Source organism: Mustela erminea, chromosome 1 (assembly GCF_009829155.1).
Source record: "Mustela erminea isolate mMusErm1 chromosome 1, mMusErm1.Pri, whole genome shotgun sequence".
Lineage (NCBI taxonomy): Eukaryota > Metazoa > Chordata > Mammalia > Carnivora > Mustelidae > Mustela > Mustela erminea.
Window position 1 is genome coordinate 57,610,328 of NC_045614.1, and position 121,896 is coordinate 57,732,223.

Consider the following 121,896-nt stretch of genomic DNA (forward strand, 5'->3'; position numbering starts at 1 on the left):
TACTAAGTGAAATAAGTCAGACTGAGAAAAACAAATATCACATGATTTCAGTCATATTTTGAATCTAAAAAAAAAAACAAATAACAAATAAAAAGCAGAAACAGACCCGTAAATCAGAGAACACAATGATGACTGCCAGAGGGGAGGGGATGAGGCGATGGACAAAATAGGTGAAGGCGAGCAGGAGATACAGGCTTCCAGTTACGGAAGGACTAAATCACGGGAATAAAAGGCGCAGCATAGGGAATATAGTCAATGGTATTTAACAATGTTTTATGGTAACAGATTGTAGCTACACTTGTGGTGAGCAGAGAATAATACAGAAATTTGTACAAATTCGTATGTTGTAGCCTGAAGCTAGTGGAACATTGTGTCAACTACATTTATATAAATTTTTTTTCAAGTTTCCTTTTAAAATAAGAGTAAAATGTGAATTAATGTAAGAGTAAATATGGGGCGCCTGGGTGGCTCAGTCGTTAAGTGTCTGTCTTCGGTGTAGGTCCTGATCCCACGGTCTTGGGATTGAGTCCCACATCAGGCTCCCTGCTCAGTGGGAAGCCTGCTTCTCCTTCTCCCACTCCCCCTGCTTGTGTTCCCTCTCTCGCTGTGCCTCTCTCTGTCAGGTAAATAAATAAAATCTTTAAAAAGAAAAAAGAAATTTGTCCAAATCATTATGTTGTACACCTGAAGCTAGTGGAACACTGTGTCAATGACAGTTACAGAATTTTTTTTCAAGTTTCCTTTTAAAGTAAGAGTAAAACATGAATTAATATAAAAGTAAATATGGGGCGCCTGGGTGGCTCAGTCAGTTATGCATACTACCCTTGAGTTAGGCTCTTTTCCTTTACCTCTCCCCAACTCCAAAATAAATAAATAAATCTTTTTTTTTCACTTGAGAGAGAGAGAGCATGGGTGGCGGGGAGGGGCAAGGGGAGAAGCTGACTCTGACGTGGAACTTGATCCCAGGACCTCAGGATCCTGACCTAAGCCAGAGGCAGACACTTAACCAACTGAGACATTCAGGAGCCCCATAAATAAATATATCTTAAAAAAAAAAAAGGAATAAATATGAAGTAAATAAGAGCAGAGGAAGTACAACAGCATGTAAACAATCCCAAAGATAGCACAAGGGATGGGTATGTTTGCTAAAGACAGAGTGGAGGGTATGCAAAGGGAGCAAGTGTGGGAAAGCAGATGAAATTCAAAGGAATCCTTAACAGTGGAAGAGGAGGGGGCACCTGATTGGCTTAGTCAATTAAGCAGCTGCCTTTGGCTCGGGTCATGATCCCAGGGTCTTGTAGGGAGCCTGCCTCTACCCTGCCTGCCTCTTCTCTACCTTTGCTTGCTCTCTGTCTCTCACTTGGTCTCTCTGCGTCAAATAAATAAATAAAATCTTAAACAAACAAACAGTGAAGAGGAGCAGAGAAGTAGACAGGGTGCACTTCCAGAGCCTCTCACCTAATCCAATCTCAGTATCTGCCTTTGAACTCTGATTTTGAGGGTTAGCTGCTGGAGTAATTTGTGTGGTAATTATGGTGGAAAAAAAGATCCTCAAGAAATACACTATTGCTGTTAAAAATAAAACACAAGATCATTTTCTCCCTTGAATATGACAAGGATGCTGTTGAGTAATCATAATACCTTGGCCAGCTATCCTTGAGCATTAACAATGTTTTTAAATTGAGGGAGGAGAAAAAGAGGGCAGAAACAATTTCCTGTTTTCTATTCCCTCTGCAGTTTTCAGAGCTGATGAACCTGGAGCCCAGGAAGCACTAGAACCTTTGAATGTCTGACTGCTGTTCAACCATCTTTTCCTGTTGGTTTGCTATTCCCGGGAAACTGTGTACTGGCTGTTTGGTGGGTGTGAGGAGGGGAGTGAAGAAGGGCTAATGGAAGGGATGTTTGAGAGCTTTAGCACCTGAATGGTGTGTATGTCTGAAGAATTCAGTGTAGGTGTAGGTCTCCAGCTGCAGGCAGCATTCCAAGCTCACAGCAGCAACCTGATTGTGTGTGTGTGCGTGTATGTGTACGTGCGTGTGTGTGTGCGCACGCGTGCATGCGCACGGTGTACACACCTGCCCACAGCACCTTATGTGCCCTTGATTACTAGAAGATCAAAGGAAAAACACAGGAGGGTAAAACCTCCTCTGCCTATCAACAGCTCCAAGGATACTGACAGGGCTTAGACCCAACTGGAGGGTGACAATTTTCTTTGATTCTATCCTTCTTCCTTTTCACAATGCCCTTTTCCACTCCTTACCATTGTCTTGCCTGTACTATTGACTAGTGATCTCAGCTGAGTAAAAGAACCAACACAGAGCTTCCTATTGAGAAGTGAGGGGACATTAGCCAAGGGTCTTATTTTTTCCTGGATTTCTTCCATGGGTCCTTCTTGAAGAGCCCATTCAATCCTTTGTGGTAGATTTCATAGAGAGGCTAATAAAGGACAGGCTCTGGGCACCCGGTGGCTCCATCGCTTAAGCATCTGAATAACGGCTGTCCCCTTTGGGCAGGTGGGCTCTCATGATCCTGGGATGGAGCGGCTCATCAGGCTCCCTGTTCAGCGGGGAGTCTGCTTCTCCCTCACCCTCTGCCCCTCCCTCTCCTATGTGTGCTCTCTCAATTTCACTCTCTCTCAAATTAATTAATTAATTAACTAAATATTTTTTTAAAGGGTGCCTGGGTGGCTCAGTGGGTTAAGCCACTGCCTTCAGCTCGGGTCATGACCTCAGGGTCCTGGGATCAAGTCCCGCATCGGGCTCTCTGCTCAGCAGGAAGCCTGCTTCCCCCTCTCCCTCTGCCTGCCTCTCTGCCTACCTGTGATCTCTCTCTGTCAAATAAATAAATAAAATCTTAAAAAAAAAAAAAGAGGCTAGGCTCCTCAAGTTTCCTTACATCATAGGCACAGACGCTTAACTACTTTTTTATTCTACCCACTTTTAAGACTTTTATATGTTGCCATATAAAGTACATTGGGTTATCATGTGGGGACATAAACCTGAAACTGTATTTTAAGATCCACAATCGGGAAAATGAGGAGAACTCTGAAAAGTAAAATCAGAGAAAGTCTTTGAAAACAAATCTCCTGGGCACCTGGATGGCTCAGTTCATGATTCCAGGGTCCTGGGATCCAATCCCCCATTGGGCTCCCTGCTCAGCAGGGAATCCTGCTTTTCCCTCTCCCTCCTCCCCTCCTCTCACACCCCCACACCGGCTCGAATCCATGTGCGTGCTTTCTCTCTTTCTCTCTTTTTCTCTCTCTCAATAAATAAATAAAATCTTTAAAAAAGAAAAGAGATTGGTTAATCTCTTAAGGTCGTTATATGATTCTAAACTCTAGACTGGGGGTAGGAAAAGTCTGACTAATTTTTATAGGACCAGTACCTAACAGAGTATCTTGAACATCGGAGTTCAGTGAATTATTCAGTGAATGAAGATTTCATTTTCCCTCTCGGCATCAGGCCTGAGAGTGCTCAGATTGTTCATTATCCTCAGAGCCAGCATTTATTAAATCTCACTCGAAAGTCGCTAGGACAAGGCATTTTCCACAGACTTTTCCTGTTTTTTCAGTACTGGCCAACCTTGATTTGCTGATGACAACATCAGTTGGCTTGGGTTTTATGAGACCTTTGCAATGATGCAGTAAGAATCTGGAATCTCCAGAATTGTTGTTAACACAAATAGCTTTAAAATGGAACTACCATAGAAAGGTAAGATTGGATGCTTACCTAACAAGAGGGTTGAGAGAGTTTACAATGATGTCTGTACAAAGTACTTTTTACACTGTAAAGTGCTACCCATATTTAGCTACTATTATTACTAGAATATCAGAAAACTACCTGTTGGACCTTACAAAGAGTATTCCAGGACATTTTTACTCAACATGAGAAAACAGTGGTTCTCCAATATTTTTTGGTCAGTTAATTATTCTGGGAAAATACCTCAAGACTTGCTATCTCATTCACTCTTATCTAATGTAAGTGTTTTATTCCAACGAATGGGAAGAAAAAGACTACTTCTAATTTCCAGTTTTCAATAACCTTCTGTCTAGGAAAGAGAAAAAGGAATAAAAGAATTACAGAAAGGTGTTCCAAGAACAGGATCAACTACAATAAGACTCTTCAATGACTCCTCCAAGATCAACTATGATTAGATTCTTTTTTTTTTTTTTTTTTTTAAGTAGGCTCCATGCGCAGCATGGAGCCCAACACAGGGCTTGAACACGGGACCCTGTGATCAAGACCTGAGCTGAGATCAAGAGTTGGACGCTTAGCAGACTGAGCCACCCATGTGCCCTAGTTATTAGATTCTTGGTGAAGCAACAAAAAGCCAAGCTAAGGATTAGGGAAACCCAGAAAATGGCTCAGAAGAGGAACATATGTTCGATGGAACATAAGGCCTACCAATCTTTAATCATTGGTGTTCCCAAAGGGTCTGTCCTTACTGCTTAATTTCCTTGTTCCAACTACCATTTACCTAAGAGGAAAGGAGGTAAGGGGAAAGTTACCTAAGATAGCTTAGGGACAGAGTAGAACGAAATGATCAAAACAAACTTGAGCATGCAAGCCCACCTGCCCAAAGGGGATAGCCCTTATTCAGATCTTTCTGAATCTTTCACGGTTGTCTTTGGAGAATATGGGATTAGGATTGTCAGGTGTCTCATTTTTTGTTTGTTTGTTTGTCTGTTTGTTTTTGTTTTTTGGTTTCTTTCTCATATTTTCTTTTTTTTTTTTTTGAAGATTTTATTTATTTATTTGACAGACAGAGATCACAAGTAGGCAGAGAGGCAGGCAGAGAGAGAGGAATGGACGCAGGCTCCCTGCTCAGCAGAAAGACTTGATGCAGGGCTCGATCCCAGAACCCTGGGATCATGTCCTGAGCTGAAGGCAGAGGCTTTAACCCTCGGAGCCACCAGGTGTTCCTCTTTCTCATATTTTGAAAGAAGTTGAAATTCTTGGTTTTTATGACAAATCTCCCATTTTCAACTGTTGGAAATTTATTTTTAAAATTGCGGAATAGGGCGCCTGGGTGGCTCAGTGGCTTAAGCCGCTGCCTTCGGCTCAGGTCATGATCTCAGGGTCCTGGGATCGAGTCCCACATCGGGCTCTCTGCTCAGCAGGGGGCCTGCTTCCCTCTCTCTCTCTCTCTCTCTGCCTGCCTCTGTCTACTTGTGTTCTCTGTCTGCCAAATAAATAAATAAATAAATAAATAAATTAAATAAAATTGCGGAATATTTTTAAGGGAGTGAAACTACTCTATATGATACTATGATGGTGAATATATATCATTATAAATTTCTCCAAACCCTAAGACTATATAACACCAAGAGTGGAAACTATGGGCTTTGGGTGATTATGGTCTGTCAGTATAGGTTCATTGACTGTAATAGATATACCATTCTGGGGGGGGGATATTAATAGTGGGGGGCAAATTGTGTGTGTTCAGGCAGAGGGTATAGGGGAGCTCTGTACCTTCCATTCAATTTTTCCAGGAACCCAAAACTACTCTAAAAAATAGTGTCTATTAAAAAAATTACTGTAGCCTGGGTGGCTCAGTGGGTTGAGCCGCTGCCTTCGGCTCGGGTCGTGATCTCGGGGTCCTGGGATCGAGTCCCGCGTCGGGCTCTCTGCTCAGCGGGGAGCCTGCTTCCCTCTCTCTCTCTCTGCCTGCCTCTCCATCTACTTGTGGTTTCTCTCTGTCAAATAAATAAATAAAAATCTTTAAAAAAAAAAATTACTGTAGCCAAATGAAACCCATTTGTAGTCTGGATTTGGCCCATAGACTGCGGTTAGCAACCTGTGACTGACAGCCCATTTCCTGGCTTTACCTTACACTTCTTACTTGAGCTTGAGACCTATACATTTAATGAAAATTTGGATAAATTAACTGGGGCATTCCACAGACTACTCAAATACAATTTGTTTAAACTAGAGTACACCTTATTCAACGTACAAACAAACAGAATGAAACTTGCCTCCCATCCTGAAGTCCCTGTTGGTCATAGTCTATCTGTTTGTCCAGATTAGAAGCCCTGGTGTCATCTGTGGCCTTATCTCTACTTTACCTTTCATTTCCAATTCCTTTATTAAACCTTTGCTGAGCATTCCCTAAGTGCTAGGTACTATGCTAAGCACTGAGGATACAAATATAAAAGATGCAGTCCAGACTCTGGAGGGAAAGGTGGAAAGGGACAAGTATTTACAAAACAATATTTACTAACTGTTATAATACACATATATAAAATGACTCATTTTAACCTTTAAAAGGTTAAAATACCTTTTTTTTTAACTTGAAGGTCTAATTGGGTTAATTAAGTGATTCATGAACTAGGAAGCAAGTAGAGGGGAGCTCCCCCTCACGAACTTCTTTAATCTGCACAATCTTATGAAGTGGGTATCTTTTTTTTTTTCATAACAGCTTTACTGGGATATAATGGATATGCCATAAAAATCACCCTTTTATAGTGTATAATTCGGTGGGTTTTAGGACATTCACAGAGCCATGCAATCATCACCACTATCTAATTCCAGATTTTTTTTTTTTTAAGAGCAATTTTAGATTCACAGCAAAATTGAACGGAGAGTACAGAAAGTTCCCACATCCCTCCCCCGGGAACTCTGGCAAGACGGCTCATTTTACTGTCTCCAGTCTTGCCTTTTCCAGGATGTCATATAGTTGGAATCATACAGTATATAGCCTTTTCAGATTGGCTTCTTTCACTTAGTTACATACATTTAAGTTTTCTCCATGTCTTTTTGTGGCTTGATAGTTCACTCTTTTTGGTGCTAAATGACATCCCATTACCGGGATGGACCAGTTTACCTATTCATTAACCTACGGAAGGACATCCTGGTTGCTTCCAACTGTTGACAATTATGAAGAAAGCTGCCCATAAACATCTGTGTAAAGGTTTTTTGTGCACAAAATTTTTCAGCTCCTTTGGTACACATCAAGGAGTATGGGTGCTGGATGCTATGGTAAGAGTATATTTAGGTACACCGAGGTGGTGTAGTTGTTAAGTGTTCAACTCTTGGTTTTGGCTAAGGTCATGATCTCAGGCTCATGAGATCAGCCCCATGTCAGGCTCTGTAGTCTGCTTAGATTCTTGTCCTAACATCAATAAATCTTAAAAAAAAATCTTAAAAAAAAATGACTCTTCTTTTGTATTTATTGATGTTAGAGAGAGATAACAAGCAAGTGAGCATAGGGGCAGAGGGAGAGGGAGAGAAAAACTTTAGCAGACTCCTCGCTGATCTTTCAACCCTGAGATCATGACCTGAGCCAAAACCAAGAGTCAGACACTTAACTGACTGTGCCCCTCAGGGGCCCTGTATATGTTTAGTTTTGTAAGAAACTGCCGAACTTGCTCTGTCTACTTGTGATCTCTCTGTCAAATAAATAAATAAAATCTTAAAAAAAAAAAGAAACTGCCAAACTGTCCTTCAAAGTGACTGTACCATTTTTGCCTTCACACCAGCAATGAATGAGAGTTCCTGTTGCTCCACATCTTTGTCAGCATTTGGTGTTGTCAGTGTTTCAGACTCTGGTCATTCTGATAGGTGTGTAGTGGTGTCTCATTGTCATTTTAATTTGCATTTCCCTAATGACATATGATGTTGAGCATCTTTTCAGATGCCTTTTTTTTTTTAAGATTTTATTTATTTATTCGACAGAGAGAGATCACAAGTAGGCAGAGAGGCAGGCAGAGAAAGAGAGAGGAGAAAGCAGGCTCCCTGCTGAGCACAGAGCCCGATGCGGGACTCGATCCCAGGACCCTGAGATCATGACCTGAGCCGAAGGCAGCGGCTTAACCCACTGAGCCACCCAGGCGCCCCACCTTTTTTTTTTTTTAAGATTTTATTTATTTATTTATTTGACAGAGAGAGAGAGAGCTGGAGAACACAGAAGTGGGAGTGACAGATGGAGAAACAGGCTCCCCACTGAGCAGGGAGCCCAATGTGGGACTTGATCCCAGGACCCTGGGATCATGACCTGAGCTGAAGGCAGTCACTTAACCAATTGGCCCACCCAGGTGCGCCAATCTTTTCAGATGCTTAGTTGCCACCTTTGTTTCTTCTTTGGTGAGATGTCTGTTTAGGTGTTCTGCTCTTTTTTTTTTTTAAGATTTTATTTATTTATTTGACAGAGAGAGACACACAGCGAGAGACACACAGCGAGAGAGGGAACACAAGTAGGGGGAGTGGGAGAGGGAGAAGCAGGCTTTCCGCTGAGCAGGGAGCCTGATGCGGGGCTCGATCCCAGGACTCTGAGATCATGACCTGAGCTGAAGGCAGACACTTAACGACTGAGCCACCAAGGCGCCCCCATGTTTTCCTCATTTTTTAATTGGCCGTTCCTTTTCTTAATTTTGAATTTTAAGAGTTCTTTTTATATTCAAAAAATGTTTTTAAATATTTTATTTATTTATTTATTATTTAAGAGAGAGAGAGAGAGAGGCAAGGGAGAGGGAGAGAATCTCAAGCAGACTCCTCACTGAACACAAGGCCCAATGCAGGTCTTGATCTCATGATCCTGAGATCATGACCTGAGCTGAAAGCAAGAGTCAGATGCATAACTCACCAAGCCACCTAGACACCCCTGGATATTCAAAATATTTAAAAATTTCTCTTGAGACTTATTCTTTGACCCATGTGTTATTTAGAAGTGTGTTGTTCAATCTCCGCGTATCTGGGGGCTTTCAAGCTCTCTGTTGTTGCTTTCTAGTTCAATTCCATGTAGTCTGTGAGCAGGCTGGGACCACCCAGATATCTCTCAGTACATGGCAGAGTTAAGGCCCTGAGTACCAGCACCACTGAATCTCAGCCAAGTCTGACTATAATTTTAACCTGGAAGGATTAATTGTTTTTACTGTTTTTTAAAGATTTTTTATTTATTTGACAGCGAGAGAGGGAACACAACCAGGGGGAGTGGAAGAGGGAGAAGCAGGCTCCCTGCTGAGCAGGGAACCTGATGTAGGGCTCGATCCCAAGACCCTGGGATCATGATCTGAGCCAAAGGCAGATGCTTAATTACTGAGCCACCGAGGCGTTCCAGAATTAATCGTCTTTGAAATAAGTCCCCAAATCGCCACCTCTCTATGTTTTAAACCAATTTATGAAAATTAAAGAAAAAAAGGCTCAGTGTTTAGTAAAGGAAGACTAAACAGATTTCTGTTTAACAAGCCAAAGCCTAAATGTACAGAACTATGTGGATTTGAGGTAGATGCTCTAACTGAACTTTCTTTTTTACTTTAGTAAAATATACCTAACATAAAATTTACCATCTCAACCATTTTTTATTATACAGTTCAGTGGCGCTAAGTACATTCATGTTGTACAACCATCACCACCATCCATCCACAAAACTTTGGCATCCTCCTTCTTTCTTTCCTTTTTTCTTTTTAAGATTTTATTTATTTATTTGACAGAGGGAGAGAGAGAGAGGTAGCACAAACAGGCAGAGTGGCAGGCAGAGGGAGGCAGAGGGAAAGGGAGAAGCAAATTCCCCGCTTAGCAGAGAACCTGACATGGGGCTTGATCCGCCCCAACTTTTGCATCTTCCTAAAATGCAACTACATTCATGGCTACAGCTATGAAACAGCAACTTCCTATTTCCCCTCTCCAGCCCCTGAAAACCACCATTCTACTTTCTCTCTCTCTATCAGTTTGAAGCTTCTAGTAGTAGAACAGAGTATTCATCGCATAAGTGGAATCATACCATAGTTGTCCTCTTGTGACTGGCTTATTTCACTTAGTAAGATGTCCTCAAAGTTCATCCTTTTTGTAGTATGTGCCAGAATTTGTTCCCTTTTTAAATCTCTATCTGAATCTTTATTTCTTCATTTTGTTTCACATTAAAACTACAATGATCAAAAGCAGTCCTGATTTTGCAAACAAATGTATGGAACCAAAGCAACCTAAAGACATGGGGTCCAAGAGGGACACTGGCTTCCCAGCCCTCTCCAGAGGCTGCCTTTGCAATGATGATCATTAAGACAAGGAGCTCAAAGCTTTCTCTATTGACCGAGGCTCAGAAGTAGCAGAGCATTCTTTAGTTTTCTTTGCCAAAGAGAATCTAAATTGTGCTGAATCAGAGCAACTATAAACGTTGTTTGCTTTTAGATATTTTACTTTATCCCGCAGGCTCTGAGATAATCAGCCTGTGTTCTGGAGCTGTGTTTCTGAGAAATAGATACAAATGAGTCCGCAGAGTCCATGAAATATCTTAGGGCTTTCCAATTGAGGACAAGCCAATTAATATAAATCATGGGTTGTACTGCATTATACAAATCTTTACAAAAGTGTGCATTAATTGGCACAAGGAAAGTTTTAGTCTATAGAAAAATGGCAATGTATAAAATATTTAATAATACCTTATTCTCATACTTTAACATTCTACTATATACTTTTTCATACAATATTCTCTAAGTACAGTAATTTTTATCACCTCTTCCTATCATAAGCTTGTCAAACTGAACTCAAAGCAATAACTGCTAGTGCATCTAGAAAACAATCCAACCAGGAAACACTGCTTTCCTGCACCATATTACCATAAAGAATGTAGTTATATTCCATATTTATAAGTATATCCATAAATGTAGCATATTTGTATTACCATAAAGAATGTAAATATAGATTTATATACGTATGAAAAATTAATGGTATTTACTGTTTAAAAGAGTACCCCCTAAAATATCAATTGTGACAAATAAAAGCTGCTTTGAGGGATTCCTGGGTGGTTCAGTTGGTTAAGCATCTGCCTTTGGGTTGAGTTGTGATCCCAGGCTCCTGAGATCGAGTCCCACAGAAGGGCTCCTTGTTCAGTGGGGAGTCTGCTTCTCCCTCTGCCTGTCACTCCCCCTGCTTGGGCTCTTTCTCTCCCCCTGACAAATAAATAAATAAAATCTTGAAAAAAAGAAAAGCTGCCTTGATGGTTTTATCAGTAACCATCATAGGAGGAAAATTCAAGACAAGATAAATGTTATTACTTAAAAATACATAAAGCAGAGGTGCTTGGGTGGCTCAGTTGTTGAGCTCAGCTGGTTAAGCATCTGCCTTCAGCTTAGGTCGTGATCCAGGGGTCCTGGGATTGAGCCCCACATCGGGCTCCCTGCTCGGCGGGAAACCTGCTTCTCCCTCTCCCGCTTCCTCTGCTTATGTTCCCTTTCTCGCTGTGTCTCTCTCTCTGTCAAATAAATAAATAAATAAAATCTTTTTTAAAATACATAAAACATAATAATAACAATATTTCAAATGCATGTGGAATGTAAACTTGAGTCATTCTGTATGATTTCAGTTAAAACCAATTTTGAGGCATAAATCACTCCTGTGATTTGGATATAAAGGTTTAAATATAATTAGGATCTTACTTTTTAAAATCTCAACATCAAGCTTGGGCATATTAGAAGTGTTACGAAGACATACTATATGACTGGGTTCCTTTTTTCCAAGACAGACAATCTTCTGAAAAACTAACTCAGACATCACATCTCCCAACATCCTCCATGAGGCTATAAGCCCAGAAAATGTCAGTGGCTTGCTGCTGGTCACAGACCTAAGACACCAACCCTCTCCCAAATCCACCAGGCTCTAATAACAAAGTCTTATTTTCTTTTCTTTTTAAAGATTTTATTTGTTTATTTATTTGACACAGAGAGAGAGAGAGAGAGAGAGCACGACAGCACAAGCAGGGGGAGCAGAAGAGGGAGAGGGAGGAGCAGGCTTCCCGCTAACCAGGAAGCCCAATGTGGGGCTTGATCCCAGAACCCTGGGATCATGACCTGAGCCAAAGGCAGATGCTTAGCCAGCTAAGCCACCCAGACATCCCAAGAAAGTTTTCAAGGAGGTGAAAAAATATGTAACAAAGCAGAAATATGCTAGAATAAGGGAGAGCTAATAGCTTTGCTCAGAATCTTCATAGTGTGGGATCTATTAGGATTAAAGAGAAAGGTAATCACTATAGAACCACCAATAAATAAATAAATAAAAGCCTTAGGCACTGCAATAGCCCAGAAGCAGGCAGTTTACACAGAAGTGATTTCCTAATCCCCCAACAACACTGCAGCAAGCCAGGAGGAAGGTGGCTTGGGGAGGTTTCTCTTATTTCAGTGGTGCTCGAAATCTTCCTGTGGCCCTTTGTGCATTACCGGTAGGAATGTAAAATGATGCAGCCACAGTGGAAAAGAGTTTGGTTGTTCCTCAAAAGGTTAAACATAGAACTGCCATGTGACCCAGCAATTCCACTCCTAGGCACAGATCCAAAGGAACTGAAAACGGACTCAAACAGATACTTGTATGCCAATGTCCATCAAGCATTAGTCACAATAGCCACAAGGTAGAAACAAGCCAAGTGTCCTCAACAGATGAATGGATAAACCAAATGTGATATATACCTTCAATGTAATATTATTCTGCCATAAAAAAGGAGTGAACACAGAAAATAACAAGTGTTGGTGAGGATGTGGAGGAACTGGAATCCTTATGCTTCATTGGAGGAAATGTGAAATGGTTCAGTTGCTGTAGAAAACAGTTTGGGTTCCTCAAAAAATTAAATATAAAATTACTGTATGACCCAACAGTTCCTCTACTAGCTATATAACCCAAAGAACCGAAAGCAAGGAGTTGAACAGATACTTGTCCATCAATATTCACATCAGCATTATTCACAATAACTAAAAGGTAGAAATGATCCAAATGTCCAAAAATGGATTAATGGATAAGCAAAACGAATGGATAAATAATGCAGGAATGGATAAACAAATATTCAGGCTTAAAAAATAATGAAATTCTGGGGCACCTGGATGGCTCAGTCAGTACAGTCTGTAACTCTTGATCTCGGGGTTATGAGTTCAAGCCCCATGTTGGATGGAGAGATGACTTAAAATGTTTTTGAAACCTTTTTAAAAAGCCTAAAAGAATAGGGGCCCCTGGGTAGCTCAGTCGTTAGGCGTAACCTTTGGTTCAGGTCATGACCTTCGGGTCCTGGGATTGAGCCCCACATCGGGCTCCCTGCTCAGTCGGAGACCTGCCTTCCCCTCTCCCACTCCTCCTGCTTGTGTTCCCTCTCTCGCTGTGTCTCTCCCTGGCAAATAAATAAATAAATAAAAGCTTTTTTAAAAATCCTAAAAGAATAATAAAATTCTGACGTGTGCTACACCGTTGGTGAGCTTTGAAAATGTTACGCTGAGTGAAATAAGCCAGTCCCACAAGGACAAATATTCTATGATTCCATTTATTTGAGGTCTCTACAATAGTCAAATTCCTAGGGACAGAGACTAGAATGGTGGTTGCCAGGGGCTGGGGGAGAGGGAATGGTAGTTAGTGTTTAATGGAGACAGAGTTTCAGTCTGGGAAGATGAAAACATTCTTGACAGATGGCAGGATGGTTGTGCAACAGTGTGAATATACTAATGCCACTTAAAAATGGATAAACTGGCAAATTTCATGTTATGTATATTTTACCAAAGTAAAAGCAAATGAAAACATGACATATTTATGACCCCCCCAAAAGGGGGAGTGGGATTCTCATACATTCTGCAACATGGGCGAATCTTAAAAATGTTTCTAAATGAATAAACTGAATGCAAAAGCACAAGTACTGCATGATTCCACTTAAATGAAATAAGCGAAGTCACAAGGTGCCTGGGTGGCTCAGTGGGTTAAGCCTCTGCCTTCAGCTCAGGTCATGATCCCAGGGTCCTGGGATTGAGTCCTGCGTTTGGCTCTCTGCTCAGCAGGGAGCCTGCTTCCCTCTCTCTCTCCTTGTCTGCTGCTCTGCCTACTTGTGATCTCTCTCTCTCTCTCTCTGTCAAATAAATAAATAAATAATCCTTAAAAAAAAAAAATAAGCGAAGTCACAGAAGTAGGAAGTAAGCTAGAGGTTACCAAGGGCTGGGAGCAGTGGGGAATGGGGAGTTGTTGCTTAATGAGTACAGAGCTTCTCTTTGGAGTGATGAAAAAGTTTTGGAACTAGGTAGTGGGAATGGCTGCACAATACCATAATTAATGCCACCGAATTGGACACTGGAAAGTAGTGGAAATGGTCAATTTTATAGGTATTTCCCCACCGAAACAGATGAAGAAACAAAAAACCAAAAAAATCCTTCAGCTCCACTGCTTTGGAGAACTAAAAATCTACAACTCTATGGCTGGGAGGCAGGACCCGCCATTCTGCCTTTCCAGACTTCTTTTCCACCAGTTCTTCTACCTCTCCTAGGCTGCTCTTGGCTGATGCCCAAATCCTACTGGCCCAGCTCCCAATTCCCAGTTTCCCTCGTGTGAGTAACCAGCCACTCCTGTACCACCACCCTACCCTGACCCCTCCTAGCCTCAACTCTGAGTCATCTGGGCTCACGCAGGGCTGTCTGCTCAGCAATTGTGTGGACCAAGAGAGAAAGAGGTTCGAGCAGGGGCAGGGGCTAGCCAAGGTCACGCTTCAGGAACCATGTGCTTAGGTAGAAAAGCCACCGGATGTGCAGTCAGAAGACAGATGTTCCGGGTCCACCTCTGCCACCACCTAAAGGAGAGACCATGGACAAGCCCCTTTCTGGATTGGCTTTCTCTTCTGTAAAATGAGAGGGCTACATTGCTATCTTCAAGAATGCTTCTAATTCCAGGGCCTGGGGACCAAACGTGGGTACACAGTACAGCAAGATAGAAATAATCTTTCCTACAGGTGTCAATTGATGATTTTATCCTCATCAGGGCACCTCAACAATCTCTAAAGGTTTCCTGAGAAACAAGTGGGAAAAAAAAACACACTGGAGAGTTTTGGGGCTGACTTATCCGATAATTTTAGTGTTCATTACAGTATTAGGATTTTCACAAAAGAAATTATCCAAAGGAGATATTTAGTTATTCTCTCTATGCTTAGCCCACAAACGTCAGCCTGAGATGTTGAACAGAAGAACCTGGATATTAGTAATGAACAGCTTAATGTAGAAGTCACAGGAGGCAGTGGAACGGGGTGTGGCAGTCACTCTGCAGCAGTGACAAGGAACTGGGGAGGACTCCCTGCCACCACACAGATGTGTGTCAGAATCACATACTGTAGGACTCCCCTTTATCAAATGTTTGGAAGTGGCTGAAACTAATAGATGGTGAACCTCCTTATTCCACCACATGCCAGCTTGAGTTAACATTTAAGCATTTAAAATAAAATATGGAACAATTAGGGGAAAATATTTAAGACATTTTAACTCACCATTTTCACCAGTTTATCTTAATGGAATGTTTGACAATGCACACAAACACTTAGTTGTCAGGATGTTCGCTGAAGGACTGTTGCTGTGGACTGGATGTCTGTGTCCTCCCCCAACCAAATTCATATGCTGAAAACCTAATCCCCAATGTGATGGTGTTTGGAGGTGAGGTCTTTAGGAGGTATTTGCTCTTATAGGACAGAGTCCTCATGAACAGGATCAGCAACCTTTTAAGAAGAGGCTAGAGAGCTAGCTTGCTCCTTTTCTACCATGTAAGGACACAATGAGAAGATGGCCAGAAGCGGGCTCTCACCAACACTAGGTCTGCCAGCACCTTGATTTCCACCTTCCCAGCCTCCAGAACTGTGAGAAATAAATACTTGTTGTGTAAGCCCCAAAGACTATAATTTGTTATAGCAGCCAAAGGGACTAAGGTAATTGTTTATAATACTGAAGAAGAAGAAACAACCTAATGTCTAAAGATTACTAATTGGCTTTGTACATATTATATAGATAGATATGATAGTGTATTTATAAACAAAAATATACTGGTATGCAAATGCCACCATTATTGGTCTATCAATATATATGCCATATATATGTCATATGTATATATAATTAAAGAACATGTAAATATGTTTATATTTTACAAATTCTATAAATTTATATTTACTTAACATGTCAGTGTATCAATACAATGGAATGCTATATAGCCATTTAAAATTTTGGAGGAGTGTATTTAACCATTTAACCACTTAAATATAGTAACTAATATACACTAGACCTTAATTTGATTAAGTGCTCCACATGTATTATTTCATTTAATCTTTATACTATAACTCCCTATGATAGAATACTCGCATTTTTAAAATTTTTATAACTGAGAGCACTGAAGCATGGCGGTTAAGTAACTTGTTCAGGCCACCTAGTTAATAAACGGCAAGCTCAAAACACATTCATTAATTTGTTTAAGTGAAAAATAAGGTATGTAACTGTATGTATACCATTATCTCATTTTTATTGCTGTAGTTTTTATTTTAACTTTTTCAAAATATGTGTCTGTACAGATAGGTAAAATACAGCAACACAACAGACATACATAACACATAATCACAACACATACACAACACACACATAATCTCAACAAAATGTTATCAGTGATGGGATTATGAGAAATTATGACTTTCTTCCTTTTTATTTATATGTATTGAGTGGGTGTGCATCTGAGCTTTAACTCAAAGTCCTAGTTCTGCACATGTATGTTATCAACCACCAACATATGGGGACTGCCCTCCTAGGGAGAGTCAACACCTCATCACAGTATCAACATATTGGGGTTATCAATTTGCATATTCATGCGACCTACAGCCGGGACAGATGTGCGCCAGTCATTCCTAGAAACAACATGCTAAGATTTTCTCATTCTTATGTGGCCCATCAGATCAGATGATCATGTGGCCCATCAGATCAGATGATGGGAGGCAATGGGCAATGATTTCCCTGAGGAAATGAATCTCAGAAAGCCACTCCCTACTCCAGAGTTCAAGAGCCTGAGCTTGCACAGCTAGCTGTCATTAGTGCCAGTACAGCAGGTGTGGCATACTGTTCTCCCAGTTTCCAACCCTTGAAGGTGGGGGTAGTCTCCAGTTGAAGGCTCTGGCTTTCTCTCCTATGGGGAAGCCTTTGTCCTGGATCCTAGCCACAGTGAGCAAGTGCCTAGCAGCTGTAAGGAGGGGGCCTACCTAAAAGGATAGTCACCTAGAAGTTAAGGTACTATATATGGCCTCTGCTCCTACCCACAGAAATTTGCCTCTGTGTGCTGCTGCTTAAGAGGAAGCTGGGATAAATCAATGCTTTTATGTTGGACAATCTTTTGTTATGTTTAAGACTTGTATAATAAATTGGTGCCTGGCTGGCTGGCCTCGTCTGTAGAGCATGTGACTCTTGATCTCGGGGATGTGAGTTCAAGTCCCATGTTGGGTGTAAAGCTTACTTTTTAAAAAGCGGGGGAAGGAGAGCCTGGGTGGCTCAGTCGTTAAGCATCTGCCTTTGGTTCAGGTCATGATCCTGGGGTCCTGGGATCAAGCCCCACATTGGCCTCCCCAGTCGGCAGGAAGCCTGCTTCTCCCTTTCCCACTCCTCCTGCTTGTGTTCGGGTTCTTGCTGTCTCTCTCTCTCTGTCAGCTAAATCAATGAAATATTTTAAAAAAGAAAAAAAAATTCAGGTACCTTCTCTTAAAAAATGGGGCGGGAGGTAAAGGAAGAAGTATTTGTTTGATCCCAGGGTCATGAGATTGAGCCCTGAGTCAGGCTCCACACTCAAAGTGGAATCTGCTTCAGATTCTCTCATTTTCCCTCTGCCTCTCCCCATGTTCATGCTTTCTCTCTCTCTCTAAACCAACCTAACAAATAAATAAATAACATCTTGTTTTTAAAAAAGGCATTTTATAATAAATAAAAGGAATTTGAAAAGGCTGCCTAAGCTTCCACTTCATTCTCTCAAAGCCAGCGGACTCAGTTAATTAAGTAGCTTTGACAAGGTTTATTTTCTAAAGTTTCTTTAATGAATGGGTAAATATTTTTGCCATGAGTATTCCTTAATTAAAAAATATTTAAAACAAAATTTTTAAAAATTACGGGTGCCTGGGTGGCTCAGTGGGTTAAGCACCTGCCTTCGGCTCAGGTCATGATCCTGGGATCCTGGGATTGAGCACCGCATTGGGTTCTCTGCTCAGCAGGAAGCCTTCTTCTCCCTCTCCCTCTGCCTCTCTCCCCTGCTTGTGCACTTTCTCTCTCTCTCTAAAAATAAATAAGTATTTTGAAAAAAAATTTTTAATTAAAAAATATTGGAAGCATTTAGGGGGCTGACCATGTGCCAGGCCTCCAGGAGGAAGAATGAGACAAGATTTCTACCTCACAAGTTTACAGAATGCACATAGAAGCACCCATTTTCCTCTACTCTTCTACCCCCCATCACCAACAAGGAAGACCCTAGATTCTCTGTGTCTGTGCCTTTGGAGTATGGGCCCCCTGCCCTCCTGGCAGTCTCATCCCCGAAGCCACTTTTACAAAGTCTTTTTTTTTTTTTAAAGATTTTATTTATTTATTTGAAAGAGAGACAGTGAGAGAGAACATGAGCGATGAGAAGGTCAGAGGGAGAAGCAGACTCCCCATGATGCTGGGAGCCCGATGTGGGACTCGATCCCGAGACTCCAGGATCATGACCTGAGCTGAAGGCAGTCGTCCAACCAACTGAGCCACCCAGGCGCCCCCACTTTTACAAAGTCTTATGGTTGTTCCAAGGCTACGGGAGTGCTAATCTGTAACAGTCTTATAACCATAACAATTTACATTTATTGAGTGCTCATTGCGTGCCAATTAACTCTTACTCTTCCCTATGATGCAAGGAGATACGTACTCTCACCTTAAAGGTGAAAATAATGGATGCATAGAGAGGTAACCTACAGGCAGTCACTCATCGGGGTTTGAGCTCAGACATGCCAGCCCCAGAGCCCGAATACACTCTTAATCACGTACTGCGCTTTGCCACGTCCACCCGCAATGCCCACACACCACCTGGCTGGCTTGTCACATTCTGAAGGTGGAAATCAACCTAAGTTTTTCTGAATAGCAGCAGACATTACAGTGGTCAAGACATACTGCTTCAAAATCCAATTTTTCCCCGGAATCCAGACCATTCCTTTTCTTTCATCCCTAGGCTGCCTCTGCTGGGCCCTCACTGTCAGCAGCTTGCACATGATTTCAGCCCCTCCATCATCTCCACACTAACCACGGGATGGAGTCCAGTTTCTCGCGTGGCAAGCAAGGTTCTTGGTGACCCAGCCTCAGCCAACCTTACCAGCTCCGTCCTGCCCTCACATAGATTCCACCACACTAGACCCCTCACCATGCTCAGCCTGTAAAGGCACATGCTGCCCTTCTGACAGATCCAAAGTGGGCAGAGGAGCTAGGTTTAGCTATGGTAAGTAAATGGCAGTAAATGGTAAGACCATCCCAAGAAAGAGAAGGCATTCATTGGGCTGAGAACAGCAGAAAGGGAGTCCCAGTGTAAAAAGATGTAAAAGAGCTTTTGTAAACTGTGATGTGCTCTGTGCTGTACAAATGTTACTTTATTCACAGTTACAGTGTGAAGACCAGGCTTTGGAGTCAGAGTCGGGGTTGTGATCCAATCCTGGCTCTACCCACTCCGCTCTGAGCTTGTTTACGAAACAGTGAAAAGGAGATGGGGGTGGGGAGAGATAGGACATTTAAATAGGATATGGGAAGACCTAGAGCATCAAGTGTCCATTTCTTTTCCACTGCAAACCAGACAGCAGTGAGCTCTAGCACTTTGGGGATTGATGTGTCATCCCTTGAACCTGTAAGTCTACTACCAACCCTGTTGTGTTTTTTCTTTTTTTTTAAGATTTTATTTATTTATTTGACAGAGAGAGATCACAAGCAGGCAGAGAGGCAGGCAGAAAGAGAGAGGGAAGCAGGCTTCCTGCTAGGCAGGGAGCCCGACGCAGGGCTCGATCCCAGGACCCTGAGACCATGACCTGAGCTGAAGGCAGAGGTTTAACCCACTGAGCCACCCAAGCACCCCTACCAACCCTGTTTTACATTCAACTATGAAATCATTAATGATCTTGTGTTGGTATGATATTTTTAAAATTACACAGTATATTCAAACCTACAGTGTTACTCCTGGGAAATTATTGAAACTAATTAATTGAATAAGTAGTAAAGGGCATATTCACAACATGCTTCAATAAAAAATGAAATATCAAAAGAACTTAAAAGTATCCAAAAGAAGAATAATTTTAATTAATTTATGGATCATTTGGGGGCACCTGGGTGACATGGTTAGGCATCAGATTCATGGTTTTGATTTGGGTCATGATCCTAGAATTGTGGGATCGAGCCCTGCCTCAGGATCCCTGCTTAGCCATGTGCTTGAGATTCTCTCTCGCCCCCTCCCTCTGCCCCTCCTGTTCATGCTCTATCTCTAAGATAGATAAATAACTCTTTTTTAAAAATTTATGGATGATCTCCAGATGGGGTATTATGTAGCCATCAACAATTGTGAGGGCTGTAACAAATGAGAAATACTTCTATCTTAAGGGAAAAAAGAGAAAGTGTATATGCATTACACTTATTGGGGAATCCAGAATCTATAAAAGCAAAGATATTCATATTTCACCAATTAAAACATTGTAAGTTTTATGACAAAAAATACTATTGAAAAGTCAGAGGACAAAGAATAGAGCAGGAAAAAACTAATATGTACAACAAAGGTTAAGATCCTTAGTAAAGGAATTTCTACAAATTAAAATCCAGTAGAAAAATGGATAATTGATACATACAAAGAATTTATAAGAGGAAATCTAAGAAACACAACCTGCAAATTCAGGCAACAATGAGGTATTAATATTCATTTTTGAGGTTGGCAAAAACCAAAAAGAATGAGAACATCCAGTCCTTGTAAAGGTTCAGGGAAGAAGACATTCCTGCTCACTGCTGGTAGGATTGTGAACTACCATAACCTTCTTGGAAGATAATGTAGTATCCGCAAAATTACACTCGGCAGCAAAGAAAAGGAGAAACTCCTGATATGAACAAGATGGGCGGATCTTGAAGGCATTGTGCCAAGTAAAAAAAGACATATAATAATAAAAGAAGAAAGAAGTGCCAATAAAAAGACAAAAAAAAAAAAAAAGCCAGACATAAGTGTCTACGCAATGATGATTCTGTTTACATGGAATCCTAGGAAACTGACACCTGTATGGACAGTGGGAGCAAGGCTCTTTGGAGAAGGAGCAGGAGGAGCTCTTCAGGGGTGATGAAATGTTCACATCTGGACTGTGTTGGTGGTTACGTTGGTTAAGACATTTGTCAAAATTCATTGAATGAGACACTTAAAATTTGAGCGTTTTACTATATGCACATTATATCTCAATAAAGTTGGTTTCAAAACTAAAAATAAGGGGCATCTGGGTGGCTCAGTCAGTTAAATGTCTGCCTTTGGCTCCATCATGATCCCGGGGTCCTGGGATCCAGCTCCATATAGGTATCCCTGCTCTGCAGACGCCTGCTTCTCCATCTTCCTCTGCTGCTCTCCCGCTTGTGCTCTCTCTCACACAAAAATAAATAAAATCTTAAACTAAAAATACAAATATATGTGTGTATGTGTATGCATATATGTGTAAATATATATGTATGTATGTTTGTGTATATGTATGTGTATATTTGCTCTTATAAATCCCATTTTGGAGAATCAGGCCCATAGAAATAAAAGTGCCAGTAAGTGGATATTTTATTGAAGCACTGTTTTTAGAGGCAAAACCTAGAAATGATAGGGATGTTCATCATTAGGAAAATAGCTGAATAAATGAAAGTAGATCCTTCCTGTAGAATATTATGAACCTATTTATTTATTTACTTATTTATTTAGAGAGGGAGGGGGAGGGGCAGGAGAGGGAGAGAATCTTAAGCAGGCTCCATGCCCAGGGCAAAGCCTGATGTTGGGCTCAGTCTCACAACCCCGAGATCACAACCTGAGCCAAAATCTACAGTTGGACACTTAACCAAGCGAACCACCCAGGTGCCCCTATTATGAACCCATTTAAAAGAACAAGCTAAATTGGTGAGACACCTGGGCTGGCTCACTCAGTGGAGTATGCAACTCTTGATCCCAGCATTGTGGGTTTGAGCCCCACATTGGGTGTAGAGATTACTTAAAAATATAATCGTTAAAATAATAAGTTAAATTGGTATCCATTGACCTGGAGAAATATGCATGTTATATATTTTTTAAAAAGTGATTTGTCAAGAAATGTGAATAATATGCTATTCTGTTAAAAACAAAAAGTATGGGCGCCTGGGTGGCTCAGTGGATTAAGCCGCTGCCTTCGGCTCAGGTCATGATTTCAGTGTCCTGGGATTGAGCCCCGCATCGGGCCCTCTGCTCAGCAGGGAGCCTGTTTCCCCCTCTGTCTCTGCCTGCCTCTCTGCCTACTTGTGATCTCTCTCTCTGTGTCAAATAAAATAAATAAATAAAATCTTTTAAAAAAAGTGTATATATATATATATTGTTTATGTCTGGAATATAGAAAAATATGCTTTGAGCACTCCAGGCTGTCAATATTTTTTACTTCGGGGGATGGAATTAGAGTAGGGAAGATATAATGCTTTTTTCACAAAATTCTTTATTATTTCCCTTGTAACAAATAAGCATGCATTGCTTTTGTAGTGTTTTCAAGTCTTAAAGAAGACTTAAGAATGACAAAGACTATAATAGTAAATATTTTGTAATATAACAGAATTAAAATATTAAGTTGAATTCATGTTTGGATTACAACTGTAAAAATGAAATATGCATGTGGATAAGGGCTAGTAAGGAGAACTCAAACAGGTTTTTTTTTTTTTTTTAAAGATTTTATTTATTTATTTGTCAGGGATAGAGGGAGAGAGAGCGAGCGAGCACAGGCAGACAGAGAGGCAGGCAGAGGCAGAGGGAGAAGCAGGCTCCCTGCCGAGCAAGGAGCCCGATGTGGGACTCGATCCCAGGACACTGGGATCATGACCTGAGCCGAAGGCAGCTGCTTAACCAACTGAGCCACCCAGGCGTCCCTCAAACAGGTTTTTAGAGGGTTTTTTTTTGGTTGTTTTTTTTTTTTGGTTTTTAGAGTTTTTTAAGAGTGTGGGAGTATGTATTCTTTTTTTTAAACCTGTGAATGCTTGTGGGCATTAACTGGAATAGTTCTATTATGTAAAATATGCAAAATATGGATGCAGTGAGCAAAGTATAGATAGAAATGCAAAAATTAAAATTGTTTAGTGAAGATGGTAGACCTATAAATACTTTTTTTTTTTCAATTTCCCCAAACCTTATGTAATATTACACCATCTTAGGATAAAAAGTAACTCCTCCCCTCTAAAATCTAGGTTCTCTTTTTTTGGAATTAATGACATTAGAACACAAATTTGTATCATGCTACAAATGCAGCTTTGTCATAATATACCCTTAAATGGATGAGGGCTAGACAGGAAGAATGCTGAGATTGTAGAGGACTTTCTAATTTTTATTCTCTTTATTGTAATATTGCAAAAATACAAGTGAGAGTAGAAGGAAAAGATATTTAACTTGTGCTTTTCCAGTTCCCAGAAGCTCAATCTTCTTTTTCAAGTCATACAAAGTCTTTCCTACATACAAGCAGATTGGGTCATCCCTGAAACATTAACTCGAGCTGCTGACCTTTGGAAAGCAAATCAGAGACTACATCCAGAAAGAATTGTAATCAGGCTTGGCCACAGTGAGAGGTATTTAGGACAGACGCTCACACTCAGTTACAACCCAATCCTGGGGGGGGGCCGGTGGGGTCACTGGAACATATGACAGCCACTGTGTAAGGAACATAACTGGCAAGGACCTGAAACAGGCTGGTTTTCGGGAGAGAAGCAAAGGACTTCCTTGGCAGTCTCTGCCAAGTGAGGGGACTGTGATTGGCCAGTAACTGTTTTTCCTATATCAGAACACGGGGTGCAGCTGAACATAATCCAAGCAGGTCACTTTTCCCTGCAACTTAAAAAACAAAGTCAATCCTACATTTGATACGGTTCAAATCAGCCGGAGCAGAGGGCTTCTTAGGGGTTGAAAGACTCAGGCCACCTCTAATTTGTTTTTCCAATATGAGGAAATATCAAATTGTATTTAAAAATTGTGGTATACTTTAAATGCTTTAAATGATTAACACTTTGAACACACAAGCATTCCATTTATAATAGTACTATTCTAAAAATGACTACAGTATTTTATATGCATGTACAGAGATACATGTATTTCCTTTTGGAAGATAGGTACTTTTGAAAGTCAGGAAACAGGAAAAGTTTGTTTTTAAATAGTATACTATTTATTTTTCAAAAGAATATGTTCAATATATGTTTATTTAACTGCTAGCAATTTTTTCAGGCAAAAAACATTCAGGGTCACCTAGGTGGCTCAGTGGGTTAAAGCCTCTGCCTGGGATTGAGCCCCACATCAGGCTCTCTGCTCAGCAGGGAACCTGCTTTCTTTCCTCTCTCTCTGCCTGCCTCTCTGCCTACATGTGATCTCTGTCTGTCAAATAAATAAAATCTTTTTTAAAAAATCTAAATTTATTTATTTATTTTTAAAGATTTTATTTATTTATCAGAGAGAGAGAGAGGGAGAGAGAGCGAGCACAGGCAGACAGAATGGCAGGCAGAGGCAGAGGGAGAAGCAGGCTCCCCGCCGAGCAAGGAGCCCGATGTGGGACTCGATCCCAGGACGCTGGGATCATGACCCGAGCCGAAGGCAGCTGCTTAACCAACTGAGCCACCCAGGCGTCCCTTTAAAAAATCTAAATTTAAAGCAAGAGATCTGACTGTTCATTTGAAAAAGTACATATATTGCAAAAGTTTTACATATAAGGGAATAATATCATATATATCTATCTAACTACTCAGTAGTATACTCCAGGTGTTCTGGTTTGATAAAGACAAATTCAAGGTAATATGATAAGCGTCTTTTAATCCTTCCAGGCCTTCTCTGACTCATGCACACCCTTATATGGAGATGAAGCTCTTGGAGAATGCGCAACCTGGCCACCAGCCCATGGCAGGCCCTGCTATGAGACAGCAAGAGCTGCAGGGAGTGGACAAACCTATGGCACAAAATCAAAGGACTCATGTTGGTATTGCAGTTCTGCCATTTCTTGTGTTGACTCTGAGTCTATGTCCTCCACAGGAAGATGGAGAGAGAAATCAAACCTTCTTTACAGGTTTGTGGGGAAGAATAACTTAGGTAATACATAGGATGGTGCCTAGCACAGGGCTTGGCTCCACGGTTGCTCAAATATTTGCTTCCTGGGACTATCTCTCCTTGCTGAACATGAGAATTACCTTGGATGATGTATGTGAAAACAAATGTTGGTTATAATTAGAAATGGGTAACAGGGGCCCTGAATCTATGTCAAGGCAGAATGTCTGTTTGCACTGTAGATGGTAGTGGTGGAGGTCTTTGACTGTGCTGCCTCCCAACTTCCAGAACAGGGATGTTAGGCTTCAAATGCTGTGATATATTTTAACTTCCTTCTGAGCCCCTCCCTTTTGGGCAGTTGCCAGATCTAGCTAGCTTCTCAGAAGGCTTCTGGAAAGGTACAAGGCCAGACTTAAAGGCAAGGAAATATGGGTCACAGCTCCTGACATTGAATAAACACTTCAAGGCTGCATCCAAAGGTCCAGCAAGGCACCTGCCTGCTTCCTCTGACTTCACCTCCTATTCTCTCCAAGCTCTTCTTAACTTCAGTCACTCTGGCCCTCTTTCTGTCCCTAAAACATGTCAGATTGAGTTTTCATCAAGGTGTATTCCTGCCTTTGTCCTTGTTCTCTCTTCCTAGAACAGTCTTTCCCAGACCATCACATGGCCAGCTCCCTCTCATCATTTCAGTCTCTGTGAAGCTACCCCCCACCCCCGAGGAAGGCCTCTCTTGACCTCTTTAGCTAACGTAGCCATCCCTTAACTCCTACTTACTTTTTACCCTGTTATACTATTTAACATCCTTCCTAGAACTTACCATCATCTAAGATTGCCTTATTTGCATCTGTATTTATTACTCGATATCCCAAAGAGGCAGGAGCACATCTGTCTTGCCTATACTGAACCCCCAGAACTTCCACACTGAGGAAAATATTTGTTAAGTGAATGAATGAGCAAAAGCCTCTATAATAGCTTCACAGCAGAATGAATAGCTTACTCCTGGGTGACCCATGGCAGTGTATTTATTCCTGTATGCGGTGCCTATTTCAGTTGTGCTAGACTGGCACATTGGTAGTCTCCAATGAAACACAGCAACCAGTATTCATGCTCTTTTTAGTCCCTCACATATGAACTCCAGGCTTGACCATGCGACTTGCTTTTGCCAGTAGGACATTAGCAAGTGTGATGCAAGAAGAGGCTTGATAAGTACTTGAATGCTGCTTTGTCCTCTTGGGACCCTGTCTCTTGAGGTCCTCAGTTACCTTGTAAAGAGTTACCCTGATGAAGAGACCACAAAGAGAGATGCGTGAGCCCAGACAGCCCCCATTCTTTCAGCCATTCCAGAAGAAGTACTGGAAAGCTAAGTGAATAAGTTCCCTTGGACGTTCCAGTCCCAGCAGATATCAGGTAGAACCATCTAGCTGAGCCCAGCCCAGGTTGCAGAATCATGAGAAATAATAAATCGTTATTTTTTATAAGTTTGGCACAGCTTTTTACACAGCAACAGGTAGCTGAAACACCAGCTTATCTTCCATTATAAATGGTTGTGTATGAATCTATTCCTAGACTGTGAGCCCAAGGCAAGTGATGCAACATAATTATCTCTGCTTACCCCACTTTGCCTGGCATCCTGTACAAGCTAAGTCAGTCTAAGAGTTTTCATTCAAAGATGTGTTGAGCTCCTCTACACGCTAGTCTCTGCATCACCTGTGTGCAGATAGTTGTGTGTTTGTGTGCATGTATGTATGTTAGATGGAGAAGGAGCCAAAAGAAGTAGTGAAGATTCACTCCCCAAACACTTCACAAGGCTGTTCCTTGAGGGCAAAGATCATACCCAACTCCCAGCACAGCAGGAGGTTGAACATCAGTGGTTAAAACAAAGGTCTGTGGGAGGGGCACCTGGGTGGCTCAGTGGGTTAAGCCTCTGCCTTCAGCTCAGGTCATGATCTCAGGGTCCTCCAATAGAGCCTCACATGGGGCTCTCTGCTCATCAGGGAGCCTGCTTCCCCCCCTCTCTCTGCCTGCCTGTCTGCCTACTTGTGATCTCTCTCTCTTTGTCAAATAAATAAATAAAATCTTTAAAAAAATAGGATTTAAAAAGAAAGAAAGGTCTATGGGAGCCCAGAGAGGGTATGGCTAACTGCCACCAGAGACCTGGGGGAAGAATTTACCTACCTCGGGAGCAGCTTTTGAGCTCAGTGTCAGTGTTCCAGCCACTGTCAGAAAGCAGGGAAGTTGGCAAGATATTTGCAGTCATTTGCTCATGTGATCCTGAAGGCCACCAGGTGTGACAGGGTCATTTTACAGCTCATGAAGGACTGCCATAGCTGGGCTACAATGAGTGAGCTCCCTGCAGACCTTCAAGCCACTCTGTCCTGTCCCTGACTCTGGAGGTTTGGGGGCCACATTCCCCATTCCTGTGCTGTGGGCAGGGCAGGCACACAGCCATCCTATCTCCTGGCCTCCTTTTCTACAGGGCCAGCTTCTCTTTGAGGGGGGGATGGAAATGGGATGGATCTGCCTCATCTTGAAGCTCACTCATGTTTTTAAAAACAAAGTCAAAACCAAGACTACTCTACATGGCATCCAAATCTAAGTTTAAGTATTTCTTTTTCCTCTTTTTTAAAAACAAATTTATTCATTTATTTTAGAAACAGAGAGAGAGAGCATGCACATGGTGGGGGAAGGGGAGAGAGAGACAGTCTTAAGCAGAGTCTATGCTAAGCTCAGAGCCAAACTTGAGGCTCGAACTCACAATGCTGAGACCATGACTTGAGCCAAAACCAACAGTTGGATGCTTAACCATCAGCATCACCCATGTGCTCCTCTTTCTCCTCTTTTTTTTCCCCTCTTGGATGGAATTAAGTAAATTTAAAGTGATGACACAGTTTATCTGAAGGAGATTAGAAGTGATGATTGATTATTTGAGAGTAAAAAAATAATGAACTTCACAGTTACAAATAAATACATAAAAAAATTTTAAATGGGAGGGACTAAGGGACTCTTTTACCCCTAAAATTTTTTTTGAATATTTTATTTATTTGACAGAGAGAGAGAGCGCAGAAGCATGGAGAGCAGGAGGCAGAGAAAGAAGGAGAAGCAGATTCCCCACTGAGCAGGGGGCCCAATGGGGTGGTTCCATCTCTGGACCCTGGGATCATCAGATCATGACCCAAACTGAAGGCAGATGGTTAATTGACTGAACCACCCAGGCGCCCTTACCCCTGAAATTTTTATTTTTATTTATTTGTTTATTTGACAGAGAGACAGCAAGAGGGGGAATACAGGGGCGGGGGTGGAAGAGGGAGAAGCAGGGCTCTCGAGAAGGAGGAAGCCCACTGTGGGGCTCAATCTCAGCACCCTGGGATCATGACCTGAGCTGAAGGCAGACGCTTAACAGCTGAGCCACCCAGGAGCCCCACCCCTAAAATTTTTATTCAAAGAAGTCTAGGGACACCTGGGTGACTCTGTTGGTTAAGCACCTGCCTTCGGCTCAGATTATGATCCCAGGGTCCTGGGACTAAGCCCCACCTTGGGCTCCTGATCAGCAGGAAGACTGCTTATCCCTCTGCTCCTCCTCCTGCTTGTGTTCTGTCTCTCTCAAATAAATAAACAAAATCTAAAAAAACAAATAAATAAAATAAAAGAAGCCAAATATACAGAAGAGTTAAAAGATTCAACAGGCATCCCCAGGTGGCTCAAGTCAGTTAAGTGGCTGCCTTCAGCTTGAGTCATGATCTCAGGGTCCTGGGATAGAGCCCTAAGTCTAGCTCTCTGTTCAGCAGGGAGTCTGCTTCTTACTCTCTTTCTGTACTCTTCCTCTCTCTCTCTAATAAATAAACAAAATCTTAAAAAATAAACAAATAAATAAAGTAAAATCTCCAACAATTAGTAAGTGGCCATAGTCCCTCTGTGTGTGTGTGTGTGTGTGTGTGTGTGTGTATTTTCCTCAAAGTTTTGGAGGAAAGTCCAACTCTTCTACATAACTACCATAGCATTGTTGTACCTAAGAAAATTAACTATAATTAGAATCTTTGAACACAGGGCTTAGAGGAAGAGGGTAAGCCCTTTATCTCCATCTCTTTATCTGGGAGTGTAGGAAAGTCAGCCAGGTTGCTGGGCCAAACGTAGTGGGTGTGAACAAAAGGGCCTTCTGATATTCAGAGACCTGGACAAATGTGCAAAGTTGGCATCATTGTGAGGTGTGCTTAAAACTATATGGGGTAGGAGTGCCTGAGTGGCTCAGTAGGTTAAGCATCTGACTCTTGATTTTGGCTCCGATCTTGATCTCATGGATCATGAGATCAGCCCCTTACTGGGCTCCACACTCATTGGGGAGTCTGCTGAGATTCTTTCTCCCTCTCCCTCTATCCCTACCTTCACTTGCTCATTCTCTCTCTCTCTCTAAAATAAGTAAGTAAGTAAGTAAGTAAGTAAATAAATAAATAAATAAATAGACCTTTTTAAAAAACCGTGTTGTGGGAGCTCCTCGGTCTCCGGATTCTGAGCATGTATAATTAACTGTGTATTAGCAAGCCCCAGGAGAACTTCATTGATGGGCAGCTTGAAAATGACAATGAAACACAGAAGTGTGTAAGTCCTTGAGAGAAGAAATAAACTGTAGTCACAAGTCCTCTTTGCATGCATTAGAGAAAAAAAGAAAGAAAGGATTCAGGGCAAACAGTTTCTGCTGTGAATGAACCCAGGTCTCCCCGGGAGAGATCTAAGTGGGGCAATCTGAGGGAGGAAGGAAATGAGGCTTCAGGCAGAAGGAAATTCCTTACTGTGTTAAATTAATAAAGAATGTGCTGAACTAATACCTCACTTTTCCCACCTTTGCCAGCTCTGGTTACAGGGGATACTTCCTGCCCTGGAAGGCTTTTGGAGAAACTTAGTGTGCATCTATGTCAGATGAAGCCTACATTCCTTCCTCCTTTCCCCCACCCCCAAACACTCCTTCTCCACCCCCTACAGACTATTTTTCTTCATCTGAGTCCCTAATGTCCTCATCCATATAATGGAGCAGGGACATCTGCTGGCAGGGCAGTTTTCAGGCAGGCTACGTGGGGCTACATGTCGGCAAACTTGTCTGGCAGTGTCAGGCGCAAGAGAACAGGCCCCAAGTAAGTGGTGTCTGAATCATTTCCTGGAGAGCTCCCACCCTCGTGGAAACTACACTTCCCAAGCTCCCTTATCAGCTGGCTCCTAACTAGGTTCAGCCAATAGGAGATGCTAGTGGGAGACTGACAGGAAGGAGGGAGGGAGAAACCAGAGTCCATCTCCCAGTCCCCCTCTGCTTGGGGGTGGGATGGGAGCTGATTCTTCATCTGTACAGCCCCTCCCTCTGGGGCCCCAGTGGTCCCCAGGTATCCCCACCCATCAGTTCCCACAGATGACCCAGCCTCTGGGCTCTGCAAACACTACCTCTAGTCCTAGGGGTAGGAGAGGCTTCCTGCTGCTGCTGCTGCTGCTGCTAATTTCTGGGTTCCCTCAGTGCTTACTGCTTAGCTTCTCAACTCTTCCGTCACATGTGTAACCAACTCCTTCTGTTAAATCCTGTGTTTTCTTTCTTTATTTTTTAAGATTTTATTTATTTGACAGAGAGAGACACAGAGAGGGAACACAAGCAGGAGAGGGAGAAGCAGGCTCCCCACAGAGCAGGGAGCCTGATGCGGGGCTTGATCCCAGGACCCTGAGATCAGGATCTAAGTCAAAGGCATACACCCAAACGACTGAGCCACCCAGGCGCCCCAATCTTGTCCATTTTAAATAACTACAGTGGTTTCGATTTTCCTGACTGGAGTCTGGCTAATGCACATGGTAATTTTTTAAACTAACTCTGCAGTAAAGGATTGATTAACTCAGCAAGCTTGGGGTGCTTAAACCCTGCACAAGCCACAGAAAGGACTGGCCCTTGGTTGGCTCTGGGAGATAACATTTAAACCCTTGGAATATCCTGCCTGATAAAGAGTATCTTTCTAGGGGTGCTTGGGTGGCTCAGAGGGTTAAAGCCTCTGCCTTCGGCTCAGGTCATGATCCCAGGGTCCTGGGATCGAGCCCTACATCAGGCTCTCTGCTCAGTGGGGAGCCTGCTTCCCTTCCTCTCTCTTTGCCTGCCTCTCTGCCTACTTGTGATCTCTGTCTGTCAAATAAATAAATAAAATCTTAAAAAAAAAAAAAGAGTATCTTTCTACACTGGGGGCTTTGGGTCATGCCAGATAGCTTATGCTAACAATGTGACTTAGGGTGAATGCCTGTTTTCAGTTGCCTGGGGCCTTGGCCACACTGTTTCAGTCTGACTTTACTGGGGCTGGGCAGTGGTTGTGGACACTGAATACCTGTGGTCAGTCACGCCGGAGCCCCATGCCTACGCAACCGACCCTCAGTAAAAACCCTGGACACCGAGGCTCAGATGGCTGACAACATTTGTGCATATTGTCACACGTCATTGCTGGGAGAAGTCAGCTCTGTCTGTAAGGTTCCCCTGGGTGGGGACAACTGGAACCACACAGCTGGTCCCTCCCGGACTCCACTTGATGCACCTTTTCATTTGCTGATTTTTAAGCTTTATTCTTTTGCTATAACTGTAACTACAAGTAGAACAGCTTTTCTGAGTTGCATAAGTCTTTCTAGCAAATCAAAAACTTAAGGGTGGTCCTGGGGACCCCCAACGCCCCATTTACAAAGAAAACTTTTTCCCCCACAAACAAAATGTCTAGGGTCCCCAAAATTTAAGTAATGTGCCCGAACTGAACGCAGGTTCTACCTGACTCCTATTACTGTGCCAGACTGCCTCTCATGAGGGAGAAAGGTGCATGCAGAAAGACCACTTGATTGAAAATTTGAAGTAAAGATGCTGTTAAGGCGTCTTTTGGCTCCAACGGTTCATATAACCGTAAGTTAATAAACACCTATTGAACTCTCTCTTTTTTAAAGATTTTATTTATTTATTTGACAGAGAGAGATACAGTGAGAGTGGGAACACAAGCAGGGGAGTGGGAGAGGGAGAATCAGGCTTCCTATGGACCAGGGAGCCCAACGCAGGACTTGATCTCAGGGCCCTGGCATCATGACACTTAACCAACTGAGCCACCCAAGCGTCCCCACCTATTGAACTCTTAGATGAAGCAATTATTTGCTTGCCAGGGAGAAACTAGAGAAGGTCTGTGGGGGCAAGGTGGCTGGAGCCGCAGTGAAAGAGGGCTGGTCAAGAATGAAATAGGGTGGAAGCTACTGCAGAAGTCCAGAAGACAGGCAGACAGCCAGGACTCGGGGGTGGCAGTAGAGAGGGAGGGATAGGGTGGATTCAAGTGACCATGGAGGAAATGGCCTATTGGGCCTCTTGGCTGGGAGCCTTGTTTTCCACCCTTCCCCCACATTGATGGTGTCCTAGGTGACTCCCTTTCAAAAAATTATATTGGCTAATTAAAGCCAGACACAGGCATCCTCTTTGATTGCTCCCTTTCCCTTACCTCACTCACCCACAGCAGATCTTGTTGATTCTGTTTCCAAAACATTTCCTATGTGGGTCCCTTTCTCTCTCTCCACATCTTTCACCCCAGTCCAGCCCAGCACTGCCTCTCGCCTTTGCACTGGCTACTCCCTCCGCCCATGCATGCATGGCTGGTCCCTTCTCATCCCTCCAGTTTCATCCAAAATATGGGCTTCTCAAAGAAGTCTCCCCTGTGCACACCAGTGAGAGGAGGCCCATGCTCCTTTTCTCTTCCCCAGAATCCTCTCTATTTGTGAGGTTTCTTACTTTATCTAACAAGTAGCATTTGTTGAGCCTACTTACTATGTGCCAGATAAATTCTATTTTACATTAATTTTCAAGCTAAGGAAACAAGTTTTAAGCCACTGTGTCCGCTAAAGTATGGGCATCAAGAGAGCAGAGATCTTACCTGCCCTATTTGTTGCTGATCCCCAAAGCCAAGCATACAGCCTGGTCTATAAGGAGGAACTCTACACATACGTGCTGAAGAGACAGTAAAGAATGTAGTATGGATTGGATGTGGAGAACAAGGGGAAAGATGTCAGGATGGTTCCAAGTTTCTGGGTTATCCAACTGGGTGGTGCCATTGACCAGGCGAGGAGCCATGCAGAGACAGTCAATGGGTAGACTGGAGACAGGGGGGTTGGTTGGTTTAGGGAACGTGGCATTGAGAAGTCAGCTATGATGTTCCCCTGGGTCTGGAGCCCAGTTTTGGATGGTGGACATGGATTTAGGAGTGGCCAGCTCGTAGGAAGTAAATGGAGTCTGGAGGGAACTGAGATCACCCAAGGAAGTATGTTGAGTGAGATGAGAAGGCCTAGTGCAGAGCCTTGAGCAATGTCAACATCTAATGTTGTGAGAAGAAAGAATCCAGCAAAACAGCAGCTAAGAAGTTAAGTGGAAAATCAGGGTAGTGTGACACGCCCCCCCCCCCAACAGAAGCCAAGGAAAAAGAGAAGTGGGTGCAATGTGGTATCCACACGCATTATAGGGTTGGAGCATGCTTTTTTTTTTTTCTTTTTGGTCTGTCTTCACAACCTGCACAATATTTTAAAAGACCTCGGGTTAGTTGCTACAATTTAAAAATAAGAGTATTTCTTTTGAAATCTCTATTCCAGGGATGCCTGGGTGGGGCAGTTGATTGGGTGTCCAACTCTTGTTTTCAGCTCAGGTTGTGATCTCCGGGCGGTGAGATGGAGCCCCAGACTCAGTGCAGAGTCTGGTTGAGATTCTTTCTCCCTCTTCTCCCTCTTGCTCTGCCCCTCCCACTCATGCTCCCTCTCTCTTTATTTATTTGAGAGAGAGAGAGAGAGAGAGAGAGCATGCACAGGGAAAGGTGAAGAGTAGCGGGAGAGGGAGAAGCAGGCTCCCCGCTGAGCAGGAAGCCCAACACAGGGCTGGATCCCAGGACCCTGAGATCACAACCTGAGCTGAAGGCAGATGTTTAACCAACTGAGCCCCCCAGGCACCCAAAATAAAAAATCTCTTAAGAAAAGAAAAGAAATCTCTATTCTAGTTTCCCTGGAATCATAATATAGGCCGTTCTGGGCCTGAACAGACGCAGTGAGTCACGGATGCCCCCATTAGCTGAGGTGTGTGGTCTCCTCACTATCTCAGTCTCCACCTATCCCTGCTCCGTCCCTAGGCCTGGGGGCACGTCATTTACCATCTGTCTTAGTCAGCATGGGCTGCTATAACAAAATACCTAGGACTGGGTGGCTTCCACAACAGACATTTACTTCTCACAGTTCTGGAGGATAAGAAGTCTAAGAGTAGGATGCTGGCAGACTCAGTTCCTAGTGGAAGCCTGTTTGCTGGCTTGTATATAGCCACCTTCTTGCTGGGTGCTCACACGGCCTTTCCTTGGTTCTTATGCATAGAGAGAGAGTTCTTTCTTCCCATCCCATCATGAGCATCCCAGCCTCACCACCTAATCTAAACCTCCTAGTATCATCACATTTAGAGTTAAGGCTCCAACATACGAATCTTGGCTGGTGGGGGACCACAAACACTCAGCCTATGACACCATCTCAATTGCATTACTGCTTTTCTTCTAATCAGAGTCAAAAGAAAGGAGGGGATTTCTTGAATGTATGTTTCTATTGAGAGTAGGAAAACAAAATGTAGACTGAGACAGGGATTTTTTTGAAAATGGGAGGAGCATATTTCTCAATGAAATGCCTTCTTTGCCTATGAGATTTCTAAGATAGTCCCCAAGGATTCTTGCCTGCTGGTGCTCATGACCTTGTGCCATCCCCTCCCTTTGAATGCGGGCTGGATCATTACTTGATTCTACTCAGTAGACTACAACAAAGGATGTCACTTTTGTAATTATAGTCTTTCATATCTGGGTTAGATTTTTTTAAAAGATTTTATTCATTTATTTGACAGAGAGAGAAAGCAAGCAGGCACCAGCAGGAGGAGTGGCAGGGGGAGAGAGAAGCAGGCTCTCTGAGCTGAGCAGGGACCCTGAAGTGAGGCTCCACCTCAGAACCCTAGAATCATGACCTGAGCCAAAGGCAGACACTTAACCAACTGAGCCACCTAGGGGCCCCTCTGGCTTAGATTTTTAAACCAGGTTTATTTTTAAAAGATCTTTATTTATTTATTTGACAGACAGAGAGAAAGGAGTTTCTCTTTCTCTCTCTGTCTGTCAAATAAATAAATAAAAATCTTTTTAAAAAATCTAACCCATATATGAAAGACTGTAATTACAAAAGTGTGCAGCAGAGGGAGAAAGAGAAGCAGGCTCCCTGTTCAGTGGGGAGCTCCATGTGGGGCTTGATCCCAGGACCCTGGGATCATGACCTGAGCCACCCAGGAACCCTCAGTTTTGTAATTAGATTATTAAAATGATGGCTTCTACCTAACTAGCAGACTCTTTATATTGCCCTCTTGGTTTGCACACTTCAAAGAAGTAAGCTGCCACTCTAGAGAGGTTCACATATAAAGGAACTGGTAGTGGTCTAAGCCAACGGTACACAGGGAATTGAATCCTGTCTATAATCATGCCGAAAGAGGATCTTTCCCCAGTCGAGTCTTCAGATGAGACCCTAGCCTATGTGCAAGCTTATGAGAGACCTGAAGTAGAGGACCCATCTAGCTATGCCCAAATTCCTACCCACAGGAACTGTGAGATAATAAGAGTATTTTTTGAATTTTAATTGTGATAAAAGGACACAACCTAAACTTTACTATCATAACCATTTTTAAGCATAGAGTTCAATTGTGTTAGCTATATTCACATTGTTGTGCAACAGATCTCTAGAACTTCTTTGTTTTGTAAACTAAAACTCCATATCCATCAAACAACAACTTCCCCTTTCTCCTTCCATCCTAGACCCTGGTAACCACCACTCTACCTTCTGTCTTTATGAATTTGACTACTATGAGTTATAGAAGGCGAATCATACAGCATTTGTCTTTTTTAAAGATTTTATTTATTTATTTAAGAGAGCGAGAACACTAGAGAGAGAGCGAATAAGCACTAGTGGGGGCAGAGGGAGAGGGAGAAGCGGGCTGAGCAGAGAGCCCAGTACGGGGCTCAATCCCAGGATCCTGGGATCATGACCTGAGCCAAAGGCAGACCGTTAACCCACCAAGACACCCAGGTGCCTCCAGCATCTGTCTTTTTGTGACTGGCTTTGTTCATGTAGCATAATGTCCTCAAGGTTCATCTGTGTTGCATCGTACATCAGCATTTCCTTCCTCTTTAAGCCTGAATCATATTCCATTCTATGCATAGACCACTTTTTGTCTATCCATTCATCCATCAGTGGATACTTGGGTTGCTTCCACCTTTGGGTGACTATGAATAATGCTATTACAAACACTGTGTATAAATATCTCTTCAAGATCCTATTTTCTCTTCTTTCAGATATACACCCAGAAGTGGGATTACTGGATCATACAATAATTCTGTATAATTTTTTCCAGAAGCACCATACTGTTTTCTAAAGCAGCTGCATCATTTTATATTCCCACTGGCAGTGCATAAGGGTTTCAATTCCTCCACATCCTTGTCAACACTTGTTTTTCTGTTTTGGAGTTCTCTGGACTTTTTGATAGTAGCTGCCCCAAAGTGCATGAAGTGAAATCTCACTTCATGTGTGTCATTCTAAGCAGGTAAGTTTGGGGTGATTCTTACATAGCAAGAGGTAAGTAATATACCACTTCGTTTTGTGAGTTCTGAGAAGGGAGTAGTTATTAGTTTCAAATGTGGCTTAAAGGTTGAGCAAGAGGAGAACTGAAACAAAAGCTTCTGCAGTCATCACAGAACAAAGGTGGAGACCTCGACAGAGCAGACTCTGTGGGTGGAGGTGGGGAGAGGGGGCTGGGCAGTGGCAAGGGAAGAATAGGGCAACTTTTTAAAGAGTGGTCTATGTAATCTTTTAAAAACATTTTATTTGTTTATTTATTTGAGAGAGAGAGAGAGAGAGTGAGTGAGTGAGCAGGGTGAGGAGGACAGGGAGAGGGACAAAGACTCTGTGCTGAGCATGGAGCCAGATAGCCGGATGCCTAGACACAGGGCTCGATTCCACCACCCTGAGTTTATGACCTGAGCCGAAATCAAGAGTTGGCCACTTAACCGAGAGAGCTACCCAGGGGCTCCAGGAGTCGTCTGTATAATTTGTATGGATTATCAGTGATTTTCCTGAGGGTGAGATAATTCCAAGGGGGTGGTAGTCAGAAGGAGAGGTTTATTCTCTTTTCCTTTTTTTTTTTAAGATTTTATTTATTTATTTGACACAGAGAGAGATCACAAGTAGGCAGAGAGGCAGGCAGAGAGAGAGAGGGGAAGGAGGCTCCCCGCTGAGTAGAGAGCCTGACGCAGGGCTCAATCCCGGGACCCTGAGACCATGACCCGAGCCAAAGGCAGAGGCCCATTCCACTGAGCCACCCAGGTACCCCTATTTTCCTTTTTAAAATAGGAAAGAATTAATTATGTTTAAATACCTATGGCACTGATGGCACTGATGGCACCTATGGCAGGTGGGACTGGAGCCCAACCCAAACAGCTCCTGAGCTTGTTCATTTACCAAAATGTTTTGCTCAATTGCCCAAGTCTGAAGCAAAATAAGAAAACAAGACAATATAATCTAGCAATGTTCTATTTTTTTTTTCTCCATGATGGCTATTTGGAGTGATTTTTGGGTAGTAAATAGCAAGTATTTAATTATTTCAAGGATTCTCCTCTTCTCTCTTCCTCTCTCTTTCTCTCTCCCCACTTCCTCCCTCCTCTTGATGCCTCTGTTTGGCTGGGGTGCAATTACATGCTAAATGTGGCTCTTGAGCATTCCAGCTCCATGCCCTTCCTTCCCCAACACAGCAACTCTTGTTCAAGTCCCTTCCAAGCAAAGCATAATGTATAATAGGTCCCCCATGACATTTTTTGCAAGAGAAAAATGAAATCAACCTTATGGCTGAACTCCCTGGAGGTTCCTGAGTCAAAGGTCCTTCACAAATTGTATCAATACCCTCCGGGGCAATGCCAGAACCAAGTCCTTGCACATGAAATGTGTTCCTGCTTTATTCACACAAGTGTGATTTGTGTACACTCTACCACATCATGCATGTGTATTTTAGCTGTTTATATAACTTGTCCTCGGGGACTTCTGACTACAGAATCCCCAAACCCCAGCATAAGCCAACGTTTACTGGACTCAGGCATTATGGGTTGTCTAAAACAGTCACTGAGGGGTGGGTGCAGGCCTCAAAGCTTATCATAGATACTCCCTTTGGATATACTGGAAGGTCATTATTCTTCAGTCTGATGAATGGAGATTTTCTAACCCTTTCTATTCGTTGTCATCAGCTCCTGATGAATCACTAATAAGTATTCAGCTACTCCACCCCTCCTGCAGATGCTGCTTCTCCTCCCACTTTGCAGTGACAGGAAATCATCTCTCAGTAACCTTGAAGCATTGCTGCAGGCCAACTTGACTTTCAGTTGGCTCACAGTCACACGGTCAGAGAAGATCAACATGGGTGTTAACTTGTTGCCTGGGAACTGAGGGTCCCCAAGAAGCTGAGTAGTGCCCTCAGATTCCCAATCCAGGGCTTTGTCATCACACACACACAAATCGTACATTTGCACAGGGACACTGATTTGATTTTAGATGTTACATCATTTTCTTTTCAGTAAATCATCAGTGATCAATGTGAAATCATTTATTACAGAAAAAGAATAAATGTGAAAAAAAATTAACGGGGAATTGCTTGGATCAAGGCTGGAATCTAGGCTCTATCATGCATTCATTCAGTTGTTATTATTTCACACCTACTATGTGCCAATTGCCAGGGACAGGACACTCAAGGAGCTGCCTTAGCAGCTAAAGGTGGAGAGATGACGATAAATAAGTGTGATGGCTAATATTATGTGTCAACCTGACTGGGTCATGGGGTGCCCAGATGTCTGGTCGAACATTTTTCTGGGTCTCTCTGTGAGAGTGTGTTTGGATGAGATTAACATTTAAATCAGTAGACCAAGTAAAGCAGATGGCCCTCCTCAATGTGGGTGGGCCTCATACAATCCGTTGAAGGCCTGAATAAAACAAAATTGCTGACTAAGGGAGAACTACACTTGCCTGTTTGCCTTCAAACTGAGATATCAGCTTTTTTTCTGCCTTTGGACTTGAATCGCTCTCCTCGTTCTCAGACACTTTGGACCTGGACTATAACCAAATCATCAACTCTCATGAGTCTTCAGATTGTCGATTCACCCTGAAGATCATGAGACTTGCCTACTTCCATAACTGCATGAATGAATTCCTTAGAGTAAATCAATCTCTCTCTCTCTCTCTCTCTCCACACACACACACACACACACACACACACACACCCCCACACACACACCCTGTTGTTTCTGTTTCTCTGGAAGATCCTGACAAATACAGCAAGCAAATCAATGACCAATCTGACAGTGATAAACTTCCATGATGGACATAAAACAAGATCATGGAAAAGACAGGGGTCTTTTGTTATGTTAGCTGTGGACATTAGGACCAACTCACCGAGGAGGTGGAGCCAGAGTGGGAAAGCAACAGCCATGTAAAAGATGTGGGGAGATGGCAGGGCAAAGGCCCTGTGGTGGGCAGGATGGTAGAGAACTGGAGGGACAGAAAGAAAACCAGTATGGCTAGAGGGGAGCATGGTGGGAGAGGGAGGCAGGATGCAGAGGAGTAGTTTGGATTTTATTCTAAGTGCAAGGGGAATCCTTTGGAAGGTTTTAAGGAGTTTAACACTCTGGCTGCTTACATTCCTAGCTTGCTGTATCATTTTGGACAAATGAATGTGCCTCTCTGAATTTTAGATTCCTGACATTGTTATGAAGATTAAATGAGATCATGTAAGAGTGAGTTAGTACCATGCCTAGCCCAAAGAAGTAGCTATAGAAACGTCAGTTTCGTTTTCTGGTTGTTCACTAGGGGCAATGACTGGTAAATGCTGAAACTAAACTAAATGCTGAAACCAAATGTTGAAACTAAATTAAACTAAAACAAACTAGAGAAATGGAACTGACATGAACTTTCTGGAAGGCAGTATCAGCACATCGTTTGACAAGGGGCTACCTCCCTTGTGGCCTAGGGAAACAAAGAGAAACAGAGACAAAATGTATACTAAAGATGTTTGTCACGATGTCATTTACATATCGAAAAACTGGAAACAACTAAATGTCTGGGGTAAGTGCTGGTTTAAAGGCACTTTGGTGGGCACCTGGGTCTCTCAGTCAGTTAAGCGTCTGCCTTTGGCTCAGGTCATGGTCCCAGGGTCCTGGGGTCGAGTCCTGCATTGGGCTTCCAGCTCAGCAGGAGACCTGCCTGCTTCTCCCTCTGCCTGCTGCTCCCCCTGTTCGTGCACGCTCTCTCACTCTCCAACAAATAAATAAAACCTTAAAAAGAAAAAGGAAGAGTTAATTTTCTACTTTTCATTTTATTTTGCTTGAAGTAAATGTCCTAAGTGTCCTAAGTTTTTCTCCCCCCAAATATATGTTTTTTCCCTTGTAATTGGAAAGAAAAAAGCAACTTATTAAACTACCTGGAAAATGCCTCTTGCTAAATTCAGGAATAAATAGAACTACGTTAGGACGCTTGGAAGAAATGGTGGAAGGAAAGCATATCTAGGAGGCTGACTGATTCCCCAGGTCATCTAATAATTATGTGTTCAGCACAAACCTGCCTAGAGACGACTTCTACTTGAGATTTCCTTTCAGTTGATGGCTTGGGGTTCAGGAGAAGAAGTAGCGGTCTTTGGCAACCTGGGAACCTAGTTTTTAAAGCCAGCTCTGTCATTTGTAACTGTGAATCCCCTGGCAATGTACATAACTTCTCTGAGATCCTGTTTTTGTGACCATAGGGGCAGTGATGTTTACTCCAACCTTTTTTTGGGTAGGTTAAGGATAAAATACATGAAATGTCTGTCTTCTGATGAGTCCTTGATAAATGCCAGCTCTTATGTTGTGATACTCCTGCCCCAATATTGATCATACCTTATTATAGTGTAGCCCTTTACAGTTTGCAAATGTGTGTGGGGAGTTGTGTTCATTGTCTGATCCTGAAAAAAAAAAGCCCATTTTTTATTAACATAATACCTTACCTGTATAGAGTATTTGCTATGTTTTTAAGAATTGCGTAGTAGTGGGTGCTCAGTAAGTGCTGACTGACTAAATGAATGAACGAATGAATGTTTTCAAAGGAGAAAAAATAGTGGACTGTTTCTTTGACTGGGAAATTCATTCTATGAGGCTAGATGCTCCCTAAAGCAAAGGTAGCCCTGAATCTCCCTGTTATGTTGAGGGGAGCTTCAGGGCAGGCCAGGGCTCAGAGAAGACTGCCCAGAGTCATTCTGGTGGACGCCAGGGCCCTTTTCCTGCTCCGACTTGTGAAAAACTAGAGGTAAAAAGAGTGAGTTGGTGCCACCTGGAGGGTGAGAGTAGGCACCTCAGGAGAAAGCAAGAAAAATTAGAACAAAGCACTTCTTTTAGTTCAGGCGCACAGGTGGGGTGGTGGCGGTAAGAATGTACCCTAAAAATAATCTCTGCTTTTTGAGGCACCTGGGTGGCTCAGTCGATTAAAGCCCCTGCCTTCCGCTCAGGTCATGATCCCAGGACCCTGAGATCGAGCCTCTCGCATCAGGCTCTCTCCTCAGCAGGGAGCCTGCTTCCTCCTCTCCCTCTCTCTCTCTCTCTCTGCCTGCCTCTCTGCCTACTTGTGATCTCTGTCTGTCAAATAAATAAATAAAGTCTTAAAAAAAATAATCTCCAGGGGCACCTGGGTGGCTCAGTCGTTAAGCATCTGCCTTTGGCTTAGGTCATGATCCCAGGGTCCTAGGATCGAGCCCCACATCGGGCTCCCTGCTTAGCAGGAAGCTTGCTTCTCCCTCTTACTCTGCTTGTGTTCCCTCTCTCACTGTGTCTCTCTCTGTCAAATAAATAAACAAACAAAAAATCTTTTTAAAAAAATCTCTGCTTTTTCAAAATTAAATAATTATTTAGATAATTATAGAGTCATGAGCAGTTGTAAGAAATAATACAAAGAAATGCCATGTATACTTTACCAAGTTTCCCCCAGTGGTAGCATCTTGTAAAACTATAGTACACAGGGCACCTGGGTGATACAATTGGTTTCGGCTCAGGTTGTGGTCTTGGAGTTATGGGATCAAGCCCCCAGGTTGGGCTCAGTGCGGAGTCTGTGTGAGATTCTCTCTTCCTCAGCCCCTCCCACCCACTTTCTCTCTCTCTCAAATAAATAAATCTTAAAAAAAACCCAAAACTATAGTCTATAGATCAGTTGAATAGAATCTAGAGTCCAGAAATAAACCCACACATTACTATCAATTGATTTTTGACAAAAGTAACAATACAATTCAATAACAATACAATTCAATGGATAATAGAATAGTCTTTTTGACAAATGGTGCTGGGACAACTGGATATCCAGATGCAAAAAGATGAAGTTGGACCCCTACCTCACACCATATACAAAAACTAAAATAGGCCAAAGACCTAAAATGTAAGAGGTAAAACTATAAAACTCTTCGGAAAAAAAAACAGGATAAATCCTCATGACCTTGGGTTAAGGAATAATTTCTTAATATGGACACCAAAAGAACAAGCAGTAAAAGAAAAAGTAGACCACATCAAAATTTTTTTTAAAAAGCGTTTCTTCTTCAAAGGACACTGTAAAAAAAAGTGAAAAGACAACCCAAAGAATGGAAGAAAATATTTGCAGGTCATATGTCTAATAAGGATCTAGTACCCAGAATATATAAAGAAATCTTACAATTCTACGATTAAAAAAAACCCCAATTTTAAAATGAGCAAATTCACTGAAGAATAGACAATTCTTCAAAGAAAATATACAAATGGCCTGGAAGCACCTGAAGTGTCATTAACCATCAAGGAAGTACAAATCAAAACCACAAAGAGATGCCATTTCACACCCACTAGAATGGCTACAATCAAAAAGATAATAATAAGCATTAGTGAGATATGGAGAAATTGGTGATGAATTGAAATTACTAGTAGGAATATGAAGTGGTGCCGATGCTTTGGAAAACAGGCAATTTCTCAAAAAGTTAAAATAGTTATCATATAACCCAGTATTTCTACTCCTAGGCATATACCCAAGAAAAATGAAATCATATATCACATGAAAACATGTACACAGGGTGCCTGGGTGGCTCAGTGGGTTAAGCCGCTGCCTTCGGCTCAGCTCATGATCTCAGGGTCCTGGGATCGAGTCCCGCATCGGGCTCTCTGCTCAGCAGGGAGCCTGCTTCCCTTCCCCTCTCTCTGCCTGCCTCTCTGTCTACTTGTGATCTCTCTCTGTCAAATAATTAAATAAATTCTTTTAAAAAAAAAAAAGAAAGAAAACATGTACACAAATGTTCATAGAAGCATTATTCATGAGAGCAAAAAAGTAGAAACAACCCAAATGTCCATAAACTAATGCATGATAAACAAAATGTGGCATATTCCATAAAATGGAATATTATTCAGCAATAAAAGGGAATGAAGTACTGATTCATGCTATGACATGGCTGAACTCTGAAAACATCATGCTAAGTGAAAGAAGCCAGACACACAAAAGGCCACATATCGTATTATTCCATTTATACAAATTATCCAGAAGAGGCAAATCCACTGAAATGGAATTAGATTAGTGGTTGGGAAAGGGAGGGGAGTGAGGAATGCTAATGGATACCACATTCTTTTGGGAGCAATGAAATGTTCTGGAATTAGTGGTGATGGGTACACATCTCCTTGAATATACTAAAAACCACTAAATTGTATATTTAAAAGAGTGGATTTTATGAAGTCTTATACCTCAATTTCTTAAACTAGTAAAATTAATAAGAAGTAGTATCAAAACCAGTATACGAATATTGGTACAATCTACCAATGTCATTCAGATTTTCCTAGTTTCTCTTGTACTTTCAGTATTCTGTGTTTCTATGAAGGACTTAGCAGTTATCCTGAAGAATGTATATTAACATTTAAAAATAATAAAAACCCTACAACTATATATAATATAAGCCCATAGTTACAGCTAGAGTCACCACTCATAATTCTCATTCTCAAAAAGGTATTGTAAAAATTATACACTTTGGCCTCCATATAGAGTTTTACAGAATTTATATTAAGACATAAAAGGATATTTTAGTTCATCGGTATATAGCCCAATTCATCTGTATTTCACCTCTTAACATAACAATCCAAATTTCTGAGGTTCTTTTCTGCTTTTTAACCACGAGGCATATTTATTTCACCTTAATTGTGAACACTTTTACACCCTGCTTTTCTTGTTTAATGTCTCATTTATTCTAAGAAGTTTGCATTTTGCCTCCCAAGTCACCAGAAATACCCCTTTATAAAAGGTGAGGAAATTTTCATCTGATATATCTACCATAATTCCCTTAACCATCCCATTATTGCTAGACATTTAGGGTGTTTCCAATTATCTTACTGCAAACTGCTGCAGTGGGCAAGTTTATTCTCTTTTGGATGATTTCCACCGGATACGGGGTGGGGTTACTGGTAAAAGATTTTGAATATCTTTCTGGGTCTTGACAATTTCACCTTGGTGCAAGATCCCCTTCCCCTGCTTATCCCTAGCCCCCAGCCTCAGCCTCCGCAAAACTAACCCTAGAGCCTGGTCCCTCCCCTTAATTCCACTCTTCCAGCTACACTGTTATTCCCTTTTCATTTATTGGCCTCTGCCCCGCCCCCTGCCGCTCCTCTCCACCACTGGGTCACCCGGGCTCCTTCTCGCCTGGCATCGGGCAGCCTCCTCCCCAGGTAAGCTGGGGCTCGACACGCATTGCAGCACTCGGCTATCCTGACTCGGGTTTGCCCAAGCCAAATGCAGTTTGGCAGGCTGGCATGCACCACCCTTACCTTAGCCTCAGAGTGTCCCGCGCAGGTGTCCAGGAAGACAAACTGTTGGGTGACGTTTCTCTTTCCCCTTTCAGTCCATTCCCGCCTTCAGCGCTAGGGTGGCGCATCTAGGAGCTCGTTAAGTATCTAAAGTATTTTAAAAGCACATTGAAGTTTTTATGCTGGTTTTTTACTTTAGATTCCTGAAAGCTAATAAAGTACAAACCGATTTGCACCAGGATTAGATGTGACTGGGGGGTGGATGAGCAGATATGAATTATTAAGAAAAAGTTAATTCATTTCACGCATGTAAGTTCATTCATTCAACAAGAATTGACTGAGCACCTACTACATGCCAACACGATCCACGGCAGTGAATAAAAGACAATAAAATCAATAAAGTAAAAATACAGTGTGTTAGATGGTGATTCGAGCTTGGGAGAAAAATCAGGCAAGGTAAGGAGACTGAAAGTGAGGTCCCTCGAGAAGATGACAATAATAATAGGTTAACAATTGAGGGTCTACTGCTGGTCAGTGTGCTAGGGGCCTCACCTTCGAAAGCCCGTTTAAACTAACGCCACGATGCAGTGAGGGAGGAACCACTGTTTTCATTGCACAGAAAAAGAGGACGTAAGGTGCAGAGCTGGGGGTCCACGTCAGCCCCGAGTCTTAGGCCTCCACCCTTCCCGGCGAAACCCGGGACCGGCGACCTGTCCCTCCCCTGCAGGGAGAGGGTTAAGGCGTGGAGCAGCGCCGGGTTGTGCGCTTGCGCAGAGCGGAGATTGGGCTTGCGCAGAGCGCAGGGCGACGTGGCTGGCCGGAAGTTGGCTGTGCGGAACCGCAGCCGGATTGCCGCCGTTCCCTGCACGGGTCTACCCGAGGGCTGTTGCGTTGCGCCCCGCCGGCACTACCATGCTGAAGAAATTCGACAAGAAAGACGAGGAATCGGGTGAGGGGGCGTAGGCTTAGGGGAGGCTGGACCCTAGCGCAGGCTCTCTGTTCCTCCGCCGGGAGCGCTCGTTTGGGGCCGCTGCCTAGACCTAAAGCCGAGACCCAGTGAGGGACAGGGGTTGTGCCAAGGTCCGCAGCTGGTCAGTGGCAGGCCTCGGAGAGCCCGAGCATGCTCCACTTCCCTCTCTTGTGAGCTCGGACCGCGATTCGCGGGGTGACCTTGGGCGGGTCATGCTCCTCTGGGGGCCCCAGTTTCCTCAGCTGTCAAGGGGAGGGGTCCGGCCAGATGCACCGTTGTGACTTTGTCCGTGATACCTCTTGGGATTCGCCGAGGCTGCGCTGCTGCTGGCCAGATTGCGGCGTAATCCGTGGAGCCAGTGTTTTGCGGCTGAGAACCCTCTTCCATTCATTTATTCAGTAAACGTCTATTGCGCGTTTACGGGATGCGAGGCACTGTACTGCATTCTGAGACTGCAGTAGAACAAATGAGACACTCGGTGCCTGAGCTGGGACTATTACGTCACAGGCGTAGTGGAGAAGATACGCACCAGCCAGATAATGACACATGTAATTAATTACAAATGTGACATTTACTATGAAGATATCCTAGTCACTACGAGATGGTGGTCCTCACACATTGTAGGGCCTCAGTTAATTATAAGTTGTGTAAATGAATGCAAGACAAGTCGCTGTGAGAGGCACAGAAGGACTATTACCAGGGCTGCTGGGTGACTAAGAGGTTTGGGGTAAAAGGGGCTCCCTGCAGGAGAGTGGTAAGATCTATATGCAAGGTGTAGAGCTTTGATTGCCATTCTGTAGTAATTTGAACTTTACTAGGTAGACAATAGTATGGGAGGTTTGCAATTTAGCCTTACAACCTGTACTCAGTCTTCTGTGTTCTGTAGGTGGAGGCTCCAACCCGTTCCAGCATCTTGAGAAGAGTGCAGTACTCCAGGAGGCAAGTGTCATTTGCCCTCTTTCATCCTAAGTGTTCATGTCCTACTCAAAATAGTAACACATTCAAAGTGGTGGTTTAAAGAACAGTAAGGGAAGGTCGCTGGGGTGGCTCAGTCGATTAAGCGGCTTCCTTTGGCTCAGGTCATGATCCCAGGGTTGTGGGATGGAGCCCCACATCAGGCTCCCCGCTTGGTGGAGAGCCTGCTTCTCCCTCACCCTCTGCCTGCTGCTCCCCTACTTGTGCTTTCTTTCTAGCTCTCTGTTAAATAAATAAATACAATCTTTAAAACTAAATAAATAATAAAATAAAGAACAGTTAGGGAGAAAACCTGTTCCCGGAAAGACAGGAAAGCTTCATTCCTGGACAGACTTGATGACGTTTGCATTTTTTGTTGTTGTTCTTTGCTTCTAGTTAACAAGTATTTGCTACTGAGTATCTGTTAGTAAGTCAGCACATCCCAAACTAATATTTAGGGAATATTTGAGGAGTTGTTAGTAGATGAATTAAAGAAAAAGCAAAACAAAACTGTTCACTTATGAAAATAAGCTTTTTCAGGCAAATGTATTTATTTACCCTGAAACTTCTCAGATCTTGAATGTGCTTGAGGGCAGTCAGTGGAAGGCAAATTAACTGGGCTAGAAGGTAATGTTTTTGGTTGCTGTTGCTTCTTAGGCCCGAGTATTTAATGAAACTCCCATCAACCCTCGAAAATGTGCCCACATCCTCACCAAGATCCTTTACCTCATAAACCAGGTAAGAGGATGGAGCTTGGGGGTGGGAGAAATGGTGCTGGGGGTTATTGGGAGGGGTGCTAAATCAGGTAGCTTAGGGTTTTTGACAGCTCCTGTGTGGTTATCATCAAGCCCTGGGTCTCCTCAGTGTCCAACTCTGGTGCATTGCCCTTGATGGAGCCTCTGCAGGGTCTGGGGATCTGGCCTGGCCTGATCTGGCAGAAAGAGCCTTCTGGCCTCCCTCTCCCAAGCTGACACTTCTTTTTTGCTTAAAATAGGGGGAGCACCTAGGGACCACCGAAGCAACCGAGGCCTTCTTTGCCATGACCAAGCTCTTTCAGTCCAATGATGTAAGTGCCCTCAGTCAGTATTGTCTACCTCTGTGTGGATTGGAGTTTTCCTAACCTTGGTCCTCATGCTGAGCCAGGCGTCACAGGGCTTTTCCTATTTCTTAACCAGCCCACACTCCGTCGGATGTGCTATTTGACCATCAAGGAGATGTCTTGCATTGCTGAGGATGTTATTATCGTCACCAGCAGGTGAGTCTTGGGTCTATGGATGGCTCCTCTGATGGATGCCATTGCCACAGAGGCCGTTTTTTCTCATGTGTGTCAGGCAAAGAGTCTTTTGTTTGACATCATGCCAGGTACCCTTTCCTCTTTTGTCTTCCTCATCTTTCAGTTACTGCTGCCCATCCCATGGCAGCCTCTAGAGTATACAGGTTCCCTTTTAATTCTCTGGCCTTACCTTGGCACACATCCTTCCTTGCCTTGATTTTCTCTCAGTCAGCTGAGCCAGCCTGGAACTTTCACAAAGACTTTAGTGAATACCAAGAGAGAACACAAGAAAAGTAGACATAGAGAGTGCAGGGGGTATACGGACAGGCTCACTTACCAAGTACTGGTTTCTGCTTCACAATGAATTATTCAGGGGACAGATGCAACTAAAATATAATCCCTGTCCTTAAGAGCTAGGGCTCAATTCTCTCATTCTTGCCACACTTTGAGGGTTGGGGGAGATGTCGTAGATTCGTTTAGAAAATATTTACTGAATGTCCACCAGTCCCTATGTGTAGCTCTGGGAATATGGCAGCAAATGAGACCGACATGAGCTCTGCAGCCCCAGAATTGACAGAGAAATAGCCAGGCAGACAGGCGTTAAGATATAATAGTTTATCATGGGAACTGTGATAGACTGTGAGAACAGACCCGAAGGATATCCACCTTGAATCTGGATCAGGAAAGGCCTTCTAGACCTGTCTGAGTAAAGTCCTGAAGGATAAGGAAGAACAAGCTGGATGGGGCTAGCTTTGGCAGCACGTATACTAAGATTGGAATACAAAGAAGATTAGCATGGCCCCTTCTCAAGGAAGGCGGGCACATTTGTGAAGCATTCCATAGTTTTCCAAAAGAAAGAAAGTCACTGCTGAGAATGAATCTCTTCCAAAAATTCTTATTAAAAAGGGAAGGGAGGGAGGGAGGGAGATAAGGGCGCCTGGGTGGTTCAGTCGGTTAGACACCTGCCTTCAGCTCAGGTCATGAATCCAGTGTCCTGGGAACAAGCCCTGCATTGATCTCCCTGCTACTCAGGGAGCTGGTTCTTCCTTTCCCTCTGCCCCTCCCCGCCCATGCTGTCTCTCACGCTTGAGGTCTCTCTCCCAAGTAAACAAAATCTTGAAGGAAAAAAAAAAAAGAAATCTAGATAGATCGATAGATAGATAGATAACAGGATAGAGGTGGAAGGGGTCAGGAGTGCTCCAGGCTGAGGGAATAGCATACACAAGGCCTGGAGAGGAGAGAGTATGGCCTTTTTGGGGACTTCTCTGTCAAGGAGTTTATACTTGATGGTAATGGGCAATAGGAAGATTTGGGAATGTTATAATCCAAGCCAGAGAGTGACCTGGTCAGTTTTGTTTTGTTTTGTTTTGTTTTGTTTTTAAGGATTTTATTTATTTATTTGACAGACAGAGATCACAAGTAGGCAGAGAGACAGGCAGAGAGAGAGAGGAGAAAGCAGGCTCCCCGCAGAGCAGAGATCCTGACGTGGGCTCCATCCCAGAACTCTGGGGTCATGACCAGGGCCAAAGGCAGAGGCTTTAACCCACTGAGCGACACAGACGCCCCTGTTTTTTTAAGAGACTTTATTTATTTAAGAGAGAGAGCATGAGAGGGGAAAGGTCAGAGGGAGAAGCAGATTCCCCACTGAGCAGGGAGCCCGATGTGGGACTCGATCCTGGGACTCCAGGGTCATGACTTGAGCCAAAGGCAGTTGCTTAACCAACTGAGCTACCCAGGTGCTCCATCAGTTTTGAGTTTTATAAAAATCTCTCTTGTTGCCGTGTGGCTTTTGACCAGGAAGGTCTAAGAATACAGTGAGAGTGCTAGTTAGGAGACTCGTATAGTAGTTCAGGCAAACGTGGTGACCAGAGCTGGGGACGAATGGGTGGGGCATGTGCTTAGGAAGGGCCAGCCAATCTTCTGTGTGTAGACGATGCCTTCCCCTCCCACAGCCTGACAAAGGACATGACTGGGAAAGAAGACAACTACCGGGGCCCAGCTGTGCGTGCCCTCTGCCAGATTACTGATGTGAGTCCCCTGTCCCCACCAAGCAGCCATTCTCCTTCCCTGCTTCTTGGCAAGGCTCAGTCATGATCTTCCTTCTCATGCATTAGGTTGTCCTGCATCTCACTGAGCCAGGCTATGTGGGGGTGCGGGCGGGGCACAAGAACACCAGAAACAGGTGTGCCTCCTCCTTGCCCTCACTCTTCCCACCCATCACCTGCGCTTCTGATGGTCAGCGAGGATTGATTGGGTCCCCTCCCCCCCTCACTCGTTGTCCCCACAGAGCACCATGCTGCAGGCTATTGAGCGCTACATGAAACAGGCCATTGTGGACAAGGTGCCCAGTGTCTCCAGCTCTGCCCTGGTGTCTTCTCTGGTGTGTAGCTGGGGACCCTGCCGGGGCTGGGCGGCAGATTGGGAAACAAAGGAAATACCAGAGTTTCTTTTCAGTAGGAAAAAAAGTGTTTCTGTATCCCCAGATCTGAGAGTCCCACCAACTCTCTTAGTGAGGCATACTAGGGACCTCTTGGGACCTATCCCTTTGGATGACCGAGCGTTGGAATTTGGGTCTTGTGGGAGATCTGCCACTGGGGCAGAGAGTGAGGGTAGGAGCTCTCCTTGTGCACCGTCTCACAGAACCAGCACAATGAGGAGGCTCTGGGCTGTGTCTGAGGGAGGATCCAGAGCTGGACTGAACTGTGAACTGGGGCCAGGAGGTATGACAGCAGAGGGTCCTGCCTGCCTGCTTCTTAAATGTGCTTTGTTCCCATAGCACCTGCTGAAGTGCAGCTTTGATGTGGTCAAGCGCTGGGTGAATGAGGCCCAGGAGGCTGCATCCAGCGACAACATCATGGTCCAGGTGAGGTGTGAGCAGAGCAATGATATTTACAGTTCTTAGGCAGATGGTGTGGCACTAGCTGGTCAGAATGGACGCTCACCATGGAGATCCTGGTGGTCCCTAGCAGGAACGGGCTTTAATCTTTTGTCATTGGACTGGGGGGAGATTTGGGAATTTGGAGAGAGAATCCAGGGCACCACTTGGGAAAATGGAAGTTAGAGGCTGCTTACCCGCTGGGACTGAAATATTCAAGTATTTGATAACCAGCTGAGTGGTGTTTTGGGGTATGGGAGGAAGCAGATTCAGCTCAGGCAGGCAGACAGCCTTTGCCAAGCTGGCTTTGTTAGTGATGCATGTAAATACCTTGGTGGTGCTTTCAACTACTTAACTCTTTTTCAGTGACTTTGGGCCAGGAATTCCTTTTACCTCTGTGAGTCTCAGCTTCCTTGTCTGTAAAATGGGAATGAAAGTTACTGCCTCACAAAGCTGTGAGGATAATATGAGACAGCATCTAGAACTCTGACCTGTGGGGTTAGGCATTTGCCTTCTGCTTGGGTCACGATCCCAGGGCCTGGGATCAAGCCTCGCATCAGGCTCTCTGCTCAGGAAGGAGTCAGCTTCTCCCTCTGCCCTTGCCCCTGTTGTGCTCCCTCTCCTTCTCTCTCTCTCAAATAAGTAAAATCTTAAAAAACAAACCCCCATCTGCTGAATGCATACCTGTAGGTGCTCCCCATGTATTTATCTCTTCTTTCTCCTCATCCCTTGTGCTGCCTCTCCTCTTCAGAGCCAGCTGTGCCCCTCAAAATACTTACCAGGGTCAGAGAAGATTCTCTCATACAAGACACCCACGGTTGCATGACTTAGCCTTTGAACACCACCCTTGTAAAGAAACAAAGAGCAGGGGGATAGGAAATAACTCTATACACCTTACATCCCCAGAAGGGGAAATCCCTTGACTTTGGGCACTGCAGACCTAGCTTTGCTGGTCCGGCCATGAGTCCTGGGGCAAGTCAGTGGGACTACAGATACCTACCTTCAGGGGTGTCGTAAGGTTTAATGCCACAAGGCCTCATGGGAGGTATGCCACATGCCACCCTTACCGCATGTGTCCATGCTTGGGGCCTGGCTCCCTTTTTCTCTTATTGAAAAATACTGCACCCCATTCTTTCATCTCTGGCATCTGTTGTCTCCTCCATATCTGTACTCCTGGTGCCCATCGGGACCCTTGCCAAAATCAGAGGCAGGAGCTAGACTGCAGGTATATCCACGTGGTTTGTTGAGCATTGTGCCAGAGGCTATCTCTACAAAGAACCTGGGGAAATTGTCACAGCCACACTGAGGTAGCTACTGTGATGCACACCTTAGAAATGAGAAGGCTGAAGCCCAGAGAAATGAAGTGGCCTGCCCAGGGCCACACAGCCAGTAGACCTGAGCTTCACACACCTGTGCTCTGCTGTGATCCCCTGTGTCTAGTACCATGCTCTGGGGCTCCTGTACCATGTGCGTAAGAACGACCGCCTGGCTGTCAATAAGATGATCAGCAAGTTCACCCGGCATGGCCTCAAGTCTCCCTTTGCCTACTGCATGATGATCCGGGTGGCCAGCAAGCAGCTGGAGGAGGAGGACGGCAGGTAATGGCTCTTGTCTCCCCTGGCTAGGTGATGCCTTGTTCAGTGCTGGGCCATCCCCAACTTCTTGTCACCCCTATTCTTTTGTAGCCGGGACAGCCCACTGTTTGATTTCATTGAGAGCTGTCTGCGCAACAAGCATGAGATGGTGGTATATGAAGCTGCCTCAGCCATCGTCAATTTGCCAGGCTGCAGCGCCAAAGAGCTGGCCCCGGCCGTGTCAGGTTATAGCCCTCCCTTCGCCCCACGTGTTAGCACCTGCTGGGAATGAGGCCTTGGGCTGAGGGTTGGGGAAAACAAAACACCCACTAATAGGCCCTGGTATAGTAAAGATCCTTTTTAAGAAAAGGATCCGGAATCTAGTAAGTATATGTTCAGTGCCAGGCACCATACCAGGCTCTCTCACATGCATTATGTCTGGGGATAGGGTACTTTTAGTTCCATCTCACTATTCATTAAAGAGCCTGGGGCTCTGTTACTCTGGCTAGCCATAGCAAGGGGGTCTGGTGGAAGAACCTAAGATTGAGAAAACCAGTACATGCTCTCCAGGGGCCAAGCTGTCGCAGACAAAGGAGAAGGCAATTCAGAGGGGTCACTCAGCCTAGAAGCCGGAGCCCAATAGTCTGGTTTGGAGTCCTGGCTTTCTGACAGCCAAGGCACAGGGAGGGTTGTACTGCCTGACATACAACCACATAGGATAGGAACCAGAGCAGTTGGTGAAGCCAGGATTGAGGTAGTTCTGGTTTCTTTACATGCCCAGGAGAGAGGAGTGCAGTTCCACTTTGCAGGGGTAAAGGGCCCAGATTTCAGGTGTGGGCAATCCTGAATTTCAGTCCTGGTTCCTGCCATTTCCTGGCAGCTAGTCTCAAGTGTGTTTAGTAGCTTTGCACCTGTGTGCCTCAGTCTCTGTATCAGTTAAACGGGGGATGATAGTAAGAGCTGCTTTGTGGGGTGGTGAGAGATCAGCGAGACAAGGCACGGCAACTCCTTAGCATAATGCCTGGCACAGAGGGGCTAAGGAAGTAGCAGCCATCATCACTCACGACACCCACCGGCTCTCATGGGCACATTAAAGCTTCTGTGCTCTCTCCCGTGGTTGTGGTGAGGGTGCCAGCAGGGAAGTGAGCCCAGGGTTTGTGTCTGAACAGTCTCCTAGCCCTTGTGTACCTCTGTACCCTACGTCGGGAGGCCTGGGCTTTCCCAGCTGCTGGGCAGTGAGGGCAGCCTGGCACGTGGCATCTGTCTCCCCACAGTGCTCCAGCTTTTCTGCAGCTCACCTAAAGCCGCTCTCCGCTACGCTGCTGTCCGCACCCTCAATAAGGTAAGGGTTTAGAGGTTGGCAGAATGGGGGTTCTGGCTTTTGAGAGGGTCAGGGAGGTGGCCTGATCCAGCTGGAGACGTTTCATGGCAAAAGGTGTGTGCTGGTCACAGTTGCTTTCTACCTGATGGTGAGAGGGGCTCACCCGAAGGACCTCTGGCCAGGCCAGAGCCATCCAGAGTAATAACAGAAGTCCCTTCTTGTCTCTGTCCTCCCAAACAGGTGGCCATGAAGCACCCGTCCGCGGTGACAGCCTGCAATCTGGACCTGGAGAACCTGGTGACAGACTCAAACCGCAGCATCGCCACGCTGGCTATCACCACGCTCCTCAAGACTGGCAGCGAGAGCAGCATCGACCGCCTCATGAAGCAGATCTCATCCTTCATGTCAGAGATCTCAGATGAGTTTAAGGTACCTGGGCGTGCCTGGAACACCCGCTGCCCCCAGGGTGAGGAAGATACTGTGAGCCTGCTCCCCACGGCCAGGATTGACCCAGGGGCTGGTGAGGCTGACGCGGCGGAGGGGGTGGCATGTTGCCCTACACAGGGCTCTGCCTTAGGAGACGCGCACAGCCTGCCTCGGGGACTTTGTCCGTATTGTTCCTTTGGGAGGCTGGTTGGCAGGGCACAGAGTGAGGGCCGAGGTAGCAAATGTCAGCGATTTCTCGTTTTCTGGTATGGGCTGATGGCGGTGCTGTTGATCAGTTTGGGGAAGGAGGGAGGAGGGAAGGTGCTATTGATCAGTTTGGGGAAGGAGGGAGAGTCAGGTCCTCGGTGAGAGGAGCAAGAAGGTCATGGTGGTGATGGCACACATGCTGAACTTGAGGTGCCAGCGGGTGAAGTTCCCTGATGAACATTTGGAAACACTGGCCTTGAGCTCAGACAACAGAGGCTGGGGAGTGAGCGGCATAGAAGAGGTGGGTAAATCCACGGGAGGGGGAAGGACTGCTCAAGCGACTGTGGGCAAAGAGGAGAAGGCCATGGCCAGAGTACCCAGCAAGGAGCCAGAACAGCCGATGGGTGAGATCATGGGGGTGGAGGTAGGAAGAGAAGCAGGACAGGTGGGATGGAGAGAGGGGCCTGCGCACTTAGCGTGAGTTCTGAGGCAAGCAGCGTGTAGGGGACCCGGAGTTTGGATTTGGGGCTGTTGGGACTGGTGTGCATGCCACCCTAGTTAGATGGGCTCAGGGATCACATGCTCCCTGAGGGTAGAGATGGAGTTCCCCTCTCCTTGCCCTCTAGGTCCAGGGCCTGGCTGGGCCTAAAGAAGGAGTCTGTTGGCACTTAGTGAACTAAGTAACTTGACCTTAGGGGGCTTAGCAACCACGAGGGCTGCTGCTCACACATGTCTGTTTGAATCAGGTGGTGGTGGTCCAGGCCATCAGTGCCCTGTGTCAGAAGTATCCTCGCAAACATGCTGTGCTCATGAACTTCCTGTTCACCATGCTACGGGAAGAGGTAAGAACAGGCATTTGGGGCGTACCGGCTCTCCTCATGCAGGAAGTGACCTGGCGCTAGCTTCATGCTCAATTTGGAGCCAAGGTCCTCTTCTTGGGGGGGGTACCAGATCAACCCGTTAACCAGGTGGATTTCCTGATGCCTGCGGCCCTTTCAGCTCCTCTCGGACCACAGTGTAAACATTCACCCGTTCCTAGTAATTACAGTAATAACCAGTGACGCATCAGTGGCTTTAAAGAGCAACAGATACCCTGTGGCGATGCTTGTGCCAGACTCAGGGAAACCTGCGTTCTTCACTGGTGTCTAGTACAGAAATTGTCTGGGCAATTCCAGGAGCTCCAGGGTTGGTTTCTTCAGAAACTGATGCTCGTAATGTGACGCTGCATTCTGTTTTTGCTTCTCATGTGAATTAGTGACTCATGTACACTGCCTTCCTTGGGCGTCTCAACAAAACCAGCTTATTCAAAGGACCAGAAGCAAAGGGTTTTAGGCTAGATTTGGTTCCCACGTATCTGGTGCCCCTTTGGCCCAGCCCAGAGGGACCCTTGGACTGAGGCAGGTGAGGAGTCCTTGCCTGGGGTATCTTGGGGCTCCTGAGATATTAGAGAGGAGGAGGGCGCTAATACTTAGGGAGGGAACCCTCAGCTAATGGGTCCAGCACTTTGGAGACATTACAGAGTGTATACAATCTTGTGATCCTCATAACAGGCCTTGTCAACAGACATCATTTTCCCCCTTTAAAAATCAGGGATCTGAGGCTCAGGTGAAGTGACCTGCCTTGGGTCACCTGGCCAGACTCCATGGTTTTCTCCCAGACCTCCTTTCCTCCAAGAAAAATTCATGGTTGCAAATATCAGTTAAGTGTAAGACCTTCACTCTTTAGAGTTCCAACAGTCAGACCCTGAGACCTTGTCTTCTAGAAACGGGCCTGTTGCTCATGCTCAGGGGCATGTCAGAGCAGCTGCCAACAAAGCCTCGTTGAGGTTGCTCTGAGCTTCTTACTGCCCCCGTGCTGCTTGGCTGGCTTGTAAAACCGATACTAAAAATAGCATTTGAAGGTTTATGGTGTGCCTACTCACTGAAGTTCAGTGTTGTACAAATAGCATCTGACTTAACCCTTCACAATAACCTGGCAAGTAAGTACACTGATGATGGTCCTTACTACGGAGATGTTTGAGGTTCGACAAGGAATGTAACTCACAGCCGTAACACAAACTCATCTGCAAATGGGCCAGATTAGATCCACAGCCAAGTTGTACTGTGATTGTACAAAGTTTTAAACAATGCAAGTTAGGGGCGCCTGGGTGACTCAGTAGGTCAAGCCTCTGCCTTTGGCTCAGGTCCTGGGATCGAGCCCTACATCAGGCTCTCTGCTCAGCGGAGAGCCTGCTTCCTCCTCTCTCTCTGCCTGCCTCTCTGCCTACTTGTGACCTCTCTCTCTCTCTCTCTCTGTCAAATAAATAAATAAAAATCTTTAAAAAAATATTTCAAGTTAGCAGTCATTATTAAAAAAAAAAAAAAGATTTTATTTATTTGAGAGAGAGAGAAAGCACGAGGAGGAGGAGGGTCAGATGGAGAAGCAGACTCCCTGCTCAGCAGGGAGCCTGATGTGGAACTCGACCCTGGGACTCCAGGATTATGACCTGAGCCGAAGACAGTCGCTTAACCAACTGAGCCACCCAGGTGCCCAGTTAGTGGCTGTTATTTGCAAATCAGGAAAAGAGCCACCAATGCCAGCATAACAGATTTTATAGTTTCTCCTACAAAATTTGGAAGATCTGGCAATGCTGGGTTGAGTGATGATTTCCCTCTTTAGGTGTGACAAGCACTGTGCAGTGCCTCACCCCTCCGAACCACTCCCCTTCCATTGCCAGATTACATGCCTGGCACCTGTGGGCACCTCAGTCGCCACCTCTTTCATTAGAGTCTGTAAGTTGCAGAGCACAGATTTGGTTCTGGGGTCTTCTGGCTCTCTGCTGACCCATTCTGTTTGGTTTTTTTTTGGTTTTTGTTTCTTGTTTTTCAGTTGTGGTAAAATACACATGACATAAAATTTATCATCCTAGACCTTTTAAGTGTCTAGTTCAATATAGTTAAATATATTCACATTGTCGTAGAGCTAATACCCAGAACTTTTCATCTTGTAAAACTGAAATTCTGTGCCTATTAAACAATTACTTTCTATTTCCCTCTGCCTGTTGTCTGTCTCCAGAAACCACCTTTCTTTTTGTCTCTCTAAGTTTGATACTCTAGATATTTCATGGAAGTGGAATCATGCAGTATTTGTTTTTTTGTGACTGGCTTACTTCACTTGGTATAAATGTTGCTGAGTTTCATCCATGTTATAGGACTTAAGAGAATTTCCTTCCCTTTATGGCTGAATAGTCCATGTTATGGATAGACCCCATTTTGTTCATCCATTCACCCGTTGATGGACACTGGTTGCTTCTACCTTTTGCCGATTATGAATAATGAGGTTATGAATGTGGGTGTAAAACTCTTTTCAAGACCCTGCTTTCTATTTGAGTATATACCCAGAAGCAGAAGTGCCAGATCATATGGTAATTCTGTTTTCTAAAATTTTCTGAGGAATCCCTGTACTATTTTCCATAGCATTTGTACCACCCAGTCTGCCTTTTACTTCAAAGTTGGGAAGAAAAGTGAAATCCAAAATGTGTCTATTAAACTATCTACTATTAGATCTGGAAGGACCCCAGTGAGCATTCAGTCCACACCTTATGTTTTACACAAAAAGTAAGATAGAGGCCCCGAGAGCCAGGTCCCTTGCCTCCAGGGTCTGTGTTTGGACTGCTGTCCCCGGTCCCAGTTAGGTGCTGGGCCTTACAGCTCATTTCTGGAAAGAGCAGCCTCCTTGCTCAGCTTAGCCCTTCTTGCTGCAGGGTGGATTTGAGTACAAGCGGGCCATCGTGGACTGCATCATCAGCATCATTGAGGAGAACACGGAGAGCAAGGAGACCGGGCTGTCACACCTGTGCGAATTCATTGAGGACTGCGAGTTCACTGTGCTGGCCACCCGCATCCTGCATCTTCTAGGCCAGGAGGGGCCCAAGACCAACAACCCCTCCAAGTACATCCGCTTCATTTATAATCGCGTGGTCTTGGAGCATGAGGAGGTCCGGGCAGGTGGGTCTGAGCTAGGGATGAACGGGGGCTCTTAGCTGCTGCTTGAGCAGGTAGCCTGCCAAAGGGAGCTGAGCCCCAGCCCACGGGCAGTCTGTGTTCTTGCCTCACAAGCTCAGTGAGTTCTAACATTGTGGGAAGGACCATAGATGCTTGGGTGTCACTCAGTTGAGTGACTCTTTAGCTCTCTGATTTTTGTTACTGACTTAAGGTTTTTAACTTTCTTTTCTTTCTTGCTTGTTTTTTGGGTTTTGTTTTGTTTTGGTTAGCTTTTTTTTTTTTAAGTAGCTTTATTGAGAGAGATATCATTCACATATTGGAAAATTCACTCTTTTTTTTTTTTTTTTTTTCTTTAAGAGAGGGAGCATGGGATGCCTGGGTGGTTTAGTTGGTTAAGTGTCTGCCTTTGGCTCTGGTCGTGATTCCAGAGTCCTGGGTTCGAGTCCCACATCAGTCTCCTTGCTCAGCAGGGTGCCTCCTTCTTCCTTTGTCTGCCCCTCCTCCTGCTTGTGCTCTCTTGCTCTCTCTGACAAATAAATAAAATCTTATTGAAAAATTTTAAAAGGTTGGGGGAGCAGAGGGAGAAAGAGAGACTTAAGCAGGCTCCATACCCAGTGCAGAGCCTGATGCAGGGCTCCATCTCACAACCCTGAGATCATGATCTGAGTCAAAATTAAGAGATGGATGCTTAACCAACTAAACCACCCAGGCACCCCAAAATTTACACTCTTGAGTGTGAATTGAGTGTACAATGTGTAACCATCATATTCTTAATTTTATTTTAAATTTTCTTTCCTTTTTTTCTCATGCCCCCACTGGGCAGATTTTTCTTTCTTTCTTTTTTTTTTTAAAGATTTTATTTATTTATTTAACAGAGAGAGATCACAAGTAGACAGAGAGGCAGGCAGAGAGAGAGAGGGAAGCAGGCTCCCCGCTGAGCAGAGAGCCCGATGCAGGACTCGATCCCAGGACCCTGAGATCATGACCTGAGCCGAAGGCAGCGGCTTAACCCACTGAGCCACCCAGGCACCCTGGGCAGATTTTTCTTATTTCAGCAATTAATATTCATAAATAATAGTTCTTTTTTTCATTTATATTAATCCAGAGGCTCATAACTATGAGTTGAGGCCATTTGGATATACAAGCTGAGTAGCCTGTATGTGGCTAGCTTCTGTGGTCTCATCATAGTCAATGCTGAAATTTCTTCTGGAACCTAAAGAAGGGGCTGCCTTCTCCCTGAAGCGGATGAGGTAGTTGAGGCCCAATGAAGGTCCACACAGAGCCACTCATTGCATTCTTGGCAGGTTTGGGCCTATACACTAGAGACTGCTTGGCTCTGGGGCTCTTCTGCTCAAAAACCCATTCTAAGCACTGAAAGTGTCCAAGCTATGAGCTGTCAGATACATTGGGTAAATTGTATTTGCTTCATAAATACAGGTGCTGTGAGTGCTCTGGCCAAGTTTGGAGCCCAGAATGAAGAGATGTTACCCAGTATCTTGGTGTTGCTGAAGAGGTGAGTCTGAGCCAGAGTTCCCTGAGGGATGACCGTGTTCCCCAGGGGAGAGAAGTTATACAACTTTGGATTGTAGGGGAAAAAAATAGAAAGCACAGAAAAGCGTGAAAAAACAGTATTGTAAAAATTCTGGGACCGCTGTTGAGTCTTTCTTTCTTTCTTTCTTTCTTTCTTTCTTTCTTTCTTTCTTTCTTTCTTTTTTTTTTTTTAAGATTTTATTTAATTTTATTTATTTATTTGACCTGAGAGAGAGATCAACAAGTAGGCAGAGAGGCAAGCAGAGAGAGGTGGGGAAGCAGGCTCACTGCTGAGCAGAGAGCCCGATGTGGGGCTCAATCCCAGGACCCTGAGATCATGACCTGAGCTGAAGACAGAGGCTTTACCCACTGAGCCACTCAGGCACCCCTCTTTTTTTTTTTTTTTAAGTTATTTTCTTTCTTTAAAATAGCTTTACTGACATATTTTATAAGCCATAAAGTTCACCAATTTAAGATGTATAACATGATGGTGTTTGTATATTCCCAGAGCTGTGTAACCATCACCATAATCTAAGTTTAAGACTTCTTTTTTTTTAAGGCAACCCTCTCGGGTCCCCTCCCTCTTTAGGAGCTTTGTATTCTCAGTCAATAAACTTAACTTTCACTCAGTAAACTTTGCTGCCCACCAAAAAAAAAAAAAAAATATATATATATATATATATATATATATATATATATTTTTAAAGATCTATTTATTTGACAGAGAGAGAGAGAGCTGAGGGATGAGAGCACAAGTGGGGAGGAGAGGGAGAAGCAGGCCCCCCTGCCCAGCAGGGAGCTCCAGGCAGGGTTTGATCCCAGGACCCCAAGATCATGACCTGAGCCAAAGGCAGCCACTTAACCACTGAGCCAGCCAGGCGCCCCAGTTTAAAACATTGTTATCTTCCCTAATAGAAACCCTATGTCCGTGGTGCTTACAGAGCAGAGTAAATGTCTGTTGGGCTAGGGCAGTTTTCTCACTGTGGGTATGTGTTCCAACACTAAGACTCCTTGGTTCCTGTGGGTTTTTTTTGCAATGTATGAGGTCTGATGTTTTCAGCTGTGCGTCCTTGGCTCTTTTGCTGGTTAGCTGGTGAGGGTGGAGATAGAAAGAGAAACTCTATATCCATTACTAGTCACTTTGCCCTCACTCCTTCCCCAGCATTTCCCCACCTAGCCCTAGACAACCACTAATCTACTTTCTATCTTTACAGATTTGCCCTTTCTGGTTATTTCATAGGAATGCATTCATAATCTATGGCTTTTCGTGTGTTCGGCTTTTTCATGATGTTCCTTTCAGGGTTCATCCATGCTGTAACATGTCCCAGTACTTCATTCCTTTTTATGGCCAAAGAATTCATTGTACGGGTAGACCACATTTTAGTTATTCACCAATTGACAGACATTGGAATGTTTCCACTTTTTGGCTCTTGCAAATAATGCTGTTGTGAACATTCATGCCAAAGTTTTTGTGTGACCTGTGTCATCTCTTCTCATGAAGATATGCCCAGGAAGAGAATTGTTGGGTCATATTAAATTCTTTTTTTTGACATGTCACTGGATATAGAAGATTGCCTCCCTCAGTAGGTGGACTTTAGGGAGAGGACCCAGAGAATATGAATATGGCCACCCCTTACGTAGTTAGTTAGAATGTCATGGGCTTTTCTGTGCGTTTGATGCCCGGATCTCACATCTGGGGACTGAGCTTTAAGAAATTTGGTTTCTCTGACTAATTTGAGGAAGGCTGAGGAAGCCCTGCAGCATCCCTTCCGCCACCCTTGGGGGCCCCAGTCAGGAGTTCTGTGTGTTCTGGCTGCAGGTGTGTGATGGATGATGACAATGAAGTAAGGGACCGAGCCACCTTCTATCTCAATGTCCTGGAGCAGAAGCAGAAGGCCCTCAATGCAGGCTATATCCTAAATGGTGAGTCTCACTAGCTGTCTTTGACTTGGCCCCGTCCCAGGGCTGTGGCCCTTCTCGCCACTCTGGAGCAGGCGCACACTCCCTGAGGAACCAAGTTTGAGGCAAGACACTTGTGGCTAGACTCTCATGGCAACTTCATGGCATCACCATAACCCCAGAAGATCTAGAATCTTGTGGTTCACACCAGTGTGGGTGGAAACGGCTCGGTGAATTGAAACACTAGTCATTAATAAAAAACCTCTCTTTGCAGAATACTCTGTTCTCCGTAAGTCTCTCTTTTACATACACTTATCCCCATACCAGCTGTGAGAAGGAGCATATAGATGAAAAAGTGGAGGCCCAGAGGGTTAAGTGGTTTTCTCAGTAGTCTAGGATCACACGACGTAGATCCCAGGGCCTCAGTCTTTTGTGGGGGCTGGGTGCTCGTTCTCTCTTGTGTTCAGACAGTCTCTCTCTCGTACTGGCTTCTAGGTCTGACTGTTTCCATCCCTGGTCTGGAGAGAGCCCTGCAGCAGTACACTCTAGAACCATCAGAAAAACCTTTTGACCTCAAGTCTGTGCCCCTGGCGACCACACCAATGGCAGAGCAGAGAACAGGTACGTAATACCTGTGCTTTTGGAGGCCTTCAGGTCCAGGCCTCTGTTGGAGGGTCTGCATGGGCCATGAAGCCAACTAAACCTTGGCAGGATAGGGGGGATTGTACCAAGAGGATGGGATAATCCTTTCTCCGTCTGGCTCCAGGAAACGGAGACACAGGCACATGAACACTCACTCTCTTTCTCACATGTTGTGTACTCTCACACATTCACGCTCTCAGCAGGGTTAGAAGTTATAATCCCTAAGCAACAGCTCTGTGGTCAACACCGCACTGTCCCATTACTGGAGTTGTTGGTCACCACGTGTGTTTGCTTCTGCAGAAAGTACCCCCATCACAGCCACCAAGCAGCCCGAGAAAGTGGCAGCCACCCGGCAAGAGATCTTCCAGGGTGAGTAGCAGTGTTTGGTGGGGCTCTCGAGACCTGGGCTTGTTCTCCTCAGCTTTAGGGTAGTTGCTCTCCTCAGGGGTATTAGAAGAGACTCAATCAACAACAGTTCTTACTTTTTTTTTTTTAAAGATTTTATTTATTCATTTGAGAGAGAGTGAGCATGAGCAGCGGGGAGGAGCAGAAGGAGAGAGAGAAGCAGACTCCCTGCTGAGCAGGGATTCCGATGTGGGGCTTGATCCCAGGACGCTGAGCTGAAGGCGGACGCTTAACTGACTGAGCCACCCAGGCGCCCCTCAGCAGCAGTTCTTACTCGAGTGCTGGGCCCTGAGAGTACTTTAGACAGCACATTTGACCCTCAGGTGGAAGTTAGCGGGTCCATTTGGTATTAGAGGAACTGGAAGTTCAGAGAGAGAAAGTGAAATAGCTGAGGTTGCACAGCAAGAAAGTAGAGGGGTTGGAATTAAGATTGACATCAGCCCGACTCAGAGCTGCCACTCAGCCTTGGTTCTGAGGGCTCAGGCCCCTAGAGCCAGCTTCAGGCTACTGAGTGTCAGATTCAGTATAGCTGGGATCCAGAGACCCTAGTGCTTTTTCTTGGTTTCCAGAGGCATTCAGTCCAGATTGTCTGGGAATGTTTTGTTTAGGTATTTATCTATCCCTGTGGTCTTGTATCTTTTTAAGGGCAGAGGCTGTGTGTCTAACTACCAGACCATATAATCTACTAAATTCTACATATAATCTACTAAATTCCCACCTTCTAGGACTAATACATGCCCCTCTTCCTTCTTGAAGTGTCTCCTATGCTCATCACTTCTACTCCAGCTCTTCTGTTTTCTCTTAACTAGTTCTGTCTGATTCTTCACAGGTTCTGTCCTTTATATGCTCTATCATAGCTTTTGGCACGGTGCCTTTCTTCCTCACGGAAAGTTCCCAATTGTTGAATTAAATTAAATCCTCCCCCCATTCCATTCCATTCAAGAATCTTGTCTTCTCTCATCTTTCAGATTCAGCAAAACTAGGATCCAGAGCTAACTGGGATCACTCTTAACACAAAATTTTTCCTTCTGTATTACTTTTCCCCTTACTGTTACCACAGATCGCCACAAACTTAGTGCATTAGCACAACATGTATATATTATCTTACAGTTATGAGGGCTGAAGTCCAGAATGGGTTCCACTGTGTTGGCAGTGCTGAGCTCCCTCTGGAGGCTCTGGAAAAGAATGGTGTCTTTGCTTTTTCTAGTTTCTAGAAAAAGAAACTAGCCTCCTCCATTCCTCTCCTGGTGACCCCTTCCTCCACCTTCACAGCCAGTGTGGCCTCTTCAAATCTGACTCTGAGCCTTCTGCCTTCTTCTCTTGTCATTACATTGGGTCCACCAGATAATCCAGGATAATCTCCCCATCTCAAGATCCAACTTAATCTTCTCTCCAAAGTCGCTTTTACCATGTGATAGAATGTACGTGCAGGTTCTGGGAGTTAGCTTATGCACATCTTGGGGCCACCATTCTGCCACATCTTCGAAGGAAGGCTCCTAAGTCTCTTAGAGGGTATCAATTTCACTTTTTTTTTTTTTTTTTTTAAAGTCTCGGGTTTTTTGGTTTTTTTTTTTTTTTTTTTTTTTTTTTAAGATTATTTATTTATTTATTTATTTGACAGACCGAGATCACAAGTAGGCAGAGAGGCAGGCAGAGAGAGAGGAGGAAGCAGGCTCCCTGCTGAGCAGAGAGCCCGATGCGGGGCTCGATCCCACACCCTGGGATCATGACCTGAGCCGAAGGCAGAGGCTCTAACCCACTGAGCCACCCAGGCGCCCTCAATTTCACCTTTAAACAATATTTCAAAGCCTAGCATTTATTGATCACCTGTTCAGTTCTAGGAACTTTGATTGCTTCATTTATCTTCACAACAATCCTGTGAACGAGATTATTATACCTATTTTATTGGTGAAGAGTTGGAAACTCAGAGGTATTAACTGATATCTTCTAGCAGAATCCCCCAGGATAGTTTAGTATCAGATCTTGAAACTTGGTGTCCAGTGAAATAAAATTCCCATAGAGAAACATTCTGGTGCCTGATGATCATGATGGCCCAAAAGTGCCTGCTGAAATCAAAGCTGGCTGTTACTGGGCTTCTTAGTGCCTGGTGTTCATCAGATGCAGTCCTTCGGGTAGCAGAAGACTGAAGTAGTCACAAAGAAAAAGCAAAGTAATAATAATAATGCTTAGTTTCTGTCTCTACCCTTGAAACATAAATTGAGTACCTACTAAGTTCAGGGCAAAATATCAGATCCCTGGCCTCAGGGTACAATTCCTATCCGTACAGAGTTCAATTTAACTGGGAAGACAAGTTAAAAATCTTAGAGCAGTGGGGGCACCTGGGTGGCTCAGTGGGTTAAGGCCTCTGCCTTCAGTCAGGTCATGACCCCAGGGTCCTGGGATCGAGCCTCACATCGGGCTCTCCGCTCAGCAGGGAGCCTGCTCGCCCCGACCCTCTGCCTGCCTCTCTGCCTACTTGTGATCTCTGTCTGTCAAATAAATAAATAAAATCTTTAAAAAAAAAATCTCAGAGCAGTGGTCTTCAAATATCAGTGCCTTCAGAATCATCTGAGAAAATATCTTAGAAATGCAGATTCCTGAGTCCCAAATCCAGAGATTCAGATAGAGCTTATTTAGGACAGGCCAGGAATTTGAGTGTTTTGGACTAGCCCCCACCCCAGCTAATTCTGACAAGGGTGATCCATGATTGTAGTTTGAGAAATGCTGCCCCTGTTGTAGAATGGAGAAGAGGGCAATAGGCATAGCCATCATAGGCAGACATCGTGTGCAGACTGCTGCCAGAGGCCTCCTTCACCTGGATGGGCCAGGGTGGGGGCCTGTGGGCCAGAGGACCCAGCCCAGTGCTGGAACCTGGCTTTGGGGTATAAGGATAGGCCTTACTAGATGCCCACAGACCACTTGAAGTAAGGTTTTCTGCAAGTCTGAATCTGAAACTTCTCCTTACTGGTCATTTATCTTAACTAACAAGTGTATAGTTTGTTCTTTTGCCTGATTCTGTGGCTAGGACATCATTTGTCTCATCTTGAGAGTTTTCCTTTTAAGAATCTTTGCTGAGCATCTAAAGTTGTAGGAGTCTCCAAGAGGATTAGGCCTAGGCCATTGGGGTCTCCCAGTTAGTTTCCTGGGGCTGAGGTCTTTTGTGAGACATAGGGGAAGAGAGTATTCATGGCGGGTGGTACAACTTGAGGAAAGTTAGCAAAAGGAGAAACTGCATTGGTGTATTTGGGAAATAGCGAGTACCCTGTCATTGTATATGCATAGCTGTCCATCTCAGTAGGGTGAAAGACCTGGAAAATTGGCCATGAGCCTTTATTAGAAACCATCACAGGTTGGTCTGGGAATTGAAAGGCTGAGTGAACTTGTGGTCTGTGACTTACAGAGCAGTTGGCGGCAGTGCCAGAGTTCCACGGGCTGGGGCCCCTCTTCAAGTCGTCTCCTGAGCCTGTGGCCCTCACTGAATCAGAGACTGAGTATGTCATCCGCTGCACCAAACACACCTTCACTGACCACATGGTGTTCCAGGTGAGCAGGGAGGGCTGAGGCCTTGCTGGGACATTAGGCTAGATAGTGGTCCCAAGTATGACGGGTCCTATAAGGTCCCACACGGAGTTGGTCAGGAGCTTAACATGATGTTAGGTCCTGTCACCAGCTTTTATGTGTCTTGTAGCCTTGACGCAGGACCTCTCGGTCCTGTGTGTCAGCATGGGGACAGGGAGACGGTGCAAGGGTACTGGGATAGGAATTGGGGTGAGCCCTCTGGGCTCTTCCTCTCCAGCAACGCTTGGACCTAGAGCTGCGTCTAAGCAACCCCTCTCCTCCCTGCTTCAGTTTGACTGCACAAACACACTCAACGACCAGACTTTGGAGAACGTCACAGTGCAGATGGAGCCCACTGAAGCCTATGAGGTGCTCTGTTACGTGCCTGCCCGAAGCTTACCCTACAACCAGCCTGGGACCTGCTACACATTGGTCGCACTGCCCAAGGAGGACCCTACAGCTGGTGAGCACCTCTCCAGAAACCACCCTGGCCTTGTGGGAGCCCTTGGGATCCAGATGGGGTGGGCTGGTTGTACACCAGACATTTGTCTTCTATGAGAGCTTCAACTCCTTGATTTCACTCTTTGAAGAAGAAGAAAGGCCAAGTCCTGGGAACTTGTCATGTATCATCCCATTTCACCTTCATAGAAGACCTAGGGGGATGAGTACTGCTCTCCCTATCCCTAGATGAAAAGACTGAGATTCAGGGTAGATGAGTCACCTAAGTTCATGTGGCTGGTAAGAGGCAAGCCCCAGATCTCTCTGGTCCTCAACTAGCAGTGCTTTCATTTCACCATGAGAGTACAAAGGCACAAAGCCTGAAACACCCCAACTCCACTCCTTCCGAGGGACCTACCAGCGTCTTTTTCCAGGCCTCGGACAGTTGACATTTGTGGCACAGGCTTAGCCATCCTGTGGCACCTCTCCTTTTCCTCTTTCTTCCCCCTGAGGGGGCTCCTGAGACCCATGACTTGACTCTTTTTCCCTTCCATGCGGTGGTATCTTCTGTCCAGATTTGTGGGGTTGGATGGCTACTTGTGAGGTTGCTACTACTGATAATATAACAGAGGCCTGGGAAACTGGCCATGGCCACCTGCCCTACGGAGGAGCTGTCCGCTGCAGTGACTAGGGACGTCCTCACCACCCAGCCTCTCTTCCCTGCAGTGGCCTGCACATTCAGCTGCATGATGAAGTTCACTGTCAAGGACTGTGACCCCACCACTGGGGAGACCGATGATGAAGGCTATGAAGATGAATATGTGGTAAGAAGCTGGTGTCAAGAGATTCATTTTTGTGTCCGAGGCTGTAAAGCAACCCCCTCCAGGAGCTAACAACTAGACTTGAAGCTTTTTCTTGCTATTTTTGGATTTTTGAAAGAAAGTTTTTTTAAAAACTTAAAAAGAGTACATGCTTTAAAAAAAGAAAACTTGGAAAATACATACTTGGGTATGAGCAAACAGAAAAACATTACTCATAGTCCTTGGGAGTTATGTGGAGGAGTGGGGAGGAGTTGTATAACTGAGGTCATTCTGGACATTATGTATCTTGCTGTTTCCACTTAAAACTGTAATGTGTTTTCCCATGTGTTTACAAATACTTCATACATAAAGTTTTTCATGACTTGAAAAATACTCTGATATATAGAGATAACACACTTGACCTTTATTCCCTCTATGTTGGGCATTTGGGCTTCCAAATTTCACTGTAAAAGCTGCATTAAGTATCCCTTTGGGTCCAAATTTTTATCTGCATTTCAGATTATTTCCTTAGATTCCTGGAAGTAAAAAAATTGGGTCAAAGGATAAGCACGATTTTAAGACTGACTCGTGTTGTCAAATTGCTTTCTAGAGAAGATGGATTGGTTTGCATCTGTTGAGTTGTCCTTTCATGCACTCAGATGACTTCTAATTCCAGTTTTCTGAGCTTGGATGGAGCTGAGTGCAGGATCCCTCTGGGGTTTGACCGTGGGGCAGTGGCTCAGTGCCATCTGAGGGCAGACTGTTATACTCAGACTGGGGATGCAGATTGTTCAAACTCCTCATAAGTAGAGGAAAAGTTACTGTGGAACACAACTGATATTCCCCATTGTCACACTGGAGCCGTTGTTGAGGGGACCTCCATGAGCCAGCAGTGACCTTAAGATCAGGAATTGCCCTAGGAGCAAGTGAGATTTTTGGGACAGCTGGCCCTGAGGCATTGCTTCTGCTGTGGGTGCTGAGTACTACTTAGGCACACCTTAAACGTTCCCAAGAGTAGGGGCTCAGTGAAGGTCAGGTGGGTGAGTAAATGGGGAATGTTAATATGCTGTCAGTCCAAGGTGGGGTGTAATACTGTATGTCATGTTCAGGGAGGACACAGCTGTGATGGAGGTGGGGTCTAGAATATGTCAGGCTCAGAGAACACAGCTGAGGCAGAAGGTGGGATCTACTGAGTCAGGAGTGATAGAGCCATAGGAGGCAGACCTTCTGGATCCTTGAGACACTGACTCTAGGAAGGCTTCAGAAGGGATGTGATCCCTAAGCTGACATCCTCAGGTGAGTACTTGGGTCAGGGCATTTCTATTGAAAGGACACCACTTAGCTGTGAGCACTTGAAGGACAGATATCTAGTTTATCGTGTGTCCCCAGAGCCGAGCACCGTGCTCAGTGCCTAGTCAGCACCTGCCGGATACGTGGCAGAAAGGGATGAGCAGTGAGTTCAAAGCAGAGGTGTGCAGAGCAGGAACTCATTCCCCTGGGTGTGTGTGCCTGACTTCACCTCCATCTCCCCAGCTGGAAGATCTGGAAGTCACTGTCGCTGATCACATCCAGAAGGTCATGAAGCTGAACTTTGAAGCAGCGTGGGATGAGGTAGGGGATGAGTTCGAGAAGGAGGAAACATTCACCTTGTCTACCATCAAGACACTTGAAGGTAAAAATCGTTGGCTACTGTTGAAATGTATCCTCCCCTTTCACTCCTGCTGGCCTTTGCCCCCCAGAGATCCTGGGCCCTGTCAAGAGCACATCTGAAGGATGCCATTTTATGAAAAGCCCTTTAGAGGAGTACTTGGCTGGCTCAGTGGAAGAGCGTGCAACTCTTGATCTCAGGGTCAAGAGTTTGAGCCCCATGTTGGGTGTAGAGATTACAAAATAAATAAATAAGCTAAAAAGTCCCCTTAGAGCTGCCTTAGGGGATGGGGGCATGGTACAAAGGGGAAACGAGATGTGGTTTAATGATGCTACGATTTCTTCCTACAGAGGCTGTGGGCAATATCGTGAAATTCCTGGGAATGCACCCTTGTGAGAGGTCAGACAAAGTGCCAGATAACAAGAAAAACACCCATACGTTGCTCCTGGCTGGTAAGCAGTATTTCTAGGTGGGAAGGGCCTGTGTAGCTCACAGCCTGGATGCCACAGCATCCTGGGTTGAGGGCTCCCACTGGGAACACAGGGATTCAAAGTCACATCACTGAAAATTCACAAGAGTAAAAAAAAAAAAAAACAGCAGTGACTTATCCTCCGACCCTTGCTGCCTGTCATCTAGTTCCGTTCTGACAGGCGATCGGCACTGCTATTATAGACAATATATCGGTATATCCTTCCAGTAATCTTATGGATATGAATGCTAACATGTACACATTTCCCTATTTTAACTCAAATGTTTATGTGCAAATGGTGTATACAGTATTCTGCACTTTGTGCTTCACTTGCCAGATCTTTCCTATGCCTGGCTGGCTCAGTCGGTAGAGCGTGCGACTTTGATCTCAGGGTCATGAGTTTGAGCCCCACGTTGGGGGTGGAAATTACATTAAAAATAAATGGAAGAATACATAGAGTTTCCTCTTCAATTGTGGTAAAATCTACATAATAAAAAACGTATCCTTTTGAGCTCAGGTACACAGCTCAGTGACAGTAAGTATGTCTATGTTACTGTGCAGTTATCAACACTGTCCTTCTCCAGGATTTTTTTTTTATCATCCCAAAGTGAATCCTCCTTTTTTGTAGCTTCCTTGTATTCCATTCTATGGGTGTACCATATTTTATAGAATCAGCCTGTATTGATGAATGTTTAGGTTGTCCCAGGCTTTTGCTCTTACAAAAATGCTACAGTGAATAATCATATACATACACATATATACACATACTTTATTTTGATGTATGCCCTGAGGATATCATAGGATAAATTAACCAAGGCATTACCAAGTCAAAGTGCATTTCTCATTTTGATAAATTGCTTTGCTCATTTTGATAAAAATTTCCAGTTGCCTTCCATAGGAACTGTATTCCTTTCCTTTCACATTGTGGACAACATAGTATATTTTCAGTGTAATACAGTAATCAGTAATATACACAGTATATTATCAAATCCTTATCAAATGATCTTTGCCAGTCTGGGTGGAGTTTTTCTTTTACATTTCTTGTGTATTGAATGAAGTTAAGCATCTTCCCATATATGTGTGTCATTTATATTTCTTTTTCGGCAAATTATTTCTATAACCTTTCTCTAATTTTCTACCGGGTTGGTTGGTCTTTTCTAATAATAGGATTGGGACTTTAAGAAGTCAACATGGAAATTTTCAAATTTACACAAAAATCAAATAGTACAATGAACCTTCATGAGCTTATCCTCCAGCTTCAACAACTAACAGCATCTATACCACCCCACCACTCACTCTAGTCCCCACCCCAGGTTATTTTAAAGAAAATTCCAGATCCAGCATTTTGTATGTAAATGTCTCGATATGTTTCTCTAAGAGATAATAGCAGCAATACAGTTGTCACACCTAAAATTGAACAAAAGGAAATGGGAGATTTTTTTTTTCCTGAGTGTTTATAAACAGGGTTGGGAGGCAGCTCTTCTTCAGTGCCCTGCTCACAGCTGACAGACCCCAAGCGGATGTTTCTGGCCATGCTGAAACAGTCCCCTGGGTCTCGCAGACACCTGCGATGCGGTTTTGTCATGGAGGGGCTGTCCCTACATCTGCGCTCTTAGATTTAGCCAAAGGCATGAGAGCCTCAATGATTTCAGATAGAAGCTTTGTGTGTTCATTAATTCATTTGCACCTGGCAAAGCTTAAAAAAATACAAAAATGGTTAGTATATTATCTCCTCTACTCTGTAGTTGAGGATACTGTGGCTCAGAGAGGTAAAGTGACTTGTACAAGATCTCACTTAGGGATTTCAGCCCAGCTCCCCTGTTTCCAGGTCTATTCCCATTTCACTACACCACAGCTGCCCTGATCAGTTGCTGCAAATGCCACCCTCAGCCTACACTCTGCAGCTTACTTCTTCCTTACACACCTCTATTTCTGTCTTCCCTCTAGGAGTGTTCCGGGGAGGTCATGACATCTTGGTGCGCTCCCGTCTGCTGCTTTTGGACACAGTAACAATGCAGGTGACGGCCAGAAGTTCAGAGGAGCTGCCAGTAGACATCATCTTGGCGTCTGTGGGCTAAGAGGCCAGGCTGCATGAGCCCTACTCCTACCCTTTTCTCCCCAACACTACGCAGAAGTCATGCCTTTATCCTGAATCCAGTGGAAACTCCTTCCCAAGGCTCTGTATCAAAAACAATTAGAAATCACTGGGGAAATTTTTTTTTTTTTTTTTTAATTTAACCCCTGCCCCAGGACTGCCAGGGGGTAACGTTTTTTTCTTTTTTTAAATAGGGGATGATTTTAGCTTGTCCTAGAACCTGCTGCCGGGCCTGTCAGGGTAGGGACATTACAAATGAATAAAATGCTCGCACTTCCTCCTGAGTTTATCCCCAGAAAACCATCATATCCATATAAATAAATCAGCATGTATTTATTGAATGGTTGCTACTTCTGCAGACTCCTGCTTCAGGGCGCCAATTTCTTCTTCCCCCTTCTGAGCCGCCAAGAACACCTGCTCTGTCTGCTTCACATCCATAGCCTTTTGGTTTCTGTACTTGAGGTCAGACCACTTCCACTGCTCTCCAAGCCCCAGGAATAGGAGTGGCGCAGGTTTGCTGAGGGGATGACAGCAGGCACTAAGGTCATGCCCCTGTTCTTGGCGTCCTCACTGTCTCCCTCCTCTAGGCGATGAATGGAGCCCTCAGAGGGTTTGGGTGGATTATTTGGGTGTTCCTTAGCATGTGCACTGGGGTTTGCCTGCTCTCAATTCAGTCCAATTTAGTGAATGCACAGAGGGGAAGAACAGCCCTTAGAGAGCACTCTGATGGCTGAAGATGCAGAAATCTTTACTTTATGTCCCAAGGGAGCAGGCTCAGAGGCCACCTCAGCTGCTGTTAAATTCAAGCCAGGTGGCTTTGCTAATTTCATGGAAGAAATAAACCTGCAAAGCCTGTTTTTAAAGAATCTAGGCCTCACCCTTAGAAATTCAGATTTGAGGGTGCCTGGGTGGCTCAGTGGGTTAAAGCATCTGCCTTCGGCTCAGGTCATGATCCCAGAGTCATGGGATCGAGCCCCGCATTGGGCGCTCTGCTTGGCAGGGAGCCTGTTTCCTTTCCTCTCTCTGTGTGTGCTTCTCTGCCTACTTGTGATCTCTATCAAATAAATAAATAAAATCTTAAAAAAAAAAGAGAAATTCAGATTTGAGGGTGGAGCAGTAGGTGAAAACCCTGGAAAGTCGCATTTTGGTGCCCACTTAAGTATGACAGTGACTTGTGTGATTCATGGAAGATTTCCTGATTGTTTCTCAATTTTTGCCCCAAAGCTCTTGAGGCGGTTGCCCTCGCTGCGAAGTAAAGAGAATGTTTCCTTCTATCCCTACAACGACCTGATACCCTAAGTTCTGGCTCCTGCGGAATCGACACGGGCACCCCACGCGCCCTGGGACTCTGCCAGCCCAGCGGGGATAAGCCGGCCCCAGCCGGTTCCTGCGGCTGGCCGTGGGAGCCGGGCTTAACCTCGCAGGAGGACCGGCGAGGTTGGAGGAGAGCTGGGAGTCCCCACAGCCAGTCGTAGCCTTCTCTTGGGGTCCTTTCAGAAGATTCAAATTCCCGGGCGCGCCGGACGCCCCCGGAACCTCCCAACGCGTGGGGGCGGGGCCGACGGCGCTGGGGGCGGGGCCTGACGGCGAAGCGCGCGCCGACACGGTCTGAGAGCCTGCGGGAGGAGAGCGTCGCGGGCGACCGAACCGAGGTGGACGTGAAGTGAGGCGGGACGGGCGGCCAGGCCGAGGTGGACTGGGGCGAGCCTAGGAGACGTGAGGCGAGGTGAGGTGAGGCTGGGCGGGCAGCCGGGCCGAGGTGGACGCGAGGTGAACGTGAGGTGAGGCGGGGCTGGCGGCTGGGCGGAGGCGGACGTGTGGTGAGGTGAGGCTTGGCGGGCGGCCGGGCAGAGCTGGACGTGAGGAGGGGCGGTGGCGCGGAGGCCCTGGCCTTGAGGAGCAGACCGAGTTCCCGCCGGGAGAGCCGACGTCCTGGCGGCGCGGGCTGCAGTCCTGGAGTTGGAGGGCGGGAGCCCCGCCTCTGGGCTGTAGTCGGGGCCGAAGGCGAGAAGAGCAGGGGAGGTGAGCAGGAGGAGCGGGGCCGGGACGCTGAGGCCGGAAAGGGTCCGGCAGTGACCGGAGACCGCCCCCGTGCCTCGGTCCGCCTCGGGCCTCAGCTGAAGAATGGCCCCTCGCGGGGGCCGCCTCCCTCAAGCGCGTCGGGTCTCGGCCAGGCTGGCATGGCCAGCCGCGGCGACTGTGCGGTCTGGAGATGGTGAGCTAGCGCTACCGCCCCGCCGTGCTGTTGTCTTTAGGCCGTGCCGGGTCGCGCGCGAGCATGTGCGGGCGCACCTCCTGTCACCTGCCTAAAGATGTGCTGGCCAGAGCGTGCGCCTATCGGGACCGGCAGGGCCGGCAGCGGCTCCCCGAGTGGAAGGACCCCGACAAGTACTGCCCCTCGTACAACAAGAGCCCGCAGTCCAGCAGCCCAGTGCTGCTGTCGCGGCTGCACTTTGAGAAGGTAAGCGCTGGTGTCTGTGCGGGGCCGCCTTCTGGACTCACGGGGGATGCTCATCCGCTTGGGTTGGGTTTGACGCGCGCTCAGCCTCTGCGCACGGGTTCTGACCCCACAGTTGAGAACCACTTCCGACCTCACTGCAAAGAGAAGTTTGATCAGCATTTTCTCATTTTAGAAGATGAGGTCCTGTTCTTTGGGCTCGTCGGAATGCGCGCCAAATTTTTTTGAACCCCCTATTTAAATACGCTATTTAGGATCGCATCTTTCAAACCTCACTGATAATCAGGGTCATTAGAGTATCTTAAAAAAAAAAGATTTCCATGCCCCTTACCCGGCCAGGTGAACCAGAATCTCTAGGCCTAGGGCAGGATTAAGACTACCTCAATCTGAAACCCCTCTTGGTGTTCCATGAACATGGAAGTTCCCATTTTTTTATGCTTCTGTTGATGTGTGTCTTTTACTAAAGCTAGGAACTGATGAGGTTGGTTTGGTTGTCTGAAGTTAAATTGCACTCACTGTTTCTACAGTATTTCTTCTGTAGTGTTGGAGTGACCAGTAATTCATGATCATGTTTTGGTTCTTTATCTCCTGAACGTGTGTTTGGGCATGTGTGCATGCACGTGGGCACCAGTGCTAGCATGCAGTAAATAAAATGCTTAATTCCAGAAATGAATGGTTTCTCCATGTCTTAAGCATTTTATTTTTTTATCTTGAGATTTTATTTATTTATTTATTTTAGAGAGCCAGCACAAGTGGGAGGGGCAGAGGCAGAGGGAGAGAGAGAATCCCAAGCAGACTCCATGTTGAGCAGGGAGCCAGAAAGGGGCTTGATTCCAGGACCCTGAGATCAGGACCCAGCTGAAACAAAGAGTGAGACGCTCAGCAGACTGTGCCCTGGAGGGGCTCCTCCGTATCTTAAAGCACTTTATTTTTTTTTTTTTTAAGATTTTATTTATTAATTTGACAGAGAGAAATCACAAGTAGACGGAGAGGCAGCCAGAGAGAGAGAGGGAAGCAGGCTCCCTGCTATGCAGAGAGCCCGATGCGGGACTCGATCCCAGGACCCTGAGATCATGACCTGAGCCGAAGGCAGCGGCTTAACCCACTGAGCCACCCAGGCGCCCTTAAAGCACTTTAAATGTCCGTGAAAAGTTATTAAAAATCATGATTATTTCCATCCTGGATTTTTATTCTATTTGATCCATAATACTTAAATCACTTTTTATAAAGTCGGCTGTACCCCTGCTACTTGTCAGAATTCTTGTGATAATATTATAGTCACGGTTCATTTCTATATTTGAAGTAAGCATACCAAACGTTGATCTTTCCGGTTGAATGAACCCCTATACATGAAATAGTTTATTCTTGAGCTATTTTTACTGGGTGCATCCTTCCCTTTTGAAACTAATAAACTTGTGGCACCTAGGTGGCTCAAGGGGTTAAGCCTCTGCCTTAAGCTCAGGTAATGGTCTCAGGGTCCTGGGATGGAGCCATTGGGCTCTCTGCTCAGCGGGGAGCCTGCTTCCCCCTCTCTCTGCCTGCCTCTCTGCCTACTTGTGATGTCTCTCTCTCTCTGTCAAATAGATACAGTCTTTTAAAAAAAAGAAAGAAACTAGTAAACTTTTTTTTTTTACTGAGAGGAAAATAAAAATAAATATCATTGGGAAACCTTAACTGGGAAAGGAAAGAATAAAACATGTTTCCTGAAACAAATCAGGAAGGCCTTATTTGAAGTGAAAAGAGAGACGGATTAAATGTATGTGCCTTTTTTAGCCTTGGTTCTCTCAATACCACGTCTTTAGACTTATAGAATGAATGTTAGCTGGAAGAAAAATTTAACAGATGTAAAGACAGAAGTTTAGAAATATTATAACTTGTCTTGGGGTTACCCAGTAAGTGAAGGGACAGAGCTGGGACTGTGGTCCAAAGCACCCAAGAAGTGGGTGCTTCCTAGAACTAGGAATGGAGAAGGTGGAGCCCCTAGCAAACATAGCCCCACCCCTCTTTCCATCAGTGGTATGAATTTACTAGTGTAGTGTTTTGACTCCACACATCTAACAAATTTTGTTAAGATTGCTGAGGTTTCCAGGGCGCCAGGGTGGCTCAGTGGGTTTAAGACTCTGCCTTCGGCTTGGGTCAGGATCCCAAGGTCCTGGGATTGAGCCCCTAATGGGCTCTCTGCTCAACGAGGAGCCTGCTTCCTCCTCCTCTCTCTCTCTCTCTCTCTCTCTCTGCCTGCCTCTGTGCCTACTTGTGATTTCTGTCTGTCAAATAAATAAATAAAAATCTTTTTTAAAAAATTTCTGGGGTTTCCCAATTTTAATAAATATATGAGGTTCCATGTGTCTCATACCTGTAAATTATAAAACAAAATTAGAATCATTATAGCTGTTCCTTAATCCGTACCATCAATGGCCGGCCTGTGTGGCACATTTGCATTTGAAACCTCTGATTTGCAAATTACTTCCTCTTTCATTTATCTACCCCAGCTCTACCAGCTGTTCTGGTCACAAGTCCAAAAGGGAAGAAAGAAAAGATGACTAATACTGAGCAATATTTTCAGTATTTTGGCCTCTCAGCCACTTTCTATTTATTGTTCCCAGAGGGGGCAGCCTCATGTTTTGGTTTGGCTTAGAATTGTCCAGTGAACATACTAACATTAAAGGTGATGATCAGGGGGATTTGGAAGGTAGGATTTCTCAACCTTGCCACTATTTACATTTTGGGTGGGATGTTGTCCTGTACATTGCAGAATATTTAGCAGCATTACTGGCCTCTATCCACCAGATGCCAGTAGCATACCCCATTTTCTCTCTGCTAGATCTTGGTGGTGGGGAAAGTTTGTCAAAGTTGCACATTGAGAATATCAAATTTAGGGTGTGATTGTCTTGCAAATTCCTGATCAAAGATCATTTAGATGACCATTGTATAATGTTATCATTTATGCTTTGGATAGGGGGCTCTTCTGCTTGATTCTTGAACAGAGGATTCACAAAAGCTGTTTCTTTCCTTTTTTCTTTTTTTTTTTTTTATGATTTATTTCAGAGACAGAGCACACACACCTATGCACTAGTATGGGGAGGGGCAGAAGGAGAGAATCTCAAGCGAACTCCCCGCTGATCACAGAACCCAAAGCATTTGATCTCACAACCCAGAATTTTCAACCTGAGCCAAAATCAAGAGTTAGACTCTTAACTGCCTGAGCCATCCAGTTGCCCCAAAAGCCCTGAACCTTCTTCATCTTCCTCCTATCTCAGATGAGATTAACACTTGGATTTACATTTTCTACCCTGCTATAAAAAAAAATAGTTGGGTCCCCAGAAAAATTAAATGAGACATAGCTATCATGACATAAGAGACTAGTCATTTTAGGCCCCCAGCTATTTTCTGCGATCTGTGTACTATTGGCTTTACTTACCTGAGCACACGTTTTGTTGTTTTTTTAAAGATTTTATTTATTGGGGCACCTGGGTAGTTTAGTTGTTTGGGCATCTGCCTTCAGCTGGGGTCAGGATCTGGGTGTCCTGGGATCCAGCCCCAAGTCAGGCTCCCTGCTCTGGAAAGTCTGCTTCTCCCTCGCCCTCTACCCCTCCCCCCACTCCTGCTCCTACCTGGCCTGTGCCTTCTCCTTATCTCTTTCAAATAGATAACATAGAATCTTTAAAATAGAATAGAATTCTATTTAAATAGAATAGAATCTTTAAAAAATAAAAATAGGGGCGCATAGGAGGCTCAGTGGGTTAAAAGCCTCTGCCTTCGGCTCAGGTAATGATCTCCGGGTCCTGGGATCAAGCCCCGCATCGGGCTCTCTGCTCAACAGGGAGCCTGCTTCCCTTTCTCTCTCTCTCTCTCTCTGCCTGCCTTTCTGCCTATTTGTGATCTCTGTCAAATAAATAAATAAAATCTTTTTTAGAAAAAATAAATTAAAATAAAATAAATAAAAAATAAAGACTATCTATTTGAGGGAGGGAGTGCAGAGAGAGGGGCTCCTGGCTGAGTGCAGTCTGACCTCATGACCCTGAGACCATGAACCCAGCCAAGATTCGGACTCTTAACCACCAAGGCAACCCGCCAAAGCTCACTTCTTGCAAAACTTCCCAGGAGGTGTCAGAATTACCACCAAAACAAACAAACAAAACTCCATAGCTAAAGATTTAAAGGAACAAAGGGAATGTTTAAAACAGTGTCTACCAGGTCAGGAAATAGCCTCTAGCTTTATCAGAGACGATCATTGGTAAAACTCCCCAGTGCTGTTTCAGAAATAAACAAGGTCCTGCATTCCTTACCTGAGATAATGACCCCAAGCCCCATCCTGCGGACAGACTCTTTACCTTATCCTACAGTTACCTCTGCTTCCTAATGTTAAAGTCTCCGCCCTAGTTGGACCACAGGCTTCATTAACATAACATAAGAAGTGTTAGAGGCAAATCTGTGTAACCTTAAGGTCACTTTTACACGCCCTTATGTCTCCCTTTACGTGAGATGATAAAGCTTCCCTTTCTAAATATTCATCCTAATTCTAAATAAAAGAAAGAAACTCACCACCACCCCCATCTCCACTTACCCCCTTCTTATTTGCTGCAAATAAAGTTTCCTTTGTGTGACAACAACTGATATAGTCTTTATCTGTAACTCACCAGAGAGCAAGTTCCTGTTAAGCTCAGTTTTGTGGCCACCTGGGTGGCTCAGTCGTTAAGCCTCAGCCTCCTGCTCAGGTCGTGGTCCTGGGGTCCTGGGATCAAGCCCCATATTTGGCTCCCTGCTCAGAAAGAAGTCTGGTTCTCCCTCTCCCACTCCCCCTGCTTGTGTTCCCTCTCTCTCTGTGTCTCTATCAAATAAAATCTTTAGAAAAAAAGAAAAAGTTCAGTTACGCTACCATTTCTTTCTTCTAGGGTAGTCTTTTCCTTACACTGCATACTCATTAATTGCTTTTGTTTTTCCTGTCTCTTGGCATATAGTATACCCAGGCTTCCTCTGTCTTTAAGGGGGAAGAATACACACATATATACATACACATACACATACATACACAGTTGATCCTCATTATTCATAGATTTCAAGTTTGCAGATTTGCCTGCTTCCTAAAATTATTTATATTCCCCCAAAATAATACTCATGTTGTTTTTGAAGCCATTCATGGACGCATGGAGTAGAGGAAATTTTGAGTGACCCAATGTACACATTCCCAGCAAAGCTCTACCTTCTTGTTTTAGCTCTTATGTTGTAAACAAGTACCCTTCATGGAGTTGATTTAGTGCTATTTTTTTTGCATTCCTGTGTATTTTGTTGGTGATTTCACTGTTTAAAATTGTCCCCAAGTGTGGCGCTAGGTGGTTCAGTAATTAAGCATTTGCCTTTAGCTCAGGTTATGATCCCAAGGTCCTGGGATCAAGCCCCATGTCGGGCTCCCTGCTGCACGGGAAGCTCTCCCTCTCCCACTCTGCCTGCTTGTGTTCCCTCTTTCACTGTATCTCTCTCTGTCAAAACTACATACATGCTATATACATATGTACATATCTTTAAAATAGTAAGAAATAAAATTGCCCCCAACCATAACTTTATGCTAAAGTGCTGGCTTGTATTCTTAAGTGCAAGAAGGTTGTAATATGACTTATAGGGGAAAACGTATTAGATAAACATCATTCAGGCATGAGTTACAGTGCTGTTGGTCATGAATTCAAACAGAGATACAGAACAAGGTTGTATACTGCTCAGTTGATAAAAATGTCTCCATAGCAGGTGGAACCTAACCCTGTATTTCCCTTAGAGCAGCAGTTCAAAAAAAAAGGGCAGCAGTTCAGTATTCCAGTATTCACAGATTCAGTGTTTGCAGTGACTTTTGTAGAACCTAACTGCCTGAATGAGAATGGAGTGTGTGGTGTGAGAGAGAGAGAGAGAGAGAAAGGGGATTATCTGATATAGGCAAGTTTGGGAAGAAACAGGTACAGGATTTTACAAGGAACACAGTGGGGGTAGCCAATTAGCTTTATACAAAGGGAAGCCCTTTGGAGACAGAACTGCCGCTGATGATTCTTTTCTTGGAATTGCATCCTCTTGACTTTTCTCTTTCTACTCATTCTTTCTCATTCTGCTTTTCATTTCTCTAGGTACTTTTATCTAGATTCTGTTTTCCTTCATTACTGTGTTTTCTTTTTGAACCCCCCCCCCCCCAGGTTAAATCCTGTGCTTGATTTACTTTTTTTTTTTTTTTTTTTTTTTTAAGATTTATTTTTTGGGGGGATGCCTAGGTGGCTCAGTCAGTTAAGCATCTGGCTTTGGTTCAGGTCGTGACCCCAGGGTCCTGGGATCCAATCCTGCATCAATCAGGCTCCTTCCTTATCAGGGAGCCTGCCTCCTGCCTGCCTATCCCCCTGCTTATGCTCTCTCTCCCTTTTTGACAAATAAATTAATTAAATCGTGGGGTTTTTTTAAAGTTTATTTATTTATTTGAGAGAGAGAATCTCAAGCAGACTCCCTGCTGAGCACAGAGCCTTATGCAGGGCTCGGTCTCAAGACCCTGAGATCATGAACTGAGCCAAAATCAAGAATTGGGACACTTAACCGATCTACTCAGGAGCCCCAATTTACTTTCTAAGAAACTTTATCCTCACGGCTTTAACAATTACCTTCACATAGAAAATTTTACTATTTGTTTTTAATTCTAACCTTAGAAAGATGATAAACTATAATTTGTGTGCTTATTTCATGTCATGATTAAATGATCCTGCAAGGTAGGTATTGGTTCACTCTATTTTTATAGATCTAGAAAGTTGAGGGTCCAGGAAGTTGAGATTAGTCCAACCTCATAAGTAGCAGAGACAGGACTTTTGAATCAGGGTCTTCTTGCAAAGACTTTATTCTTTTCTCTATACCAGGGGCTGGCAAACTGGTCCTCAGATCAAATCTAGCCCCCTGCCAGTTTTTGTAAAGTTTTGTTAGAATACAGCCATGCTCCTTCATTCTTTGTCTGCTTTCATAATAACTAAAGGCAGTAGAGTTGAGTAGCTTGAGTCATTGCAACAAAGACTATATGAATTCACAAAGCCAAAAATACTTACTCTCTGCCTTTCACAGAAAAAGTTTGTGGACCCATTCTTTGTACCATGCTGCCTCTCTCTTAAGCTTTAATTCCATATCTCTCAGTGCTTGTTGGACATAATAAATAGCTTGGATTTTATTCTAGTGACTTTAAACAGCCTTTTTGTTCCATTCACCAATGAGGGATGAGGACAGGGTGTTACAGGTATGGTTTGTCTCTTCCCTGAAGTCTGAGCTTCACCTGAGAAGACCTGATATTTGGGGCTAGGATCATCTAGAGCAGGAATCAGAAAACTAGGGCCCTCTGACCATTTTGTAAATGTTACAGAACGCAAAAACATCCATTCATTTATCTGTTATCTATGGCTGCTTTGTCTCTGTAACAGTAGTTATATTATAATTGTAATAGAGACTATATGACCTGCAAAATCTACAATACTTAATATCTGGCCATTTCAGAAAAATTTGCTGGGGCACCTGGGTGGCTCAGTCAGTTAAGCGTCTCTCTTGGGCTCAGGTCATGATCTCAGGGTCCTGGGATCGAGCCCCATGTCTGGCTGCCTGCTTAGTGGGCAGTCTGCTTCTCCCTCTGCCTCTGCTACTCCCCCTGCTCATAGTCTCTCTGTCTCTCCCTCTCAAATGAACAAATAAAATCTTTAAAAGAAAGGAAGGGAGACAGGAAGGAAGGAAGGAGAATTTGCCAACCTCTGATCTAGAGATATTTTCACTCACTTATCTGGCAATTGGCTTTGGTTCTCAACTTCGGCTGTTGACCAGAACACTTACATGTGGCCTCTCCATGTAGCCTGGGCTTCTTCACAGCGTGACAGTCTTAGGGTGGCTGGATTTCTTACTTGGCAGCTCAGTGCTTCAGAAGCAGTGTCTCTGCAAGCAAGAAGAAGCTGACACACATTTTATGACCTTGTCTTAGAAATCATATAGAGTCACTTGCGCCACATTTTGTTGGTTACAAGTGAATCACAGGCCCATCCAGATTTAAGGGAAGGAAACATACACTTCACCTCTCAATGAGAAGAGTATCAAAGATTTTGCAACCATTTCTTTAAACTCCTACAGCTACAAACTAGAAAACAAAACAAAGAACTGCAATAGACTTCCCCACTATTATCTGAAATTCAACACATGATCTTTTTCCCAGATCAAGTCCTTCTTCAGAATTTTCTCTTATGCTCATTCTTCTAGGCTTAAAAATTTAATCTGTCCTATTCTCTTTTTCCATTTACCAGCACAGTTTTATTTTTAGTCTGTTTTTTGGTGTCTTTTATTCTTACTACTACCATCATGAGACCCACCATATCCTTACCCCCAAACCACTATGGTAGCACCTAGAATGCACTGTCTGCTCATGGTGTCTTCCAACCCGTAGTGTACTACAACATATGTAATTGTGTATGTGCCTGCGTGCGTGTGCGTGTGTGTGCATGCACAGGTAGGCATTTTAATCTGTAGTTTTCATCAAGTTCTCAAGAAGCCAGTTACCCATCAAAAATTTTTACACAACCATGTGTCAGAGTCCCCCAAGGGTATCCCCACATTTGGAGGTCATTAGGAAGGACTCAACATATAAGGCATATTATGGCTAAGGTTTGTTACAGTGCAAGGATACATAATAGAATCAGTAAGGGAAAAAGACACCAGGGCATCTGGGTGGCTCAGTGGGTTAAAGGATCCTGGGATTGAGCCACGCATTGGGCTCTCTGCTCAGTGGGGAGCCTGCTTCCCACCTCTCTCTCTGCCTGTCTCTCTGCTTGCTTGTGATATCTGCCAGTCAAATAGATGAATAAAATCTTTAAAAAAAAAAAAAAGGAAAAAGACACCAGTAGGAATCTGGAAAAAATCCATGCATAAGCTTCCTTATCTTCCCTCCTTCCTGTGAGGAGGGATACACTAGGCATGTTCCTTCTCCAGCAGTGAAAAATGTAGTAATGTGTAGTGTTTCTGTCTTGGGTAACCCACTAGAAACTGAAAGTTCAAGGTTTTTTGTTTTGTTTTGCTTTGCTTTGTTCCATTTTGCTTTTAAAGATTTTATTTTAGGGGTACCTGGGTGTCTCCATCTGTTAAGTGGCCAACTCATGGTTTTGGCTCAGATCATGATCTCAGTCCTGGAGTTTAGCCCTGAGTTGGGCTCCATGCTCAGCAGAGTCTGTTTGAGGACTCTCTCTTTCCCTCTGCCTCTCCCCACCAGTCACACATGCACTTTCCTCTCTCTTTCTAAAATAAATAAATCCTTAAAAATACATATATTTTTTTAAAGATTTTATTTATTTGAGAGAGGGGAGCACAAGCAGAGGGAGAAGCAGGCTCCCAGCTGAGCAGGGAGCCTGATGCAGGGCTCCATCCTAAGATCCTGGGATCATGACCTGAGCCGAAGGCAGACACTTAACCCACTGAGCCACTGAGGTGCCCGTTTTATTTTTTTAAATAGGCTCCACACCCGATGTGGGAATCAAACTCATGACCCTGTGATCAAGAGTCACAAGTTCTACTGATTAAGCCAGCCCCCCCAAAAGCCTGAGGTTTTTATTGGGTACTCCACCTAGCAAGCACCAAAATTCCACACTCCCAGAAGGAAAGCAGATAATCACCTAAACCTCATTTTTGCACAGACTAGGTAGGCAGAGTAAACCAAACCATCCTTGTCAGTGGGGAAAAGGGGAAAACTTTAAAAAATCCAAGTTCCCAGATGCTGAGGGCCAACCTTGTAAGCAAGCTCTTCTAAAAATAGCATCCTCAGGCTTGCTGTTACTTCTCTGCATAAAACGACTTCCTACACATTCTTGACATTGCCTCTTTGTTCGTTTAATTTCTTTCTTTCCTTCTTTTTTTTTTTTTTTAAGTGTATTTGCTTTTAATAATCTCTATACCCAGTGAGGGGCTCAAACTTAGAACCCTAACATCAGGAGTCACATGCTCCTCCAACTGAGCCAGCCGGGCACCCCTGTTCATTTAATTTCATATCTAGTCTTCCCTCCCATCTCTTCTTTGTCTGCATTCTGTACCTCTTGTGGAATCTAATTTAAGAACCACCCCCACCCCACCCCTGTCCTTTCTGTCCCTTCTAAGAAGTTGATACTTCTCTGATCCATCTCTCACAGTGAGAGATGGAACTGAACTCCTTTGCTGCTCCTCATATGTACCACTTATATGGCCATTAGCCTATTGTATCTCAAATTATTAATATTTTAATGTCTTTGTGGCCTTATATGTTATGGTGCAAGCCCTTTGAGGTTAAGCACTTTTGCATGTGCCCCACAGCACCCTGTGTGTGCCTTGATCATAGCATGTAGCTCATTGTATTATTGTCTGTGACATGTGCTTCTTGAGACCTGGGCCGCATGAACTGCTAGGCCTAGCATGTCTCTCATACAAGACACTAAGTAAACGTTTGCAGAGGCTAAACTTCTTTGTATCCCCCACCTTACCCAAGCATTATGTCTTATATTCTGATAAATGCTAAAGAACTCAAGTTACTCACATCGTGATAAATCGTTAAAATGGTTTTCAAGGGATGCCTGGGTGGCTCAGTCGGTTGAATGTCTGCCTTCGTCTCAGGTCATCATCCCAGGGTCCTGGATCAAGTCCTGAATTGGGTTCCTTGCTCAACAGGGAGCCTGCTTCTCCCTCCACCTGCTACTCCCCCTGCTCGTGCTCACTCTCTCTCTGACAAATAAATAAATAAAATCTTTATTTTTAAGAAAACTGCTGAAAGAAATAAATTAAATAAAATTTTTCTCAAGTAGAATCTTTCCCTTTTAATAATCTCTGTATAATATTGTCTTTCAGTGTAATGTAATGCATGTGCCACATTTGGTTTTCTAAATTTCATTATCTCCACTGGATATTAACCTTTTCCCATCACAGGATGCAGACTCATCTGAACGTATCATTGCTCCCATGCGATGGGGATTGGTTCCATCTTGGTTCAAGGAGAGTGATCCTTCTAAGCTGAAGTTCAACACTTCCAACTGTCGTAGTGATACCATAATGGAGAAACGTTCCTTCAAGGTAGGTAGTGAGTCTAGGGAAAAGGCACATACTCTGGTCTTTTTTCCAGCAGAGCTGTTAGTGCCTTCTATACCTGAGGAAAAAAATAAGGTTCTCCTGGAAAGTGTGTTCCCAGTTGCTAATAATGTTGAGTGCTGTTAATATATATTACTGCATGATGAGTCATCCCAAAACTTAGTGGTTTAAAACAAAACTATTATTATTTCTCATATTCTGTAGGTTGACTGAGTTCAACTAGACAGTCTTCACTTGGAGGTTCTCATGCACTTATAATTAATGCAGCTGGGGCTGGAGTATATTATTTAATCTTTTCAATAGCTATGTGAGTGGTAACTTTATATAAGAAAAGGGAGGTACAGAGAAATTAAATAACTGCTCTAAAGTCTGCATACATTGGTGACCTGAGATTTTAACTGAAGTCCATGACACATTGTGTCACTAAAACCTTATCTTGCTCACATTTTCCCTCAGGTACCTCTCGGAAAGGGAAGACGCTGTGTCGTTTTAGCAGATGGATTCTATGAGTGGCAGCGATGTCAGGTTAATAGCCAAAGGCAGCCATACTTCATCTACTTCCCCCAAGCAAAAACAGAAGAGGTACTGTCAACAGTGTTCACAGTTGGTATTTGGAAGGGGATAGATTTGGAAAGGATAATCCAAAGAAGGACATTTTGTTTCTTTCAGAACTTTTTAAAAAAATAACTGCTTTATTGAGGTATAATTCACCATGAAATTCACCTTTTTAGAGTATGCAAGTCAGTGATTTTTTTTAGTATATTCAAAGTGTTCATTTTTTTTTAGTTCATTTTTTTAATCATCATGATTCTCTTCATGAGATACAACTTACATTTAATAAAATTCACCCTTTTTTTTTTAAGAGATTTTATTTATTTATTTGACAGAGAGAGAGATCACAAGTAGGCAGAGAGGCAGGCATAGAGAGAGAGAGGGAGAAGCAGGCTCCCCGCTGAGCAGAGAGCCCAATGCGGGGCTCAATCCCAGGACCCTGGGATCATGACCTGAGCCGAAGGCAGAGGCTTTAACCCACTGAGCCACCCAGGTGCCCCTAAAATTTACCCTTTTAAAGTATGTAGTGGTTTTAGCATTCAAAATGTTGGGTAACCATCCTATTTAATTTCACAACATTATTATCACCCCAAAGAGAAACCCCATGCCCATTTTTTAATTCAATTAGCCAACATATAGTACATCATCAGTTTCACATGTAGCATTCAGATAAGAGTGTTCAGTAATTCATCAGTTGCATAGAACACCCAGTGTTCATCACATCACATGCCCTTCTTAACGTCCATCACCCAATTACCCCGTACCCCTCGCCCACCTCCCCTCCAGCAACCCTCAAGTTTGTTTCCTGTAGTTAAGAGTCTCTCCTGGTTTTTCTCCCTCATGCCCATTTTTAATCATTTTTTGCCCCCAGCTCCTGACATCACTATCTGCATTTTTGAGTGATGTTTTCACTTTGTGTAGAATTCTGGGTTGGCAGTTCTTGGGGTGTTTTTTCCAGCACTTAAAAAAAAAAAAACTCCATTGCCTCTGGCTCTTCTAGTTTCTTTTGAGAGGTCTACTGTAATTTCTTGTCTTTTTTCTTCTGTTTGTAATGTGTGCTTCTACCACTTCTCTTTGCCTAATGCCTTCAAGATTTTCTCTTTGGTTTTCAGCAGTCTGAGTATGAGTGTGTAGTTTTTATGCATGTGTGTATTTGTGTGTTTGACATGTTCTCTGAGCTCCCTCGAATCTGTGCTTTGTGTCTTTCATAATTTTTGGTAAATTTTCAGCCATCATATACTCAGGTATTTCTTCTTACTCATTGCTCTTCACTTCTGGGATTCTAATTACACGTTAGACAACTTGATATTGTCCCATAGTTTGTTCTTTCATTCATTCTTTCTTTCTTTGACAGAGGGAGAGATCATAAGTAGGCAGAGACGCAAGCAGAGAAGGAGGGGAAACAGGCTCCCCGCTGAGCAGAGAGCCCAGCTCAGGGCTCAATCCCAGGACCCTGAGATCATGACCTCGGCCAAAGGCAGAGGATCAACCCACTGAGCCACCCAGGCGACCCTGTCTCATAGTTCTTGAATTTTTTCTTCTGTGTATTTTATTTTTCTCTGTACTGTAGTTTGGTTAGTTTTTGTCAAGTCTTCTTTCTTATTTTGCCAAGATTTATTCTCTGTTAATGTATGTTGTCTATGTTTTCTACAAGAGTCTTTAACTTATTAATTAAACTTCTTTAAAATTCCCTTTCTGATAGTTTCAGTATTTGGGAAAAGAAATATCTGGAGTCTACTTCTGTTGATTTCTGTATCTCTTGGCGGTTCATTGGGTTTTCTGGCTTTTTTATTTGTCTTGTAATTTTTTTTTTTTTAAGATTTTATTTATTTATCAGAGAGAGAGCGAGCACAGGCAGACAGAGGCAGAGGGAGAAGCAGGCTCCCTGCCGAGCAAGGAGCCCGATGCGGGACTCGATCCCAGGATGCTGGGATCATGACCTGAGCTGAAGGCAGCTGCCCAACCAACTGAGCCACCCAGGTGTCCCTGTCTTGTAATTTTTGATTGACTGGTATACATTGAGACCGAGATGAATAATATTTATGTCTGGAAATGGATATACTTACCCTTCTAATAGGCCATTAATGTGTGAGATTGAGTGGATCTTATCAGGAGTTGAACTGGTTTTGTTGTTACAATTACCTTTATTCACTACAGGCTTTAAATTTCTCTGTGCCATCTTGTGTTCAGGGTAAGGGTGATTTTCCAGAGGGCTTTTCTCTAGCCCTGCTTCCTTCAGCTGTAGTACCTCCCTTTAGGCCTGTGCTTTGGAAAGGATCTCTCCATGCTCTTGCTTCTTCCCTAGAATTAGGCTGCTGTTGCTGTCCAGGTGGTGCTTACTCATCTAAAGGGTGGGAGAGTGTTCTTTAATGTCTTCATACAGCCTCCGTCTCAGGCAGATCTGTGGCCCTGGCTGTCAGGCCCAGGCTTTCTTAGGGATCCTACTCCTTTCCTAGGGGAGTAGAAGGATTTTTCTTTAACCCTTCCCCAGACTCAGTGGATTCTTTACCTGTATCTTAGGGGCAGTAGGCTTTATTACCCATATCCTGGCCCCTTAAGGCTTTTGTTTCTTAGATGAGAAGTGATTGGGTGAGGCTTCGTGCCTTTCCTGATATAAGAGAGCTCCCCTCCTCTAGGCATGCACCAGCATGGAAGGCTTTCTCTAGTCTTCTGCTGTGCCCCTATCTTTCTTGTGAGCAGCTGGGAAAGTTCATGGAGAAGAATCTGCAAGCTAATGCAAACTCTCTGGATGTCTACAGCTCTCAGGGGTTCTGGGATCTCAGGCTAGCCCACACATTGCTTTTAGCAATTTGGTAATAATTTTATCTGAATGAAGGCCTTGTCTTCCTCCTGTTGCCACCAGTAAGCCAGTGCTTATGTTTCTCTCATCCCTTGGAGGCCCCTGTCTTCCCATAAAGTTCATGCCAGTTTCTTGCCCAGTGAACTCAGTTTTCTTTTTTTTTTTTTTTTTATTAATTTTATTTATTTATTTGTCAGAGAGAGAGCGAGCGAGAGCGAGCACAGGCAGACAGAGTGGAAGGCAGAGTCAGAGGGAGAAGCAGGCTCCCTGCAGAGCAAGGATCCCGATGTGGGACTCGATCCCAGGATGCTGGGATCATGACCTGAGCCGAAGGCAGCCGCTCAACCAACTGAGCCACCCAGGCGTCCCAAGTTTTCTGATGAGTTTAAGAAAAGCTGTGATTTTGGAGGTGCCTGGGTGGTTCAGATGGTTAAGCATCCGACTCAGGTCTGGATCTCAGGTTCATGAGTTCAAGCCCTGCAGTGGGCTTCCCGTGGTGCTTGAAAATAAAAAATAAAGATAAAATAATAAAAATGAAAAGTTATGATTTTTGTAAATTATCTAGCTTTTTTCTTACTGTTAGAGTGGAGGGGGTACTCTAACTTGCTTTCTGTATTCTAGGTCTTGAACTGAATCTTAAATGGCAAGTAGGAGCTGGCATGATGAGAAATGGCAGGATATTTTGGGCAGAGGAATTTGCTCTAGCAAGATAAAAAGGCCCAAAATTGCACAAGGGCTTCATTTACAGATAGCTGGGTTTGGTTCAAATTAAAATTATTAGTAAAAGCTAAAATGATGGGCTGAGTTGTGGAAGGCCTGAATGCCCATTGGTGATGTTGGATTGTATTCTGAAATTGTTGAGCCATAAATCCATAGCTTCAGTGGGTACTTGCCATCAAACTTCTTTTGGCAACAGAGGATCAAGAGGAGTTAATAATATGTGGGGTGATGGGGCGCGTGAGTGGCTCAGTGGGTGCTGGGATCAAGGCTCTCTGCTCAGCGGGGAGCCTGCTTCCCCATCTTTATCTCTGCCTATGTCTCTGACTACTTGTGATCTCTGCCTGTAAAATAAATTTAAAAATAATAATAGCAATAATACATGGGGTGAAGTACTTGCAAAATGATTGCTTTAAGTCTTAAGTAGTAGCCAACCTATGTGTATGAGGGGGCTGCTGAGTATCTAATCTGCCCACGTACTTTGCTTCCAGTCAGGTAGTGTTGGCGCTGTGGACGGTCCTGAGCACTGGGAGAAAGTCTGGGACAACTGGAGGCTGCTGACAATGGCGGGGATCTTTGACTGCTGGGAGTCCCCAGAAGGAGGAGACCTCGTGTATTCCTACACCATCATCACAGTAGATTCCTGCAAAAGCTTGAATGACATTCACCCTAGGCAAGTCACAGTTCGAATCCCTGGGTCCAAAAGGGGTCAGCGGAGGGTTTGTACTCTGCTTTTAGATAAGTAACTTTTGGATCCAGTGTTTCAGTATGCACAAATTTAGAGTAGCAGTCGCTTTACAAAATATAGTTATGGTCAGTTTGGCTATAATATGACATGCATTCCTAAAAGTCACTACATTATGCCAAACTGTACAGTGAAAACCCAGTAACTTATGGGAAAAGCAGACTTAGGGGGACAAAACCTAAAAATATATCAGGAACGTATTAAAAAGTAATAGGGACCTATTAAAAATAGTGTCACATTTGTCTACATAGATACTACATTAAATATGGCACTTTACCTTAGAAAGTTCCAGAATTTGCTGGTGGAAAATGAGTGTCAGAGAAATTGTAGCTTATAAGCTATCGTGAAATGGAGAGAAGATTATGCAAAATTTGTGATGTTTTGTGGCTTTAAATCCTGGGGCATTTTTTTCTGCCTTTGAAATTTTCCTTCAGTGGGTACCTGGGTGCCTCTGGCTCCCATCATAATCTTGGGTAAAAGAAATGTTGGGGTGCCTAGTGGCTCAGTTGTTAGGTGTCTGCCTTCTGCTCTGGTCGTGGTCTCAGGGTTGTGGGATTGAGCCCCATGTAGGGCTCTCTGCTCAGCGGGGTGTCTGCTTCGTCTCACTTCCCTCTGTGCTCTTGTTGTCTCTCTCAAATAAATATTTTTTAAGATTTTATTTAATTTATTTTTTTTTAAGATTTTATTTATTTATTTGACAGACAGAGATCACAAGTAGACAGAGAGGCAGGCAGAGAGAGAGAGAGAGAGGAGGAAGCAGGCTCCCCACTGAGCAGAGAGCCCTATACAGGGCTGGATCCCAGGACTCTGGAATCATGACCTGAGCCAAAGGCAGAGGCTTTAACCCACTGAGCCACCCAGGCACCCCAAGATTTTATTTATTTGAAAGAGAGAGTGAGAGCAGGCTCCCCGCTGAGCAGGGAGCCCGACATTAGGCTCATCCCAGGATCCCGAGATCATGACCTGAGCTGAAGGCAGGCACTTAACTGACTGAACCAACCAGGTGCCCCAATAAATAAAATATTAAAAAAAGAAGAAGAAGGAGAAGGAAGAAAGAAAGATATGTTGCTTCAAGGCATGCATTTATAATAGATACGAATTTAATCAAAATTGAACATTTTGATCCAGCGTATAGCCTCCTTCTCTACTAACTGCTGAAAATTCTTCAGCATTTTCATCCATGCTCATGTCTTCTGACACTGAAAGCTTTGGAAATTGCATCACCGTTTGAAACCACCAAGCCATCTATTACGAGCACTCGGAGGAGCCACTTCTGTGGTCTTTCAGGTCTTCATGTATAAATAATGCATTCTTTTTTTGAGAAAGCAGTTTTTTCATGTTTGGCATTCAGTCTATATGCTAAAGAATCTCTTCATTGTTTCTGTTCCTTTAGATCTGATTGATACTGACTTCATGATACTTCTTGAAGTTGTTGCAGCCATAGACATTCCTTTTATTTTCACGATGTTGTCACTGGTTCATTCCTTTATGTCTGTTGCTAAGGAGATATCACATGTTCTCTTTTTACTTTGAAGATGCTCTAATAGTTAAGGTTCTTGTCAGTATTTAAAAATTTTCCACCTACATGCACTGCTTCACATGTTTTGAGCTAAATCCTGAAAAAAAAAAAAAAAAAGCAAGCATTGGCATAATAGATTATATGTGTGTAACACTTTAACAGGTTTTGCCAGATCTGAGTGCCCTCAGAAGTGATACTTGATGTTTTGCTGAAAAGAATGTAGTGTTGCACAAAATAGGATTATCTATTTTAGCCTTGTCCTAAGCATTCTGTGTGAGATTATACTTTCATGTGATATAGTCGTGGGTTTTTTTTGCTAATTTAAGATAAATTCCTGTTTCATCTAATCTAAGACACAATTTTTTTTTTTAATAAAACATTATTTTATGCACTGCCAAGAAAATAAAGCATGGGGCACCTGGGTGGCTTAATCAGGTAAGTGTCTACCTTTGGCTCAGGTCATGATCTCAGGGTCCTGGGATCGAGTCCTGTGTTGGGCTACCTGCTCAGCTGGGAGCCTGCTTCTCCTTCTGCAGGCCACTTCCCCTGCTTATGTGCTCATACTCTCTCTCTCTCTTGATCAAATAAATAACTAATTTATAAAAAAAGAAAAGTAAAATGTTCCAGTTACTTCCAACTGAACTGTAATACAATGCAGAGATGCCATTCATCAGAAAACACTTCTGGATTTCAGAGACTAAATTTTTTTTTTTTTAAAGATTTTATTTATTTATTTGACGGAGAGAGAAATCACAAGCAGGCAGAGAGGCAGGCAGAGAGAGAGGGAGAAGCAGGCTCCCCGCTGAGCAGAGAGCCTGACATGGGGCTCGATCCCAGGACCCTGAGATCATGACCTGAGCTGAAGGCAGAGGCTTAACCCACTGAGCCACCCAGGCGCCCCGAGACTAAATTTTTTTTAAAGATTTATTTATTGGGGCGCCTGGGTGGCTCAGTGGGTTAAGCCTCTGCCTTCGGCTCAGGTCATGATCTCAGGGTCCTGGGATCAAGCCCCACATCAGGCTCTCTGCTCAGCGGGGAGACTGCTTCCCCCTCTCTCTCTGCCTCTCTGCCTACTTGTGATCTCTGTCAAATAAATAAATAAAATCTTAAAAAAAAAAAAAAAAAGATTTATTTATTTATTTTAGAGAGAGCTAGAAAGCAGCTGGGAGAGGCAGAGGGAAAGAACCTCAAGCAGACTCCCCAGTGAGAGTGGAGCCTGTCATGGGGCTCTATCTTATGACCCTGAGATGATATGAGTTGATATCAAGAGTGAGATGCTTAACCCACTGAGCCACACAGGTGCCCCAATTTTGTAAAGTATTTTTTAAAGTACACATTTGATTTGTTGAAGTTATCACTTTTAATTATTAAAATAGATTTTTCTGCATTTATCTCCTGAAATGAACTGTACCACCCATCAGCGAATGTGTAGCATGCTTCGCATTGGCCTAGGACATAAACTGAAAACCAAACAGGATCTTTTCCTAACATCTCCGTGGGTACCAGGAGTCATCTTAGGGAGCAGCATTCTTGCTTTCTAAGGCATAGTTTCCTAGAGTTCACAATTAGGTGAACAGCTCTTTCTTACTGTAAATCTAGAGATTATTACTGATAGGCAGATTTTCCTTTTAATTTTAGGCTGAGTCATCATAGAAAGTTCACCAATGAGGATGTACATTGGAGTGCAGTGGATCCAGTCATAACACTATGCACTGTCTTTGCCATAAAACTGTAAGCTGGCTCTTGTAGGGTCGAATTTCATGCCCTGTCAAGTTGTGGTCAGGGAGCACATGGCAGCAAATCAGCACATGAGGTGTAGAGAGAGGACAGGTTTCTCCTTAGGATGATTTGTGCTGACTCAGGTGTCCCTTCTGTCCGTATTCTCCCTCTACCTCCCATCTAATGTCTCTACCTCGCTGGCTAGGATGCCTGCCATATTAGATGGAGAGGAGGAAGTCTCTAAATGGCTTGACTTTGGTGAGGTCTCGACTCAGGAAGCTCTGAAGTTAATCCACCCCACAGAGAACATCACCTTCCATCCAGTCTCTTGCGTGGTGAACAACACCCGAAACAACACTCCTGAATGTCTGGCTCCTCTCAACTTACTGGTCAAAAAGGTAGGGGCCTCTAACGATCCTTTCTGAGCTTTCTGTCTTATGTCAGAATATCTTTTTCTTTTAGGATATGGCCTTTCACAATCAGCTTTAATTTTAATCATCCAAGATTCACATTTCCTTATGTGTGGCAAGATCAAGGAGAGCATTATTCTCAAAACTGGTTGTGACTTAGACTCCTCAGGAGAGCACTTTCGAAATGTAAAATGTTGGACCCTATCTAGACCTATTGAGTCAGTATTCAGGGATGGGCTTGGGCTTCTGTGTCATTAAGAGCTGCTTCAGTGAGTCTGATAAACCATGTTTGAGGACTCCACATCTAGAGGGCAGTTGTAAGACAGACAAAGGAGCCCTTGTCCATAATTGTATCTTTGTCTGCAACTGTGGAGTTTTTTTTGTCTCTTTCCTGTACCTCTGCTTTCCCAACTACAAGTTGAAGGAGTTCCAATCCTTTTACTCCTTCAGGAGGATTTGAGAACATTCCTGACATGAACTTTAACTTTTTAGGATTGGCAAACATCTAGATGTGTTTTGAAGGGAAGGTGAACAGACCAAAGACCTCCAGTGGGAACAGAAGTTACAGAGCAAAGCTTTAGGAATACCAGTTGTTTCCAGGTGGCACCGAGGGACTTAAGTAGGCCATGGCTCTGAGTGTTCCAAGAATAGACTTCTTAGAATGCCTGAGAAGTGTTACAGACAATAATTACAAAACAGCTAACTCCCCATTTTTCTGAAAGTTTCTAAGTTTTTCATACTAAGTGTCATCGTGGGTTTTTTTGTTTTTTGGTCTCAGTTCTCTGCAAACTCCTGCAGTCCTGATCCTTTTATTCATTAGATGTCTCTAAAATGTAAAAATATAATGATACACATTCATTGTGTACTAGACACTGCCCCATTTCTGCCATGGTCTTTACTCCTGAAGAATTCCCATTCTGGAGAAGTGGCATTATGGGAATTCAAAACCTTTGGTTGAGGGTTAGAGTGCAGGTGTGGAGAGCAGGAGGGAACAGTGCCAGTCAAGGACAGGCTGCACAGTGGGGAAACAGGTCAGTGTATTCAGCCTTAGCTGAATCCTTAATCATGGTGACTTTTTGAAGCCATACCTCTCCAGTTTCATTTCCCAACACTTAGCCTGGTCACACTTAATTACCCTCTCCTGTGAGAATGCACCAGTTTGGAATGCCTGTCAGCTCTTTTCTGACTGACTGGTCCCACACATCTCATCTCTGAGATCTGCTCTAAGAGCTCCTCCCTAATCCTTGCACTCCTTGGAGCACACTCAGTTGCTCACTCTTCTCCTCACTCTTGACCAGTGAGCTCCATCTGGCTCTCAGTAACATTTTCCAAGCCTGGGTCAGTACCTAATACCTCTTACCCTGTTTCTTCCCTTGACATTGGCCTGTTCCCAAAAGCTTGAGCTGGGTGGTTTGAACATTTTCTTCTTTCTCCTAGGAGCTCAAGGCAAGTGGTAGTAGCCAGAAGATGATGCAGTGGCTGGCCACAAAGTCCCCCAAAAAGGAAGAGCCCAAAACGCCCCCAAAGGCAGAGTCAGATGTGCCCCAGTGGTCCAGCCAGTTCCTACAAAAGAGCCCACTCCCCACCAAGAGAGGAAGTGCAGGACTCCTGGAGCGATGGCTGAAGCAGGAGAAGGAGGAGGAACCCGAAGCCAAGCGGCCTCACAACCAGTAACACCAGATTTTCAGAGACTAACACCATGGTTTGCTGCACTAAATTTTGTTGCAGATAACAGATGCTAGTGTTACACATGTGTAGATTGGCTTTTGGATGAGATAACGGGGTGTTAGTTGACAGTTGTGGATTCATGAGTGAGTGGCTATCCTGGCTGCAACCAGGAACCCAGAGTAGAGCAAATGGGCAGCCTGGGAAGAGTAAGGGACCACCAGCATCAGTAATTCATAGGGTCCTTTATACTTGGTATGATTGGTAGAGCCTTCTCTCAGTGCTAGACCTTGCTGGCAGTTCTCAGTACTGCCAGCAGACTGGTACTGCTCACAGAAGGCTGTTTTCTGCTCAGCTTTTGGGTTCTGTCACCCTTTTGGAATTAAGTTCTTAAAACATTGTATTTGTTTCTGAATAAATTATATTTGATAAACTGTTTACATTTCAGAAAATGCTGCTACAGGGGAAGTTCTGGGTCTTACAGTTTTCTCCTGGCATCAGTCCTAAGGAATGGATTTTGTCACAAACATGGAGCACTAGGGCTTTCTGTGAAGGAAATTGCTTTTTTGGAAACAGCAGAAAGGCTTGTTGTGAGGGTGGGGAGGGGAGTGGTGGTTCTTTGTTGAGCCTCTGTTCACTCAGTATTGAGAAGTTTTGTCAATCCTTTAGCTTAAAACCAAGCTGAGTGCTTGCTCCAACCTGAGACTAGGGATGTGGGGCGGGGCGGGGGTGGGGGTGATGGGGCACAGAGGCCAAGACCCTGTACTGACCACGGAGACCATAGGATCTGGTTGAGGAGAAGCCCCAGTCACAGCCCACCAAACCCCATCCAGATTCCCAGCCTCTGGGCAGAGCATGGCACAGAAGGTGACATGGACTTGGGGCTCAGAGCAAGGCTGCTTAGAGGGCTGATCCTCTGCCCCGCCTCTTCAGAGCCCCTGTGATTTGCTCCGCAGGCTCCTCTTCCTTGGCACTGAACCATTTTATAGTTATTTGGAACGGTTATCTATTGTCCCCTCCCCACCCAGCTCATTAGCTCTCTGAAAGTAGGGGCCGCTTTTTCACCCGTTATTTTCTCCCAATGTTAATGATGCGTAACTACTTGTTAGGTGAATGCGAGCACTTACTACATGCCCCGCCCTGTACGGGGCAACGAACGACCCTCATTAACACAAACGACTACCCCTGGCAAGTGTGCGTGCGTGTGCGCACCCGGAAGGCATAGAGAGAGCCAGGGGAGCCTTCGATGGGGGTTACAGGAAGGTTCCTGCAAGCCTTGGGGAAGAGAGGGTGCACAAGTCGCGGGGAGAGCACACCGGGCGCTGGTGAGACAGGAAGGGGACTTCCCATGGATCCCAGGGAATCTCCAGAAGCTCCAGGACCGTTCTGCAACTTCCTCTTTGGGGAGTCTAGGAGACCAGGACCCCAAACCCTGCACGGAGTTCTTGGTGGAAGTGGGCCGGCGCAGAGCAGGCCCCCAATGCTCCTTGGATGGCTGGCCGCCCACTGCGATGGCGCTGCCTGTGCAGTCGCAGCCTGCTGTAGTCGGGGGCGCGAGCCTAAGCCCTATGCAAATCAAGGATCGCAATTTCCACCAATCAGAAGGGAGCTCTGGCGCTCTTCCTGCTAATGGGAGGGCAACGGCACGCCTCCTGGCTGGTGCCTCGGGAGCAGGGAGGCGCCGGGGAGGGGGCTCGCGGGGCCCAGAGCCCCGCTAGGATCTCCTGGACGCGGACCACCGCGGACGCGGACCACGGCTGTGGCCTGCCTGGCCCGGCTCTCCAAATTCCTCTTTGGAGCGCCCTCCCTTCGGGCTGAGGGGCGGGGTTGGTCTGTGATGGTTAGCACTCCCGCTCCCGAACAGTGAAGGGAGGGGGCGTTTTCGCTGCGGCCTCCAGTTTTGTTTGGGCTGATTCGCGTGGGGTTTTGGTTGTTAGTATCACCAAGAGATTTAAAAATACGGATGACTTACCAGAAGGTTGACTGTTAAGACTATTTTTTCATATTTGCTTCAAATTTAAGAAGCAACAAAAATGAAATTGCCTTTGTTTTTCATTACTATCTCTCCACCATTTGTCAGGGTTGTAAATCACTGTGGTGGGGACTTTCATTTTAACATGAAAGGATAGGATGTCCTCATCCTTTTTATTCAGGTTTTACTTGAACATAAATGACGCTAAGAGCACATTCTTGTACCTGAGAACATGTTTTGTGATTCTCGAGTTTACATAAATGGTATCCTCTTTGGCATCTTGTTCTGCAATTTTTTTTTTTCTTAACTAGGTTATCAGCTGTACTAGGTATTGCCAAATTGCTCTCCAAATTTTCACTTATTTCAGGGGCACACGAATCCCACCGTTTGGCAATACGTAGCTTGCTTACTAGAGTAGTGAAGCATCTCCTATCCTTTGTTTTTTGTTTTGTTTTGTTTTTTTCCTGCCCTTTGCTTTTAAAGAACAAATCTGAGGGACACACAGGGCGGCCTTCACCTGCCATTCAATGTAGCCAGGTCAGGCCAAGGCCCCAGCTGTTTTTCGTGGCAGGTGGGACAGCCCTAAACTGTGGGTGTCTGGCCCTTTGGTGGGCTTCCAGATGGCAGCCCCCCCTTGCCCCACTCTACCAGGCTTAGGTCCAGGCCTTAGGGGATTCTTTCCTCCTCTGTAGCTTTAGAAGTGGCAGAGGGTCCTCAGTACTCCAGGTCCTAATAGGTATCTTCATCCATGCCCACCCACTCCCCCCTACCCCCCCCCCCCGCCCCTGCTGCTGTCGGCATCCATCTAGATCCATCTCCTAGTGCAAAGCCCTTGTTCTTAAAAGCCCAATGTACCAGAGGCCAAACAAACTCAAGCAAGGGAGGGGCTTGGCCAAGGACACAACCCGTAATTAAGTCGAGGACAAATCTAAAGGGTTCCTAGCCTGGGCGGAGTATTAAGCTTAAAGTCTGTTTGCTACTGGGAACACCCAGAGGGTAGATTGGTGGTGGGAACCAGAGAGTAATGGGTGGCCTTGGACTCCTAGATCCAGATCCCCCACTGGGGTCTGAACACCCTCCCTCCCTTTCCTTAGCCAGAGCAAGAAACAAGTGGTGGGAAGGGTGGAAGATCATTCCTTGGGGAAAGGAGCTTTGGCTCAGGCTATATGAGAGGGTCCCCAGTACCAGACCAAGTACAAAGGACCCAGTACAAAGGACCAAGTCCTTTGGCACCTTGGAGACTTGGTTTGCCCATCTGTGAATCAGGAGAGTGGGTACTCACAGTTGAACTCCTGGGAGCCCAGAGAAACAGATGCTTGGTGTGGGGAGACTGGAACCTACCTACCTCTAGGCTAGTGCCCCTCGTGTGGAGAGAAATGAGGATCTCCCTCTTGTGTCCAGGACTCCAGGGAGGAGAGGCATCCTGCAGACTTCCGAGGCAGCACTCCCCTGGGCCATAGAAGCTGGAGGACTATTTGCAGGAGCTAGGGGTATCAGTGAAAGGGATTGGACAATCAAGCTGAACAACACAAAAAGTTTCAAGGGCAGTCAGGCTGGGGCAGGGCCTCAATGCCACACTCCTGGCCCCTAATAGAGGCAGCCAGAAGAAAGACAGGAGGTAGGAGTGGCAAGGTTAAGTGGGCGAGAAAAGGGGCATCTGAAATCTTGTATCTGCAGGCTATGCTGCACAAGGCCCAGGAGTCTGAATGAAAATCCTCTGTGGAGAAGTTGTTACCCTGGTGCAGGCCCACAGTACTGGCTTGGCTTTCACCACTTTATAGCTTCCTTTGGCTTCGTTTCTTTCCATCAGGACACCACCATTTGGGGCTTCATGTCTTGGAAGGCAGCCAGAAGGACCCTCATAGAAGATGAAGTTGAATGATCTCGAAAGGTAGGGAGCTGTGGGCCACACTGAGCTCACACGGGATTTTGTTTGACTGATGTAGTATTTTTTTTCGACTGTGATAAAATACACATGACATAAAATTTGCCATCTTACCCATTTTTAAGTACACAGTTCCGTAGCATTACGTATACTCACATTGTTGTGTAGCCAATCTTTAGAATGTTTTCGTCTTGCAAAACAAAAATTCTGTCCCCAGGGGTGCCTGGGTGGCAAAGCTTCTGCCTTCAGCTCAGGTCATGATTTCAGGGTCCTGGGATCGAGTCCCACATCAGGCTCTCTGCTCAGCAGGGAGCTTACTTCCTCGTCTCTCTACCTGCCTCTCTGCCTACTTGTGATCTGTCTCTGTCACAGAAATAAATAAAATCTTTTAAAAAAAATAAAATTCTGTTCCCATTAAACAAATCCCATTTCTGTCTACCTCCAACCCCGGTAAATGGGATCATACAGTATTTGTCTTTCTGTGGCTGGTTTATTGCATTTAGCAACACGTCCTCAAGCTTCGTCCATGTTATAGCATGTGTCAGACTTTCTTCCCTTTTTAAGACTAGATAATCCTCCATCATATGGATATGCCACACTTTGTTTATCCATTCACCAGTGGATGGATATGTGTGGTGCTTCCACCTCTTGGCTACTGTGAATAATGCTGGGTGTACAAATCTCTTTGAGTTGATACTTTTAATTCTTTCAGGCATGTGCCCAAAAGTAAAATTCCTGGGTGATATCATTCTCTGTTTAATTTATTTTATAAAGATTTTAGGAGAGCCTGGGTGACTCAGTGGGTTAAAGCCTCTGCCTTTGGCTCAGGTCACGATCCCAGGATCCTGGGATTGAGTCCCGCATCCGGCTCTCTGCTTGGCAGGGAGCCTGCTTCCCTTCCTCTCTCTCTCTGCCTGCCTCTCTGCCTACTTGTGATCTCTGTCTGTCAAATAAATTTTTTAAAAAAGATTTTTTTAATTTATTATTTATTTGACAGACAGAAATCACGAGTAGGCCGAGAAAAAGGAAGGGAAGCAGGCCCCCTGCTGAGCAGAGAGCCTGATGCAGGGCTTGATCCCAAGGTCCTGGGATCATGACCTGAGCAGAAGGCAGAGGTTTTAATCCACTGAGCCACCACCACCTCCATATAGTTTCTCCAGCAGCTGCACCATCTCACATTCCCACTGGCAGTATACAGGCTTCCAATTCCTCCGCATTCTTGCCACCACTTGTTGCTTTTTTTAATAGTGGTTGTCCTGATGATTGTGAGGTGGAGTACTTCTTGTTTTAAGCCCACATTTTACAAGTGGGAGGTTTCACCAGAAAAAGCATATGGTTTCTCTATAAAAAAATTCTCAAGAGGTGCTTCTGATGACTGAGCCCCATGTGGGACCACCAGCAGGCAGAGGTACCCTGGATGGCCCCTGGATGGCCCCTGGATGGCCCAAGCCACTCCCTGCCTCTGGAGGGGAAAGTAGATGCATTTTCAGGAGGTGCTTCTGACATGGTCTGAGAAACAGGAAGCAGTCAGCAGAACTGGTTGTCACTGTCCCTCTTCAGGTGGGGTCTGTGTCCTCCAGTTGGCCAGACTGCCCTGTCTGGCATGTGCCTATGCACCTCTGTGTTTGAGACAGCCTCGTTCCTCCTCACCCTTCTGCACATGCCTGTTTTATAACGGGGAACTGCAACGGTTTTGTAGTGTGTCAACTTGGCTAGGCTGAACTACATTTCCCATGACACCCTTATTCATACATTTCCTGTAGGGTGGGCCACATTTGCCAGATTTGGGAGGAAGTCACCATTTTGGTTGCTGATCAGGTGACTTACCTCCTCGGTAGGAACCCGTACTGATTACTGGACTTACCCTGGATTCTCTCTCAGTTTTCCTGACTCAGGTGTGTGCATGGTTTAAGTCTATAACAAAGGGTCTCAGCTTCTGCAGGATACCCTCAACACCAAGGTCAGAGGCAACAAGAACCAACACAAGTTTCAGTCTGTCCTGGGCTCCAGCTTGTGCCGTTTCGGCCTGCTTATGATCTTCCCGTCCTGTCTGGGCACTCACTGCTGGCTCCAGCGTCGGTCAGAGAAATTCAGCCTTCTGGCATCTGGTTCCTCAGCCCTGCTATCAATCCAATGTATAGGTGCGTGTGTCCCTAATACCCCTCTGGGTCTGCTTCTCCACTGAACTCTTAGAGGGGAGCCCGAGGCCCTGCTCACACTTCCTGCCTCCTGCCTGCTCAGTCTGCTTGTCACATTCACCATTCCCCAGACTTGGGAGTTTTTGCCACACTGGGGGCCTGTGCTAGTGCTCCAGCCTGAATTGTCCCCACACCACAGCCACAGCCGCTGGCTTATCTGTCCTCAAGAACAGGAAGCAAGTCTGATTGGTCCCTGTCCCTGCCTCTGTTCAGCCAGTGTGCCCTGAAGGAGTGACTGTGGACTAGGCGACACACGAGATCTCATGCAAGGATCAGTGCACCCATTTGCAGGTGTGAGTGGCCCCAGTAGAGGCCCCAGGGCCTCTTGGCTGCTGCTTTTGACAAATGGAGCTCCCTGAATGGCCAAAGGGCCCTCTGGGTATATCAACAAAGGTTCTGGTCCTGGGACAGAGGGATGGCAGCACCCCTTGTGCTGAGCCCTTGAGACCCCTCCCCCATCAGGTTCTGTGCTCGGGGTTAAGCCTGGACCTGGAAGAGGGACAGGTTCAGCTGGGTTAGTCTACAAGAGTCCACTCGGTGGCGACTCCCATCATATGGGTCACACAGGCTTGCATAGCCTGGAAAGGGGCCTTTCCAGTGTCTTCAGGGCTGTCCTGGGGCCAGGGAGAAGTCAGATCTAGGGACCCAGGAGGTAGATGAGGCGGATCCCAGTCCCGTGAGAGGAGGGAGGCAAGGGCACAGGAGGAGAGTGTGCTACACTGGGGCTGGGGTCAGGGGTACCTAGAGACCCTGACTGGGGGCAGTGTGTTCCCACCCTCTTGGTTAGCTGAGGGATGAGTAAAAGAAATATTTCTTGGCTCCATTTATAGATAAGGAAGTGGAGGAATGGGGAGAACAGTCTTGCCCAAATCAAAAGACATGGTGGACCAGACCCCTGGATTGCTGACTTGCAGCCTCCAGAGACCTGGTCCCATCCAACGCCCCCTCCTCTCCTGATCAAGGGATGCAGACAGGAGCCTAGGCTGAGGCCACTGCTGGGCCTCTATTGTACAGAGACGCAAATACACGTGTTTCTTTGCTTCCTCCTGGCACCAGAGTCTGCTGCCCCAGGAAGCCCTCCTCCAGAGCCTCGCGGTGTCCTGTGCCCCCAGCATTCACCTGGAATTGAAGCTCCTCAGTGAGGTCTAAGAGACATAAGAGGTCGACAGCAGGTAATGGGCTCCCCGGCCCTGTGCCAGAGCTGAGTGTGGGGTCAGGGCAGAAAATAACAGCCTTCCCAGTCTCAGCACCAAACTTGTAAGACCAGCTTTTGAACCCCCTCCTCACTGGGGCTGTCACAAGGCTGAGATGTGGCCCACGCAGCCTTCCTCAGAGTGCCTGGCACATGCCGAGGGTTCACATGGGGCAGGACATGGCCATCCTTTCTTCAACTTGGGGTGCAGGTCAGTGACATGAGCCCCATGCAGAGTTGCAGCTCTACCGAAGGGTCTAGTGAGCACCCTGAGAAAAGAGGAGGGGAGGGGTGGGGGGGTAAACAGTGGGACACTGGGAATGTCCTTTCAGAAGAACAATTTAAAGGAATGACAGGGTCCAGGATGTGAGCACAGGAGGGTAAAGTGAGTCAAAGGAGTGAGAGACTAGACTGCAAGTGACAAAACCCAGTTGACGTGAGCCAACATAAAAAGCAATGTTATCAGCTCACGTGGCAGTCAAGTCTAAACTATTTTCAGGCAAGGCTAGATCCAGAGGCTCTGTTCATGTTCTCAGGTGTCTGTCTCTCCATTTCGTGGGTCCAGCTTTCTGTCCTGGCTCCTTTTTCAGGTGGGCTTTCCCTGTGTATTGAGAAAGATGGCTTCTGGCAACTCTGGCCCCCTGTCCCTGCCTGGGAAAGAGCACCTCTTTCCCAGAAGCTCCAGGAAGAGTCCCAGGATTGACTCCCGATGGAACTCACTGGGGTCAAGAACCATTTCTGACCCAGAGGTTGTGGCACAGTGAACAACTGAACACTCATTGGCCGGGTCTTCAGTCACGTAAACCTCCCTGGGACTAGACAGTCAAATCCCCAGAGCCGGGTGGCTTGGGTCCCCAGAAAAATATGAGTGTTCTTCACTAAGAGAGAGGCCTCACCGGGAGCTGGTCCACAGGTGCTCCCATGCTCCTGGAAAAGGCAGATCTCAGGATAGAGAGGACAGCCAGCTAGGGGCCCAAGTGTGCAAGGGATGAAGACAGAAGACAGGAGAGTGGTGGGGGCAGCAGCACCAAAGTGGGAGGCCACTGGGATGGGCCACCAGATGATATGAGCAACAAAGGGTGGATTTGGGTGGAAAATAGGGAAAGGCAGTGTGGAATACAAAGGACCTGAGGACACTTTGGGGCCATGGAGCTCATGAGATGTCTGCAAAGGATGATGGTTGGCGGTGGGGGCCTCTTGTTAGGAGGGGCTCAGAGGAAGGGAGGGTGCCCAGTGTGATCGTTGCACAGAAAGTGCTGGGTCCATGTGCCTGGGGCCCCCGTAGCAGCCCTTCTGAACCCTGTTGGAACCTGAGTCACCAGGGAGCTGAGCAAAAAGCTAAGGTCTGGGTCCGGGCCTCGAGACTGCGACTTAGACCACTGGGGTGAGCCTAGGTGGCATCTGGGCTTGGGTTTCCAATTTAGGGAAAGGGGGTGTGGAATCTGAGGGATCACGTTCAGCTGGTCAGGAGCACCATCCCCTCTAATCCTGGGTAGGCCTCGGCCTCTCCTGACTTCTGGCCCTGCGGACAGGAGCTGGGCTGGCACAATGGCCCTGCAGATGGCACTGGGCATCCCCCCAACCCCGCACACTGCCAGTAGCTGAAACTGGTACTGATCAGCAAGTGGCAGACCTGGGCTGGCAGGGTGGGTGCAGCGGTCAGGCCTGAACCACCATGGTCCTGCTGTCTTCAGCCCAGATCTCCTGCCTGCCCCCTGGATGCCCACAGTTGCCCGGAAACAGAATAGTCTCAGCCAAGGCTAGCATCCCATTTCGTCCTTGGCCCTAATGACAGGGCCCCCTAACTGCCATCAGTCACAGGTCTCCATACTTGGGAGGTGGTTCATCTTGTTCTCAAACCTTCTGCCTAGAGGACAATGATGGGCAGAGGAATTTGGCTTCCTTCTTCTCTGCTGGCAGGGAAGCTTGGGTGGGGCAGGCACTTGTGCTGGTTGTGCCCACCATCGTGTCCTCCCTCACAGCCCAGGCCAGGACAGGGGGGGTGGGGGAGACTCATGCTGGCACTGGGCCCTGCAGTTCCCAGAGGCAGGAGGCAATGGGCAGCAGGGAGACCCAGCCAAGACTTTAAAAAACTGAAAGAGCATGTGGAGTGACCACTTGCCCCAAGGGTCTACAGGGTGGTAGGTGGCTGAAGGGTTTGCCCTGTGACCCCACTCTGCGCTGGGGCAGGATAGTGGCTGCCGGGCCTGGGTCAGGGTTATGGGCAGGCCAGAGGGGCTTCTCCAGTGATGCTCCCTCCCCTCCCCTAGCGTCCTTCCCCCCACCACCTGTAGTCTCTAAGAGAGATCATCTCCCATCTGTCACTGACCCCTAGCCCAGGCTCGTGTAGCTTAGTACATGCACATATACCCACTGTTCTAGAACATTCCCTAGCTTCCCACTGCCCCAGAGCCTTCCTTTTACAGGGCTGTCTTCATAGGAACATCCATCAAAGGCTCACTTGGTCTTAAGTACAACTATCACACATACTGGACGCCAGGGTGTCTCAGGGCAGAGGATCATTCTTCCCAACTTGTCCAATAATCCTCTGGTCCCGTGTGCACTTCAGATCAGCCAACAAGCAGAGGATCATGCCTTGCTCAGGCCACACCTGGGGCTGTGCTCAGTGAGCCAGAGCCCAAGGCCTCTACATTTCAATATCGTTGTCGCATCAACACAAAGTCTTAGTGAATCCAGAATAACCTCTGCAAAGGCCCAGCCTCGTGTGACCTTGTACGTGCTGAGGGGCCCTTCTCAACAAACCCCGAAAAGCCAGGGCTGCGCCCCCCCCCCCCCACCAGCCATCTCCAGCATCTTTCCACCTCTGCTCACAGGGAGATGGGTCGGTCCCTCGAGGGTCCCCCGCGGTTACCACTCCCGCGCGGGAACTCCAAGCTCCAGGCCTACCTCGCTAACGTCCGGGGTCCCCTGGACCCTTGGGACCCCTTCCAACCCAAGCCGCGCGCAGACTGCGCCCATCCCTACTCCACTCGGAAGAAAAGGAGAGCGGTTCAAAGGTTTAAACAATTTATTGTGCCCCAAAAAGGCCGACGGGATGAAGGAAGGCCGCGCGGCCCGCGCCCCGAGCGATTGTTTGTCGCACACCCAAAGCCGGAGGGTGGGGAGTGGGGAAAGGCGGCGCGGCGGCCGGGTCCCTGCACACTAGGGCCTGGCCACCCCGCGGCCCCCGCCCAGGCAGGCAGGCGCGGCCGCGGCCATTGGCGCCTAGGGGCCGGTAGCCATGGCGACGGCCGTTGCCAAGGGCGAGAGCCAATAGGGGCGTCGCCAGGCCGTTTCAAAAATCTAAAGCAAAAGCAACAACAACAAAAAAATACACTCTACGGCGGCGGGGGAGGGGGGGCCTAGGAGGGGATGGAGCGAGCCCGGGGCCCTCCGTGCGGCTCAGAGCAGGGGCGGCGGCGGCCGGGCCGGACAACCGTACAAAACCTACATACACTCGGGGTAGAAAAACCGAACGCCGGGAAGACCCGGCAGGCCGGCGCGCTCACTTGCGGCCCTTGGGCACCTTGGGGACGCTGGGCTTGGCCGCCTTCTTCACCTTCTTGCCCCCGGCGGCCGCCGCCTTCTTAGCCTTGCTGCCTTTGTCCTTCTTGGAGGCGGCGCCCTTCTTGTGCGAGCGCTTCTCGGGCTTCTGGCCCTTGGCCGGTTTCTTGTCCGCGCGCCGGGGGCCGGCCGCGCCCGGGGCCGCTTTCTTGGCCTTGTGCGCGGCGGGCGCCGGGGCGGTGGCGGCCGCCGTGGCTCCGCGCCGCTCGCCGCCGCCCTCCAGCTTCTTACGGTTGAGCTTGAACGAGCCGTTGGCGCCGGTGCCCTTCACCTGCAGGAGCGTGTCGTTCTGCACCAGCGCCTTGATGGAGTACTTGAGGTAGGTGCGCCCGTTCTGCTGATCGAACCACGCCACCTTCTTGGCCTCCGTGTAGATCTTGGCCAGCGACGAGCCGTTGCGCTCGCCCAGCCTGCGGATGGTCTCCACCACCAGCTGGCTGTACTTGCCCGGCTGGTTCTTCTTCTTGTTGTTCTTTTTCTTCTTCGAAGGGGACAGCGCCGCCGAGCCGCCAGCCTTGGCCGCCTTCTTGGCCGCCCCCTCGGCGGTCGTCAGCGGCAGGGCCTCCTCCAGCTCCACAGACATGGTGGCGAGCGGGTTGGTGGCGGGCGGGGCGCGAAAGCCCGGGGGCCGCGCCGGGAAGAGGAAGGCGAGGGGCCGAGGGGGCGCCGGGGGACTGGGGGCGCGCGGCGGCTCCAGGCGGGAGCGGCCGCGGCCGGGCCTGGGGCCGGGCGGCAGGGCTGGGGCGGGGGCCGGGCCGGCCGGAGCAGTAGGTCCCGGGCCGAAGCCGGGGCCGGAGCGGAAGGGGGTGTCGGGGCGGAGAGGGCCGGAGCCGGGACCCGGCCGGAGCAGAGAGATCCGCCAAGGGAGCGCCGCGGCTGCTGCTACCGCTGCCGTCGCCGGAGCTCGCTGGGCGTGCGCGCTGCGCTCTGGTGAGGAGGGCGCTCCGCTCCCCTTTTATAGCTCCCTGGCGGACCACGTTGAGAACAACAACAGCCTGGTCTGGAGCCAGCGCCAACTTGTGCTTCTTGGAGCCCCTTCCTCGGCCGCTGGCTTCCCGTATCGCGCCTCCCCGGCACCACCAAACCCTCGGCCGAGCGCCCCGAACAGGGCCCGAGCCTGCGGCGCAACGGAGAGACGGCCTGCGCCCGGGAAGGGCTCAGCAGAGGGGAACGGAGGGGTGCACCCTATGCTGCGGGAGCGCGAGAGGAGGGGGGCACCCGGTTTGGGGGCAAATAGCGAGGGCCCCGGGGGAGGCCACGCGGCCCGGAGCTTCGCGGCCGGCAGCCAAGAGTGCGCCACAGCCACCCAAGCCCTGAGCGCGGTCTGGGAGGCCCCGGCCTGCCCGCAGGACGAGATTTAATTTGTCCGAACTAACACAGGGCACGCCCTCACGTGGTCGGCTGGGGCAATGTGAAATGTGCTAGGACATCTTCGAGGGGGGTCTCCACCCGAGTCGGAGGGGATGGCGGCTGGAGGCGCTCTCCGGCTGCGCGCCCGGGGTCTTGTTATGCCTCGGGGGTCTGAGCCCCGCCCGGGAGGAAGTGGGGGACGACCGCAGGTGTCTCTCTGCGGACATTTCCAACCCCCACCCCGCCCTCCGCCCCCGCCAAAGTGACGCTGATGCTCCAAATGCCCCATTTCGTGGTGCGCAAGTAGCCGCCACCGTTCGCCCCAGAGCCAAATGGCGGTTCCACGGTGGAGCTAGTGGAGCGAGTGACAGGCTGCGACCCCCGTAGGAGTTCTCGGACGGGATGGGGGAGGGGAGGTGCTGCGGCCACACCCCTCCCCCTGTCGTGCGGGAAGGGCGATGGAGAGCGGGTCCTGGAGACTCCTCTTCTAGCCCCCCTCCCTCTCGTCGCCCGGCGAAGTCCTCCGCAGGGGCTTGTGCAAGTCTGGCGGCTCTGAGCTGGTCGGGGTGCAGCGTAACTGCTGCCGAGGAGGCGCCGAACAGCCTTTCTCGAAGCCGAAGAAGCCTCTTCTTGGGGAAGCTGAGACCATGGGGAGACACCCGGAGAAGAGCGGATCCCTTGGGAATAAGTGGTTTTTAGGCTCGAGCATGAATGGGACAGGGACGGTAGAAAATTGGGGTTCCTGGGGAGAGCGAGCTGGAAGCCGTGAAGTCCAGGAAGGGGGAAGCTGGGCGTGGGGGTGGGGGATCCAGGCCTTCTATTCCAAGAGGCCCCTGTCCACACGCACCCTTTTCCCAGAGCAGGCACAAACCCCATTGGCCCCCTCAGACAATTTAGTGAATAAGGCCCCGGAGAGGAGGAAATTGAGGCTGGGAAAGATGAGACAGGATGGGGTTCCTTTGCAGTGGGGGGTGATCAGTGGCATTGACCCAGAGGAGGGCTCGTCTCCCAGGGCAGTGAATACAGCCCATAGGAGGAGGAAGATAAGCCCAGGTCCCTGCAAAGAAGGCCAAGTCCCTCTCCCGGGAAGGAGGACACTCCCCCCCCCTCGCCCCCCAACACACACATACCTGAGTGAACTGTCTGTCAAGCTGGGGAAACTTGGCCAGCCTAAGACCTCAGCCAAGGCGAGAAAAGACCATTAGGAGTCTCCTAGCAGAGACTGGGGTGGGTTTCTGAAAGTGGTGCTGGCTGAGCCCCGGGGTGGGGGGGGGGGCGAGGGACACCTGGGGAGCAAAAAGGTCTTGCAGAGAGGGCATGGCCTGAGCGAAAATCACAGGTTCCGGAAATGCAGAGGCTGTAATGCAGTGAGAGAGAGAGATGGAGGAGTGTCCATCCAGGAGCCGAAGCCACCCAAGACGGAGCAGAGGGCACGGAGGTGGGTATGGCGACCCCCTAGCATGGTGGACCAGGGTGCTCAGAGCTGGGGCTGGAACAGGGACACCAGGAAGAGAGCTGGCCCCAGGGACAAGCTGCAGGGGGAGGCAGCCCAGTGACTGGCCTGGAGGGGCTCCAGCTTGGTCTCTGAAGGGTCAGAGAAAGAGTAGAGGATGGTGCCCTTGCTGATACCCCAGCCTGGCCAGCAGGGGCACCCCCAGACTGCTGTTTGCCCAGCCATCCTGGAGAGAAGGTCGCTGGAAATGTGAATCTGGAGAGTTGGTGGCAGCAGCAGCCTGGGTCAGGGATGTCTTCCCCAGGGTCCTTGTGCAGGGAAGAGGAGGATGTGGAAGTGGTAGGAAAGGGAGGGGTGCTTGATGGGAGACGGGGGAAGAATGGTCAGAGAGGAAGGAGGGAACCAGTGGTGGCTGGTGTCATGGAAGCTAAGGAGGAGAGAGTTTCAAGAAAGAAGGGGTGGCCTGTCACAGTGCAGCCCATTCGGAAAGTGGATCAATCTATCGATCAGCAGAATGGACAGGTTCAGCAGAGCTGGAGAGACTGGCAAGTCTCCAGCCTCTGAGCCCCTCTGGCTGGAATCTGCCTGTTTGCCCAGTGTTTTGGGGTGTGTGTGTGTGTGTTTAAAGATTTTTTTATATATTTATTGGCAGAGAGATAGAGATCACAAGTAGGCAGAGAAGCAGGCAGAGGGAAAGTGAAAAGAAGGCTCTCTGCAGGGAGCCCATGCAGGGTTCGATCCCAGAACCCCGGGATCATGACTGGAGTGGAAGGCAGTCGCTTAACCAACTGAGCCACCCAGGTGCCCCTTACCCAGTGTTTTATTTTTATTTTATTTTTTATTTATTTTTTAAAAATATTTATTTATTTATTTGACAGACAGAGATCACAAGTAGGCAGAGAGGCAGGCAGAGAGAGAGAGGAGAAAGCAGGCTCCCCGCTGAGCAGAGAGCCCGATGTGGGGGTCGATCCCAGGACCCTGAGATCATGACCTGAGCTGAAGGCAGAGGCTTAACCCACTGAGCCACCCAGGCACCCCTTGCCCAGTGTTTTAAAAACAAAAACAAAACAACTAAATTAGGTCCAGGATTGAAAAATCAGCCGATTTCAGATCAAAATGTGTCCAGATCTCAGCAAAAAAAAAACAAAAAACAAAAAAAAAAACCCTGAAGATTCACCCTAGGTGGGGCCAGAAGGAACGGGGCCTGAATAACCATTACCCCTCTAGCTGGGCTAGACTCCCAGCACCTGGTCAGTATGGCGAGTGTGGCCAGTGTGGGGCAGACAGAAATTTCTCTAGCCCCTGGTGGCAGAGCCTAGCTGTGCCACCTAGCTGGAGGCCTATCTGTGATTGGAGAGGAGAAGGAATCAGTCTGCAGGGGCAGACATGTGTAGGCAAGGCCGTGTGACCCGGGCCATGGGGAGGATGCAGAGGACAGGGCTTAGAGTCCACACCACCCCTGGTGGGCTCTCTGGCCTCCTGGTGGAGCAGGTGCTTTTGCTGGTGGGGAGAGAGTTGCTGCCTGTGCACCTGTGGAGCAGGGCTCCGGGAGACTAATTTTAGGGCCTTGGGAACTGGCAGAGACCACATGGTTTCATCCTACTTGCCTGGTGATACAGAGGCGGCCACAGGCTTGGGAGATGGAGGATAGTGGGTTCATCCAATTAGCCAGGATTCTAGGCCTGGGGTCCTGCCAGCTTTCAGGGATGCTTCTCAGAGCCCACACTCCCAGGTAGCCCTGCTGACCGCTCTAAGGAAATGTAAATGGGGAAGGCCTCAAGTAACTAAGGAAAAATGATGGAGAAAGAAACATCAGAAGTGACCAGGGCCTAGCAGAGACAAGCCCCTCCCACATCAGCCCTCCCGCTGGGCCAGTCTTGGGAGTTAAGTGGGAGGGGGGCGGTGCAGAATCAGGGTGGGTAGGTGGGTCCTTCCTCCTTAGTGAGCTCCTCCTCCTTCAGTCCTGTGGCTCCAGATGCCATCTAGACACCGATGACACCCCGTTTATGTCAGCCCTCATTCCTGTCTCTCTCCTGACCCAACAGACTGGCTGCCAGCCGCCAACTCTACTGGGATGTCCAAGCATAGCTCTCTCCGGGTGGTGACCAAAACAGGGCTCTGTTTTCTCTTGCAAACCTGCTCCTCCCCAAGGTTTCACAGACAGTTCTAGCCCCAAAGCATAGGCTTGGCCTCGATTTCTTTTTCCCTCTACCCTCTCATTCAACCTATAGATTCCTGTCTCCTCTATTCCCAAACAGGTTCCTCACCAAGCCCTGGAGTTCTCCACCCTTCCACTCTGGGGTCTCCAAGCCTCTCCACACAGCAGCAGCAGCAGCAGCAGATGGAGCCGCTAACACAGAAGTATGACTTCCTGCATTTCCCTTCGGCCCGAGGGCCTCAGGCAGCTTCTCATCACACTAGGATGCATCTACCCTCAGCCACACTGGCCCTTTTGTTCCTCACACAGACCGCGGCGGGGGGCTTGTTCCACCACAGGGCCTTTGCACTTGCTATGTGGCCGACAGCAGTTATTCCCATCTCAGTCCTTGAGAGCCTCTTCAGGGTAGCCGCCACCTAGCCACCCTGGCTGAATGAATACCTCTGGAGAACTCCTGTATCACATCACCCTGCTTGATTTTCTTCATAGCACTTATCATCATCAGACCCCATTTCGTCTATTTAAAATATATATATTTTTTAGATTTTTATTTATTTGACAGAGAGAGATCACAAGTAAGCAGAGAGGCAGGCAGAGAGAGAGAGGAGGAAGCAGGCTCCCCGCTGAGCAGAGAGCCCAATGTGGGGGTCAATCCCAGGACCCTGAGATCATGACCTGAGCAGAAGGCAGAGGCTTAACCCACTGAGCCACCCAGGCACCCCATCTGTTTATGTGTGTACCAGCGCTCTGTAAGAACAGCGTTGGGTCTGCCTTGCTCCCCACTGCACCCCAGCCCTGGGCACACCCCCCCACCCCCACCTGGTTGGCGCCCTGCTCACTGCCCTCTGCCACCTGAAGACAGTGCAGGTTTGCCCACAGCTGCCGCTCCAGGAAAGTGGGCTGGGAGGCAGGAGTTCCTGGTGGGGTTGGACCCTGGCATTCCCACAAACTTCACGTGTGACCCACCGCTCCCCCCGCAATGACTCTGTTCCCCAGTTTGTGAAAAGATGCTGGATGTGTGCAGCGCTCTCCAGCTTTGGCAGCCCAAGTCCGGACTTCTGAACAGAGAGGTCCTCAAGAGAAGGGAGGGCCCACAAGAATACAGCCTTCCTGGAGAATGAAACACAAAACAAAAGACCCCGGTGTAGAGCAGAGTGTGGAGAGTCTGGGTCTAGGATGCAGAACCCTGGGGCTCTGGGTGGGCTTCTGTGCTTCCGTCGGCCTCAGTGTTATCATGTGTAGAAGGGGTGTCCACCCTAGAGCTCCAGCAGAGGCACCTCTGCGCGGGAGGGTTTCCAGTAGGCCTGGGTGGGAGTAACCAGCCTCAGAGACAGGATTCTGAGGTCCTGCCGCCTGAGGGCCCTTCCCCAGGGAAGGCCCCGTTGGCTGTTAACCTGTTGAAGGCCAAAGAGTCGGTCTCCCCAAAACACGTTTTAAACCGAGAGGTTGGCTCCATCCTAGGCCTGGATTGGGAGGGAGGGTGGCAGGGCCCAGTTTGGGATTTAAAATCTAGAGCGGCACTAATTACTTTTCAGCATTTAAAGGGAGACAAAAGGAAATTCACACAGCGAGACTGTGGGAAGAGTTGCCTTCAAGATGCAAACGTGTACTGTGAAGCCCTGAATGGGGACATTGTTAGGGGCCCTGGCTCCTCTCCCCCTGTGGCTGGGCAGTGGGCTCTGAAGGGCTGGTGGGTCTGAGGAACCCCAGAGAAGCGGCCAGGGATCAAAGGAGTGGACAAGTCCGTGCTGAGGCCAAAAGGGTGCGAAACGTGGGGACAGAGAGGCCTCGCTTGGAGGGAACCGGCTGGCCCCTCCGGCCCGGGAGCGTCCCAAAGGAGGAGCTGGGCTCCAGCTCTGCAGGGAGAATGGGTCATGGCCATGGGGCTGGTTCCTAAGCACAGACGGCCTGTGCTTAGGGCACCAGCAAAGCAGGAGCCCCACAAAGGGTTCTGATAGGATACGCATTGTATGAGAATGGAGCAAGTAGTGCTCATTCAGGGAAGAAGCCAGAACTTGTGGGACCTCTTCAAGTGCTGTTTTCATTCTGAATTGCATTAAGGGAGAAGGGACAGCTGGCCCACGTGCGCACACCTAGAGACAAGGCCCACCGAGGTGACATTGCTGAGGGTGATCGGAGGTTTGAACCCGTCTCCAGAATTGAAGCAGCCCTCCCCGTCCATTCTCCAAGAGCCGTGAAGGCTGCTGGACCGAGCAGGGAGTGGGTGGGAGCCGGAGTAAAGGGAGCTGGGGGATTGGGCAGACCCTGCTGTAAGTCACGCTGCTCACGCTGCCTTTCCCAGGCCTTCTTTTCCGCCATTTAAAAGTCCATTAGTTATTCGTGGTCTAAAATCCAACGATGGGAAGTGCGAACCCTGTCCAGCAGCCCCACGGCCCATACAGAGCCCTGCTCCCCGCAGCCCCCAGCTGGGCCAGGCTTTATTCGAGTGGCCCCTCTGGTGAGTGTGCAGTGCCGTTTCAATGCTTCCAGGACTTTCTTCACTAGCCAGGAAATGCCTACAGTATTCATCCCATAACTGGGGTTTCTCTGTCAGAGAATTGTTCATTTTTGGTGACCTGTGGTCAGGTTGTCCTCAGAACCTACCCCTGTACCCCCATTTCCTCCACCCCTGCCCTGTGCCCCCACCTGGGGCCTGTTGCTGTGAGCCAGTGCCACCCCAGGGGGAGCACTCGGACCTCGGGGTTCGTTTTTCTTCCTTTTCATGTTCTGTAACCCCCAGCTTGTGTGTATGTGCTCTCCCCGGGGCACCCCCATCTCAGGGGCTGCCAGGACTCCTCAGGGCCTCCCCCCCGCAACACCCTGCCACTACCCCCGTCCCCTCCAGTGAGCTGTGGGTCTGTGAGCTGTGGTCCAGCGGTCTGCCTTCTGCCAGCTTTTCTACCTTCCTCTCCCATTCTTCATCCCTGTCAGAGGCCTCAGCGGCCGGCCCATCTGCCTGGCTGCCCTGGGCTCTGCGTCCTGGGGCCCTTGGGGCTTAGAAGGGGGTCTCTGGCCAGCCCTCCAGCCCATGTGCGGCACAGACCGGGCCTGGCAGAAGCGCTCAGAACTTGAATGAGGGTTTGTGGGTTCGAAGGAGGGAAGGAGCCCTGGAAAAGCTGGAAAAAGTCTTCTCCTGGCCCTGCCTCTGCAGAGCTGTCCCCACCCAGGCTCACCCTTGGGTGAGGACCGAGGAGAGACGCTCAGAGGAGCTGGACCCCTAGCGTTAGGGAGGCAAGGCCAGGGTGAGAGGAGGGTAGCTCCCCACCCGAAGCCTTCAGGGGAATTCCTTTCCTTGGGGGCAGTCCTGGACCCCACCCCCACTGCCCCAGGGCCAGCTTACAGGCTGCGAGGCAGGGAGCTGGCCTGGCTGGGGCTTGGGGACCCTGCAGCCTCGCCTCTGCACCGCCCCCCCAACCAGGGAAGTGCTGGCTCTGCAGGGGGCCTGCCCAGCAGAGCTTGGTTTCCTGAGGCGGGAGATGCCCTAACCGCCTCCCAGCCTCAGACCTGTAGTAGAGCTTGACCTCTCTTCCCCTGAAGCCTCTGTCCGAGGCCCGAGGAGCTGGGATGGGGTCAAAAAACTATTCTGGGAGGGGACCCCAGACAGCCAGGACAAAACCTGACCCACAAACCCCCTTCCTAGGTCTTAGCCTTGGAGGCCTGCTTCAGCCACCACTGCAGCGCGATCCATTGGCTGAGGTGCAGGCGAGGGGATCTTGGCTTTATCTCCCTTTCTTAGAAGCAGTCTCAGTCTGTGGACCAACTTTCTTCCTGGGGAAGAACCGAAAGCCCTAACGGGTAGCAGAGCAGCCTGTAGCCCCCTGCTTAACAGATGAAGCCCGGGCGCCACGCTTGCCAGGAATCGAACATTCCTGGCAGTTGCGGGTAGGGGGTGGTGTATTTCTACCTTCACTGTCCAGATGAGGAAACTGAGGCTTCAGAGAGGTTTGGTAATGTCCCTAATGATATCGGGCCAGGAAAAGATGGCAAAGCATTTGCTGTTTACCCCATTGCCCGCCCCCACCCCCCGACACTTTCTCATACTTGGCTTTATACCACTGATCACTTTCTGAGATTATCCTGTCTCGTGTCTGTTGTCCCTGCTAGAGCAGGGACCCTGTCTAACTCACTGCTGCATAGGGTCTGGCACATAGTAGGCCCTCAATAAATATTTGTTGAATGAATGAGATGGGATTCAAACCCAGATCTGGCTGGGAGGCTTGTGCTTCCTGCATGCAGAGTTGTGAACTACACGGGTCACAACTCAAAAGTTGTGCACTGAGCCTGCTAAGCCACCTGACAGAGCAGGCAGGGACCCCACAGTGTTGTTGAAAACCCTAGTGGAATCTTTGATCATCTACTGTGATCTTTGCAATGCTCACAGAATTTTATTTCATACTCATTTGCTTGTCCCATTTGGGGATCCTGAACTTGGTCAGGAACAAGTTCCCTCATGAGATGAGGTGCAGCCTCAACCTAGACTCTGGTCCCTAACTGCCATTATCTGAGGGGGGCGGCAAAGAGTGGGGACGTTATGGCTGCACTGGGTAGCAGGTAGCAAAGATGGGCCACTTCAGACAGCCACATACCACCTGGCTCTGGCATGGCCTCCTCCTCCCCCAAGCTCAATCCAGTCCTTTTTCCACTTAGAGGCAGCCACAGAAGCTTTAAAAAGGCCAACTAGAGCTTCTTGTCCTGCTTGGACCCTTCAGCAGCCCCCTGCCAGGCCCTGCAGCCCTCAGGCCCTGCTGACCTCTTCGACTTTATCCCCCAGCGCTCCTGCCCTCTTTGCTGGGCACGGCTGTGGCGCCAGGCATCCTGCTTCCTGGCCCCCTTTCCTGACAGCCCCCGCAGTCTGCACTAGCTCCCTCAATCCTGTCATCCTGATTCCTTTTCTCATAAGTTTCCTCTAGTTCTGTGAGCTTTTACTTGCTTGCTTCCTATCTGTCCCCTTGCCTCCAAGACCTTGTCTGTCTTGTGTAGCATCAAATGATGAGAATCTAGAAATGAATCCAACTCCTGGGCCTAGTCAGGTTCCAAAATGTATCTAGGGAGGAGATAAACAGCCCAACCAAACCAATGCCGAATCTAGAGCCTGACATAAATAGCTCTCAGAAAATGTGTTTCCTTCCTTTACTGCCCTCTCATCAGCTAATCTGTCTGGAAAGATGTGGCCTTTGAGGAATGCTTTGGGACCATCAAGGGATTGAATGGGAGGATTCTTCGCCCTGTCTTGTAGTCCCATCTGCCCTGCAGTACCCATCCCCCCCCCACCTCATTTTACATGAAGAAGCTGAGGTCCAGAGAAGATGCAGGACCCACTCGGGCTGTTTGGATTATACTCCAAGTCTGATTCCCAGTCCAGTGCTCTTGCCCCACCTGACCCCCTTGTCTGTCCAGTTGAGAAAGCCTCGAAGTGGGTCTCCCTGTTGCTAGATCTTCACAGAGGCCAGGTTTTCCCCAAGCCCCCATCAGATCCTGCCCACCCCTGCTGAAACAGGGCAGCTTCCCATCACACTTAGAATAAAATCCAAATGTCTCCCCACAGCCGGTGTGTGGTCTGCGCCCTGCTGGTCTCACTCCTGTTCCTACCCCAGCTCCCCTTCTCTGCTGGCCTCTCTGTCCACGCCTCAGCCAGCCCAACCACAGGCCAGGGCAGTGCCTTTGTGCTGCTGTTACCTCTCTTGGTAGACTTTCACAGGCTTTGTCCCTTTGTGCCAATCAAATTAATGTCCTCAGGGAAGCCCTCCCTAAACACCCCATCTGAAGTAGGGCTACCCGCCCCCCCCCACTTTGCATCTTTCACAAATACTTTTTCCATGTTTTCCTTCATAGCACTTAACATTACTTGAGAATTTTTGGATTGATCGACCTAGTTTCCCTGCCCCACCCTAAGGTCAGCCGGTCTAGCGTGTCTTCAGATCCTCTGTACCTGGCACACAATAGATGCTCAATAAACATTTGTTTGAACAAGTGAAATAAAAAGGGCCCTCCTGGGGTACAGAGATTTGGCCCGATCAAATCTCTTGGGGCAGAAAATGTCCCAAGTGTTATACTAGGTGTCTGGAGCGCCTGGAGGTGGCGTTGAAGGCTAAAACGGCCTCTTCCCGCCCAACCCCAGCCCTCTTGACTGGCAGGGCTGCGAGAGGAGTTGGTTCACCGAGCGAGCATCTGCATGGGCCGCGACGGCTGGCAGCGGTGTGTGCGGTGCATCCTGGCTCCCCGCGCCCGGGACGGGGCGTGTGGGCGGAACGGGCACGCCAGCCGGGGCCCGAGGGACGGCTTGAGGTCTGGGGCGTGGGAAGAACCCCAACGCCAGGGTTAAAAAACACCCGTGGGGATGCGGCGACGACCGAGGCCACGGTCCACGGTGGGGATCTCGGGGGGCAGAACGAAGAGGGTTCCCGGGAAAGCTGCTCAGGGCTGGCTCCCGCGCTCCCGGCCCTACTCTACGGGGGAAGGAGCGGCGATCGCCCGGCCCTTTGCGTGTTGAGCGGCCTCAGTCAGGGTCGCTCCAGAGCGGGAGGGGAGTGGCACCCCCCCAACAGCCCCTCCGTTTCACGGGGGTCCCGGGCACTTGGGGAGCGCCTCTGTTCCCGGCCTCTCTGCCCACGCGCTGCCGCGAGGCCCTGTGTTTGCTGGCGGCCGCCCTTCCTTCCCTCCCCGGTCCGCCCCGCCACCCCAGTCGCCCCCGTCGCCACCACCGCTGCCAGAGGTCAGACCCGCGCAGCGGCGGCGGCGAAGATGCAGACCCCGCACTGCGCTCTGGGCGGCCGTTGGACGTTGGGCATGCGCCCCGCCCCTGACGTCACCGTTGCGGCGGCCCGGCCCCGCCCTCGTCTCCATGGAGACCAGCACGCTTCCCGGCGCCCTCCTGCCAACTGCCGTAGCGCGGCTGCTCCTGCCTGCGCCTGGCGCTGCTGTGGACGACGCAGTGAGCCAGGGTCTCCCAGACCCTTATTAACATGCAGACTCGCAGACGGCCTTCTCTGAAGAGTCAGGCAGTAGGTTCAGGGAGGGTCATGGGAATCCCTCCTTTATCAGGGTGATTCTTCTGCTAGATGAGGATCGTCAGCCTTGGGAATGGAATTAACCGAAGCCTAGGGAGTTTAGACCCTTGGGTATTGTTACTAGCAATCCAGGGCCTGCATTAGAACTTCGCTGCAGCTCGGTGCTCCTGAAACGTTGCTGGTGTTTCCCTGGGGTGCAGCTGAAGCCAGACTCCAGGGGTTTGCAGCCCTGGGCACAGATCACCCAGATAACTTGTCCCGCCCCTCCACCATGGAGCTGCAGTGGAGGTTCTGAGAAGGTGTTGTGTAAAGGGCCTATCTCCCCTCTGCTCCCCCAGGAAAGCCCCGGCAAAGACACTGCTTTGGGGACTGCCAATGAGCAACGAATCTTAGCCAGGCTATCACAGAAGCTCTGCAAAGCTGACACTGTCTTTGATCTTGAACTGGGAGTCTGAGAGAATATTGGAGCGCCCACTGGTCTCTTCCACTTCAGGCTAGGCCACATCTAAACCTGCCCAGACAAACGGCTGGTCTGGGAACACCCCCAGAATAGATTTTTAGCTGTCTAGAGTCCCAGCAGAGGAACCCTTGGGTTAAAAATATACATACTGGGTGGGGCAGGCTGACCTGAAAGGTGACTTCTAGGGTGACATGGTAAAATGAAAGCAGGTGTACATCTGACTTAATGCAGCGCCAGCTAGCATTAGACCTCCAGAATGACCTTTTAGCTGATCCCCACTGACCACAGGCTGAAGGCACCATTTCTGATGCTGTCTTCAAGGCCTGTGCAACAAGCACCTGCTGGCATCTCCACCTTTAGAATCTGTGTGGCCAGCCCCTGTGGTTATAATGAATGCTGGGGACCAGTGCTTCCCAGACCTGCCTGATCATAAAACCACCGGGGACATAATCACATGTAGAACATCACACTCCACGAGTCTCAGTACCTGGCTCACACCCAGCTGTGAGAAGCCCAGACTAAACTCAAAAAAGCTGCAGCTAATTCAGAAAGGGCTGAAGCCCCTTTCTGGCTGGCTTATGTGCTACTTATAACAACCTGCCTTTGTCAGTAACCCAGCATCCTACTTGGGCACACCAGTGATCAGGGACCAAATTGTTCTGGGGAGTCTGTGCCTCCTTCCTATCCAGGCGAGGCTTCCCGAAGGGCTGGGATAGTCACAATTTCCTCCGTGACCACATTCATGTGCATACAATAAGGGCATGTGAAGAACAGCTCTGTGGGCTTCAGGCCTTGATTAAGAAAGGAAAAGGGTTTTTTCTTTTCCTACATAGAAATGCACAAAGCAGGAATAGAAATAAACCTCCGTGCCCACTAATACCAGTCTCTTGCCAACCTGTCATCTTACAGGGCCAGCGATGCTGGACTACAGTGACTCCAGGCTCCTTTCCTAGTTCAGAGGCTTTTGGCTCAAGGTTCCACCCAGAAGTATGGTTCTCAACTACACACTCAGATCACCTGGTACACTTTAAAAAAAATACCAGTGCCTTCTCTCAGACCAATTGAATCTGAAGTGCTGAAGGTAGGGAACTGGCATGACAATTTTTTTTTTTTTTAAAGACTTTATCAGAGAGAGAAAGGGGAGAGAGCGAGCACAGGCAGACAGAATGGCAGGCAGAGACAGAGTGAGAAGCAGGCTCCCCGCCAAGCAAGGAGCCTGATGTGGGACTCGATCCCAGGACACTGGGATCATGACCCGAGCCGAAGGCAGCTGCTTAACCAACTGAGCCACCCAGGCGTCCCGGCATGACGATGTTTTAAAGTTCTAGCTCTCGGACAAGTCTTAAGCATCACCGAGGGAGAGAATGACTATTTGGGGACATGTGTAAATATTGTCTTGGCAGCTCAAGGTCTGGAGCCCAACAGAAGGAGGTGAACTCCAGGGGCAGCCAGTGGTCGAAGGGGCAGGTTTCTGGGCAGCCCAGCTTCTGGAATGGCTGTGGGAGCCACTCCCAAGAGTAGAGAGCAATCTGAAGCTGGAATAAAAGGGAAGCATTGCGGGGAGGGGGAGTGAATCTCACTTCCCTGGACCACTTCACAGAGGAGAGAAGAGTGTCCCAAAGGCCTTCTCTCTCTCTTTTTTTCTTTTTTTAAGATTTTATTTATTTGACAGAAATCACAAGTAGATGGAGAGGCAGGCAGAGAGAGAGAGGGAAGCAGGCTCCCCGCTGAGCAGAGAGCCCGATGCGGGACTCGATCCCAGGACCCTGAGATCATGACCTGAGCCGAAGGCAGCGGCTTAACCCACTGAGCCACCCAGGTGCCCCCTTCTCTCTCTCTTTTTAGATTTTTTAATTATTTTTATTTGACAGAGACATAGTGAGAGAGAGAACACAAGCAGGGGGAGTGGGAGAGGGAGAATCAGGCTTCCCATGGAGCAGGGAGACCCATGTGGGGCTTGATCATGACCTGAGCTGAAAGCAGACGCTTAACGACTGAGCCACCCAGGCGCCCCCAAAGGGCTTCTCTTTTCCCTTCTTATACCTCCTTCCAGGAGCAAACCTGGCAGATGTGGCCCATAGGCTCTCTTAAAGCATCTTGGCTAAAGAAATCATCCCTCCTCACTCCTCCCCAAAACGGCAAAATGCTCACCCTCTCTTCATACAAGGGAGTTGCAAGCAGAAGGCTACAAGAACTCAGAACTCGAAAGCTGCCAACCTGGTCTGAGAGCTGAGTTTATATCCCTTTGTCTGGCATGCCCTGTGACTTCCCAGTACTCACAGCCAGCCTCTGTTGCAGCTGGGAGGAGGGCTGATACCAAAGAGGTGGCCTTTGTGGGGAGCCGTGGGGTTTCTGTGAGGCTAAGCCCTATTTTTAAAAAATTATTTATTTATTTGACAAAGAGATCACAAGCAGGCAGAGAGGCAGGCGGGGGTGGGGGGGGAAGCAGGCTCCCCACTGAGCAGAGAGCCCGAAGCAGGGCTTGATCCCAGGACCCTGGGATCATGACCTGAGTGGAAGGCAGAGGCTTTAACCCACTGAGCCACGCAGGCGCCCCTAAGCCCTATTTTCAGGTTTGTGGACTTTAGGTACTAATTGCCTTTGACCTTTTCACATTAATCGGTGTCCTTTTTTAAATAAAATATACATAACATAAAATTTACCATTTTAATCATTCTTAGTGTACAGTTTAGTTCATCAAGTATATTCACAATATTGTGCAACTGTCATCACTATTTATTTCCAGAGTGTTTCCAATGCCCTAAATAGAAACTGTACCAACTGCACCAACCAACCAAATATTAACCCTCTATTCCCCCTGCTCCCCCATTTTTTTCTTTCTTTCCTTTTTCCTCCCTTCCTCCCTCCCTTTCCTTCCTTCCTTTCCTTTCTCTTGACAGCTTGAGCGTGCAAGTGGGGATGGGGTTCGGGGCAGGGAGAAAGCTCCACGCCCAGCGTGGAGCCTGATGTGGGGCTCTCTCTCATGACCCTGTGATTGGGACTCCAGCTGAAATCAAGGGTCAGATGCTTAACCAACTGGGCCACCCAGGTGCCCCAGGAGCCCTTGCTTTTAGATGATCT

At 46.7% G+C, this 121,896-nt stretch overlaps 3 protein-coding genes, 3 long non-coding RNA genes and 1 other non-coding gene across 7 annotated transcripts; 5 read left to right on the top strand and 2 right to left on the bottom strand.

Annotated features, from left to right (window-relative positions):
- Window positions 1-40,321: 40,321 nt before the first annotated feature.
- On the bottom strand, window positions 40,322-45,607 carry LOC116585441. The gene is made up of 3 exons (XR_004283658.1): window positions 45,398-45,607; window positions 44,867-44,992; window positions 40,322-40,360 (listed from the first exon to the last, which is right to left on the bottom strand). It is a non-coding gene; the product is annotated as an uncharacterized LOC116585441 (long non-coding RNA).
- Window positions 45,608-45,649: 42 nt separating this feature from the next.
- COPG1 (COPI coat complex subunit gamma 1) lies at window positions 45,650-72,253 on the top strand. The gene is made up of 24 exons (XM_032334830.1): window positions 45,650-45,794; window positions 46,702-46,754; window positions 47,427-47,507; window positions 47,764-47,835; window positions 47,945-48,024; window positions 49,995-50,070; window positions 50,330-50,422; window positions 50,819-50,905; window positions 52,358-52,515; window positions 52,603-52,736; window positions 53,766-53,833; window positions 54,053-54,241; window positions 55,192-55,287; window positions 58,188-58,431; window positions 59,866-59,941; window positions 61,778-61,881; window positions 62,353-62,478; window positions 62,800-62,868; window positions 66,305-66,447; window positions 66,754-66,925; window positions 67,627-67,724; window positions 69,234-69,372; window positions 69,699-69,800; window positions 71,765-72,253. The coding sequence occupies exons 1-24, from the start codon at window positions 45,758-45,760 to the stop codon at window positions 71,893-71,895; spliced, it is 2,628 nt and encodes an 875-aa protein (XP_032190721.1). The 5' UTR covers window positions 45,650-45,757; the 3' UTR covers window positions 71,896-72,253.
- LOC116581583 lies at window positions 48,786-48,889 on the top strand. Its single transcript, XR_004282123.1, has one exon. It is a non-coding gene; the product is annotated as a U6 spliceosomal RNA (small nuclear RNA).
- Window positions 72,254-73,466: 1,213 nt separating the features above from the next.
- HMCES (5-hydroxymethylcytosine binding, ES cell specific) lies at window positions 73,467-96,016 on the top strand. The gene is made up of 7 exons (XM_032334914.1): window positions 73,467-73,638; window positions 74,168-74,373; window positions 85,291-85,434; window positions 85,906-86,031; window positions 90,010-90,191; window positions 93,707-93,899; window positions 95,349-96,016. The coding sequence occupies exons 2-7, from the start codon at window positions 74,191-74,193 to the stop codon at window positions 95,583-95,585; spliced, it is 1,065 nt and encodes a 354-aa protein (XP_032190805.1). The 5' UTR covers window positions 73,467-73,638; window positions 74,168-74,190; the 3' UTR covers window positions 95,586-96,016.
- Window positions 96,017-100,833: 4,817 nt separating this feature from the next.
- Window positions 100,834-103,602, top strand: LOC116585943. Its single transcript, XR_004283824.1, has 3 exons — window positions 100,834-101,574; window positions 102,688-102,803; window positions 103,414-103,602. It is a non-coding gene; the product is annotated as an uncharacterized LOC116585943 (long non-coding RNA).
- A 2,231-nt stretch (window positions 103,603-105,833) lies between these two features.
- Window positions 105,834-107,338, bottom strand: LOC116585703 (histone H1x). Its single transcript, XM_032334999.1, has one exon. The coding sequence runs from the start codon at window positions 106,968-106,970 to the stop codon at window positions 106,329-106,331; it is 642 nt and encodes a 213-aa protein (XP_032190890.1). The 5' UTR covers window positions 106,971-107,338; the 3' UTR covers window positions 105,834-106,328.
- Window positions 107,339-117,324: 9,986 nt separating this feature from the next.
- Window positions 117,325-121,207, top strand: LOC116585991. Its single transcript, XR_004283856.1, has 3 exons — window positions 117,325-118,349; window positions 119,725-119,896; window positions 120,869-121,207. It is a non-coding gene; the product is annotated as an uncharacterized LOC116585991 (long non-coding RNA).
- Window positions 121,208-121,896: the final 689 nt, after the last annotated feature.

Excerpts from the sequence above, each read along its gene's own strand:
- COPG1 (XM_032334830.1), top strand. The coding sequence starts at position 45,758 with ATGCTGAAGAAATTCGACAAGAAAGACGAGGAATCGG. Across the intron at positions 53,834-54,052 it reads CTGTCCGCACCCTCAATAAG|GTGGCCATGAAGCACCCGTC; the intron begins GTAAGGGTTTAG and ends CCTCCCAAACAG. Across the intron at positions 66,448-66,753 it reads CTGACCACATGGTGTTCCAG|TTTGACTGCACAAACACACT; the intron begins GTGAGCAGGGAG and ends TCCCTGCTTCAG.
- HMCES (XM_032334914.1), top strand. The coding sequence starts at position 74,191 with ATGTGCGGGCGCACCTCCTGTCACCTGCCTAAAGATGTGCTGGCCAGA. Across the intron at positions 90,192-93,706 it reads TTGAATGACATTCACCCTAG|GATGCCTGCCATATTAGATG; the intron begins GCAAGTCACAGT and ends CTCGCTGGCTAG. Across the intron at positions 93,900-95,348 it reads TCAACTTACTGGTCAAAAAG|GAGCTCAAGGCAAGTGGTAG; the intron begins GTAGGGGCCTCT and ends TCTTTCTCCTAG.
- LOC116585703 (XM_032334999.1), bottom strand. The coding sequence starts at position 106,970 with ATGTCTGTGGAGCTGGAGGAGGCCCTGCCGCTGACGACCGCCGAGGGG.